We start from the raw sequence: 142,866 nt of genomic DNA on the forward strand, positions 1-142,866 counted from the left end.
TCTCGGTTGTTGTAGGTATATGCCCCCTGCCGGATTGGTCCGCCTTTGCGGCCGAGTAGTCCGGCAATCTTGCTGAGATTGTGCCTGGTGACTGGATTAAGTGTCGTTCAATCGGTCCTGTATTGGAGGTGCCAACCTGTTGAATACAGATGCTTGGGGTGCCCCCATGCGAGGTACTGTGGCATCCCAAATGGATATGGTGGCATACCCCATATTTGATTTGGGGCATATGGCGGCGGTACGTATGTATATTGATATGGCATAGGTAGATATGGGGGTGGAGGTGTCCATGCAGGTATGTTAGGCCTCAACTAGGCAGTATGACCTTCCGTCTTTTCCGATTAGTGAGGTCGTCCAATCGGTCTTACCTGCTGTTGCTCTTGAATGTGTGTGCGAGGTCGCTTCGCTGGCCGGTCACTTGGGCCGGCCTTATTTTTCACATATTTGGATAATAATTGATCGAAGGTCGGGCCAGATTTGACCAGCCGACCAACCGCTTTAAATGTATTAGTTTTCCACGTACATATCTCTAGTCATCGTGGTTTGAAGGTACGCGGTCGTTGCGGGTCCTGAGTGTTGCCGGACCGTTCGCTGGAATGCTTCTGACCGTCCGGTGATGCTTCAGACCATCCGCGTCTGGATGTCGGACCGTCTGTGATGCGTAGTATGGGTTCCCGCGCCTGTCCCCTTGTCTGCACTTGCCCCCACCCCCAGTGCCGGAGGTTGTGATGGTCACCTTCAGGGTCTCCCCTCCATCAGGAGTCTTTTCGGCCACTATTTTCATGCAAGAAATTTTATTATTTTCATCGGCCTTCTGCGCGTCGCCGATGATGACTTCTTTGCCTTTTTCCTTATCGGCTGTGCTGGACCGAATTAGGACCTTTTTGCCCTCGAAGTCGATCACGTTCATTGGAAATGGCTCCGTGTCTACCTGCATTTCCTGAAATTTCAATTGTCCTTCGTTAATGGCCGATTGAATCTGTCGACGAAATATATTACAATCATTAGTGGCATGAGAAAAAGAGTTGTGCCACTTGCAATACGCGCGACGCTTTAGTTCGTCGACGGATGGAATAGTATGATTTATCTTAATGTTACCATTTTTGAGTAATTCATCGAATATCTTGTCACACTTGCCCACATTAAATGTAAATTTAATTTCCTCTTGTTGTTTCTTCTGAACCGGTTGTAAGGAGGAACAAGCCGAAGATTTGGCCTGTTTTGGCAAACTCAGCAGTGTATACCTCTGTTGATTCATCGTCTGAGCTACTTTGGTCACATTCTACTATATGGACATTGTGACGAATAGCTTTGGCAGTTTCTTTGCTTCGGCTTTCACAAGCCAAAGCTCTCTGATGCAATTGTGCTAGTGTGAAAAATTGAATGTCTTCTAATTTTTGTTTTAAATAATACCGTAATCCATTAAAGGCTAATCCTACTAGCTGTTTTTTGCCAAATGAATCTGAAAGCATCGGTTTCTTGTATCCCAGAATCTTCGGATGTAATCATTAACCGATTCATCTTTCGCTTGTCGCAGGCCCACTAAGTCTACCAAATCTAACTCATAGTCACCAGAAAAGAAGTGATCATGGAATTTTTGTTCTAAATCTCCCCATGACAAAATAGAATTAGGGGGTAATGTGGCATACCATGCGAATGCGGTTCCTGTTAAAGATAATGAAAATAAACGCACACAAAACGCCTCTGTGTCGGTCAATTCTCCTAATTGTGCTAAAACTGGCATATGTGTTTGTGTGTACTCTTTCCTTGATGACCCGAAAATTTTGCGAATTCGGGTATCCTAGTTCCTTGTGGGTATGGGTGGTGGTCAAATCAGCTGTCATAAGGTCTCTGATATGACTGCCCCCAGGGACCATGCTTACTCCAAGCTTATCTCGGAACGCCCCGGCTATTTCTTCCCTCACTATATCAATAGTAGCTGGTGTGAGACTACCGGCTCTCTGGTCAAACATAGGTGAGGTTGATTGGACATTATCATGTTGTCTTCCTCCCCATTGGTTTGGGTTCTGCGATGCATTACTATTTGCCCTATATGGTTCATAGGATTGAGTATTCCTTTCTAGCCTTCTAAGCGGGGCCAGAAAGTACTCGCCCCAAGGGTTTGGGACACTGTATTAATGGGCTGGTGCATTGTATATTGCGACGGGAAGTGTTGCTGAGACGGATGAGGATTTAGGTAACAATCCTCCTCAAACAACCCTGTGCCGGACCGTCCGTGATCATATGCGAATGGTCTGTCTGGGTGGTTTAAGGCTTGTGTAACATGTGGCGGCTCGGACGTATATCTCGGTAACTCATTAAAAATGGGATCGGCCGTTGCTAGCCCGGACGGTCCGCGCTCACGTGCGGACGGTCCAGACATGTGCAGATCGGCTAATTTACTGCCAATATGCGTAGGAGGTTGTGGTTGCTCAGGTTATGTGTCCATCGGCATCCCATAAAGGGGTTGTGACTGGTCGTGACAACCTGTAGCCGATGAATTATGTGTGTTTTCCCCAATTCAACCTCATGCGAAGGAAAATTTGCAACAGTGGATTTATCAAACGCACGTACTAGCCTTTTATAATCCTTTTGTATACCCCCTACAATATGTTGCATTTGCTCTCGTTGTTCCTGTCCACCTTGAAGTCGACCAAGAATTTCGCCTTTGCTTCCTTGATCAGCTGTTCCTGGTGCTCCTCGAACAGGAGTTGTTCTTCAGCCGGTAAGGTTTCCCATGTCGGCTTGATATTGCTGGTGGAAACTTCAGAGCTATCCTTTGAACCGGCCATTGAGGGCCGATCTTAATAGGTCTATATGAAATGTCCCCAGCGGAGTCGCTAAAAAGTGTGTTGGCGCCGATCCGGGCGCCAATCACTGCGATGAGAACCGGCGGCGGTGCTCTCTACACAGGCGCGGACGGTCTGCGGCCAGGGGCCGAACGGTCCGCGACCTGGCACAGGGCTCGGGTTCCCTGCCTGACGAGCCAGACGGTCCGCGCCTATAGGCCAGACGGTCCGCACGTGCCCAGGGGCGGCGAGGTTCGCCGGCGGCGCCTGGATCTCACTCCCGTGAGGGAGGACCCCGTCGGGGAGGAGAGATCCTAGGTGTTGTTTAGGCTCGGCAGGCCGACCTAGACACCTCTAATCGATGTAGAGCCGAAGAGAAGCGGAGAATTTGGGGATTGGAAGACTAAACTAGAACTAGACTAGAACAACTCCTAAATGTACAAGATAAAATACAAATTGTATTAATTGTAGGTTCTGTTGGGGACTTGTTCTCAAATGCTATGAGTTAAGAACAAGGCAACACAAAATGTTAATAGTTAAAGACCTTCGTCCTTCGAAGCATTATCTCCCTTAGGATATAATAATCTTCAAATGAAGGTTATGAAGGACATACCTTCATCATCTCAGTATGTAATAATGAAAGTAGAAGCATATGAAAGTAGAAGCATATGAAACATGGAAAACGACATGAACAATCATATTGAATTGGTAAATTATTCACATTCTCATTATCTCATCATGGACAAACATTAAGAACAATAAACTACATTTGTACCTTCGGCTTGACAAAAGGTACGAGCTCAAGAGTGACGTGCGAGCGAATACAAGACATCGTGAACAGTACGGTGTTACTGTTCATCTATTTATAGGCACAGGACGCGGCCTGTGTAAAATTACATCCATGCCCTTGATATTTACTATTGACTTAAGGACAATCTATCGATGACTAGATGGCCTTTTCCTCTTTAAGTCAGTTTCATTTTCCACCGCTAAGCCGAAGCTTCTCCATGCATAGCTTCGGAACTGGTTCATCCTTCTTTCGGACCACGCTTTTCATATCATATACAACTTCATCCCAAGGCCGAAGGTCCCTGTGAATGTATTATACTTGGAAAATATGTTAGTCGTGTTTTTGAGGACCTTCGGAAGACGAAGGCCCCCAACAGCAGCCCCTCGCAATATTAATTAGTTGTAACGAATTTAGACTGCGACGTGAATGAAGGCCTTAAGCCGAAGGTCCAAAAAAACACCTTCCCTTCGCTAGAATAACGAAAGTCAATGACAAACAGGGCCCGCCAAGTTGCAAAGCGCTATGCGTATAAATAGGAACCCACAGCGGCAGCATTTGATACGCCATTTCTGCTATTTGTGTTATTTTCTCAAATTTTTAATTCTTGCTTACCAGCTCTTGCTTGATTTTCAAGCTTCGATTTAAAGACGTGCTTGCTCCATATCTGAGGAGATGTCTGAGGAGAAGAAGATGACTGAGGAGAAGAAGATAACTGAGGAGAAGAAGTTGTATGAAGAGAAGAAAGTTGTGGATCCTTTTATTGCTGGGTTTTATGAGTCTATGGCAAAAACGAATACAAAAAAATCACTGAGGAGATAATGGAGGGTTTGTCTGGAGATTCTGATGACAGTGATAGTTATGATGTGGAAAGTGGAGATGAAGATTATAAGGACCGTCCTTGGTGGCCAAGCCATACTATCTTCGGAAAATCGACCATTAAACAAAGTCATATTGACGCCATGAGAGGGAGATATTTTCGCGACATGTCTATTGTGAGGGTTGGAGGAGACAGCACTGCCCCTGCTCCTAAGGAAAATGAAATTGTTATTTACCGAAGCTTCTTGAAGGCAGGCCTTCGGTTCCCGTTGAGCAAATTTGTGGTTGAAGTATTAAAGACATTCGAGATCTTTCTTCATTAGATTACCCCCGAAGCTATACTTAGGATGGGGATGTTTGTCATGGGCTATAAGAAGCCAGGGGCTGGAGCCGAGCGCGAAGTGCTTCTGCAATATGCACGAGCTATTATACGAGACGAAGGCTACCGGCAAGGAACAGTACCACAACAACTTCGGTTGTTACGGATTCATTGCTCGCTCTAATGCAAGCTACTCGGTGCCAACATACCGAAAAAGATGGCCTGGGGCCTGGATGGAGGAGTGGTTTTATGTTAAAAATGATCTGATTGAAAGGAAGGATATCAAGGAAATCATACAGCGCCCCATCTGGTCTCGCTTTGGCCTCCGAAGGCCGAAGGTGGCTATTGAAGGTGACATCGAAGCATGCCAGAAGGCCTTTAGCAATGTTTGTGCCTTCATTGGCACAAGAGATATAATCCAAGAGCACATAGCCTATAGGGTGTGGCCACTTGTGGATAGATGGGAAATGCCGAAGGAGACTACTGTTGAATCCAGTGAAGGTGGCCTAGTTCGATTGAAATATACCTTTAGATTCAGAGAGAAGTTTGACGAACCAAACGATGACTGGTTGAAATACATTGAAGCTACCAGCGACGACCTGGTTGGGACATATTCGAAGGCCGAAGATGATGCCTTGTCCGCAGCCTTCAGGGGTCAGGGTAAGAAAAGATTGAACAGGGTGTTTGATGCAATTGGCTTCGTATACCCTGATTATCACTATCCATTGCGAAGGCAAGGAAAGAAGAGAAAAAATGCCGCTTCGGCCACCACTGCTGTGCCGAAGGGGAAGAAAATGAAGGTTCTGACCCACCGACCGCGATATATTGAACCAGTCGTAGTGCCTGAATTTGGTGAAGGGACCTCTTCAACTGCCGAAGCAAAACAAGCTGCTCCCACCGTGTAGAGTGCTAAAGAATCGATTGTAGTGCCGAAGGTGCCTACAGTCGGGCCAGCCGAAGCCAAAGATGATGCGGCCGAAGAACCAAAATTGGAGAAAACAGTGATAATGCCAGAAATTCTGAGCCCACCAGCAAAGGCAGAATTGCCAAAAGTGCAAAAGGCTCCTGCCGCAACTCCTAAGAGAAGGAGGATGGCCAGCGTGCTAGACGCTGTCATGGAGACCACAAAGGTCTTGAGCCCTACACCTACTAAGAAAGTTGTCGAAGCTATCAAAGTCCAGGCCGGAGCCGAAGCTGGGCCTTCAATGCCCATTGAGACGAAGGCTGCCACGCCTGAGGGTAAAGCTGAGCAACAAACTTCAGATACCGGCATGGCGGCGTGGCAAGGTATGATAGAAAAAGCAAAATCTCCTGCCCCCGAAGCTTCAGCCGAAGATGTTGATTACATTATTCGATATGCTTCGGGGAAAAAATTATGCAAAGAAGAAATCTTAGAAGCTAGACACTACGCCCAGAAACTAAAATATCTGAAGGGAGCCTTAGTGTTCAATGACACTGACAAAGATGACTTCCTATACTGTCTCCCGGACAGCAAAGAAATATCCGTTTGCCGGGAGATAGCCAAAAGTATGGGATTTCCGAAACTTGAGGAAGGCCTTTCGGCCATGTCGAAGGATGATCTTGCTGATAGCCTTGCATACAACAGTATAAAGGTATAGAAGCTGTTAACTTTAAAGTTTGAAATGAAGTATTTCATTGTCATGCTTAATTCTTTCTTTTTCTTTCAGGGCTTAATTCTTAGCAATGCTTTGAGGGCTCAAAAAAGCGCCGAAGACAAAAGCTACACAATAGCTCTCAGTAACCTTCGTTTAGAGGTAATTAAGCTGAGAAACAAAGGTTTGGAGAAAGACAAAATTTTAATTTCAGTGAGTAAAATGAAAGAAGACGAAGCTAAATACAATGCTCAGGCCGAAGCCCAAAAAGCCGAGGTTGAAGACCTTCGGAAATAACTGGCCAAAGCCAAAGAAAATTGTGAAGTTGCATAGGCCAGCCAAGAAATAAGTGAATGGTGGAAGGCCAGGCTAGAGAAAAATATTGAGGAGCTTCACGAATCCAAGGAAAGATGCTTCGGAAAATCCTTGGATTGCGTGAAAAATTTGAAAAACAGCTTTGCAAAGGTAGGTGCTTACTCCTCTGAGGAGAACTTCGTTCGAGGCGACCCCAAAGGTGTCATTGAATGGATAAGCGGGGAAGCCGAAGCTTTTGAAGAAATTCTGAATGATCGCGGAGATATTTGCGCTTTCTCCGGCGCCCGGGGAATTGCAGCTATTCTGGAGAAGGCTGGATGCGATCACGTGAAAGCTGCAGCTCAGGCCGAAGCCGCCTTCTCCATAGACGACACGAAGGACCCTTCAACCGAAGCAACTTTAGTGGGCGGAAAGTTTTATTCTGATGTCTAGGTAAACGGTAGCCGAGAATTGGCCAACAAAATTATAAAAAAGAATGAAAAAGACACCCATGACGTCCGAGAAGAAGCTAGGCGAACTGAAGAGGCTGCTGAACGCGAAAGGCGCATAGGTATTGTTTTTGAATTTTAACTTCGGTACTTACTTTGTAGCTTCGAACTAATAGTTTACCTATTACAGCTGAGCTATCACCGGTGCCAGAGTCGTACAATCCCCTGGCTGATCCGGAGATGAAAGAAGCACTGGATGTTATAAGCATTGCAAACTCTATCATCGACGAAGTTGTCGACAAGTTATTAAACGAAGCTGCAGAAAAGATCCTTAGAGAAGAGTAGACTGTTGCGATAATACCTTGTAACCTTATTGTAAGAATACTTTGTAATATTTGATGTATGGAACAATTGATGGGACATGTAAATTACTGTAATATATCTCTTTACGATGCGTGAAATTTGCACACATACCGTTTTTGAGCCTTTGGCGAAAAAACACCTTCCCTTCTTTTCATGCTTCGTAAAGAAAGAGTCCTTCTATGGCAAGTCTGATAAAACTGTCTTTCCCGAAGCACATTTTCATTTTGACAAAGCACTTGCCGAAGTTCTGCTTCGTATTTAATTTTTTGTGTCGTTAATGTGATATGATGTATGATGTAATGTTATGCAGAATGATATGATGATATGATGCAAAATGATGGTGATATCGACCATACACACGCACGCGCCCACACTGTAACACACAAGACTCTGCATCCCCTTAGGAACGACTTTTGAGTCTTTAAGCTCTGCATCCCCTTAGGAACGACTTTTGAGCTTCTTCACCTTCTATTTCGGTGGCATTTAAGCTCTGCATCCCCTTAAAAACGACTTTTGAGCTTCATCACCTTATATTTTGGTGGTATTTGGCTATGCATTCCCTTAGGAACGACTTTTGAGCAGAAAACTTACGCTGCGCTCCCTTGGGAACGACTTTTTTGCAGCTTCGGATCATAATTTTTTGGCTCTGCATTCCTTTAGGAACGACTTTTGAGCAGAAAACTTATGCTACGCTCCCTTAGGAACAACTTTTTTGCAACTTCGGATCATAATTTTTGGCTCTGCATTCCTTTAGGAACGACTTTTGAGCTTCGGAATTTTACTCCGCTTTCTTAGACACGTCTTTCAAGCTTCGTAAATCCATGAGGAAGATATATTTCACTCTGGTGCAGGCACAATTATTACAAAAAATTGAAATTAAGTTCTTCATTACTTGTTTCTCACACAAAAAATAAAATGGCATAAAAGATAAAAGTATGTCAAAAGTAGGATATTCCTCAGTATATATGCTTCGATTCTGGTACAGTGCTATTGACTGTACGAGCTTCGGACTCCTCACTGAAGTCACGCTGCTGTTGGGCGTGCTGGTGCCCTTCTGGCTGCTGGCTTCGGGTATGAGTAGGTGGCAATGGTGGTGGTAGTGGGAGCTGGGGCCAGGAAGCTTGTGAATGACTTGCCGAAGCAACAGAAGCTGCAGGTTGATTACCCACGTATTCTGGTATAGAGGGAGAGTAGCACGAAGTAGTATGTAAAACCTGCTTCGGCTGATTCTGCCGCGCTTCTGCTTCGGCAATCTCCTTTTTGCTTCTAAATGGTGACCTGGCATGTTCTTGTAGTGTGGCCCTTGTCTTCACCATAGAATAAGCAATAGAGTTTCCTAGGCTGATCCCCATATCTTCCTTCGAAGCCCTTGCCGCCTCTGCCCCTTGGAGCTGGTGGCCTGAAAGAGCTCTGCTGCTGCCCTGAAGACTGTAAGCTATGTTGTGGCCTCTGAAACTGGCTTCCTCTGTCATCACTCTGACTGGAGTTGTGGATTGATCTGACATGCCTAGGGTGGATTCTTCCTCTGAAGCCCCTAGTCATCTCAGAAAACCTATAAGCTTCTTCCCTTCTCTGGCGGAAATCATTATCAGCCCGGATGTACTCATCCATTTTCTGAAGAAGCTTCTCCAGAGTCTGAGGGGGTTTCCTGGCGAAGTATTGAGCCGTAGGTCCTGGCCGAAGCCCTTTGATCATGGCCTCAATGACGATTTCATTGGGCACTGTGGGCGCTTGTGCTCTCAGACGCAAGAACCTTCAGACATACGCTTGGAGGTATTCTTCGTGGTCTTGCGTGCACTGGAACAAAGCTTGAGCAATAACCGGCTTCGTCTGAAACCCTTGGAAACTGGTGATCAGCATGTCCTTCAGCTTCTGCCATGATGTGATTGTTCCTGGCCGAAGAGAGGAGTACCAGGTTTGCGCAACATTCTTGACTTCCATGACGAAGGATTTCACCATGACTGCGATATTACCCCCATATGAAGATATGGTTGCTTCGTAGCTCATCAGAAACTGCTTCGGATCTGAGTGCCCATCATACATGGGGAGCTGGGGTGGATTGTATGATGGGGGCCATGGGGTAGCCTGCAGTTCTGCTGACAGAGGAGAAGCATCATCAAATGCAAAATTTCCATGATGGAAATCATCATACCACTCATCACCATCGTAGGAATTGTCCTGACGAAGCTCTCTGCGTTGAAGTCTCTGGTCCTGGTCATCTTAAGTGAGACGACACATTTGCTCAGCAACCTCATCGATCTTCTTCTGTAGATCGGAGAGACGAAGCATCTTCTCCTTCTTCTTTTGGATCTGTTGATGGATGGCTTCGAGGTCCCTTATTTCTTGGTCCAGCTCCTCCTCTTGAGGCGTTCGACTTGTAGCCTTCCTTTTTTGGCTTCTAGCTTCACGCAGTGTTTCGTGGTTGACGTCCAGTGGCTGCAATGCAGCCCCCAGCGCTGAAGCTTTCTTCGGTGGCATGATGAAGGTCACAGCTTGCCGAAGGTGGTCGAATGAGTTCACCGGAGGTGGGCACCAATGTTGGGGACTTGTTCTCAAATGCTATGAGTTAAGAACAAGGCAACACAAAATATTAATAGTTAAAGACCTTCATCCTTCGAAGCATTATCTCCCTTAGGATATAATGATCTTCAAACGAAGGTTATGAAGGACATACCTTCATCATCTCAGTATGTAATAATGAAAGTAGAAGCATATGAAAGTAGAAGCATATGAAACATGGAAAATGACATGAACAATCATATTGAATCGGTAAATTATTCACATTCTCATTATCTCATCATGGACAAACATTAATAACAATAAATTACATTTGTACCTTCGGCTTGACAAATGGTACGAGCTCAAGAGTGACGTGCGAACGAATACAAGACAGCGCGAACAGTACAGTGTTACTGTTCATCTATTTATAGGCACATGACGCAGTCTGTGTAAAATTACATCCATGCCCTTGATATTTACTATTGACTTAAGGACAATCTATCGAGGACTAGATGGCATTTTCCTCTTTAAGTCGGTTTCATTTTCCAAAGTTAAGTCGAAGCTTCTCCACGCATAGCTTCGGAACTGGTTCATCCTTCTTTCGGACCACGCTTTTCATATCATATACAACTTCATCCCAAGGCCGAAGGTCCCTGTGAATGTATTATACTTGGAAAATATGTTAGTCGTGTTTTTGAGGACATTCGGAAGACGAAGGGCCCCAACAGGTTCAATTGTTGATCTTTAATCGGTTGTATTCCTCTGTATTTATAAAGGAGGGGGGCTGGACCCGTTACAAACAAATCTCATGAGTTAATTCCGCGAATCTAGCCAACAATCATAGCAAGAAACTCGGAACCCTAATTGGCTCCGCGCGCGCGGACCGTCCGGACCACCAGTGCGGACCGTCCGTCCGACTAATATGGCGCCCAACAACTACATCACTCAAGGTCTTGTGTTGTGTGACTGTAGGTTCAGTGTGTCACTCAAGGTCTTTTGTTGTGGCTGGTTTTCAGCTATATCATGGTATATCACTGATGGTCTTGGTAAAGGTGATGTTTCAGTTAGGATCAGTTAGAGAATTTTATTTTTTTCAAGGGATTTTTATTTTTCAAAGGAAAATTAGTTTATTTTTCCTTAGAAAATAGAAATTCTTCAAAAAAATGAAGTTTTCAAACTAGCCCTTAACTTTGGTTTTCAGTTAGTTTTAGTTCGAGTTAATGTACAACAACTATTCAATTTAGTGTCGTCCTTCAGTTTGTTTCCTGCTTCAATTGTTTCCTGTTTAAGCTGCAAAGTGGGAGGGGCGCGGGAGGCAATGGTAAAGATCAATGAGAGATAACTAACAACAATTGTGTCATTTTCAAAAGAACGAGGGCCACAAGAGCACGGCCATCTAGCGTGTATAGCACATGGTTTCAGTTTTAATAATTATTATGGACAAGTTTTAGCGTTCTGGTGTGGGTTACAGTTTTTGGGGATTTTTTTTCTAACAGCCCTAATAAGATATTTTGGCTCTTTGAGGAACAATTTTTAACTAAACTTTTGAAGTTGATCTTTTCTAGTTAACGATTAACTCTAGTGGTTCCAAACAGCGTTATAATCTAACTTTTTTTTTAACTAACGCCAGGCTGGCCAACGGTTGCCAACGGCGACACATCGGACACGTCCTCGCGGTAGTGGCGCGGCACTCGTTCTGCGGTCAGAGTCAGAGTGGCCTAGGCGCTAGCCGATAAGCCCCGCCCACCGCGCGCGCGCCGCGGCACCATACCGGGATGGGCGCCATGGGCATCGTCGTCAGAGCATGCGCGCCTCCCGCTCCCGCCGCCGCGGCCGCGCCGGCACCCTCCGGCTCCAGGGACGCCGGTCAGGCCCAGCGGAGGAGCAAGCCCTCGAGGACCGGCCGTGTGCGCGTGCTCGGCGGCACTGGCCGTGTCGGAGGATCCACGGCCACCGCACTCTCCAAACTCTGCCCCAAGCTCGGCATCCTCGTCGGTGGCAGGAACCGGTAGGACCGGCAGGAGAGTAGCCTTTTTTCTTCAGGCTGAACCGATGCTACTTACTGACAGGCGCTGGCCGATTTTGCTTTGACAGGGAGAAAGGCGAGTCCATTGCAGCCAAGCTTGGGGGCCAGCCTGAGTTCGTCCAGGTCGACACCCGCAACGCAGGCATGTTGGAGGAAGCGCTGCAGGGTCAGTATCATACTAGCAGTCATGGTAATGCAATTCAAACATCACGCGTATTATGCTGTGACTAGTTCGGATCCGTCTTCCTCCCCTGGTACGCGCGCATCTGTCGCGCTCGTCCGCCCGCCTCGCAGTTTAACTGATTCCACCTGCCCCTGCTTGCTGATTTTTCATGTTTCTGTTTTACCATGTAGTGGTAGCTGTTCGCGGAGTTGCCAAACCGGAGGCAGCTGCGACGCCGGCGAGGCGCTCGCGCCCCATCCCTCTGGCTTCCGTGGCCGGTAGCTCCGATCTTCTCCCGTGTTCTTGAAATGTTTGCTGGCGCGTGTTGTCTGTTCGACGGAATGCCTGTGAGCTGTGACTGACATGAGTGTGCTGTCCGGTGGATTGCAGTGTGGAGTCTGGTTGCCACTGGCGCCGCAAATGCTGCCGAGCTATGGGACCCCTTGGCCCTGGTGAGGAAAATATCATGTGCTTTCCTCACACAAACAAAAAAATGTGCTTGCTTTCAAAATTAGTCCCCTTTCGCTTTTCAGCATGCCTTATGGAGCGGCGTTACCCATGTTTTTTTATAAAGACCATGCCTAGTTGATGTGTCAGGTTGTGTTTACAGCGTGGGTAATTCTGCCAATTAGAGCTATCCATATTCTGCCAATTATAGTAACGAGCAAACACGTACACATGTAATGCAGCCAACTCGTACTTCTTGTTTCTTTCTTGCTTCTATTTGCAGAAATATGAATAATGTAAGAATATCTTAGACCGTTGCTACAATTATTAATTGATTTCTCGTTAATTCCTTCAAACGGCTCGTTTCTTATCAGCACGGATCATCAGGACTCGTCTTGGCTGACCTTGGTATTGGAGATTGGTTTGGGGGTTTGCTGTTTTCAGCTGGGCAGCAGGCTAATGAGGCTGTCCAAGATCAGTTGTCTGCTCTTAGTTTCTCTAGGTCTGTTTTCTTTTGGCTTCTTGTACGCAGTTCTATCACCTAAGTTTTATTTTTCTATGTTACTGGACATATTTTCTTTATTTTATGTCTTATTACTAATCTTTACCTTTGGTTCTCCAGCCTAGCAGTTATTTTTGGTGCTGGACTTGTAACTAGTTTATCTCCTTGTACACTAAGTGTTCTACCACTAACTCTAGGATATATAGGTAACTATATTGTTTTGTTTGAGATGATTGTTGGCAAAAATGCCCAGAATTGATCATCATTAATTACTCTGATTCAGTGCTTTCTTCATAAACATTTAGGTGCATTTGGCTCAGGGAAAGGCCGATCCGAGGTAATTTAAGATGAGTGAAAAATTGTACTTCTTTATGCCATGGAAAAACTTGAAGATATTGCTATTTATCTGTTAGGATATGTATTACCACAAAGTTATCTTCACTGAAGGATTTACTTGACTAATTAAGGCTATGAATAATGTTGAAACCTGATTATTCTAGCTGGGGGCTTCCCTTGATACATGCATTGACTTGGCTTTTCTATCAATTATAGGTTGTTGGGAATTCAATTGCATTTTCACTAGGACTAGCAACAACCTTAGCCATTCTTGGTGTTGCTGCTTCTTTTGCTGGAAAGGCTTATGGTCAGGTAGGACAAGGGCTCCCAGTGGCTGCTTCCGGTTTGGCCATTATCATGGGATTGAACCTTCTGGAGGTAAATCACATGAAACAGAAACTACATATATAGACTGAAGCATGCCAATCAGAATTTCCTCCTACCTTGTTTCCTTAAGTTACAAGATGATTCAATCCCTGTATTTCTTGGTTTCTCATTATAAATACTACTGTAGAAGTACAAACCAATTTTGTGATAGTTTGTTACTTTGTTCTTATGATTTTCGTATTCCTGCTTGCTCCTGTAAAGTACATGTAACTACGTTATCAAATGTTCTGCCCTAAGCTGTTTATTATCTGTCCTTAACAGGTACTTGAATTGCAACTTCCCTCATTTTTCAGCGATTTTGACCCTCGAGCTGCTGCAGCTAACCTCCCTTCAGGTGTTACCTCCTCAGATCATTTTTATATTCCTTATTAAGATACCAATCTCTATATCACTATGTTTCTCTTTGTTCATGAATATATTTTTTAACTTATGTTGCATTATTGTCAGGTGTACAAGCATACCTTGCTGGTCTTACATTTGCATTGGCAGCATCACCTTGCAGCACACCTGTTCTTGCTACCCTTCTGGGATATGTCGCCACTTCAAGAGTATGATCTGATAAATTGCTTCAGTAGCCAGTACTTTATTACAATTATTTAAAATCCAACACATTGAGAACATTTTATTAGAGTTTTATCATGAGATTTGGATTAATCAGGAACCAGTAATTATATTCTATCATGAAGTACTTTATTTTAGATGATATGCTCTCCTAGCTTTTTTCTAAGATGCAGACGATGCCCTGTCACCACAACTTCAAGCTTCTTATTTCAGGACCCAATTATTGGAGGAAGTTTATTGTTGACATACACAACGGGCTATGTTGCGCCTCTTCTTATTGCAGCTTCATTTGCTGGAGCACTGCAGGTAAGAATGTTGTATTTTATTTATTTATTTTTGAGAATTTCATGATGGCGAAAAGGCTTCTAGCTTAGTTGGTATGAGTAGCACTCCTCAGGTCTTGAGTTCGACTCCCCGTGGGAGCGAATTTTTAGATTGGGGTTAAAAAATTCTCTCGCCTATCCCACGCCAAAGCACAAGCCTAAGGTCCGGCCCCGGTTGCGGTCAAATGGGCTACGATACCCCTGTGTATGGGTGAAGCAGGGGTGAGAAGGTCTTCTTAATTGTAATGCAGTGTGGGGGGTGGTCTTGCCCCCTAGGTCGAGGTAGAACTTCATGGTGGGTGTTCAAACCAAGTTAAGATTTATTAAACAAGATTGGAACTTTGAATTGTTCAGAAAGAATATAGTAACAGCATAAGATCAATTGATCAACGTAGTTTATTCTACTTTTGTGCCACTAATTATTAAGTTTGTCTTCTATAGAGTTTGTTGTCATTCAGAAGATATTCGGCATGGATAAACCCAATCAGGTATCTACTTGTTCTTGAAATTTGAGTGTTTTACTGCAAATTAACTGGTTAGATCTTGTTCCAACTACCCTTCTGCATTTTTTGCTTACAGTCAAGGTTTTAAAATTAAAGACATATGTCAAGCTTTCATTTAACTTTCTGATTATACACTCCCATTAATTGTTTAGCTTAGAAAAATTTGTAGGTCTTGGACTTTAGGTACATTGTTATGGATTGTGATGGGATTGGGGAATTGGAGAGGGGGTTGTAGTTGCAGGAATGCCGGTCGGGGCCTCCGCCCACAGCCGGGCAAGAAGAAGGCTTGCTTCTAATTCTTGCTTACCCTTAACTGATACAATGGTGTCTCTTTTATAGAGACGATTGACTTATCTCTATCCAACTAACCTAATCTGATCTAATCCTTATCCCTTCCCTAACTAATCTAATTCTTATCAACCAAATCTGATCTAATCCTTATCTCTTCCCTAACTAATTTGATCCAAATCAAATCTGATCTAATCTCGATATTGTTCATGCGCTACAGTAACCACGTGAACAATGCCTCCCTAACACTACACCCCACCTGGACATGCAGCTTGACCTCGAGCTACAACCTATCGATGACGTTAATGATGACTTCGCTAGACACAAACCTAACACCTAAAAATAAGTCTTTTACATCTCGACTTATTTTATTATTCCAAACCTGAATTAGACTGCGACTCTTTACTTTTTTTGACCCCTTAAGATAAGACAAACACCCTCTGCGCAATGGACCTGCACGTGCGCTGCCACCTGGATCCCATGGACGCCATCTGGATGAAAGGGGAGCACGTGGATGGCCACATGGAATGGGTCGCAACAATGACCAGCGGAGGCGCCCTCGTGGTGATCGATAGCGGAATGTGGTGGTGCTAGCCAGTGTGCCCTCGCCGATGACAAGGAAGGGAGTGCCTTCCCCACCGCCGCTGTCGTAGAGTTGGAGTTCGTCGTTTGCGGGATACACACCATGCTCGCACTTGGAGACAGCGGGCCAGCGCGGTTGCTGATGGCCGTCCGACAGGGTGAGGTCTTGCTCAGGTGTGGCAAGGTCGACCGCCACAAAGGCTGCCTCGAGCATCTGCCGGCGCACCTCCTGCAGCCGCCGACACACTAGGAGGCCACGCGTTGCAGCCTACAGCCGCACCGCCGTAGACACCTTTTAGGAACTCGCCCACGCAATCGCCTTCCTCTCTGTGAGCTGTGGCAAGGTTGCTGGGATGACTAGGCGCCGCCGCTTGAAGATGGGCGTTGTCCTTGCCGGCGTGTTAGGAGGCAATGTGTTGCCGCCTATAGCTGCGCCGTCGATGCTTAGATGCCATCCACGCCCCTGTAGAAGACGTCATCGCAATGCTGATGTGGCGGCACAGGCATGAGGGCGGTGAAGGAGAGTTGCCATCGTGAATTCCGGCGCCGTCGTTGATGAGAGGGTGTACGATGGAATTGGCGATGGTGATGGTGACATGTAGATGAGGTAAAGGGGCAGCCCCGTTGGTGCGGGGGCACCTACACCGATTGGGCGATGTGACGACGTCAGTGGCAGCAAGGGTGGTACCGTGGTCGCTGGTGGGTGCGTGATCGCCGACGGCTGTGGCACAGACTGGTGTTGGGAGGGACACGCCATGCGCACCATAGAGCGCACGAGGATGGCGAAGTTGTTGGTGATGGCGGTAAGACTGGCGTTGAGCTTGGCGTTGAGGCCCTCGAGGGTCATCGGAGTCGGATCGCCTGACATATCCGATACCAGATTGTTACGGACTGCGACGGGATTGGGAAATTGGAGAGAGTTGTAGTTGCAGGAACACGGCCGGGCAAGAAGGCTTGCTTCTAATTCTTACTTACCCTTAACCGATACAATGGTGTCTCTTTTATAGAGATGACTGACTTATCTCTATTCAACTTGTTAGATAACCGTCCTTGTAATGGGCCTGGCCCAATCACTCTGGTCTATTAATACACTGTCCAACCCATTCTAGGGTTAGGGTTTCACTATTCTACATGGTATCGAAGCCTTCCTCTCTCCCTCCCTTTCTCACGAGCCGCCGCCACCATCCCCCCTCCAAGGCGCCGCCGGCCACCTCCCTGGCCCAGCCGCCGCCCCCTCCTCCCCCTCCCCTTCCCTTAGCGCCTCCGGCCCCGTCCTTCCTGCGCCACCATGGCGCCGCCCCTCACTACAGGAATCCTAACGATTCCCGTCGACTAAACTAATTCCCGTCGGCCTCGGCCGAGGCCGACGGGAATAAGGTAACTCCCGTCGGCTATAAGACGACCGACGACAATAACTTTAATCCCCGTCGACTGACGTCCTAGCCGACGGGGATTAACTAACTCCCGTCGGTTAGCCTACGAGCCGACGGGGATTCGTTAACTCCCATCGGTTAGCCTATGAGCCGACAAGGATTCGTTAACTCCCGTCGGTCAGTGACCCAGGCCGACGGGAGTTAGGCTATTTACAGCCGCGGTGAACTCCCGCTCGGCTCATTTTCCTGCTCTCCGAACCGCCGCGCGCCGCTGTCTCTCCCCTGCGCCGCCGCCCCTCCCTACGCCGGCGCCCCTCCCCTACGCCGGCGCCCCACGGCCGCCTCGCAGCCCCACGGCCGCCGCCGGCCCACAGTCGCCCCACCGCCACGCGCCTCCCCGCGCCCCTACGCCGGCACCCCTCTCCAACGCCGCCACTGCCACGTCGCCACCGCCACACCACCTCGTCTCTCCACCGCAGCCGCCGCTGCACTCGTCGGTCCACCAGCGCCTCTCTCCTACATCACACGCCGCCGCTGCACTCGCCGGTCCGGCCGCCGCCGGCGCCCACGAATCCATTTCGCGCAAGGTCCTCCACGAAGAACGTCATCGAGGTATAATACTAAACCTATGCAATGCAAATATGTTAGAAGTGCTTAATATGTATGTTAATCAGTTTATTTTCGTCGGTTTTTTGTGGCCGACGGGAGTTAACTTTTATTCGATTAGAGTTAGCTTAAATATAAATTGTGTGCCTTGCAAGTATTAGGTTAAATATAAATTGTGTTTATTTTAGTTAATGATTTTGATTGTGAATGTCATGTTATGTAAGTATTGTTTCTACTACTTGTTGCAACTACATATATTTTTAGAAACTATGTGTCACCCGTTTCAAACCGCTATGCATCACATGTATGTATTATACATGTTTTGTGTGACGTGTATAAACATGAATGTCTTACACACGCTTTTTACTCGTACACAGCCGTAATAATGGGTGATAGACGTGATTGGATGTATGAAGGTTTCAAAAAGGGTGGGTGTCACACAAGTGAATGGTTTGCCAAAACTCAGATGTTTCTGGACCATGCAGCTGCTTTGTCACAAATAGATAATATTAGGTGTCCATGCAATAAATGTAGAAATATGACTAGCCACACCAAGAGGCAGGTCACACTACACCTGTGCTCACATGGTTTCGTGCTAGGGTATAAGGTCTGGTATCTCCACGAGGAGTCACGCCTTGAACGAGCAACAGAAGTAGAAGTTGATGACAGTGAAGATGTTGATAGGATGAACCAGATGCTTGAGGATCTACAGCCTGAACTGGCCCCAGATCATCATGATTCACCTACACCGGAGGTTCAGAAGTTCTTCGACCTCAAAGCGTCAGAAGAGCCTCTTCACGGGCACACTGACGTGACCGTCCTCGAATTCGTGACCCGGCTGATGTCAATCAAGTCCAAGTTTGCATTCTCAATTAATTGTTACAAGAAGCTTGTGGATTTGATTAGCGAGGTTCTTCCTACGGGTCACAAGATGCCCAAAGACATGTACCAGTCCAAGAAATTGCTTGTGGATTTGATTAGCCAGGTAGGCCCGATGGGGATTAATTAGTAACTCCTGTCGGCCAGGTAGGGCCGACGGGGATTAATTCTTTACCCCCGTCGGTTGGCCTGGTCGACGGCAATTAACAATAACTCCCGTCGGTCTATACGCGGTCGACAGGGATTACTTATTCCCGTCAGCCGCCGACGGGAATTAGGGTATCCCCGACATCCGATGGCCATCGACTTAAGATCGACGGGGAATTACTAATTCCCGTCGGTTTAGAGGTTATTCCCGTCGGTTTTCAGCCGACGGGGATTAACTGGATTCCTGTAGTGCCTCCTTCCCCTCACCGGCGGCGCGGACGCCGCGACTACTGGCCCGGACGCCGGCACCGGCGCGGCCCTACCCGCGGGCGCAGCCGCTCTGGCACTCGTCCTCCCCTTCACCACCGGCACAGACGCCGCCACCCCCACGCCGCCGTCGCTGGAGTGGCTGCCGGCCAGGGCGCCGCTGTCGTCGCGGCCCTGCCCGCGGGCGCTGCCGCCGGCCTACGCTCTGTCACCGTCTCCCTGCCGCCGGTCGACCAGCACCCCCTCACCAGCGTCGTTCCCCCTGGGCCCCGCAACGAGCTTGCTGTTGGTGGGCCCCCCCTACATCTCCGGCCTCGGGCCCCTCCCCGCCGGCTCCCCCGTTGCGCCGCACCAACTACAGCGGCCAGTGGCGGAGCCAGGATATCTCTAAGTCTAGGGCCGGATATAACATTAAAAAATTATACTGACTAAAAAAATAACCGTGCAAGTGCATAGATAATGTCACATATAAACTTTATTTGAACACAATAATTATAATTTAACGTAAAGTTGGCTTAAACAAGTACTTAAATAAATTCATCAATTTTTTGGGTTGCTTTCATCAACAATAGAAATACTTCATGAAATTGAATGGTATTACGTTATTACAAACATAATTAAAGAAAATAAACTACAAAATTATTTGGAACTGAACTAAAACAACTTGCAGCTGACTACAACGAGCATCCTATGACATTTGGCTATTATGGCTTCACAAGCCGAGCCTAATCACACCAAAAAAACTACACGACAATTTTAGTTAATTTTTTTAGCATGTAACTACTTAAACTCCATCCCAACTATGTTGAACAAAAATTGTCTCTTGTCTGGTTCGATAGACTCACCGACGATGTATGAAGATGTTGCATTCATCGCAAAGCGGTCGCAGCCGGCACAACTACTTGAGCATTGCGCTGTCGCGCAACTCGCGGACGAGCATCACACATCGCCACAGGTCGCAGTCGCTTGGCGTTTACGCGGCCGACCAGCCACACATATCGCTCGTCGGGTCGTGCCACCGTGCCGCTCGCCAGTTCACGCTTCACGCAGCTGCAGCCGCCTACCGTGCCGAAAGCCTAAAACCCTAGCACAGCCATGGGGCCACCAATGGCGCGTCGGCCTCTGCTTGTGTTGTAAACTGATTTTGGTGCTGTGGAAGTGTGGCATGTCCACTGTAGAGGCATACTGGGTCGACGCTAGTTCACGGGCTTTATTAATAACCTGGCTCAAGAGTAGGGCCTAGGCCCTAGTGGCCATAGGCCTACATCCTCCTCTGGCAGCGGCAACATGGGTCCCCGCTGGGTTTCTCTGCCCACGCAACCGCCACGTGGGTCGACGCCACTGCCCCCACGCCAACCTCACCGTCCAGATGGCAACTGCTCAACGTCTCCTCCTCGGGCACCCTCCAGACGCCCCGGCAACCCCCCGCCAACTCCCGAGGCACTTCTTGCCACTGGACTCGACGCCGACCACATCGCCGCCCTCCACGCACAGGCCGCCGGTCTTCACAACATTCGGTCCCGCGTGTCCATCGTTCTGGACCGGCATCCTCACACTACCTATTAGGATATGTAAATCAGGATCAATTAGAGTGATCCTGTAGACAGGCTAGTTGCTATGTATAGCACCCAGGAATAGCTTCCTTGTATAGGTGATAGCCTTCTATTTATGTACCTTCCATGTATGCCTGATTGGCTCTATATATGAAAGGCTCCCCACCCACATTGGGTGTGTGGTGATTCTCTCCTTTCCTGTTTATTCTACATGGTATCAGCTTAACCGATCCTTCCTCCACTCCCCACCGCACCCTCTGCTGTGCTGCCCCTCTCACCTAGGTCACCATGTCGACCGACTCCGCCACCAGCTTCTCCTCCAACATCATGGGCTCCTTCCCTGCCCCTGCTGTCCTCGTTGCTCCCTGTGAAACAATCAATGTCAAGAACCACATCCCAGTGATCCTGGAGCTGCAGAGGCCCAACTTCAACCAGTGGGAACCGTTCTTCACCTCTCTCTGTGGAAATTCGGACTCCTTTCCCACATCATAGAGGAGGCTGGTTCTGCCGACCCTACCTGGAACATTGCTGACGCCTGCGTTCGCAGTTGGCTCCTTGCTCTGTTGGGCCAGATGTCCTCGGCCTGGCGACGGCGCCAAATCAGACCGCGCGTGCCCTCTGGCTGGCCATCAGGCGCCTCTTCGAGGCCAACAAGGCCCCGCGCGCCATCTTCTTGGGCCACGAGTTATACTCGATGACCCAGGGCGACTCCTCCGTCAACGACTATGCCCAGAAAATGAAGGCCACCGCCGACGCGCTTCGTGATGTCGGTCGCATCATCACCGACTCGGAGCTCGTCCTCAACTTCCTGCGTGGCCTCAACCCTCGCTTCGCCAGCACCGCCGACAACATCGCCGATTCGCACCCGCTGCCGGACTTCGCCACCACCCGCGAGAAGCTTGTCCTGAAGGAGCTCCGCCTTGCCAACAAAGGCACTGTGGCAGCCCAGACGGCGTTCCACGCCGCATGCGACACTGGCTGTCGTACTGTCTCCAGCATCACCGGCGGCGGCTTCACCGGCCACCAGAGCGGCTATGGTGGCGGCCCTAGCAGCAGCAGCAACGACGGGAAGGGTGGTCGCTGGAAGAAGGGCAAGGGCGGCGCCCGAAATCTGCTGCACCGGCGGCTTCGTGGCTCTGCTACCCGCCCTGGACTGCTGGGCCGCACCAGCAGCCATGGCGTCCACCAGCGTGGGGCGGCCCTGGCGTGCTCGGGGCTCCTCCCCTGGCCCAGGCTCACACCGCCTTCGCCCCCGCTCAACTCTCCAGCGCCACGGACTCTGCTCCGCCTCCTCAACAGCAGCAGGGCGGCTGGGATCAGGCAGGACTCATCGCTGCCCTGAACCAAATGTCGCTTTAGGGGTTCGCCCCCTGGGTGCTGGACACCGGTGCCACCTCCCACATGTCGTCCTCGGATGGTATACTCCAATCCCGACTCCCCCCTCCTGCTTCTGGCATTACTGTTGGCAACAGCTGTACCATCCCAATCACATGTCGTGGCAAATCCACTCTGTCCACTCCCAATTCCACCTTTCGCCTTACTGATGTCTTGATTGCACCCGCCATTGTCCGCAACCTTCTTTCAGTTCGTCAATTCACTCGTGACAATAATTGTTCTATTGAATTTGACGCTTTTGGTTTTTCTGTCAAGGACCACCAGATGGGGCGTGTGATTCTTCGCTGCAATAGTGACAACGACCTATACACCTTCCCTTCACCATCGGTGCACCACTGCAGCCTCGCCGTTACCGCCACGCTTTGGCACCACCGCCTCGGTCACCCCGGATCCTCCAGCCTCGCCACCCTACAAAGCATGTCGATCATTTCATGTAATAAGAGCCCCCCTACCCTTTGCCATGCATGTCAGCTTGGCAAGCACGTGCGGCTACCATTTAGTCATTCTACATCTATGACCACTGCTCCTTTTGATTTAGTTCACTGTGATGTGTGGACGTCACCTGTACTGAGGACTTCAGGATTTAAATATTATCTTGTCCTACTTGATGATTTTTCATATTACTGTTGGTCCTTCCCGCTGCGACACAAATCTGAAGTACACCGCCACATAGTCGATTTCATCGCTTATGCTCAGACACAGTTTGCCACCACACCCAAATCATTTCAAGCCGATAATGGGACTGAGTTTGTTAACACTGCCACCACCTCATACCTCGCCAGTTGTGGCATCTTGCTGCGCCTCTCGTGTCCCTACACCTCACCACAAAATGGCAAAGCTGAACGCATGCTTCGCACAACAAACAACACCATCCGCACCATGCTCCTCCATGCGTTCATGCCGCCATCCTACTGGGCTGAGGCCCTCGCCACTGCCACTTTTCTCCTGAATAGGCGTCCTTCCTCCTCCATCCAAAACCAGATACCTTACCAACTCCTCCACAAACGCCTCCTGGACTACTCCTCACTTCGCATTTTCGGATGCCTTTGCTATCCGAATCTCACCGCCACCTCTCCCCACAAACTCGCCCCACGATCAGCACCCTGCGTCTTCTTAGGCTATCCCTCCTCCCACAAGGGATATCGCTGCCTTGACATGTCCACCCGTCGCATTATCATCTCTCGCCATGTAATATTTGATGAGTCCGTGTTCCCGTTCTCGGCAGCACCTTCAGTGGCCTCCGTGCCGTCCTCACTTGATTATCTGATGCAGGGACTATCTTCACAGTCGGCACCTGCGAGCACTGCTTGCCTGCCCGCTGTACCCACGGCTGCCCCGCCCCTGGACGAATCCCCAGACATTCATGATCTGGCCATTCTCTAGCTGGGCCCCCATGCTGCTCCTACGGGCGAGCACCCTCCCACCGCTCCCCCTGCGGGTGGGTCTTTGCTGGGCGGTCAGCGCTTCGGCGCAGTCTACAGCCGACGCGCCCGGCCTCCTGCAGAGCAGGCTAGCTTCGTAGAGGCACCTGCAACGCCTCCTGTTGTGCCACCGGCACCCCAGGCGCCTCCAGCACCAGCAGCAGCGCCACCTGCTGTGCCAGCAGTAGCAGCACCAGCGACACCTGCTGTGCAATCAGTAGCACCAGATGCTGCCCCTGGTGCCGCAGCTCCGGCTCCTCGGCCTGAATCGCGTCCTGTGACCCGATCCCAGACCGGCACACTTCGCACCGTCCACCGCTACGGCTTCTCTGCATCCGCCACTTCGCCCCTTCCAGCGAACTACCGCAGCGCGCTTGCCGATCCCAATTGGCGCGCTGCAATGGCGGAAGAGCACAAGGCGCTGATTGACAATGGTACTTGGCGCCTTGTGCCTCGACCACCTGGTGCGAACATCGTCACTGGCAAGTGGCTGTTCAAGCACAAGTTCAACTCTGATGGCTCCCTAGCCCGGCATAAGGCGAGGTGGGTTGTTCGCGGCTTCTCCTAGCAGGCCGGCGTCGACTACGACGAGACGTTCAGCCCGGTCGTCAAGCCGGCCACGATCCGCACCGTCCTCAGCATCGCCGCGTCGCGGGATTGGCCCATCTGCCAGCTCGATGTGAAGAATGCCTTTCTTCACGACCACCTTGAGGAGACCGTCTACTGCCAGCAGCCATCTGGCTTCGTCGACTCTGCTGCCTCTGACCACGTTTGTTTGCTGCAGAAGTCCTTATATGGACTCAAACAGGCTCCGCGAGCCTGGAACCAACGCTTCTCCACGTTCATCTGCAGCATCGGCTTCACCGCCTCCAAGACAGACGCCTCCTTGTTTATCTACAAGGCTGGCGACGAGCTGGCCTACCTTCTCTACGTCGACGACATCATTGTCACCGCGTCGTCTTCAGCCCTACTCCAGCATGTCATCGCACGCCTCCACTCGGAGTTCGCCATGACCGACCTCGGTGATCTACACCACTTCCTCGGCATCACGGTGACTCGGGACAGCAGCGGGTTGTTCCTTTCACAGCGACAGTACGCCTTCGATCTTCTCTAGCGTGCTGGCATGTCCGAGTGCCACCCTACTGCCACCCCTGTGGACGCCAGGGCCAAGCTGTCTGCCATAGAGGGCACTCCAGTTCCTGACCCCTCGGAGTACAGGAGCCTCACTGGTGCACTCCAGTACCTCATCCTAACGAGGCCGGACCTCGCCTATGATGTACAGCAGGTCTGCCTCTTCATGCATGACCCTCGCGAACCGCACCTTGCGCTGATCAAGCGTATCCTGCGGTACGTCAAGGGCTCCATGTCAACTGGTCTGCAGCTGGGCTCCGGCACCATCGACCAACTCACTGCCTACTCCGACGCTGACTGGGCCGGTTGCCCTGACACACGCCGCTCCACCTCCGGTTTCTGCGTCTTTCTCGGCGACAACTTGGTCTCTTGGTCCTCCAAGCGCCAGACGACGGTGTCTCGCTCCAGCGCCAAGGCTGAGTATCGCACTGTGGCTCACGCTGTGGCTGAGTGCTGCTGGCTGCGTCAGCTGCTCCAGGAGCTGCACATCTCGATTTTGCACGCCACGATAGTCTACTGCGACAATGTGAGTGTTGTCTATATGACCGCCAACCTAGTCCATCATCGTCGCACTAAGCACATCGAGATTGACATCCACTTCGTCCGTGAGAAGGTCGCCCTGGGGCAGTTCCGAGTTCTTCATGTTCCCTCCGCCTACCAGTTCGTGGATATGATGACCAAGGGTCTACCCGTCCAGCTCTTCACTGATTTCAGGACCAGTCTGTGCGTCCGTGAGTCTCCCGCTGCGACTGCGGGCGGATATTAGGATATGTAAATCAGGATCAATTAGAGTGATCTTGTAGACAGGCTAGTTGCTATGTATAGCACCCAGGAATAGCTTCCTTGTATAGGTGATAGCCTTCTATTTATGTACCTTCCATGTATGCCTGATTGGCTCTATATATGAAAGGCTCCCCACCCACATTGGGTGTGTGGTGATTCTCTCCTTTCATGTTTATTCTACACTACCCTCGCTGGAGAGGGCAGGTCATCCTCACCCTGCGGCGCTACGCCCTCGACGACCATGCCCTTGACGACGTCGCCACCCCGCTGTCCCCGGCCTGGTCCCTGATGGACACCGTGGTGCTCTCATGGCTCCACGAAACTATCACCATCGAGCTCTAGGACATCATCCGCGACCAGGCGAACATGGGCCGTCAGGCGTGGCTCGCCCTCGAGGAACAGTTCCTCGGGAACCGAGACGCTCGAGCTCTTCACCTCGACACCCAGTTCCACCAGTTCTCCCAGGGGGGATCTCGACGTGGGGGAGTACTGTCGGCAGATGAAGGGCCTGGCGGACTCCCTCCGTGATCTCGCCGAGCCGGTGGCGGATCGCACCTTGGTGCTGAACCTCCTGCGGGGCCTCAGCCCCCGCTACGGTCACTTGAAGGCTCTCATCAAGCGGACCGTGCCTTTCCCCACCTTCCATGCGGTGTGGAATGAGCTTCTCCTCGAGGAGCTCACCATGGCGCACGAGGCTCACACGCCGGCCTCGGCACTCTACAGTGCCAACACCGGTGCCCAGGCGTCTTCCGGGGGACATGCCCCCCCCGCACCTCGTCTGTCGGGCCCCCCACTCGCCCTCCCACCGTGACCCCCCGTCGCGCTTCCACCACCGACGGAGGCCGTCGCCGTCGCCCTCACAAGGGCGGTCGTGGGGGTGGCAGTTCCTCGTGCGGAGGTACCACCGGCCGGGGCGACGACCAACACTGGCCATCATTCTACAACCCCTAGACCGGCACCATCTCCATGTGGTCGGGTCCGACTCCCGATGCCTCTCGCCCTCCGGCTCCGGCGTCGGCCCTCCTGACCACGCCACCTGCCTACGGCGTGCCACCATATGGTGCGCCACCGACGACCCCGACACCACCTCCGCTCTAGCCTATGGGGCCATCCACCACAACACCATGCTCCCCGTTTGTCGGAGGCTGGACGCCAACGCCCTCGCCGCCGCCTACAGCACCATGGCGTTGGCCCCACCATCCTCTGACTGGGTCATCGACTCCGGTGCATCCTATCACACCACTCCCACCACAGGCATGCTCTCTCACTCCCATCCACCTCCTTCCACACACCCTACCTCTATCGTCGTTGGCAACGGGTCCACTCTTCCAGTCACCTTAGTAGGTGCCTCGGTTCTCCCCGGACCGTTCTACCTCAACGACGTTCTCGTAGCCCGTCACATCGCTCACAATCTCCTTTCTGTCCGTCGGTTCACCACTGACAATTCTTGTTCCATTGAGTGACCCTACTGGTTTTTCTGTGAAGGATCTGGCCACCAGGACCCCACTCGCCCGATGTGACAGCGTCGGGCCCCTCTACACACTCCGGTCGTCGTCCACCGTCGTGTCTCCACCTCCCGTCCTGGTCTCCACCGCCACCTCCACCACCTGGCATCGTCGTCTCGACCACCTAGGACCTGACGTCATAACCAAGCTTTCCAGCACTTTAGATTCTTCTTGTAACAGGGGACATTTTGTGGGCCTCTGTCATGCTTGTCAGCTTGGTGGCCATACCCATCTCCCTTTTCCTACATCTTCTAGGGCTGCACAGGCTTTTGACCTGGTTCATTGTGACCTCTGGACCTCCCCTGTACTCAGTCTGTCTGGATTCAAATACTATTTGGTGATTTTGGACGATTTTCCCATTTTCTATGGACTTTTCCTCTCCGATTGAAATCTGACACGTTTTCCACCCTTACTCAATTCTTCGCCTGGGTCTCCACCCAGTTCCGTCGCCCCATCCGTGCACTGCAGTGTGACAATGGCCGCGAGTTTGACAACCACGCCTCTCGGTCGTTCTTCCTCGCCAGTGGTGTTCAGTTGCGTCTCTCGTGCCCCCCTACACCTCTGCCCAGAACGGTTGGGCCGAGCACATGATTCGCACCACCACCAACACGATCCGCTGCCTTCTCTTCCAGGCGTCTCTTCCTGCCCGCTACTGGGCAGAGGCCCTTCACACAGCCACCCACCTCCTCAACCGCCTCCCCTCGAAGGCGGTGAGCCACCCCACCCCCTATTTCGCCATGTACGGCACCGCACCTTCCTACGCCCACCTCCACATATTTGGTTGTGCCTGCTATCCCAACACTTCCGCTACTGCTCCTCATAAGCTGTCTCCACGCTCCACTCGCTGCCTCTTCCTTGGCTACTCCCCTGATCACAAGGGGGATCGTTGTCTTGAGCTCACTTCCAATCGCATCATCATCTCTCGTCACGTCGTCTTCGACGAAGATGTGTTTCCCCTTGCTGCCTCCTTCCTACCCACCGACCTCAACTCCCTGCTTGAGTCCGATCTGAGTACCCATCCCCCCGGGCACCTCGCCTCGCAACGTTGCCCGCGCCACGCGCGGCTTCCCCGTCTTCGCGTGTGGCTCCATCGGCCTTGACGCCCCCGCTCGCAATTCTTCCCACACCATGTGCGGCCACGTCGCCTGCGCCTCCACCTCGCACGGTCCCGTTGACCCTGCCTGCGCCTCGTGCGGCCCCGTTGACTCCGTCCGCGCCACGTTCAGCCCTGTCGACCCCGCCTGCGCCACGCGCGTCCACGCCGACTCCGGCCCCGTCGACGCGCGGGAATCGCTTCGCCGACCCCGCCCTCGTCTACCACTGCCGCGGGCACGCGCCTCCCTCAGCGCCCGCGGACCCGGCCCCTCGATAAGCGCGGCCAGATTCGCCGATCCCGTCGTCGTTTATCATTGTCGCGGGCCTGCCATGCCAGCGGCCCCCGCGCCGTCGGTGTACCACCCGGTCGCCATTCACCGCGACCCCGGACACGTTCACCCCATGGTGACTCGCCGCAGCGCCGGTGTTCTTCGGCCAGTCGACCGGCTGATTCTGGCTGCTGACACAACCACTGCTCCACCGGACGCCTCCCCGGTCCCTTCCTCCGTTCGCACCGTGCTCGCCGACCCTCACTGGTGTCAGGCCATGGAGGAGTATGCGGCCCTGCTGGCCAACCACACCTGGGACCTGGTGCCACATCCACCCGGCACCAATGTGGTCACTGGAAAGTGGCTCTTCCGTCACAAACTGACTTCGGTCGGCTCCCTCGACCGCTACAAGGCTCGCTGGGTCCTCCGGAGCTTCACTCAGCGCCTCGGCGTGGACTACGATGAGACCTTCAGCCCCGTTGTCGGCGTTTCGAACCCGGGGGGTCCCTGGACCGACGAGTAAATTGTCGCCGCGTGCCCCAGCACAGATGGGTCGGCGCGAGACGGGGCGCGAAGGGGGGAAGAGGAGCCGGAGGGAGACAGGCGTGAGAGGTGAAACCCGCGGCCTTCGTGATTGTCCCGCGCCCAGGTCGGGTGCGCTTGCAGTAGGGGGTTACAAGCGTCCACGCGGGAGGGAGCGAGCGGCCTCACGCGAGCGCCGTCCCGTCCTTCCCCGCGCGGCCAACCTTCTGTAAGAGGGCCCTGAACCTTCCTTTTATAGGCGTAAGGAAAGGATCCAGGTGTACAATGGGGGGTGTAGCAGTGTGCTAATGTGTCTAGCGGAGGAGAGCTAGTGCCCTAAGTACATGCCATCGTGGCAGCCGGAGAGGTTTTGGCACCCGGTTCGTGTGGTGTCGTGGCCATCGGAGGAGCGCTGGAGCCTGGCGGAAGGACAGCTGTCGGGGCTGTCGAGTCCTTACTGACGTCTTCTTGCTTCCGTAAGGGGGCTGAGAGCCGCCGTCGTCATAGAGCGTGCGGGGCGCCATCATTACTTGTTTAGCGGAGCGAGCCCGATGGGACGCCGGTCTTGTTCCCCGTAGCCCGAGTCAGCTTGGGGTAGGGTAATGATGGCGACTCCCATGATGTGGTCGGTCCGAGCCCTGGGTTGGGCGAGGTGGAGGCTCCTCCGAGGTCGAGGTCGAGTCTGTCTTCCGAGGCCGAGGTCGAGTCCGAGCCCCTGGGTCGGGCGAGGCGGAGACCGTCGGCTGAGGCCAGGGCCGAGTCCGAGCCCTGGGGTCGGGCGATGCGGAGTTCGTCGTCTTCCGGGGCTGAGCCCGAGTTCGAGCCCTGGGGTCGGGCGAAGCGGAGTTCGTCGTCTTCCGGGGCTGAGCCCGAGTCCGAGCCCTGGGGTCGGGCGAAGCGGAGTCCGTCGTCTTCCGGGGCTGAGCCCGAGTCCGAGCCCTGGGGTCGGGCGGAGCGGAGTTTGTCGTCTTCCGGGGCTGAGCCCGAGTCTGAGCCCTGGGGTCGGGCGAAGCGGAGTTCGTCGTCTTCCGGGGCTGAGCCCGAGTCCGAGCCCTGGGGTCGGGCGAAGCGGAGTTTCCTATGACGCCTGAAGCTGGACTTGGCTGCTGTCAGCCCCACTCTGTCGAGTGGCACAGCAGTCGGAGCGACGCAGGCGACGCTGTCCTCTTGTCAGACCTGTCAGTGGAGCGGCGAAGTGACTACGGTCACTTCGGCTCTGTCAACTGGAGGGCGCGCGTCAGGATAAAGGTGTCAGGCCACCTTTACATTAAATGTCCCTGCGATTTGGTCGGTTGGCGTGGTGATTTGGCCAAGGTTGCTTCTTGGTGAAGACTGGGCCTCGGGCGAGCCGAAGGTGTGTGTTGCTGGAGGGGTCCTCGGGCGAGACGTAGATCCTCCGAGGTCGGCTGCCCTTGCCCGAGGCTGGGCTCGGGCGACGCGTGATCGCGTCCCTCGAATGGACCGATCCTTGACTTAGTCGCACCCATCAGGCCTTTGCAGCTTTGTGCTGATGGGGGTTACCAGCTGAGATTTAGGAGCCTTGAGGGTACCCCTAATTATGGTCCCCGACAGTAGCCCCCGAGCCTCGAAGGGAGTGTTAATACTCGCTTGGAGGCTTTTGTCGCACTTTTTTGCAAGGGGACCAGCCTTTCTTGGTTGCGTTTTGTTCCGGTGGGTGCGCGCGAGCGCACCCGCCGGGTGTAGCCCCCGAGGCCTCGGAGGAGTGGTTTGACTCCTTCGAGGTCTTAGTGCGTTTCGCAACACTTCGGCTGGTCTGGTTGTTCCCTCATGCGAGCTGGCCGTAGCCCGGGTGCACGGTCGGGTCCCAAGTTCTCGGGCTGGTATGTTGACGATGTCAACGGTTTGGTTGGAGCCGGGTTTGCGAGAGCAGCCCCCGAGCCTCTGCACAGGGCGAGAGGACGGTCAAGGACAGACTCGACTTTTTTACATACGCCCCTGCGTCGCCTTTCCGCAAGGAGGAGGGGGGAAAAGCGCCATGTTGCCCTTGGAGGGCGCCGAACATGGTGTCTCCAGTGAGCTGCTGACGGGTAATCCGAGTGGACGCTCGTGCCCCATTTGTTAGGGGTCGGCTAGAGGCCCGGAGGCGCGCTCCAAAAGTACCTGCGGGTGATCTGCCGGACCCGGTCCCTTTTTGACGGGGTCCGAGGGCTCGATGCCTCCCTCTGATGGAATTCCGTTACAAGATCGTTCCCGCTGGTCTCGGAAATGTCCTAGGGTACCTCGGGAGCGTAGCCCGAGCCTTGGTTATGTACCGAACGTACCCAGGGTCATCCCTCGCTCTGTGTCTGAGGCGGCTGTGAACCCTTCGTGGGCCAGCCTACGAACCCCTGATCAGTAGTTGGCGCGGAGCCCGAGTGGCCTGAGGCGGCCGTTGAACCCTTCCGAGGGGCCGACCCTCGAACCTCTGACCAGTAATGGGCGCGGAGCCCGAGCGCTCTGAGGCGGCTGTTGAACCCCTCCGAGGGGCCAGCCTTCGAACCTCTGATCAGTAGGGGGGCTCGGGGCCCGTTTCCTTCGCGGGGAAGGATCCCTTTCGGGGTATCCCCCTTTCCCGGTCCCTGTGGTAAGAGAGAGAAAGAGGAAAAGGGAAAGAATACGAAATCGAGATAACGTGGCGCACCTTTTTTGACGCGGCCATTATGGCGAAGGCGAAGTGTCGCTCGGTTCTCCTGCCAAAGGCGCCGCCTGTCCCGCCGCGGAGTTAATGCGACGGGGCGAGTGGTTCGTGGGGCAGCCGTTGCGCGTGCGCGAGCCGTTCGAGGAGCGGAACACGGGCGCGTCGTCTTCACGCCGTGGGAGAGGGTTTTCTCGCTGTCCCACGAGGTGACGTGAGCTTGGCTGACGACGTGACCGCTGCTTCTGCCCACCTGCCACCGCCATTACTGCCGGCCCATTTTTGGCCGTATTGACCGTCGCGCCTTCTCCCGCGGCTGACTGGCCCGAGACCGATGCGCCTGGCTGGCACTGTTGGGTCATACGCAGGGTTGCCTCAAGTCGCGGTACTGGTTCCGCAGTCGAGGAGGCGCGGTAGTGGCGCGAGTGGCGGTGCAGTTGCTCGCACGTAGCAACCGGCGCGCCGGTTGCATGACGTGTGGGCCTGGGCCTCCATGCTGGGCGCGTTGGAGTCGGAGGGGTGCGCCCACTTGGCGCGGTTGCATGCCGACTGCATGGCTGTCCGCCCTTTCACCCGCTGGTCTGGGCGAAAGTGGAGGAATGCTTGTAACCGCTGGGCAGTTGCATGCACCGCGCGCGGCGGTTTGGCTTCTTCTGCCCTGGGCCAGCTTGCATGACGCGTGGGACCCAGCCCCCGTGTCGTAGGGGGAGGACCTTGGAGCGTGTTGGAGAAGACTCAGCCCGCGATGGCTGGGGACGCAGGTGGGGAGAGTCGCCTTTAAAAGGAGGGTGATCCCCTTGAAATGCGACCATGTCTTTGCGCTCCCTTATGCACCGCGTCTTTCCACCTTCCGAGCCCCCGGATGGGGAACACCCGCAATCCTTCCGCCTTGTCGTCGGAGGAGCGCAACTTCGCGGAAGTTGGTACCTTTCAGCCATTGTTCGGCTTCAAGGATTTTCATCAGGCGGCCCGGCTGCATCCCCTCGCCGGTGGTCACCCAAGACGGTGACCACCAGCCCCTGGGTGGGGAGAAGCAAGCCGGGCTGCGGCCTCTGCCCCTCCCTCAGCTTCAAGGATGTTCATCATCAGTGCTGGGGAGGGGAGTGCGCCGAGTTGGGGTCGGTCCTTGCGCGGGCGGCGGCCCGCTCCTTCCCTCAGTGATCGGGGGGAAGGGCGTTCGCCGTTCGTGGCGCTGGCAGCTGCCGCGTGCCCGGCTTTCTGACCCGAGTGGCTTCGGAGCCGCTTCCGGCGCCGCCTTCCGCCACGGCAGCCGGAAGAGGTTTCTCCGCCGACGAGATAGCCGGTGCCGCCCACGGACTGACCTCCAACTCTACGGTCTTCTGCCCGTCCTTGCCTCTCGAGTGAGGGCATGGGCGAGGGCCTTATGGCAGCAGCATCCGCCCTGAGGTCATCGCTGCTGCTGTTCGGCCCCCCGGAGCAGAAGTCGTCGTCGTCGCTGCTGCTGGAGCGGGCAACGGCGAGCCATCCGTCGGCCTTTGTTGCTCCGCAGGCCCCCCCAATCGTGTGGGGTTGTTCGTACCTGCGGAGGTGGAACCGGAGTTCCGTTTGTAATGGCACCTTGAGTGCCGGTGTCTTGTTCATTGCGGCTGTCGGGGCCTGAACATGTATGTATTTTTGGCGCGGAGCCGTGTTTTTTCCTCATTACGAGCACTAAGACTCGCCTGTCGGCTATCTGAACCGCTTCACCAAGCGTGAGTTGCCTCGTGCAAAGGTGACGAGTGAGGTATCCGTACCCCGGAGGCGTAGGAGTCCCTCGGCTCGGTCGGCCTTGCTGTCCGAGGCTTCTCTTGCTTAGTTAAATGAACCCTCGACCGCTCTTCGATGAGCCGAAGCCGGAGGTAGCGGTGTCGGCACGGACAGAGGCAGAGTTGGCTCGAAAAGAAGATTTGGTCGGCCAGAGCATGGCCGGGTCGTCCACTGGCGGGACCGACGCCGGAGTCGAGTTGCCGGGGCCGCGAGCCTGGCCGATGTCCTCGGGGGACAGCTGGCTGAGGCCTCGGGGTGGCCGGTCGAGCCGTCTGCTCGAGCCGGATTCCTGGAGAAGACCCTGGCGGCGATGGCCCGGGCGTGGTGCTGATGTCGTCCTTCGGAGTGGGGGATCCTCCAACCTCGTCGCCGTCCGAGGCTAGGTCAGACCCCGCCGAAGGTGTAGTTCACGCCGAGGGTGCTGCTGCTCCCTTCATCTGTCAAGATCCGAGCCTGCGGGATCGGATTATCTTGTAGTGTGTGTATGTTTTCTGCGGCCGCCGAGGCCCAAACACACTGTCGTCGTGTTGTAAAACTGCGTTTCTTTTCCTCTTGTTTTGAGTATTCGGACTTATTTGTCGGTAACAGAATTGTTCGTCCGAGCGAGAGTTACTTTTCACGGAAGGTGATGAGTGAGGTATCCGTATCCCGGAGGCGTAGGAATCCCTCGGCTCGGTCAGCCTTGCCGCTTACGTGCACTCTTGCTCGTCCATAGGGTTCTGTCACCGACGCAGTCGAGAAGGCCCGAAAAATCGTTTCGGCAGAGGAGTTTTCGAGCGTGAAGACTTGTTCGGTCCGCGGAATCACTTATCCGAGCGTGAGTTACTTATCGCAGAAGGTGATGAGTGAGGTATCCGTATCCCGGAGGCGTGGAGTCCCTCAGCTCGGTCGGCCTTGGCTGCTTACGTGTACTCCGTCGTTTTCAGGATCTACTTTCGAAGTAGTCAAAAAGCACGAAAGACATTCTGGCAGAAAAGATCTTTTTCCGAGGAAAATTTTGACGCAGAGGGGGTTTCCCCCTTTTAGCCCCCGAGGGAGGGTCGGGCTTTGCCGAGGCAAGGCTGACCCTTCCTTGATGACTAAACTTTGTGTGTGAACGAGGTATACGAATAACTCGAAAGCATCTTAGGAGTAGAAGCGACGTAGCTGTCGGATGTTCCAAGCGTTGCTGTAGACTTCGCCTTAACTGTTGGCCAGCTTGTACGTCCCGGGCTTCAGAACTTTGGCGATGACGAAAGGCCCTTCCCAGGGAGGCGTGAGCTTGTGCCGCCCTCGGGCGTCTTGTCGCGGCCGAAGCACCAGGTCGCCCACCTGGAGGTCTCGGGACCGAACCCCTCGGGCGTGGTAGCGTCGCAGGGACTGCTGGTACCGCGCCGAGTGTAGTAAGGTCATGTCCCGAGCCTCTTCCAGCTGGTCGAGTGAGTCTTCTCGATTAGCTTGATTGCTTTGGTCGGCGTAGGCCCTCGTCCTCGGGGAACCGTATTCTAAGTCTGTGGGCAAGATGGCCTCGGCCCCATAGACTAGAAAGAACGGTGTGAAGCCCGTGGCTCGGCTCGGCGTCGTCCTCAGACTCCAAACCACAGAGGGGAGCTCCTTCATCCATCGCTTGCCGAACTTGTTGAGGTCGTTGTAGATTCGAGGCTTGAGTCCTTGTAGAATCATGCTGTTGGCACGCTCTACTTGCCCATTCGTCATGGGGTGAGCCACGGCGGCCCAGTCCACCCAGATGTGGTGATCCTCGCAGAAGTCCAGGAACTTTCTGCCGGTGAACTGGGTGCCGTTGTCGGTGATTATGGAGTTCGGGACCCCAAAGCGATGGATGATGTTGGTGAAGAACGCCACCGCCTGTTCGGATCTGATGCTGTTTAGGGGTCGGACCTCGATCCACTTGGAGAATTTGTCGATGGCGACCAACAGGTGCGTGTAGCCCCCAGGTGCCTTCTGCAAGGGGCCGACTAGGTCCAGACCCCACACAGGAAACGGCTAGGTGATGGGTATGGTCTGCAGGGCCTGAGCGGGCAGGTGGGTCTGCCTTGCGTAGAACTGACACCCTTCGCAGGTGCGGACAATTCTAGTGGCGTCGGCCACCGCCGTCGGCCAGTAGAAGGGCTCGAGGTGCTGCGTGATGGCCGCAAGCCCCCGAGTGTATCTCTTGTAGGAGTTCCTGGCCTTCGGCGATGGAAATGCATCGCTGGAGGATGTCTGAGGGGCTGCGGTGGTAGAGCTCCTTCCCGTCTACCAGCAAGACGAACGACTTGGCGCGCCGCGCCAACCGCCGAGCTTCGGCTCGGTCGAGGGGTAGCTCTCCTCGGTGGAGATATTGCAGGTACGGGGTCTGCCAGTTTTGATTAGGCATGACCCCGCTCCGCTCCTCCTCGATGCGCAGTGCCTCACCCTCGGGGGCCGAGGGTGTCTCGGACCGAGCCGAGGGTGCCTCGGGTTGAGCCGAGGGTGCCTCGAGCCGAGCCGAGGGTACCTCGGACTGAGCCGAGGGTGCCTCGGGCTCGGGCGTGTCGTCGGTCTTGACGGAGGGTTGGTGCAGGTCTTGGGAGAAGACGTCCGGGGGAACCGTTGTTCGCCCCGAGGCTATTTTAGCCAGCTCGTCCGCAGTCTCGTTGTGGCGTCGGGCGATGTGGTTGAGCTCGAGCCCGTAGAACTTATCTTCCAGGCGTCGAACCTCATCGCAGTAGGCCTCCATCTTCGGGTCGCGGCAGTGGGAGTTCTTCATGACTTGGTCGATGACGAGCTGCGAGTCACCGCGAGCGTCGAGGCGTCGGACCCCCAGCTCGATGGAGATGCGCAACCCGTTGACCAGGGCCTCGTACTCAGCCACATTGTTGGACGCCGGGAAGTGGAGGCGTAGTACGTAGCGCAAGTGCTTCCCGAGGGGCGAGATGAAGAGCAGGCCTGCGCCTGCTCCTGTCTTCATCAGCGACCCGTCGAAAAACATGGTCCAGAGTTCTGGTTGGGTCGGAGCTGTTGGGAGCTGGGTGTCGACCCATTCAGCCACAAAGTCCGCCAAGACCTGGGACTTGATGGCCTTTCGAGGGGCGAACGAGATCGTCTCGCCCATGATTTCCACCGCCCACTTTGCCATTCTACCCGAGGCCTCTCGGCACTGGATGATCTCCCCCAGGGGGAAGGATGACACCACAGTCACCGGATGAGACTCGAAGTAGTGTCGCAACTTCTGCCGTGTCAGGATCACTGCGTACAGCAGCTTCTGAATTTGTGGGTAGCGGATCTTGGTCTCGGACAGTACCTCACTAATGAAGTAGACTGGCCTCTGGACGGGCAATGCATGCCCCTCTTCTCGTCTCTCAACCACAATCGCGGCGCTAACCACCTGAGTGGTCGCGGCGACGTAGATCAAGAGGGCTTCTCCGGCAGCGGGGGGCACCAAGATGGGCGTGTTCGTGAGGAGCGCCTTCAGGTTCCCGAGGGCTTCCTCGGCCTCAGGGGTCCAAGTGAGGCACTCGGCCTTCCTTAAGAGGCGGTACAGAGGCAGGCCTCTTTCGCCGAGGCGCGAGATGAAACGGCTCAGAGCCGCGAGGCATCCCGTGACTCTCTGTACGCCTTTCAAGTCCTTGATGGGCCCCATGCTGGTGATGGCCGCGATCTTCTCCGGGTTGGCCTCGATGCCCCGCTCGGAGACGATGAACCCCAAGAGCATGCTTCGGGGAACCCCGAAGACACACTTCTCGGGATTGAGCTTCACGCCTTTTGTCTTGAGACATCAGAATGTCGCTTCAAGGTTGGAAAGGAGGTCGGAGGCTTTCCTCGTCTTGACTACGATGTCATCGACGTAGGCCTCGACCGTTCGGCCAATGTGTTCGCCGAACATGTGGTTCATGCACCTTTGTTATGTCGCACCCGCATTCCTCAAACCGAACGGCATGGTAACATAGCAGTACATGCCGAAAGGTGTGATGAAAGAAGTCGCGAGCTGGTCGGACTCTTTCATCCTAATTTGGTAATACCCTGAGTAGGCATCGAGGAAAGACAGGGTTTCGCACCCAGCAGTGGAATCCACGATTTGATCGATGCGAGGCAGAGGGTAGGGAACTTTCGGACATGCTTTGTTTAGACCAGTGTAGTCTACACACATCCGTCATTTCCCTCCTTTCTTTCTCACAAGCACAGGGTTGGCAAGCCATTCGGGGTGGAATACCTCTTTGATGAACCCTGCCACCATTAGCTTGTGGATCTCCTCGCCTATGGCTCTGCGCTTTTCTTCGTCGAATCGGCGCAAAGGCTGCTTCACGGGTCGGGCTCTAGCTCGAATATCCAGCGAGTGCTCGGCGACATCCCTCGGTATGCCGGGCATGTCCGAGGGACTCCACGCGAAAACGTCGGCGTTTGCGCGGAGAAAGTCGACGAGCACTGCTTCCTATTTGGGATCGAGTTCGGAGCCGATCCGGATCTGCTTGGAGGCGTCGTTGCTGGGGTCGAGAGGGACGAATTTAACCGTCTCCGCTGGCTCGAAGTTGCCGGCGTGGTGCTTCGCGTCTGGTGCCTCCTTAGAGAGGCTCTCTAGGTCGGCGATGAGGGCCTCGGATTCGGCGAGGGCCTCGGCGTACTCCACGCACTCCACGTCGCATTCGTACGCGTGTCGGTACGTGGGGCCGACGGTGATGACCCCGTTGGGGCCCGACATCTTGAGCTTGAGGTAGGTGTAGTTGGTGACGGCCATGAACTTGGCGTAGCAGGGCCTCCTCAGTACTGCGTGGTAGGTTCTCGGAACCCGACCACCTCGAACGTGAGGGTCTCCCTTCGGAAGTTGGAGGGCGTCCCAAAGCAGACGGGTAGATCGAGTTGTCCGAGGGGCTGGACGCGTTTCCCGGGGATGATCCCGTGGAAAGGCGCAGCGCCTGCCCGGACCGAGGACAGATCAATCCGCAGGAGCCCGAGGGTCTCGGCGTAGATGATGTTGAGGCTGTTGCCTCCGTCCATGAGGACCTTGGTGAGCCTGACGTTGCCGATGACGGGGTCGACCACGAGCGGGTATTTCTCCGGGCTCGGCACGCGGTCGGGGTGGTCGTCTTGGTCGAAGGTGATGGGCTTGTCGGACCAGTCTAGGTAGACTGGCGCCGCCACCTTTACCGAACAGACCTCCCGACGCTCTTGCTTGCGGTGCCGAGCCGAGGCGTTCGCCACTTGCCCACCGTAGATCATGAAGCAGTCGCGGACCTCGGGGAACTCTCCTGCCTGGTGATCTTCCTTCTTATCGTCGTCGCGAGCCCTGCCACCCTCCGCGGGTGGCCCGGCCTTGTGAAAGTGGCGCCGAAGCATGGCGCACTCCTCAAGGGTGTGCTTGACGGGCCCCTGATGATAGGGGCACGGCTCCTTGAGTATCTTGTCGAAGAGGTTGGCACCTCCGGGAGGTTTCCGAGGGTTCTTGTACTCGGCGGCGGCGACAAGGTCCGCGTTGGCGGCGTCGCGTTTCGCTTGCGACTTCTTCTTGCCTTTCTTCTTGGCGCCGCGCTGAGTTGACGCCTCGGGGACATCTTCCGGTGGGCGGCCCTGGGGCTGCTTGTCCTTCCGGAAGATGGCCTCGACCGCCTCCTGGCCAGAGGCGAACTTGGTGGCGATGTCCATCAGCTCACTCGCCCTGGTGGGGGTCTTGCGACCCAGCTTGCTCACCAGGTCGCGGCAGGTGGTGCCGTCGAGGAACGCGTCGATGACATCCGAATCGGTGATGTTGGGCAGCTCGGTGCGCTGCTTCGAGAATCGCCGGATGTAGTCCCGGAGAGACTCCCGGTTGGTGGCGACAGCTTCGGAGATCCCAGGAGTTTCCAGGGCGCACGTACGTGCCCTGGAAATTGCCGGCGAAGGCTTGGACCAGGTCGTCCCAGTTGGAGATCTGCCCCGGAGGCAGGTGCTCCAGCCAGGCGCGAGCGGTGTCGGAAAGGAACAGGGGGAGGTTGCGGATGATGAGGTTGTCATCGTCCGTTCCACCCAGTTGGCAGGCCAGCCGGTAGTCCGCGAGCCACAGTTCCGGTCTCGTCTCCCCCGAGTACTTTGTGATAGTAGTCGGGGTTCGGAACCGGGTCGGGAACGGCGCCCGTCGTATGGCGCGGCTGAAAGCCTGCGGACCGGGTGGTTCGGGGGAGGGACTCTGATCCTCCCCGCTGTCGTAGCGTCCCCCACGCTTGGGGTGGTAGCCTCGGCGCACCCTCTCGTCGAGGTGGGCCCGACGGTTGCGGTGATGGTGCTCGTTGCCGAGGCGACCCGGGGCCGCAGGCGCTATGTTGCGTGTGCGCCCGGTGTGGACCGAGGCTTCCCGCATGAATCGGGAAGTCGCGGCGCGATGTTCCGAGGGGTACCCCTGCCTTCGAGAGGCAGAGCTTTCGGCCCGTCGGACCGCGGCGTCCTCCAGGAGATTCTTGAGCTCTCCCTGGATACGCCGCCCCTCGGTGGTTGATGGCTCCGGCATCGCGCGGAGAAGTATTGCCGCTGCAGCCAGGTTCTGGCCGACCCCACTGGAAACCGGTGGCGGCCTTACCCTGACATCGTCGGCGACGCGGTGCTGGATGCCCTGGGGTAGATGACGCACTTCTCCGGCCAGAGGTTGGCCCGCCCATTCCTGCCCATTGTCCCGGCGGAACGGCTCAAGTGTTCCTGCTCCCTCGTCGAGCCTGGCCTGCATCTCGCGGATTTGCTCGAGCTGTGGGTCATGACCCCCCGCCGGGACGGGGACCACAGCTAGCTCCCGAAGGATGTCAACGCGAGGCACAGGCCTAGGGAGGTCACCGTTCTCCGGCATACCAAGATGGTTGCCTTCGTCGGGACCCCCTACATCGACGTGGAAACATTCACGACTTGGGCCGCAGCCCTCGTTGCCGAGGCTGCGGCTACCGTCGGAACAGTCGGAAAGGCAGTAGTCGCACGCGGTCATAAAGTCCCGCATGGCACGAGGGTTACCAAGTCCGGAGAAATCCCAACTAAAGTCGGGCTCGTCATCTTCCTCGGACCCCGAGGGCCCGTAGGTCGAGACGGCCGTCAGCCGGTCCCAGGGTGACCGCATACGATACCCCAGAGGGTTTGGACTCGCCTCTATGAGAGCGTCCACCAAAGCGAAGTCGCTTGGTGGGTTGAGGCTGAATCCAAAAGGCGCGAGATGTGAATCGGTCGGTACCTCTTGGTCGATGGGCGGTGACGAAGTCACGTCAGGGGTAGACTGCACTGCCGTCTCAGGTACGAGGGTGACGCCCAGCAAGTCATTTGCGAGCGTGCTGGCGTCGTCCGTTTGCTTGGGGTTGGCGTGTTGCGGGGAGACGGCGCTCGTCTTCGCCTCAAACGCGAGGTCGATGCCCGACGTGCCCCCCGTTGGGGCGCCGGCGTCGTCGACTCGCTCGACAGCCGACGAGGTGCCGCCTCCTGCTTGGCCTTGGTTGCCCCGCCTCCTCCTCCGTCGGCGGGGGAGGGGACGGGACAAGCCCGAATGTTGTGCTTCCACCACGTGGGGAAGACGTCGTCGATTCCGCCGCCGGCGGGCGGGTTGTCGGCCGCCATTGTCGCTGTCACGCGGCGGGGGAAGGAGTATCATGTCGTAGCTGCCGTCGAGGGATATGAACTCAAGACTCCCGAAACGGAGCACCGTCCCGGGCTGGAAAGGTTGCTGGAGACTGCCCATCTGGAGCTTGACGGGAAGCTGTTCGTCAACACGCAGCAGGCCCCTACCTGGCGCGCCAACTGTCGGCGTTTCGAACCCGGGGGGTCCCTGGACCGACGAGTAAATTGTCGCCGCGTGCCCCAGCCCAGATGGGTCGGCGCGAGACGGAGCGCGAAGGGGGGAAGAGGAGCCGGAGGGAGACATGCGTGAGAGGTGAAACCCGCGGCCTTCGTGTTTGTCCCGCGCCCAGGTCGGGTGCGCTTGCAGTAGGGGGTTACAAGCGTCCACGCGGGAGGGAGCGAGCGGCCTCACGCGAGCGCCGTCCCGTCCTTCCCCGCGCGGCCAACCTTCTGTAAGAGGGCCCTGGACCTTCCTTTTATAGGCGTAAGGAAAGGATCCAGTTGTACAATGGGGGGTGTAGCAGTGTGCTAACGTGTCTAGCGGAGGAGAGCTAGTGCCCTAAGTACATGCCATCGTGGCAGCCGGAGAGGTTTTGGCACCCGGTTCGTGTGGTGTCGTGGCCATCGGAGGAGCGCTGGAGCCTGGCGGAAGGACAACTGTCGGGGCTGTCGAGTCCTCGCTGACGTCTTCTTGCTTCCGTAAGGGGGCTGAGAGCCGCCGTCGTCATAAAGCGTGCGGGGCGCCATCATTACTTGTTTAGCGGAGCGAGCCCGATGGGACGCCGGTCTTGTTCCTCGTAGCCTGAGTCAGCTTGGGGTAGGGTAATGATGGCGACTCCCATGACGTGGTCGGTCCGAGCCCTGGGTTGGGCGAGGTGGAGGCTCCTCCGAGGTCGAGGTCGAGTCTGTCTTCCGACGCCAAGGTCGAGTCCGAGCCCCTGGGTCGGGCAAGGCGGAGACCGTCGGCTGAGGCCAGGGCCGAGTCCGAGCCCTGGGGTCGGGCGATGCAGAGTTCGTCGTCTTTCGGGGCTGAGCCCGAGTCCGAGCCCTGGGGTCGGGCGAAGCGGAGTTCGTCGTCTTCCGGGGCTGAGCCCGAGTCCGAGTCCTGGGGTCAGGCGAAGCGGAGTCCGTCGTCTTCCGGGGCTGAGCCCGAGTCCGAGCCCTGGGGTCGGGCGGAGCGGAGTTCGTCGTCTTCCGGGGCTGAGCCCGAGTCCGAGCCCTGGGGTCGGGCGAAGCGGAGTTCGTCGTCTTCCGGGGCTGAGCCCGAGTCCGAGCCCTGGGGTCGGGCGAAGCGGAGTTTCCTATGACGCCTGAAGCCGGACTTGGCTGCTGTCAGCCCCACTCTGTCGAGTGGCACAGCAGTCGGAGCGGCGCAGGTGACGCTGTCCTCTTGTCAGACCTGTCAGTGGAGCGGCGAAGTGACTACGGTCACTTCGGCTCTGTCAACAGGAGGGCGCGCGTCAGGATAAAGGTGTCAGGCCACCTTTGCATTAAATGCCCCTGCGATTTGGTCGGTTGGCGTGGCGATTTAGCCAAGGTTGCTTCTTGGTGAAGACTGGGCCTCGGGCGAGCCGAAGGTGTGTCTGTTGCTGGAGGGGGTCCTCGGGCGAGACGTAGATCCTCCGGGGTCGGCTGCCCTTGCCCGAGGCTGGGCTCGGGCGAGGCGTGATCGCGTCCCTCGAATGGACCGATCCTTGACTTAGTCGCTTCCATCAGGCCTTTGCAGCTTTGTGCTGATGGGGGTTACCAGCTGAGATTTAGGAGCCTTGAGGGTACCCCTAATTATGGTCCCCGACACCCGTCATCAAGTTCGCCACCGTCTGCGTCGTCCTCACCTCGCCCTCTCCCGGAACTGGGCGATTCACCAACTCGATGTCAAGAACGCCTTCCTTCATGGCACTCTGACGGAGACTGTCTACTGCAGCTAGCCTACCGGCTTCGTCGACGCTGCCAACCCGGACCTGGTCTGTCGGCTGAACCGCTCACTCTACGGCCTCAAGCAGGCACCGCGAGCCTGATACAGCCGCTTCGCCACCTATTTGGCCTCCATCGGCTTCATCGAGGCCAAGTCAGACACCTCTCTCTTCATCTACCGGCGGGACAAGGTCATCGTCTACCTCCTCCTCTACGTCGACGACGTTGTGCTCACGGCGTCCACCGACGACCTGTTACAGCGCACGACCCTCACCCTCTAGCGGGAGTTTGCGATGAAGGACCTGGGGCCTCTCCATCACTTCCTCAGCATCACTGCCGAACGTCGGCCCCAGGGTCTCTTCCTGCACCAGCGTCAGTATGCCACCGACATTCTGGAGCGAGCTGGCATGTCCGACTGCAAGCCCTGCTCCACGCCTGTTGACACCCAGGCGAAGCTCTCTGAGGCCGACGGGCCCCCGGTCGCCGACGCGACGTCGTATCGGAGCCTGACAGGCGCGCTCCAGTACCTCACCTTCTCCCGGCCCGACATCGCCTACGTTGTCCAGCAGGTGTGCCTTCATATGCACACACCACGGGAGCCCCATCTCACCGCTCTCACGGATTCTGCGCTACCTCTAGGACTCCCTTGACTACGACCTCCTACTCCAACCATCCTTGACGTCGGATCTTGTGGTCTACACCGACGCTGACTGGGTCGGCTGCCCCGACACGCGCCGGTCCACCTCCGGCTATGCCGTGTTCCTGGGCGTCAACCTCGTCTCTTGGGCCGCCAAGCGGCAGCCCGTCGTCTCCCGCTCCAGCGTAGAGGTTGAGTACCGCGCTGTGGCCAACGGTGTGGCCGAGGCATCCTGGATGCGTCAGCTCCTACACGAGCTCTGCAGCCCCCTCCAGCGTGCCACCCTAGTCTACCGCGACAACGTCAGCGCCGTCTACCTCTCCACCAATCCCGTGCAACATCAGCGCACGAAGCACGTGGAGATCGACCTGCACTTCGTCCGGGAGCGTGTTGCAGCAGGTGACGTTCGGGTTCTCAGCGTCCCAACAACGCTGCAGTTCACCGACATCTTCACCAAGGGGTTGCCCTCCAGTGTATTTCTAGACTTTCGGTCCATCCTCAACATCTGTACAAGATAGAGTTGTGACTGCGGGGGGCTGTGTGTGTTAGATAACCGTCCTTGTAATGGGCCTGGCCCAATCACTGTGGTCTATTAATACACTTCCCAACCCATTCTAGGGTTAGTGTTTCACTATTCCACACAACTAACCAAATCTGATATTATCTTTATCCTTTCCCTAACTAATCTAATTCTTATCAATCAAATCTGATTTAATCCTTATCTTTTCCCTAACTAATCTGATCCAATCTCGGCACTGTTGGTGCGCTACAGTAACAATGTGAACAACGTCTCCCTGCCATACAACTACAGAGATTGGCTGCCAAAAGGGGAAAAAACATCAAATGGCATATATGTTATTGTTGTATTTTTTTGTACAACGTATGTGGGCTTTGCAAACTACTGAACTCGCATATTTGTCAAAATGTGTTGTCTAAAGTTGAGATCATTATCAAATATCAAATGGTTCTTAAATTATTACATTTTCTTCCATAGAGATATGTCTTGATCTAACCTAGTAACATTTTCTTGTCAGTGGTGCATTTTTACTTGGTGGAGGTGTTTATACCCTACTGGACAGGGTGTTTCCAGCAACATCAATGGTCATGTAGACCATGGTTGGACAAGAATTGCTAGGCACCAGTCTGTTTGGCGTGCGAATGATATTTGGATGTGAAGTAGTGAAATGATGGCAACAAAGTTTAGCCAGATCTCTCAGCGTTGTATAGGCACGCAGGACATTTTGATCGGGACAAGCAAAGCACCTTGACCTAAGTACAGTAGTCTGCATCACTGTATCTGTATGGGCCTCGATACTTGGGGCCGGTCTACCCTACTAAAATGTATTTCTGGGACAGATTGAAAGAGTATGAAATTTATATAAGACCTTGTTCGGTTAATCCCGTTATCCATGATTGGATGGAACTGGAAAAAATTAAGATCACTGTATCTGTATGGGCCTCGATACTTGGGGCCGGTCTACCCTACTAAAATGTATTTCTGGGACAGATTGAAAGAGTATGAAATTTATATAAGGCCTTGTTCGGTTAATCCCGTTATCCATGGATTGGATGGAACTGGAAAAAATTAAGAAGAAATTTGACTTATTTGAGATTTAAACCCACTCAATCACACTCAATCCACATGGATTGAGAGCTAACCGAACAAGCCTTAAGGGTTTGTTCGTTTCACCGTTAATCGAATTGAGTAGTATTGAGCCGGTTTAAATCCATAATAAATTAAAATCCATCCCAATCTATTCAAATACACGCCAATGTAGAAATTGAATAACTGAACAATACCTAAAATGTTTTGGGATTTTGACTTACGATTCCAACCACCTCATATCCTGTGGCTAACTGGCTATGCTATCTGTTCATACTTCAGCCTTGAGCATGTTTTCTGTAGGTCTCTGGACTAGTTGAGCTTCAAATGATATGTATACATAAAAATCATATTAATAATGTGAGATTCAGTTTGTGTTTGTCTACTTTCCTTGATAATTAGATCTCGCGACATTCGGTTCTATAACACTGAATCTTTCTGTCGGTAAATGATCTCGTAATCAAATAATACTAGACCCAGAGATCAATTAGTCCTTTTAGCCTTTATAATAATAAACAAGTGACAATTTATTGTTGTTTTAAGTCGCTTACAACTTCGGATGTGTATTACCTTAAAGCATGGAGCCTGGATTCAATTAAAATAAGATGCATTGAGCCTAGATTCAATTAAAATAAGAGGTTGTTTGGTTCATATATTTGTAATGTGATGGATAACTGATAATAGTAAATCACGTTTGTTTAAGTTTAACGTAATCAGATACCACATTAGAAAGTGATATCGACCTATACAGACTTACTAGCCAGTTGCTCGTGCTTTACTACGGTTTTTATATATCATATAATATAATTATTGTTTATTTCTAAACATTAATGTATGTGTGGTCTGATTGTTAGCCCTAAATTTTTGGAGCAGGAGGCGTGGATTCGAGTGGTCGCTCTACACTATTTTTTATATAATTACTCTTTATTTATAAACACTAAGTTACGTGTGGTTTAGGGGACGTGGGTTCTGCATTATTTTTTATATAATTATTTTTTATTTCTAAACACTAAGATATGTATGATCTGGTGGTCTTTTTATACAATTATTGTTTATTTCTAAATATTAAGGTACATGTGATCTGGTGCTAACTGTGCGAGCGCGTGATCTGGTGCTAACTGTGCGAGCGCTGAAGGTCTATAAGGCTAGCTAAGAAAACACTACGTATGTGGGCGCTGGGTGTGGGACTCACTTAGCCCGACGCTGAGGCAGCGTGTATGGGACGAGCCCAGAGTGTCAGCGCGGAGGATAAAGTCATGATAGCACCAGATATCCACATTAGGTTTTTAATAGAGTAGTATAGGTTACCGCTGGTATTCAACTGTGAATTATTATATTGCTATTTATATTACATTTCGTGAACCAAACGACAGATAAGTTCCAAGCTTACCACCTGTGGTGAACAAAATCGTGTAACTGACCTGTATTCTTTTTCTTCATAATCATCATGGTTCATATACAACCCTTTCAAAAACAAAATAGCGCAAGGACTTCAACATGCTGCTGGTTGCCGCATTCAACTTCTCGCGGATGGTAAACTACTCCCAAGATTTAGCTGCCCTTTTCAAGCACCCCAATAATTTAAGCAACTCGATCTTCTCACACAAAAATTCCTAGGCCGACTTCCTTCGGATCAGTTTCTACCATCCAGGAAGGCCTGTCAATTCAAAGTTGATGGGCGTGTTTAGCTGAAACATAATATGAATTGGGACACATATAGTGTCTTTTAGGCTGGGGAAAGAGAAATCACTTGTTCATCACGAAGGTACTTGTCCCTTGAGATGCACGCTCAAGAAGCAGCTTCCTTGCTTCTATCCGTATTCCCTCCGGCTGCATCAGAACAAAGTGAGGTAGTTTAGTTTCGGAAATGAAGTGTCTTGTTAACTTTTTTTCATTTGTTTATTCTAAGGAATTACTCACCTCTTCCGGAAACCAAACTCCTGGTTGTGTGTTGCCCTCAAGAACTGCTAAAGCAAATGCAGCGGTTGCAAATCCCACCGATCTGTCAATTTTGATCCGGTATATGCTTAGATGCAGTCCAGAGAGAGAGAGAGTGTTTCTTGTGGGAAACCCTAACCCTAACTCTCAGGTTGGGAGATGTATTAATAGATCAAAATTGTTGGGCCTGGCCCATTACACAAGGGCATAGCTGTAATTACAAGGGGGCTAACCCCAAAACCCTAAGGGCTTGTTTGGGACAAAGGGTAATGGAGGGGATTGAGGGGGCTATAATCCCTCACTATTCAAAATTAAATAGTAGGGGATTCTAGCCCCCTCAATCCACTCCATTACCTTTGATCCCAAACAAGCCCTAAACGGGTACTCTAACTGTAGAATAGTGAACTGCTATATATATTGATAATAGATGTGGTACAATATATAGACACAACCCTAACTTTAATGGGCCGGCAGCCCAACAGTGGTCCCCCCCACACACAGTCTAACGTCCCCCCCAGTCGCAACGGGGGCACCACACACGATGAGACTGGAATAGAGGCCGAAGGTAGGAGCCGAAGGTAGGAGCCGACGGGTTGAAATCCCCCCGGCAGTCGCAGCGTCGTGGGGATGCGAATGTTGCGGCTGGAGAAGAGACCGGTGTGGATTCCGAGAAGGCGATAGCCCCTGGATGCCGAGTTAGCCGAAGTCAAGGTGGCCAAGGTCAGGAGACACACAGCAGGAGCCTGTTCTTCGGGAGGGGTCGACATTCGAGTGTCAACGATCAAAAGGGCGACACAACAAAAGAGCACCGACAGATCGACCTTCCGGCGTTTTCGATCGTTCGGACGTTAAGGAGTCCCGCCAGGGAGGCCGACGGCAGCGCACGCGTCTGCGTCGGTCATGGTGTCCGCGCCCACAGCAAAATAGAAGGGGAACGACGGATCCGGCCGGGAAGGCCACGACAGCGACGGATCCGGGCGGGAAGACGTGATCCGGCCAAAGGGACGGCGGATCGAATCGAGAAGGCCACAACAACGTGGATTCGACCGGGAAGGCCGCGGCAGCGACGGATCCAACGAAGGCGATGAAGGGGTGGGGGCGGGGCGGTTCCAGCCGGGCAGGGGCCCGCGCCGGATTCAACCAGACAGGGGCGATGACGCCGACGACGGGAAAAACTTGAAGGATGAGGCATTGCTGGGCATCAGCGCGATGAGGAGGGGCTGCACGTGCGAGGGTGCCGGCGGAGGACGCAGCAGAGAGGGAGGCGCCGCGGACCGTCAGTCGACGGGAGGCCAAGCACCGCCCGAGGCCGGCCACGGCGACCTGCGCGGTGGCAACATGCCGCCCACCGCCATGGTGGGGGAGGGCCCGAGCGCGGCTGGGGATGGCCTGAGCGCGGCCGGGTGGTAGCCGCGCGCCTGGCCGGCGGCAGCACGAGGCAGAGGGCCCGAGCGCGGCCGGGGTCGGCGAGGGCGCGGCCACGTCGAGGCGGCACGGCTGGGGGTGAGGCCGGGTCGAGCCGGCGCGGCTGTTCTCGGAGCGCGTGTGGCCGGAGATTCGTCGGCGTGGAGCGAGCCCGCGCGGCGGCTGATCTAGCGGCTACGGAGGAGGAGGCGGCGGTGGCCGCGAGGGAGACGACGGTCGTGAGGGCCGCGGCGCGCCAGGTGCAAGTGCCGCCCCGGGAGGGAGGAGCCTCCCGGGGGCGGCGGCGGCTCAGGTAGGAGTAGTGGTAGGAGTAGTGGCGGCTGTTACTGTGGGGTGGGAGGAAGAAGAAACCCTAGCCCTCTGATACCATGTACAATAGTGAACTGCTAGATGTATTGATAATCGATGGGGTACAATATATAGACTCACAACCCTAACCCTAATGGGCCGGCAGCCCAACAGTGGTGCCGGCCCACACACACAGTCTAACACTAACATTTCTAGTAATTCTGGTCACCCAGTAAGAAAACTTAAGAGCACACCAGAAGTTCTCAAACGAACCACAATGTAACTACGCAATTTCCTCTGAATTCCTGGGCATAATGATGTTCTCCTAGCATAATGGTGTTTTATGGGCTTCTGGCTACAAAATTAAATCTAAAATATGGAGAGGCTACTTCAAACCCACGACCTGGTGACTCAGTGAGATAACTCTCACCCACCAGACCTACCCTTCTTATAATGGATGCAAAGAAATGAGAAAACCTGAAGAAGTTCCCAGTTTTACAGAAACACATGGTTTACATAGGAAACTTATGTAAAGCAAACGAAACAATCAATATATAAAATGCATTGTGGTTTGGATAGTTAATGTAAATCGTCATATTTGTAAATAATCAGAGTAACAAAGCTAAGAATTGGAAATATTAGACATCAATTAGATATTGATCGAGAATGTTGAATTCACTTGTGCCCTATACTTACACAGATAGTTTTTTATGAGTAAATAATCCAATAGTATTCCGACCATTTGAGCAGTCCAAATCTACCTAGAGAAACGAAATTAGTTTGATCAGGCAATGGCCATTTGCAGTCCAGAACTACTCTTGACACATGTAAAGAACTTACTCTCATAGAGACATGCTCTCCTGCAATACCATCAACGGCTCGAACCAAAGGATCAACAGACTGAACCAACTTCTGAACTTTATTTCTATCCCTCAAGAACTCCTGAAGAGGGCCAAGTTGGGGATCAGGTAATTAATGCGAACTGAAAACTGAACATTATCATCTCTTCATGTATATGTTCTGGATTCCAGCCCACAGCAAACCATTTGGTTTAACTGTAACACAGGAACTACACATTAAATGTTATAAATGCAGAATGAGAATCGCTAATTGCTGTTTGCAACTGTAAATTTAATTAATTACTACAGTATCAATAATAGCAACCATAACTATGGGGCTGAAACGAATTAACTTTGTATAAAGCATAATCTGAGGAAAAATACATACAACAGGTAAAAAGTTTGCGAAAGCCTGCATTCCCCAATTCCAGAAGAAAGGAGCAGTACCAAATCGAGCACTAACAGTTGGCACACCTAATATCTTGAAAGCACTCTTGACTTCAGGCAAATTCCTAGAGTAGGTACACAATGTGAAATCTATTAGCTTCCTTTTTGGCTATATAATAGTATTTCAGTTCTGTAACTTCGTTAATTATAAGAAACAGAAAGGTAAACATTGGCCCGCCCAAGTACTCACAATAAGTAGACATTTTTCTTTCTGACCCCCTTTCCAAAATCAATGTTCAGAGCTCCACTATAGGGCTTCAATTTGATTTCTTCTCCTGAATTAATAATACAAATAAGAATGACTTATGATTTTCCCCTTATAGTGAGGAACTCCGTAGATGCAATAGCACTAGTGCATAAGCTGGAAGTACCCTTGTTATATGCAATCACATCCTCCCCAAGAAGTAGAAAACTTGTTGTCAGAATTGTTGGACCAGCACCACCAGTACCTGCAGTATAGTAGAAGAATCTAAAAGAGGGGTTTAGCAACATATAGAATAGGTATGGATGTTCACAAAACACTAATTACTAGCTTCATAGATCAAGGAAACATTGAAGAAACAGGTTGATGCAACAGCAATTATGCAGGAATACTCCTAGCCTAGCTAGGAGAGAAAACACATCATGAGGAATGGTAATTTAACTACTACATGCCAACAGAAAACCAAATACAACCCTTAGTGTACACTGAATGGCTATTTGGTCGTTTCCTGTTCTAGAGTCTAGACAACAGAGAACTCTAACCTTAGTCTTTCAGGTTCGCCATTTTCACTTCTGGCAGCATGTACAAGCTCAGCAGCCATCACTGTCACCAGAGAAGAATAAAATACACAAATAAGCACTCAAAGATCAAGATAAAAATCTCTTCGACTTCAAGAGTCATACTAATAGGGTGTGCATAAAAATACTTTTTTAATATTATACTTCCTGCAGATTTTACCAACATAATGTGATGGAAACAGCAGTACGCGATGTTTCTTCGAAACTCTGCTATGTCATTGTTTTTTTCTCGAAAAGCGCAGGAGAGCTGCGCCCCATTATATTAAGCAGAGAAAGGATACAGGGGGCAAGAAAGGACCCCGGGTACACGCACTCCTTACGGAGGCCAGAAACAGGCATACACGAAAAGATCCATAAGGGACCACAAGAATAACGACCCCCCAAACCACAGACCCTAACCATTAGGGCTAGGAGCAGCCAGAAAGGATAAACCCTTGCTCCTGCAACTTGCCATTTCTCTCTTTCCTCATATGCTATGTCAGTTTGGGGCTAGTAATTAGTGTCATTGTGTGAAGAGTGAGATTGGGTGAAACACCATTAAACACCACTCTGTTTCTATGCTTCCAGATCATCCATGCTCCCAGGATAATGAGAGAGTCCAAGCATTTCCTCACAAGACCACCAGAGACAATAACTGAAGTTATTCTGCTATGTCATTGTTATTCACTTAAGTACAGACAGAGTATTTCATTTGCCAATAGACATTATCTTTGCTAGATTATATTTCTTTATGTGTTTTAACTTTGGTCTTACTATACATGACAGACTTATTTGGTGTTCACACAAATTTCCTCGTTTCAACTCTTGATGCTGGCTTACCTTCGCATCATGTGCATCCATTTGAAAACTATTGTGGAGTGCCATATGATTTATCAAAATTATTGTCAGAAAAATGTAGTTGCGGAGTTCATTAAAAAGAACAAGAAAACTCAAGGAAAATTGAGTTCTAAAGTCTAACAGAAAGATGATGCACAAATTACCATTGCTAACTCCTGGATAGATGCCAGCAGTAGTAATAGCTGGAACACCGGCAGCTTTTGCTTGCTCATGGAAGCCCTTTGCTCTCCAAGAATAGTCCGTGTCATCGCAGACATCAATGTATGGTGTCTGTTCAGGATGAAGTTTCAAAGTGTGCCAAAAAATTGCCACAAAAAAATCAATCGAGCCGGAAGCATGCCATGCTTCTATCCTACCTTAGTAGATATCGCCGCCTGCAATACGGTGCACTCCTCCGCCCTCTGGAAAGGTCCAGCAGTATGGACAACCAAATCCACACCTGGCGCAAGTGAAAATTTTACAGGTACTTATGTTAAGCTTCTCCTGGAACAAAATTTAACATCTGTTTCACTGCTTAGGGGAAATGCATCAGGAGTCAGCTAGCAAAGCGTTGTTTGGGGTTTGGAGCCTTTGCTGGTAATGTGAAGCTGTCCTGTACCACCAATTAACATACTGTAGCTTGCTCTAGCTAGTAGTCAGTAGTCAGCATAATACGCATGATGTTTGCATTGCATTAGCACGAATGCTAGTATGATACTGACCCTGCAGCGCTTCCTCCAACATGCCTGCGTTGCGGGTGTCGACCTGGACGAACTCAGATTGGCCCCCAAGCTTGGCTGCAATGGACTCGCCTTTCTCCCTGTCAAAGCTAAATCGGCCAGCGCCTGTCAGTAAGTAGCATCGGTTCAGCCTGAAGAGAAAAGGCTACTCTCCTGCCGGTCCTACCGGTTTCTGCCACCGACGAGGATGCCGAGGTCAGGGCGGAGTTTGGAGAGTGCGGTGGCCGTGGATCCTCCGACACGGCCAGTGCCGCCGAGCACGAGCACGCGGCCGGTCCTCGTGGGCTTGCTCCACCGCTGGGCCTGAGCGGCGTCCCTGGAGCTGGAGCCGGAGGGTGCCGGCGCGGCCGCGGCGGCGGGAGCGAGAGGCGCGCACGCTCTGACGACGATGCCTATGGCGCCCATCCCGGTACGGTGCCGCGGCGCGCGCGCGGTGGGCGGGGCTTATCGCTAGCGCCTAGGCCGTTCTGACTCTGACCGCAGAACGAGTGCCGCGCCGCTACCGCGAGGACGTGTCGGATGTGTGGCCGTGGGCAACCGTTGGCCAGCCTGGGCCCTGGGCTGCTACGAGGACGGCGCGGCGCGGCGCGGCGCGCGCGCTATCCCCCAGGAGTTGGTGGGCTGATAGGCCATCCGTCTAGTTGGGTTGTGACTCCATGTGATGGCCTGTTGAGCCTTTAGTTTGGGAGGAGTAAGTTTCACGCGCACGCTCGGGCCGGAGCCTGCCACGGTTTCGAGCAGCGGTACTTCTTGAGCAGTAGTTTCCGGGTAATTTTTAAAATTTTCAAACAAATTTGTATGTTAGCACGTTTTTTATATGAGATTGTGTTTATTAGAATCCAAATGTTCACTTTAAATCCTTAGGTTTTAAATTTTAAAAGTCTGAATTTTCAAAGGCCTCAAATGCTGATATGGTCTACACCAAAAGTTAATAGTTTCTACACAATCTATAATATCGTAATTGATAGTTTTTTATTTGATATAGAGGGTTTTTTATTTGGGATTATAATTTTTTATTATATAATCTAGATATATTATAATTCTAAACAAACACCCCATAGTTTACAAGCCCAAATATGACTTAGTCAGATTTATTTGATATATATATATATATATATATATATATATATATATATATATATATTCATTTTCTATAGTTGGTCGCACTCGCAGCAAAGCTAAGAGGAAAGATTTCATGTTTCAATCGCTAACATGCTTGTAGTTGAATGCCAAGGAAATTTTGCGTGATAGTGTAGGTCAATCCTAGAAATCCATGCATGAACACTGTGCTTTAGCTAGTGGTGTTTGGGGTTTCAGTTCTTCTTTCTTTTCTTTTTTTTTTTGCTACGTTTCCAGTTTTTTTATTTGGAAATTATTTACAGATGCGGGATCAACCTATCGTCTTTGTAACTCCTACCCCACGGCCCACCACCACCACCAAAAAAAACATGCTCCGGTCTTTGACGAAAATAGACGTGCACTAGTAGATTCAGTTGATTTTATATAGTTTTTTATGTTTGTTTTCATAAGACCATTAAGTGTTAAGAATTTAGACATTTTCATGTTCAATTAACCTAAAAATAATCTAGCGAATCCACGGTAATTGTAGATTATAAGACCTCTGAACTCAGTCTCTGCAGGTCCCGTCCTGTTTCGAGAGTATTTAACAGCCAAAACGCTGAACACTGCGCTGCGTACACACGCCATTTACATCGAAGGATCGAACGGTGTGGTGCCAACAAACAAGCATGTGTCTAGAGCTAGGACTAGAACGGAGTCTGGCACAGCGGGCAAGTCGATTTGTTGGACGTGGAGAACCACTTGTAGAGGCAGGCGCCGTGGAACTTGTGCTTGCACGTCTTGCACGCCAGCCGCGGCAGGTTGTGGTTGCTGGTGTGGAGAATGCTGTAACAGATTGGGCACTCCTCCACGCCCTCAAACTCCTTGTCGAAATTGCTCTTCCACGTGCGGATCGCCTCTGCTATCGCGCCATTCTGCAGAGACAAGTAATCAGCTTAGCTACATCCTTAACGTCACAGAGCAACCACTCTTTATCTGTGTTCTGAGTAAAATTACCTGGCTGCGGACGAATGACGTGAGCGAAAGCAGCCATTTTCTGCACTTGACTTCACTGATACCCAAACTTCTCGTGCATTCGACATCAACGTGGCGCAGAGGGTAACAGCTCGGGAGGCGTATGACAAGGTCGATTCCTGTCTCCTCCTTTTTGTATGTAGCAACGATCTCGAAAGCCGACCTGTTGACGCTAACCGAGAAATTCTCATCGCCGTATACGGACTCCTTAACCTGTAACAAGGTAAAATTAGTGCAACGAGCAACTGCAAGGCTCCTATGTGATCTCATGAGACGTACAGAATGAAACCGCTCAGTCACTAACATATGAGGTCAACGAAGTATAGAAAAACAAAACTACAATACAAAAGAGATACTTGTTCCCAATTGGGTTCTTTTATTTGCTTGTGTAACAGTTTTAAGGGTCAAATAATAAACCTTAGACAGATCAGAGCTGTGCAAAACAAATTTGGACATGCAGTGCAGGGCCAATATCCTGCCAAAAGAAAGACCGTCTTACCTGAGAAAACTCATCTAGAAGAAGAGGAGGGCTGCACCATTGTTTGGTGAAGGACTCGATTGAGTATGACAATGAACGGTCTCTCAAGGTAGTAAACCATGTGCGCACAAAAGAAGGCAGCAGCCTAATCATCATCCCGTACAGTGAGCCTGCAAGTGAGGCCATCTGCAAAGTCCCGATGGGCCAAAGAGACTCCAAGTACGGAAGCAAAGAACAAGTAGCTATGGCATTCTTCGAAGCTTTGGCAGCAGCTTCTGCTTCAGGCGCTAGCTCGGTATCCTTTTTCTTCCCATTCGGTGCAGCGGCCTTTACTGGGATATGCTGGAAAATGCAATCCAATATGCACGGACTGACCTTTTCTTGTATGTATTGAAGCACATCTCCCTTGATACTGGAAGATGCTGGTAGTGTTTGCAGGTGGGACAGCAACAATGACCAGGCAATGAATACATCAACCTATTGAAAGAAAACACCAACAGACCATTAGCACACCAGCTCAGAAAAAACTGTTTTTGAATTTAAAAGCACGTAAATACAGTATACCCTATCTCGAGCTGTCAGATCAGTTTTGAGAAGTTCAGATGTTGGGAACTCGATTAAGTCTGAAAGTTCCTCTCTTAGATGCACTGTCTTGTCTGAATCTGGCATCAACTCAGCACTTTGGCTTGTGCCAGATTGCTGAGCAGATGAGCAACTTTCTCCCATTGAATAATTTTTAACCAGTGAAAGTTGACAGAAGGGCTCAGAGAGAAGTAGAGAGAAAGCTGCAAGTTGTAAGTGAAATATTGGTTGTGAGGAGAAAAGAATCGAATATAGTCCACTGACTGAACCCTTGGTCAGTCCCCACAGTTCCATGGACTCAAGTGCAGACTTTCTACTTTGCAGTGGAGCATTTTTTATGAATGATGCCACAAGTTCCCAAAAGTGCAAATAAGCATGGCGACTAGAACCTATGACAGACGAAGCCTCTTCACTGCAAGATTTTGTGATTGCCTCTGAAACACCAGAGGCCAAGAACAAACGGAGGACACTCTCTACCATCTTGTCATTACTCTCAGCATAGTCCCCTGATTTAATAAGCTGTACACACTGGGAGTTTTCTGCTTCTTGGATATTACAAAGATGGTTGAGCTGACACATTGTAACCAAAGCAGATTCTGCAAGGCTTAATGTTAACTTATCTGTAGTGCCAACCACTAATTTAAGCTTCTCCAAGGCATCTTCACTTGATACCTGGTTTATTGTGGCATCATTTATGCCATCAGTCATTTCTTCCACAAGCAAAACAGACGATTCAATGCATTTGAATACCATGCGGAACACAAAATGCCAATCATTCTCCTTAAGGTTGCTCCAGCAATAACCAACCAAAACAGCTGTCAGTTTCACTCCCAGTAATTCAACTGTCGTTGATACGGCAGTTCCACTAGTGACCAATGATGAAGCTGTACTACCATAGAAAATCTGGTATTTCTGAAACAGAGTCAACATCAGTGATCTTTCTGTATCACTGATCTCTCGCTCAACCACAGCTACCAATTCCCGGGCTCCTCCAGTTATCCTCAATGGGAAGCAAGACAACACCACTTGCATCCAGTCCTCAATATCTGAGAAAGTAAGAGACCATATTACATACGAAGAATCTAATATAAGAAAGCATTGCACCTGCAGTATCTAATATAAGAATTCTAATGCAACCTACCTTGCACAGGTACCTCCCTTGAGCTTGATGACAGACAAGAAATGGTTGCATCAAGCCAACTCTGTATGCTTTTCCGCACCAAATCAGCATACGAAGAATCTCCGTTGTTCAAGGCTGAGAACTGTTTTATGATGGAGGTCATAACATAGGGTAGAATCTTCAGGCATTTTCTATTAACTGATGAGCCAATAAAAAGATTGCTCAGCAGTTGCTCAAAAAATACAAGTGCATCAGATTCTCTCCAGAGACAATCATTTGTATTAATAGTAAATAACAAAGCCACAAGAGCACGAAGAAAACGATCTTGAATTTTATCGATCTCGTTGTCAGAAAGATGCCAAGCATTAAACAGTACCCACGGACCACTATCATGCATAAGGGCGCCACCTAACAGTGTATCAAGCAACAATGGCACAATGTTGATCTCAAGATATGACTCGTCTTTCATGTACTGAACCAGCAAAGGTAAGAATGTTTTCAATGCACAGCCCCCTTTCCATGTCCAAGTGCAAAGGACCTCACCAGCCACCCATACTCTGGACAAGGAAGAGACAGGTGAAGTGATATCAATTGATTGTGATGTGGCAGACTGTATATTTCCTGGAATACCTAAAACCACTTCACTAAAGCCAAGTTTGAGAATAAGCCTATCAACAAAGGCAACAAATCGCTCGTGTTTGAGTTCCTGCAACAAAGGAATTATTCATTTAGTTGACCAGATCTACTATAGTGACTAACAGCTCTTGCAAATAAAGTGTCATTTCACAACTCACAATCACAAAATCCAGATAGTTGACAGAATAGCACAAATAAAATATTTTTAGGATATAAATACTATTTATAACAGATAAGCAACATCATTCGCTAAGAACTATATAGAAATGTCATAAGATAAGGCCCAATTTCTCCAAAAAGTGTAACAAAAAAGCATGAACTATGGGGAAGGACCGACAGGAAAAAGGTCCCTTACAATTTCATCTGTAATATCTGGATCCAGCTGGACCTTCACAGATAAATGTCCATTTTGTAAAGATGGCATCAACCAGAGCGGCCAATGTTCCCCCTCAGATAATAAAACATCAAAAAAACTTTCCAAGTTTCTGTGATCGAGACAGGTGAGCTTCAACATGTCCACCACCCACTCGGAACATAAGATTGATGTCCTTTCCGCATGCAAGTCTCTTGTCTGAAATACAGCATACCTGACACACTGAGGTAGAATAGTTGCCAATCTATTCAATGTGCATGAGTGAAGATTATCCCAAAAGGATGGACTTAAGCTTTGGCAAAAAACATGTATGCTTTCTGCAAGGTTAACCTTCAAATGCATTTCCTCCTCCAAACAACCTTTTGAACTGCTGCACATAGAAACACCAACTTCCGTATCTTCTATATTACTTTCCAAACACTTCTCTTCATCAAGAGCTAAAGACATGCTACATTCCCATTCAATGACAAAAAGAGCAGCCAGAATAGAAGGAAATACAGAATTTTCCTCAAGTCTCCAAAGTGAAAACAAGCTACCCTGAAGAACTTTAAAGGCAATCCGAGCCATCTCGAAGTTAATTATTGAGGAATTTTCTTCTGGAACCATCAAGTGCTCAGGTTCAGCAGGCAACAAAGAATGTGCTAACCTTGCCCATTCAAAAGTTGATGTTTTGAGTACCAATGCCAAATTCTTTAAAATGGATCCGAGAATTTTACAAACTGTCTCAGGAGAAAGGAAGCAGATTTGGTCCTCTTGATCTGCGCCACCAAGTGCAGCACTGAAATTTAACACATATAAGTTCAAACATGTTTGTATCTTCTAAGATAAATGAGAATGAGAACCAAACTTTTGAATTCTCAAATGAGATTCTACAATCCAACTATCTTCCCAAACCCAACTATGTGGAGATTCTCACTATGCAAAGACAAATCCATGATCCAAACACCCACCATAGTTATCATGGCGACGCCCAGGCGCCAACTAGGCATCTAGGCGTCCGGCAGCAAATGCCATGCGCCGTCGCCTTGCTTGAATCCAGTTATAGACTTGCTTGAATCCAGTTAGACGAGCGCCTTAGACGATGCCACGGCGACTAGGTAGACTCCCAGGTGATGCCGCCCCGTCGCCTAGCTGCTTATGTGGGCTTCAATGGGTCTGTCTTATGTCCTATGTGCCCAATTTCCTCTTCTTTCCCCTGCTGCCACAACCGCTAGCGCTACCAGGCCGCCCGCTCGCCCGTGCCTGTGTGGCACACCACCCGCACCTCACCTATGCCCATGCCTGGCCACCCATGTCACCTGCGTGTCGCGCCACTCAATCCAACCATGGATGCTTGCTACTTGTTGGACCTATTATTTGCTAGTTTTTGATATATCATATGGTATATATACTTGCTGCTGGACAAATGGACGTGTCACATGCTACTCACCTCGCTGTGGCGCCGTGATAACCATAAACCCTTCATTTTTTTATCTCGAATCCAGATTCTACATCACTACCTAGAATCACTGAAAATGGGATTCAAATAGGGCCTAAGATGAATGACTAAAATTTTAATGTTCCAAGTGTGGTCTAGCCCTCATAACTAGTATCAGTGTTCAAGGACACAGCAGGTATAACAGGTCCACATCCACCAGCAACTAAAAGAAAAGCAAAACCAATACGCTGGTGCCTGGAAACAAAACATTTAGAAGGGAAATACAAGGGGTTGAAGCACATACCATATAAAACTAACTTGGCAATCTGAAGCAGGCAAATCACAGAGGACAGAAGCTGCAGTAGAATCTAATATATCAAGACGCAAATGTTGCAGAAGATAACCATTTTCCTGCAAATTTCTTAGCTTCCCCCCAGCAATCTTTTCTCTGATTTTCTGAAGTAACAGTGTAAGCAATTCATATCGTCCCAGAATATTTGAGGTCTTATCATCAACGGACTGCTTTTGTTCAGTTGTCGTACATTTGATGATGGAACACCATTGGTCAAAGAAGGATTCATCTTGAAATAAGGAAAGTAACAAATCAATCTTTGAGTTACAGGTGCTATATTTTCCATCCAAACACCAAGGGAGCAATTCATCATTGAAAAACTCCAGATAAGACTTGATATCCAACTTTTCATCATTTTCCTTACAAGTCTTAAAAAATAAGGGGGTGGGCCCAAATATTTCAACCAAAACTGAAAGAAGTTTAACAAGGCATGGAGTGTCCTGCACAATAGCACAACATTTTACAGAATCAACTTCTGCTAAGTAGCATGTCTACATCTTGCAGCATAATTCAAAACCAAGATAGTTTTGTCTCAATATCCACACCGCCTGTGTTGATGAATGATACAGATTGAAGGAAAATGGACTTAGCTTGGTGCTAAAAAATCTCAACAAATGCTTGTTTTGCCTGCATCTAAGAAGAGCAGATCTTATACCAATGGATTTCTCGTTCAACAAGATTTATTTATAATTCACAAGTTGGTGCTCCAAATGAGGCACTAGTGTTTTTGAATTTATCACAACAACAGAAGATCTTTAGTCCCAAGCAAGTTGGTGTAGGCTAAAATTTCTAGCTTCAAGTGGCACTCATGTTTCTGGATCAATCCTCTTTCATGTTCAAGAATAAAATAACAATATGTGTCCCATGACAACATATAACTACCCTATTCCCTCAGGTAAAAAATGTCATTTATGAAAATACACTATTCCATTTGCAGAATGGTGGAGAAGAGTATGCAATCAGGCACATAAAGACAAGAAAAAGGGGCTCAACAGTGCCATTATCCTTGGGGCATGGTGTTTATGGCTGTTAAGGAACCTCAACCGAGTTGTTTTTGATGGAGAATCTCCTTCCTTAGGAAACATTCATAGAAGCTTCCTGGATGAGGTAGTTTGCTGGGTGATGGCTGGGGCTAAACACCTTGGGAGCTTAGGTTTAGCAGAAGCTATTAATGGGGCAGGGTCAAGTTTTGTTCCATATATGTAATAGGCTTCAGGTTTGTGAGTGTCCTTGGGTATCTTTCCTAGCAAGTATCCCTGTCAAGTCTCTTTTTCTCCCTAATATATAAAGATACACAGCTCTCCTGTGTGTTCAATAAAAAAATACGATATTCGAATAAAAGAGGAAACATATTATGAATCTAAGTTTCATAATGAATCTAGTTAAATATTGTGTTATGATAATCCGATGTTCAAACATAAATGAGTGTTTATATTATGAAAGTATTTTTTATGATGAACTCTAGTTGCAGTACTCTTGCATCGCCGATATATGTAATTTATTGATGGTCAACTTTTTAAAAAATAACAATAATAATCCTAAAACAACTTCCATTTTCTTAACGGAGAGAATATACAGGTAGAATTAATATTACATAATATTCATCCTAAAATTGAGTGTCTGATCTTACCATGAACTTAATAGCTGGCAAAGATTGCTCAACCAATGGTTTTGCTAACCTTTCCAGTGGCCATAATTCACCTTTGCATACAACAATTTGATCCAAAGATAGAAAGAACGACACAAGTTGTTCTACATGATTCTGAAACTTGGAAAGCTTCTCTCCTTGTTGAATTATGTCCAAACAGTCACTTAACAGCGACTGACAAGAAATATTAAGTAAATGATTTTCTGTATCTGCAATCACATCCAGTATTTCAGTGATGCATTTCTTCAAATCCTGAAGATAGTATGTTGGGTAGTGCATGTTCGCAGCTAACCCTGAAGTTTTACGAGATAAGAGAACACCGCCACCAATTGTGTCTCCAGACAATAAAAGGTAGTCACGCCAAACTATTTTGGCAAGTACATCAGTTATAAGCTTGATGGGTACATCATCTGAAGAATCTCCAGTAGAATATCTGTAAAAAGAAATTTAGGTAATAACACAGAAACTCAAGAGCTTGAAAGATAATTGCAATTCAAACTAGTTCATAAAGGATACCTTGATGCATTTTTTAGAAGCCACAAAAAACTCTGTTTAAAGGCACCACAGAAAGCCAAACTATCAGCAGCTGATAACTGCCTCTGGTTCCTTCCAGCCCAAAGATTATGCAAAAAATCAAAAACAAATTGTTGTCCCATGACTGCTTTAGGTGGCATAGAGTCCAAAAACTGAACTAGAAGAGGATATGAAACTTGTTTGGACCCATAACATCCATTTTGTAGGAAATGCCAAACCCGACTGAGGACAACTTTGTGAATATTACAATATGACCAAGCCTCTGGAAACTTTCTAGAGAAAACAAGAATTGTATCCCACATAGAAGAGTGGCATGACGCATCCTTCTCATGGAATGCACCAAGTAGAGTTGGGGAAAGTTTCTTCATGGTTTCTTCGTCAAAAACATGAGGAACATGTTTGATGTAACTTGTAAGCAGTGAGTATGTAGCTGACCGTATAACAGAACTTTTTGACTTGAGGACGTCAAGAAAACATTTATGCATACAAAATGCAGCTTCAGCAGAAGAAAGTACAGTTGACCTAACTTTTGACATATTTTTGTTTTCAGTATTGGTACTCTCACCATCACAACTTTGCAATTTCACTCCTAGTAAAATTTCTATAAGAGTTGCCATAGCTAACAGTGATGATGACATTACCTGCAGAGGAGAAGAGGAAAAATGGGTAACAAATATTAGAAGCATGATATGAACATGCAAATAGAAAGTGTGAGATGCAAGGAATTAATGACCATGTCTACAACCTCCAGAGCAACGAAATAACATGGACACTCCTCAGAAAATATAACAGGTATTTGAAGATGCAGGCTTCCACCCTTCTTTCCAAAGGGAGAATGGGGCACTAAGCTACTGACTATTATTGCTGAAATATAGCATCAGTTGAGTAATAACTAAGGAAAGAAAGGGTAGAAATCAATCACACTATTTACAAGATTGAATAAATCCTTTTGTATTAGCTGCAAATATCTTGAAACAGATTGCACATGGAAAGAGAACATTTTGCAAAGGGAAGCCGGCTGATCATTACACCACATTGTTAGTGCAATGGAAAAACAGAAAGCATACCCTCTGATGCATATCTTCCAGTTCATCCATTGGTATAGCCTTGTCAGACAAAGCTTGTGGTGTTAGCTTCAAGTTCTCATTTAGGTAAAGAAATGTTTCCTTCACACATAACATTAATGCATCCAGTCTTCTATCTGACTGTGGGAATGCTGCCTACAGAAAGAAGTGAAATGTATGAACAAACCAATTAAACTCATAACAAAGGATAGAGGAAGATTCTGGTTAGAAATATTCCTTTTCAACAGTTTCATACAAAAAAACAGAAATACAAAGAATCACAGCCAGTTTGAACAAGGTTCAATGGAATAAATATAAGCTAATCGACAAGGCTAAATAGCTGCCTTGGCCCAATGCTTATATAATTGAGATTCAACCTGAGTACCTGACCCTTCAAAATAAATGAGTTTACGGAAACATCTACTAGGACTTATGTTTTAAGTAAACTCATTAAGCCATTTTTTCTTTTGATAAAGGTTGGTTATGTTCATTTGCATAAGCTAGGGCAACATGTTGTACATGGTAGCTCAGTTCTGTGCAATACTATTCCAGGTTCCAGCAATTCTCTTTGGTCGATAGCAATGAGGTTCACAATAAGAGAGTTTTAGACATTTACTAGTTAGGTGTCAGTATGTTGCTACGGTTTTCATATATCATCTAGGTAGACCTTGTTTAAATGGGATAGTTGTTCAAAAACGTTACAAGCCTTTACAATGATCTATGATCTATTTGAACTAGTCGGTGTGCCTAATCTCAACATGTCTACCATGTAACCGGCATAAATGCATTTCATATGACGAGTGAGAAACCAAATTCCAATCCAACGCCGTCTCCCGTGAGGTGCCTCAAGTGGCAACAAACCCTAGCTGTCGCTAGCCCCTTCCTCCTCCCCTCTCTGCCTTGCCGCCACCAGAGTAAGCACCAAGTCTCGATCTCAAGCGGATTGCGAGGATGGCGGCGGCGGGTCCTCGCGTGGCCCGGCCCAAGCACGGCCCAGCTCGTTGTCCACCGGCCACCGGGCCCGGCCTGATCACCGTGTCATGCCTAGGCCTTATGTGCGACACGACGGGTTAGGCCCGGCATGGCCCGATTTTATTTTTTATCTATTTTTTCATAAAAATATATATATTATGTTTGAGTATACAAAACATAAAAACATGTGTGTTCTATTGGCTAGGTGGGTGTAAATGTATTTGGAACCAACAACCATTGTTAGAGTACCTGAAAGGAAAACGGGCTTAACCATTTTCCATAATTGATTTTGGTGTTTGACGCCCATCACAAATCTTATGGACTAACTAGTTTGTCTAGTTGATCATTTCTCAGGTGCATAAGTTCATATACAACTATTCTAAGTCGACTGTCCGAAGCTTTTTGGAAAATCACCTATGCGCGGACCGTCCGGGCCCTTGCGGCAGACCGTCCGCGACACCAGGGTGAGCCTCGGACAAGAACACTGCAAAAACACAAGTTAACACTACGGACTGTCCGAAGGAGAAGCGAGCACCGTCTGGGACCAAGTGCGGACCGTCAGGCCTCAGGCGCGGACCGTCCGACCGTTGAAAAACCAGAAAAACCCGAAGGTGATGGGTTCGGTAAAATGCATTTTTATCGTCCTGGGTGCACGACCGGACCATCCGCGACTGCTCTGTCTGACAATCTGAAGACGCATTAAATGCACTTGTAGCCGATGATATAGCCGTTACTGTTGATCGTTGCAATTTCAGCCGTTGATGTACAGGGGCGGACCTCCGGACCAGGGGCAATCAGAAAAGGAGCAACGGCTAGGAAGTGGTTGGTGGCTATAAATACAACCCCAACCACCTCCATTAAAACATCCAAGCACTCTACTCATATACATTCAATACAAGAGCTAGCAATCCATTCCAAGACACATTCAAAGCTTCCAATCTCTCCAAGTCCCTCAATTAAGACAAGTGATCATTAGCGTTAAGTGACTTGAGAGAGTGTGATTCGTGTTTCGTTTGTTGCTCTTGTTGCTTGGCTTTTAATCGTGTTTTCTTCATCTCCTTCTAAACTCTCTAGTAACTTGTAAAGCTAGTGAGAGACACCTAAGTGTGTGGTGATCCTTGTGGGGTCTTTGTGATCCTTGAGATTAAAAAGAAGCACTCAATCGGTCTGAGTGATCGATTGAGGGAAGGAAAGGATTGAAAAAGACCCGGCCTTCGTGGCCTCCTCGACGGAGAGTAGGTTCATTGGAACCGAACCTCAGGAAACAAATCGTTGTGTTCTTTTGTGTTGATCTTCACCTTACGATTTGATTTTTCCTCTCCCTTCTCTCTAAGTTCTCTTGCTCACAATCTTTCGAGTTAGCTCCCAAGGTCATCCGCATTGATTGAACAACTCATAGCAAGAAGAACTCTCTTCCGCACTCCGATTTCGTTATTACTTATTTCTAATCCTAACCTCAGGTGAAGTTCGTGTTCAAAGTTTATAATTTACAGGTTTCGTCTATTCACCCCCCTCTAGCCGACTTTTAGTACCTATATTATGCTTGAGTATAGAGTATAATTCAGAGATGTGTATTATGTTGGCTAGGTGGGTGTGAATATGGGTTTGTAGCCAACAACCATAGTTCGAATCCCATTTGTGCATAATTTTAGCTTTTTTACCATTTAAAAGTGGGGGAGCAGGGAGAAGGATGACACACGAAGGAAGAAACTACTGCTTTATATTAGTAGAGATAAAGATTAATCCATCATTCTTGCTTAATTACTGAATTCAATGACGTGACTTTTGAACGCGGAATTTTTTTCCCCATTTCCAGCATTTTCATGTGAAGATTAATCGATTCCCGTGAAATTCCTATACAATTCCTATGTTCCAAAGGGGGTCCCTCAATGCAAGGATGTTTACCTCAAAAAATATGGAATGTATCTACCCAACTTACAAGGAATCAAAAATATTTTTTATTTCATTTCCAACGAATGCCATATGAGACAGGTATACAGGAAAAATCAATCGCTAGTGCGTGCCCTAACCGGATCTGAACATTTAATGCATATCAATGGTCCATAACTCCATTCATTGCAGTTAATTGTCAATAGTTTTTTTTTTGTTTCATTGTTTTGAGAACCCATTTCAAAGAAGGACAGACCTGGTGCAGTGGTGAAAAACCTTTTCCACTGAGTCAAAAGTCCTAGGCTTGATGCATCATCTCTGCAAAAATGCAGGGGTAAGGCATTATTCCTTCCCTGGACTCCATACATGTGGGAGCCACTAGCACTGGGTCTATCCTTTTTTTATTGAGAACCCATTTCCAAAACAAGGACTTACTTGGATGGAGATGGATTCTCCCTATCAATATTCTATCCAAACAAGCCCTCAGTGAGTTTAGTACTTCTAATCTAGTATTCCAGGAAAAATGGCTGCAGCAAATCTAGATAGCTGTCCAGCTGAAGTGACTTGCACCTATTAACATTAATCAGAGAAGGAATATTAATAGAACGCACCTCGAACGAACGTCGGGCAGCTTGAGCAACCTCAGGAGCAGGATCAAATTGAGAAAACCACCAAGGACCCATTAAAGACTTCAGGTGCGGTGCTATACCTTTCCTGAAACAATGGATTTAGTGGAACCCATTTAAAGGTTGCCAAAAACATATGTAAATAAATAAATAGAAATCTATTGAATGCTGTTGGGGTCTAAGATCTTTTAACTGAACGAAAACCAACAAGAAATCAGAAATAAATAGCATAGACCAGTTGGACCTCAGTTGAATGGAAGGAGACATACCTAACTGCTGTGATGAGGCTAGACATGGCCTCATGAGTAGCACGGCGAACTTCTCTGTTATAGTCAAGTAGCAGCCTCTTGTACTCAAATGCCTAAAAAGAAATAAAACATTCAAGATAATATAGTACCAAACCATGCTACCTTTCCCTTTCTTCACATTAACACATATTCAACCTTACTAGGAATATAAGCAAATATAGAACTAACATGAGGTAGAAAGTCTAAACAGCAGTCTTGCATTCATAGGATCTCATTTAATAAGTCAGCAACAAATCTAAGGCATTCATGGATTAAAAGGAAACAATCTACTCACACCACAAAAAGACTACAAGCCCTTACTGCCATTTGTAGGAAACAGAGCTCCAAAAGAGCATTAGGTTATGATACAAAAACTTCCATATATACCATAATATAAATATGTGTATGCCAGATAATGAATATTTACTTTGATACTAGACAGATTCTCATAAAGATATGAAAATAGTACAAAGTACGGCATATAAGAAAGTTGCCAGTTGTACTCTGATAAGGACCATGACAATATAAGATCAGGATAAAAATGCAGCAGAGAAATCGAGAATCAAGAAAAAAATACCCATTGTGGAACAATCTGCACAACTTCCTCACAAGGTTTTTGTCCAAAGAGTATAGAGAGAGTAGATAAGGCCTTGATCTGCATTCAAGAATAGAAAAGAGAAGGGTAACACATAGTAAAGCAACTTCTTTAAAAAACACATAGTACCGCAGCAATGTTATAGATGTTTTTTTCCATTTTCTTCAATGCAGAAAAGATGTGACATTCTAGGAAGAAAATGGTAGGACAAACAAAAATTATTAGGAAACTGTAGCATCTCCTCTGAAAGATAATGATGAAACCTCAGACTTGACAGCACAGCTACTCCCTTTTATTGCATGAATGTGTGATAGAAGAACTGAATTCTTGGTATATATAAAAATTTGGGAATTGATACTTGACAGAAAACAATGATATGGTGAATGAACCTTAACTAAATATTATCAGCACAAGAGCAGAAATGCTATTATACAATATAGTGAGGGAAAAATGTCTGTGAAAGGAATCTGACATACAATATATTGAGGGAAAAACAAAGGCCTGCAAAAGGAATATGACTAGCAATCTGACCTTTGTTGTTGCATCTTTCCTTCCCAGCCTCTTTAGGTTCTGGAGTACTTCACCATCCACATCCTACATATAATATTAGAAATAAGGTATCAGAATGTCCACGAGCCTGAAGCCACAAAATGAGGCAAACTAAAACCAGCGCTAGTGAACTGAACTCAGAGGCTGTTGGTGGTGCCATGTGAACCTAGATGCTGCTGAACTCAAAACAGATAGGTGTAGCATGAAGCATGTTGTTATGACACCATATAGAATGAAAGATAAGGTGTTACACTGCTATTACACCTACAAATCCAGGTCCAACTCTCTACCGATGCTAAAACTGAGAGCCAATTCGACTAATTTCTATCACAGTGGACTAGTAAATAGTAGATGCTGGCTGCGTAGATAGGATTGTCCGAATTTAGGACCGAAGTATCCCTCCCGCAAAGCTAGTATGAAAAACTATTCCACTAGTGGTGAACTAAGGAGAGACAGACAGAGAGAAAGAGGGGGGCATACTGGGGTAAGGCGAATCGGGGCGTCTGGGTCGGAGGGCGCAGCGGGCTCAACACGGACGGCGCCATGGTAGCCGCCGAAACCGACGGTGGGGACGGCGCCATGGGCGTGCGGTACCAGCGACGCCGCCATGCCGCTGCTGGACGCGCGGCCCTTCTGCTTCCCCATCGAGGTTGATCCCTCGTCTCGTCTCGCCCGCTTACTTCACAGCCGCGCCGCCGCTCGAATCGAAGACGACGACGGAAGCAGCAGGTGAAGAATTTTGTTGGGCATTCGCTTATTTGGTTTCCTTCAGCCTTCATACTTGTTACTACTATTTTTGCTTCGGCTGTGTGGTGTAGCCGGCCCATGACGACGAATTGGGCAACCGGAGATACCACCCAATGGGCCTTAGCCCTTCTCAACATTCATTGTTCACCTGACCCAACCCAGCCCAACATGCTTATCAGAAAATCTTGAGCAGCGTCATGAGACGAGCGGTTACCAGGCCCAGCACGCAGCACGCAGCACGCCCGTATTCTGTTCGAACTCGCGTCGGCCGTTCCGAAATATTCGGACTCGGACACACAGCGCCCGCGCTATATGTATCAGCCCCGCCCGCGCGTAAAATCCTCGAGTTCTAGCTATACGTGTATATTCGGGCCGCCCGGCCCAGCCCGGCCCAAGCCCAAAAAAGCCCGTATTGTTTGAATTTTAGGTCGGTCTGGCCCGTTTGAATTCCGGGCCGTGCCGGGCCGGCCCATGGTCCGTAATTGCTTAAACGTGCCGGGCTTATTTCGGGCGGCCTGAAATTCAATTTTTGGCTCGAAATTTAGTTTTTGGCCCGAAATTCACATTAGAGCCTCAAATTCAAAACAAATTTATTAAAATAAATAAGAGATAAGACAAATAAATTTGACCAAAAGCAAACTTAATATTTGTATTAAGTTACCAGAGCTATGCAATGACTACCTCGTTTACAAATCATTTTGTAGAAAGAAAAAGAGTATAATCAGCTCTATATATAGTTCGTAAGTTTATTTCATTATCTAATGTTCATAACAATAATAAAATTACATCACATACTCTAATTCAAAGCTACAAAAAACATCTAACTAACATTATCTCTAGCTTTATGTTTTTTATCAAGTACATGAAAGTGTGGAATGAAGTGTGGTTTTAATAAATATATGGGCCTTTTCGTGCCTCTATATGGGCCATTTCGTGTCTGCCTTAAACGGGCCGTGCTCGTGCCCGCCCATGGGCCGCGACCTCGGCCCAGACCTGGCCCGATATATCGGGCCGTGCCGACCCGGCACTAAATTATTTCGAGTTGTGTCGTACCTAGGTCGTGCTTTTTTCCCGTGCTTCGAGCCGGCCTATCAGGCCCGGCCCAAATGTACACCTATAGTTCTAGCCGACCACCACGCCAACGCAGGATCTCCTGCAATTCTGTTGACGAGACCGGCTTCCGACCAAGAACGACAACGACAGAAGAGATGAAGCGCGCGCCGCCGCGGTGGCCGAAGGGAAACGTGCCCCCAGGCCCCAGGGTACTGCTCCAAGCCGACCCGCCGGGAGCTCCGCAGGCTGCGCCTCAGGTCGAGTGCGGCGGACGGCGACGACCGGCAGCAGCCCGAGGCCAACGACGTGCCGGCCCCGTGCAACAAGAGGCAGCGGTAGCGCGCGGCGCGGCGCACCAGGTGGAGCTCCAGTGCGACGTGGGTTTCCGGACGGCGGCGCCCAATGTCGGGTCCTCCTATACCACCGTTGTTGCGCTGCCGTCGGCGCCTCCAGATGTCATCGGGTGCTCCTCCCATACCAGCATGTCGTCCCAGGCTGTTGCTACTGCGCCGGTGACCGAACTGGCCGTAGAAGCGTTGGCTGTTTGTCAATACCAACCCAAGATGGAACGAGGCCACTGCACTGCCATCCGTGGCGGCGCGCGTATACATCAATGAGCCACAATCATTGGAGACTAACAACTGACGTGGAATTTATTGTGCAAGAATTTGTGAACCAATACCCCTTCATTGGTGTTGGGGACTTGTTCTCAAATGCTAAGAGTTAAGAACAAGGCAACACAGAAAACGTTAAACGTTAAAGTCTTTTGTCCTTCGAAGCATTATTTCCCTTGAGATATAATGATTTTCGGACGAAGGTTATAAAGGACATACCTTCATAAACATTACATATCATAATGAAAAGGAAATTACATGGAATATAAAAGAATCATGAATAGTTATGTATTATTATTAGCTCATTTTTATTTTATTGCTATAGAAGAATAGGAATGATGTTGAGTTACAAATATACCTTTGACTTGAAAGAAGGTAAAAATACAAGCGTGATGCAAAAGCAAATGTCAAGTCAGCGTGTGTTCACCTATTTATAGGCACGAGTCGCAGCCCATGTAAAATTACATCCAGGCCCTTTGCTTTTGATAATAACTCTATAATAATCTATCAGGGTCTAAATAGTCTTTTCCTCTTTAAGTCGGTTTCCTCTTTTCTGCCATCATGCCGAAGCTTCCTTGCGCACAGCTTCGGCTCTGTTCCATCCTTCGTCTTTTTTGTGTTTCTTCATACAGCAATTTTGACTTGTCCGAAGGGTTCGTGTCCGAAGGTACCTGCTCATGTATTATACTCCAAAAACATTGTCAAATCACGTTTTTGAGGACCTTCGGAGGCCGAAGGCCCCAACAGTAGCCCCTCGCAATATTAATTTGTTAGGATAATAAATTCAGATTGCGATATGGACGAAGGCCCTAAGCCGAAGGTCCGAAAAAACACCTTCCTCTTGCTAAAATAGCAACAATCAATGTCAAGCGGGGCCCTCCTGTTCTCAATGCGCCAGATGTATAAATAAGAGCACACCGCAATGTCATTTGGTACGCTTTCTTTGCCATCTGCTCTTGCTTACTCAGTTTTTAGCTCCTGCGCAACAAGACTTGCTTAATTTGTAAGTTTTTTAAGCTTCGGCTTTAAAAGCGGTTTTTAGCGTTTCCGAAGATGTCTGAAGATAAGAAAGTCGTTGCTGAAACAAAGTTGAGCCTTCTTGAGGAGAAGAATCTTGGCTTTCTTGAATCAATATCAAAGACAAATACGGAAAAGATTACAAGGGAAATTTTGGAAGGTTTATCTGAAGATACTGGTGATAGTGACAGTTATGATGCCGAAAGTGGGGGGAAGACTCGGAAGATCGACCATGGCGGCCGAGCCATGCAGTTTTTGGAAAATCAACCATTAAACAAAGCCATCTTGCCAATATGAGAGGTAGATATTTTCGGGATTTGTCTATTGTGAGGGCTGACGAAGGAGAGAAAACTTGTCCTACTCCCGAGGAAAATGAAGTCGTGATCTTCCGAAGCTTCATCAAGGCTGGGCTTCGGTTTCCTCTAAGCAGTTTCGTGGTTGAAGTTTTGAAGATATTTGAAATCTGCCTTCATCAAATTACTCCCGAAGCAATCATAAGGATGGGAATCTTTGTATGGGCCGTGAAGATCCAAGGTTTGGAGCCAAATGCAAAAAGTTTCTGCAATATGCATGAGATATTATATGAGACGAAACCCTGGGGTAAAGAACAATATCATAACAATTTTGGCTGCTATAGCTTCGGTGCTCGATCTGGGTCAAGCTGTCTCGTGCCAACCTTTCGAAAGAGATGGCCCGGAGACTGGATGAAGGAATGGTTCTATGTGAAAAACGATTTGAAGGCACGAGAAGATATTAAAGATATCATCATGCGCCCTATCTAGCAGCGTTTTGGCCTCCAGAAACCGAAGGTGGAAATGGATGAAACAGCCGAAGAGTGCCAGAGGGCCTTCGGCATAGTCTGTTCTTTCATCGGGACTAGGGACTTAGTTCAAGAGCACGTGGCCTACATGATATGGCCATTGGTAGCTAACTGGGAAATGCCGAAGGAAACCATCAACAACCCACACGAAGGTGGCCTGGTTCGACTAAAATATACCTTCAGGTTCGTAGACCAATTTATTGAGCCAGACAACGATTGGTTGAAATGCGTTGAAGCTACAAGCGATGAACTGCTTGGGCCATACTCGAAGGCAGAAGATACTGTACTATCTGCGGCCTTCGAAGGCCGGAAGAAGAAAAGACTCAACCGAGTTTTTGATGCCATTGGGTTCGTCTATCCTGACTACTGTTACCCAATACAGGGTCAAAAAAGAAAAGGTACGACTTCTGTGAAGGAAGTTGCTTTGGCCGCTCTTAGTGAGCCAGCGCTGAAGAGAAAAAAGATGAAAGTTCTTACGCACCGGCCACGCTATATTGAGCCGGCCAAAGTGCCTGAGTTTGTCGGTGAAACCTCTTCGGCCACTGAAGCCAAAGAGCCTACTCATCTGCAGAATATTGAAGAGCTGGCTGCAATGCCGGAGACATAAAAAATGGAAGAACCGAGGGCTGAAGAGACAAAGACATTGGAAGTTTTAAGTCCTTCAACAAGAGTTGAGGTGCCAATGCCAACGCCGAAGGCACAAAAGGACCTTACAACAACTCCCAAGAGAAAGAGAATGGTTAACGTGCTAGATGTGGTAGAATCAATAAAATCTTCAAGCTCTACTTCAAAGATATCTGCCGAAGCTCCAAAAACAGAAATTGAGGCCGAAGCTGCCAAAAGCCAAGTTGAAACCGAAACTGGGCTTTCAGAGCCTGCCAAGAGGGAATTCTTGGAAATTGGAAAAGAAACAGAAAAAGAATCTGCAGAAGAAATTTTATCTGAGAAAACCGCCATCCTCATTCCCGAAGCATCTTCCGAAGCTCCCAACTATGTCTTATGCCATGCTTCGGGTAAAAATCTGACTGAAAAAGGAAAGTGAGAAGCTCAGTTCTATGCGCAAAAATTGAAATATCCGAAAGGGGCGTTGATATTTAATGGCAGCGGAGAAGAAGACTTCTTGTATTGCCTCCCAGACAGCAAGGAGATCTCTGTCTGCCGGGAGATGGCAAGAAACTTCGGATTCCCAACTCTAGAAGATGGGCTTTCAGTTTTGTCAAAAGATGAATTGGCCGACAGCTTAGCATATAACAGCTTAAAGGTGAGAAAATACACTTTTTGTGTGGTTAAAAATTTGTGTGTTTATTTTTTAATATCACATTCCTTTTGCAGGGCCTTATTCTCAGCAATGCCCTCAGAGCGCAAAAAAGTGTCGAAGATGAAGGGTGCACCATGGCTTTAAGCAACCTTCGTTCCAAAGTAATTGAGCTAAGGAACGAAGGTCTTGAGAAAGATAAAATATTACATTCATTGGTGAATAAAATAAAAGAAGACGAAGCTGCTTCCAAAGCTCAAGCTGAGGCCCAGAAGCGCGGAATTGAGGATCTTCGGAAACAACTAGCCGAAGCTAAAGAAAAATGCGCAGTTGCAGAAGCTAAATGAGAAATGAGTGAACAATGGACAAATCATTTGGAGAAAAACGTTGAAGAACTTCGTGCATCCAAGGAAAGGTGTTATGAAAAGTCTATAGAGTGTGTTAAGAAAATAAAAACCAGCTTCGCCAACGTTGGCGCGTATTCAAGCGAGGAAAATTTCGTAAAGGGCGACCCCGAGGGCCCAATTGAATGGACCAGCCACGAAGCCGAAGCTTTTGAGGAAGTTTTGAATGGCCGCGGAGACATATGTGCCTTCTCGGGTGCTAGGGGAATTGCCACTATTTTGGAGAGTAGAGGCTACGATCATGTGAAATCTTTGGCACAAGCCGAGGCTGCCTTATCTTCTGAAGATATAAAAGACCCCTCGGCCGAAGCAAGCTTGGTTGGTGGTAAATTTTTCACCGACATCTGGGAAAATGGTGGCCGGGAAATGGCTCAAGAGATTATACGGAAAAGTGAAAAAGGTATTCACGACGCTAGAAATGTAGCAGAGGCCGCTGAGAAAAGTGCAGATCTCGAGAGGCGAATAGGTATTGACTACTAAGTTTTGACTTTATGTTGTAATTATATGATTTCAGACTTATTTACACTTTGCAACACAGCCGCACTATCTTCAGAGCCCGCCGAGCCATTGGCGGACCCCAACGCAAAGGGGGATGACGAAATTAGAAAAATGGTCGAAGCTATTATGGATAAGGTTGTTGATCAACTACTAAACGAAGCTGCGGAAGTAGTCTTAAGAGAAGATTAGCTGTTATTGTAAAGACATTGAGAATGTAATATTTGCTGGACAAAGTGTGTAATATTTTTATAACCTTGAATGTAATATATAAGCTGCTTGTAACTCAATTCTTTACGATGCATGAAACTTTTCGTACATACCGTTTTTGAGCCTTCGGCGAAAAAACACCTTCCCTTCTTTTCATGCTTCGTGAAGAATATCCATATTTCATAAAAACATCCAATCCTCGTAAAAAATATTGTGCCTCGTAAGCAATAGGTCTTTTCATTTTATAGTTTGACGAAGGTATGCTTCTTCGATAATTATTTTGTGCCTTGGCACTGCTTCTTCAAAACAATCTCCGAAGATCAACATTGAATCCCCTTCTTGTGTCATTGATGCAATATGATGTATGATGTTATGCTATGCAAATAATGTGATGATGTGATGCTATGCAAAATGATATTTGTGCCGAAGATCAGTGCTGACTTTTCGCTGCAAGCCTCCCTTAGGAGCTTCTTCACCTTCTATTTCGGCGGAATCAACGTTTATTTTTTCGCTGTAAGCCTCCCTTAGGAGCTTCTTCGCCTTTTATTTCGGCGGAATCAGCGTTTATTTTTCGCTGTAAGCCCTGCATTCCCTTTGGAACGACTTTTGAGCAGAAAACTTACATTGCGCTCCCTTAGGAACGACTTTTTGTATCTTCGGAGATACTTTATGTAATCATGAGCTCTTAAGACCGAGCTTTCGTGCTTCGGCAATTTTTCTGACTCCGTAAGTCTATGGAGAAGATACATTTTCACTATGGTAAAAAACGAAGCTGTTACAAGAAATTGAAAATAAGAAGAAAAACTTAAGCTTTAATGATTGTTCCTTATTTAAACAAAAAATGAAAACAAATGCAAGAAATGTTGCCGAGGTAGGATATCTTCTAGTAGATGTGCTTCGACTCTGGCACAGTACTGTTGACTGTGCGAGCTTCAGACTCCTCTCTGAAGTCTCGTTGCTGATGAGTGTGCTGGCTCCCTTCTGGCTGCTGGCCTCGTTGCATTGGTGGTGGAGGTGGAGGTGGAGGCTGTTGCCAAGACGCCTGAGGTTGGCTTGCCAAAGCAACAGAAGCTGCAGGATGGTTACCCACATACTCTGGAATGTACGGTGAGTGATATGAAGCAATATGCATGACTTGCTTCGGCTGACTCTGTTGCGCTGCAACTTCTGCTATCTCTTTTTGTTTCTGGATGGTGACATGGCACATCCTGGTAGTATGGCCCTTGTTCTCACCACAGAATAAGCAATAAATTTTCCTAGGCTGGTCCCCAAATCTTCCTCCGAAGCCCCTGGCGCCTCTGCCCCTTGGAGCTGGCGGCCGAGAATAGCTCTGTTGTTGCCCCGAAGCCTGAGAGGAGTATTGTGGCCGCTGTTGCTGACTTCCTCTGTCATCATTTTGAGTGGAATGGATTGATCTTACATGTCTTGGGTGGATTCTCCCTCCGAAGCCCCTGGTCATTTCTGAGAACCTGTAAGCTTCATCTCTTCTTTGACGAAAATCATTATCAGCGCGGATGTATTCATCCATCTTTTGGAGCAGCTTTTCTAGGGTCTGAGAAGGTTTCCTGGTGAAGTATTGGGCCGTAGGTCCTGGCCGAAGCCCCTTGATCATGGCCTCAATGACAATTTCATTGGGCACCGTTGGTGCCTGTGCCCTCAGACGCAAGAACCTTCGGACATACGCCTGAAGGTATTCTTCGTGATCCTGGGTGCACTGGAATAAAGCTTGAGCGGTGACCGACTTTGTTTGAAACCCTTGGAAACTGGTAATCAGCATATCCTTCAGCTTCTGCCATGACGTGATTGTTCCTGGCCGAAGAGAGGAGTACCAGGTTTGTGCAACATTCTTGACAGCCATGACGAAAGACTTCGCCATGACTGCAGTATTGCCACCATACGAAGATATGGTTGCTTCGTAGCTCATCAAAAACTGCTTCGGGTCTGAGTGTCCGTCGTACATGGGAAGCTGGGGTGGCTTGTAAGACGGGGGCCAAGGTGTAGCCTGCAGTTCTGCTGACAGAGGAGAAGCATCATCAAAAGCAAAATTTCCATGATGGAAATCCTCATACCAATCATCCTCGTTGAAGAAGCCCTCTTGATGAAGCTCTCTGTGCTGAGGCCTTCGGTTCTGCTCATCTTGAGCTAGATGACAAACTTCTTCAGAAGCTTCATCTATCTGCCTTTGCAGATCAGCTAGCCGAGCCATCTTTTCCTTCTTCCTTTGTACTTGCTGATGAAGCATCTCCATATTCCTGATCTCTTGGTCCAAGTCGTCCTCTTGGGGCGTTGGACTGGTGGCCTTCCTCTTTTGGCTTCGGGCCTCTCGAAGAGAAAGGGTCTCCTGGTTCGGGTCCAGCGGCTGCAGAGCTGTAGCCCCTGTCGCTGAAGCTTTCTTTGGTAGCATGACGAAGGTCGATGCTTGCCGAAGGTGTTCGAAACTCAAAAAGTGGATGTGAGTTCACCGGAGGTGGGCGTCAATGTTGGGGACTTGTTCTCAAATGCTAAGAGTTAATAACAAGGCAACACAGAAAACGTTAAACGTTAAAGTCCTTCGTCCTTCGAAGCATTATTTCCCTTGAGATATAATGATTTTCGGACGAAGGTTATGAAGGACATACCTTCATAAACATTACATATCATAATGAAAAGGAAATTACATGGAATATAAAAGAATCATGAATAGTTATGTATTATTATCAGCTCATTTTTATTTTATTGCTATAGAAGAATAGGAATGATGTTGAGTTACAAATATACCTTTGACTTGAAAGAAGGTAAAAATACAAGCGTGATGAAAAAGCAAATGCCAAGTCAGCGTGAACAGTACGTGAGTACTGTTCACCTATTTATAGGCACGAGTCGCAACCCATGTAAAATTACATCCAGGCCCTTTGCTTTTGATAATAACTCTATAGTAATCTATCGGGGTCTAAATAGTCTTTTCCTCTTTAAGTCGGTTTCCTCTTTTCTGCCATCATGCCGAAGCTTCCTTGCGCACAGCTTCGGCTCTGTTCCATCCTTCGTCTTTTTTGTGTTTCTTCATACAGCAATTTTGACTTGTCCGAAGGGTTCGTGTCCGAAGGTACCTGCTCATGTATTATACTCCAGAAACATTGTCAAATCACGTTTTTGAGGACCTTCGGAAGCCGAAGGCCCCCAACAGTCGGCGTCCATGGCGACGAGCCACAACAATTGGAGACGGTAGTAGCAGACGTGGAGTTTACCACGCAAGATTTGAACTCTGAATTTGTGAACCAATACCCCTGCGCCGGTGTCCATGGTGGCATATACATCAGTGACGACGAGCCACAAGCCCACAACCATTGGAGACAATGGCACCAGACGTGGAGCTTATCGCACAAGATTTAAACTCTGAGTTTGTGAACCAGTACCCTTGCATCGGCTTCCATGGTGGCGTATACATTAGGGACGACGACGAGCCAGAGCCATTGGAGACGGTGGCAGCAGACATGGAGTTTAGCACGCAAGGTTTAAACTCCTCCGACTTTGTGAACCAATACCATTGTGACGGCGCCTATGGTGGCGCATGTATCAGTGACGACAAGCCACAACCATTGGAGACGGTGGCAACAGACGTGGAGTTGACTACGCAACATTTGAACTCCTGCTTTGTGAACCGATACCCTTATCCCCACGCCTATGACGACATATACACTAGGTACGACAACGAGCCACAATCATTGGAGACGGTGGCAACAGATGTGGAGTTTACTGCACAACATGACGACATGCAAGAGAACGAAGACGATCCGAAAGGCGGCACTAATGAAAGCTAATAAGTTGTTGGGGGAATTGGTGTCCAGTGGTGGTTTTTGTGATAGAGTTTAGTGACTGCCATCTTACTGCTCATGAGGCAATGCTTCTGTTTTTTCCCTAGACTATAATCAGACGTTTGTGTTACTATGTACTTCCACATAATTAACATCCAAAATCTTATTTTAAAAGTCTAGTAAAGTTCTCTAAGGATTTTGAGTTAGAATACCTTCCATAAATATTTTTCTTACCTTTGAAGCTAAATCACCTAAAATACACACATTACTCATAAAGATTTAAATAAAATAATTCTATATGAATTGGTCATCCCTTTGTTGAATTATATATTTTAAGTACCCTCTTAAGAATTTTCTTTCACTAGAGATTATTTTTGGGATATGAATTGCATATTTAAAAGTATTTGTTTAAATAGGATAACAAATAAATAAATTAATAAAACTATGTTTTTGCATGCATGTTGGGTTTTTGATCTGTGCATTTGATCTTAAGTTTGCAAACTTAAAACATAGTTGAAGTTGTAATTTGAACCAAAATAGAAAATAAAAATAAAAATAAAAATAAAAATAATACAAAAAAGATGGCTACACCTAAAGCCACCCCCTTGACCCACTCTTCCCCCACGCTGGTCGGCCTAGCTCCACACGCGCGCCTGAAAGGAAAATAGACCTAATCATTTCCTATAATCATTTTTGGTGGTTGACGACCAACACAAACCACGTGGACTAACTAGTTTGCCTAGATGTTATTTGTCTCAGGTGCATAAGGTTCAACACAAATCAAGAAAGAAATTTAGGTGGGGACACAAACAAAATTTGTAGCAAGATATGAGAGTGTGCTGCCAAGTGGCGCACCGGACACTGTCCGGGTGCACCAGGTCAGGTACCCAACGAACAGGTCACTCTCGGGAATTCTCTAGGCGCACTCCGCTATAATTCACCGGACTGTCCGGTGAGCCAGCGGAGCAACGGCTAACTGGCGCAACAATCGTCTGCAAAAGAAAACAGTAAACTGAACAGTGCGCGGCAGAGTCAGAGCACAGAAGTCAGAGGTCACCGTACATGTCCGGTGTCGCACCAGACTGTCCGGTGCAGCTACAGGACATGGGTTCCAACGGTCGTCCGCTCCAAAACCCCAACGGGCGTGCTGACGTGGCACACACCGGACAGTGAATAGTGACTGTCCGGTGCGCCACCGGACTGTCCGGTGTGCCCATCGCCAGCAAAGACAGCCAACGGCTAGAAAGTGGTTGGAGGCTATAAATACCCCCCAACCACCTCATTCATGGGCATCCAAGTTTTCTGAGGTTCACATTCAATACAAGGGCAATAGCGTTCACTCCAAGACACAATTCCAAAGATCAAATTCTCTCCAAGTCCCAAAATCAATTCAACCACTTAGTGACTTGAGAGAGAGAGAGTTTTTGTGTTCATTTGTGCTCTTGTTGCTTGGATTGCCTTCTCCCTTCCCACTCTTATTCTCTTAAGTGCTTTGTAAAGCTAGCAAGAGACACCTAAGTGTGTGGTGGTCTATGCGGGGTCTTAGTGACCCGATTGATTAAGGAGAAGGCTCATCCAGTCTAAGTGACCGTTTAAGAGAGGGAAAGGGTTGAAATAGACCCAGCCTTTGTGGCCTCCTCAACAGGGACTAGGTTCTTTGGAACCGAACCTCGGTAAAACAAATCACCATGTTCACTTGTGTTGACTTCCATTTGATTTGTTTGCCCTCTTTCCTCTCTCTAAAGTTTCCTTGCTAATATTGATTTGAGTTTGATCCCAAATGTCATCCGCATCAATTGAGCAACTCTTAGCAAGAGAAACAATCTTCTGCACTCGAATTTGATTCTAATGCTAACCCCAGCCTTTGTGTGTGTTTAAGTTTATAAATTTCAGGTTTCGCCTATTCACCCCCCTCTAGGTGACTTTCAATTGGTATCAAAGCCAATGCTTCATTAAGAGTCTAACAAACTCGAAGTGATGTCTAGAGATCACGCCAAGAGGGAGATCGTGACCGGCGACAAGCCCACAGGCTCCGAGAAAACTCCATCAAGGGAGTCCGACAACAAGTACAAGGATGAATCCTCTTCCTCCATCAAGTCACATAGAAGGGGTGACAAGAAGAAAAAGAAGATGAAGAAGGTGGTCTACTACGAGACCGACTCTTCAACACCCTCCACATCCGGCACTGAGTCATCCACTACTTATAAGCACCATGAGCGCAAGAAGTATAGTAAGATGCCCCTACGCTATCCCCATATTTCCAAGCGCGCTCCTCTACTTTTCGTTCCCTTAGGCAAACCACCATATTTTGATGGTGAAGATTATTGTATGTGGAGTGATAAAATGATGCATCATCTAACCTCACTCCACGAAAGCATATGGGACATTGTTGAATTTGGAGCGCAGGCACCACAGGTGGGGACGAGGACTATGACTCGGACGAGGCCGCCCAAATTAGGCACTTTAACTCCCAAGCAACTTCTATACTCCTTGCCTCTTTATGTCGAGAGTAGTATAACAAGGTGCAAGGGTTAAAGAATGCCAAAGAAATTTGGGACGTCCTCAAAACGACGCACGAAGGAGATGAGGTGACCAAGATCACCAAGCGGGAGACGATCGAGGGAGAGCTCGGTCGATTCGTCCTCAACAAAGGAGAAGAGCCGCAAGCCATGTACAACCGGCTCAAGACCATGGTCAATCAAGTGCGCAACCTCGGGAGCACAAAGTGGGATGACCATGAGATGGTCAAGGTTATTCTTAGATCACTTGTTTTTCGTAATCCCACTCAAGTGCAACTAATCCGTGGAGACCCTAGATATAAACAGATGTCTCTCGAGGAGGTGATTAGCAAGTTTGTGAGCTTTGAACTTATGATCAAAGACTCCAAACACATTGTCAACTTGGAGTAAGGCGCCACCTCTACACCCGAGGTGCAACCCGTTGCATTTAAAGCAACGGAAGAAAAGAAGGAGGAGTCTACACCAAGTAGGCTTCCAATCGACGCCTCCAAGCTTGACAACGAGGAGATGGCTCTTATCATTAAGAGCTTTCATCAAATCCTCAAGCAAAGGAGGGGGAAGGACTACAAGCCCCGCTCCAAAAGGCTGTGCTATCAGTGTGCTAAGTTCGGTCATTTCATTGCAAAATGTCCATATACAAGTTAAAGTGACAGGGACGACGACAAGAAGGGGAAGAAGAAAATGGAGAAGAAAAGGTACTACAAGAAGAAGGGTGGCGAGGTACAGATGGGGCGGGAATGGGACTCCGACGAGAGCTCCACCGACTCCTCCTCCGACGAGGATGCCACCAACATCGCTATCAACAAAGGCCTCCTCATCCCCAACATTGGCCACAAGTGTCTCATGGCAAAGGATGGCAAGAAGAAGAAGGTACATTCTAGAAGTACCCCAAATATACTACATCTGATGATGAGGGTAGTTCTAGTGATAATGAAGATGATTTAGTTTCTCTCTTTGCCAACTTCACCATGGACCAAAGGAAAAAATTAAATGAATTAATTGAAACCATTAACGAGAAGGATGATCTCTTGGAATGCCAAGAGGACTTGCTCGTTAAAGAAAATAAAAAATTTGTTAAATTGAAAAATGCTTATGCTCTAGAGGTAGAAAATGTGAAAATTTGTCTAGAGAGATTAGCATTTGCAATGATTCAATTTCATGTCTTAGAGATGAGAATGCTAGTCTAAATGCTAAGATTGATGAATTGAATGTTTGCAAACCATCTACATCTACGCTCGAGCATGTTTCCATTTGCACTAGATGTAGAGATATAAATGTTGAAGCTATTGATGCTCACATTGCTATGATTAAAGAACAAAATGATCACATAGCAAAATTAAATGCTAAAATTGCCGAGCATGAGCTAGAAAATGAAAAGTTTAAATTTGCTAGAAGCATGCTCTATAATGGGAGACGCCCTGGCATTAAGGATGGCATTGGCTTCCAACAAGGGAGTCAAAGCAATGTCAAGCTTAATGCCCCCAAGAAATTGTCTAATTTTGTTAAGGGTAAGGCTCCCATGGTTCAGGATAGAGAGGGTTACATTTTATATCCTGTAAACTATCCTGGGCATAAGATTAGGAAAATTCATGCTAGAAAACCTCACACTGTTTCTCATCATGCTTTTATGTATAAAAATGAGGCTTCTAGTTATAGGCATACCACTCATATCAAAATGCCTAAGAAGAAGATTCCTAATGCATCAAATGAGCATAATATTTCATTTAAAACTTTTGATGCTTCTTATGTGCTTACTAACAAATCAGGCAAAGTAGTTGCCAAATATGTTGGGGGCAAACACAAGAGTCCCAAGACATGTTTGGGTACCCAAGGTGCTTGTTTCTAATGTCAAAGTACGCAAGACCGTTTGGGTACCTAAGAACAAGGCCTAAATTTGTTTTGTTGGTTTATACATCTGGTGGATCAAGTTGGATAATCGATAGCGGGTGCACAAACCACATGACAGAGGAGAAAAGGATGTTCTCCTCATATGAGAAAAATGAAGATCCCCAAAGAGCTATTGCATTTGGGGATGTAAATCAAGGATTGGTCAAAGGTTTGGGTAAAATTGCTATATCACCTGACCATTCCATTTCCAATGTTTTTCTTATAGATTCCTTAGATTACAATTTGCTTTCTATTTCTCAATTATGTAAAATGGGCTACAACTGTCTTTTTACTGATATAGGTGTTACTGTCTTTAGAAGAAGTGATGATTCAATCGCATTTAAGCGAGTGTTAGACGGTCAGCTATATTTAGTTGATTTTAATGATAACAAAGATGAACTAGACACTTGCTTAATTGCTAAGACTAATACGGGTTGGCTCTGGCATCGCCGACTTGCCCATGTTGGGATGAAGAATCTTCACAAGCTTCTAAAGGGAGAACACATTTTAGGACTAACAAATGTTCATTTTGAGAAAGACAGGATTTGTAGCGCATGCCAAGTAGGGAAGCAAGTTGGAGTTCATTATCCACACAAGAACATCATAATGACTGATAGACCACTTGAGCTACTCCACATGGACCTATTCGACCCATTCATTTACATAAGCATCGACGGGAGTAAGTACTGTCTAGTTATTGTTGATGATTATTCTCGCTTCACTTGGGTATTCTTTTTGCAGAAAAAATCTCAAACCCAAGAGACTTTAAAGAGATTCTTAAGACGGGCTCAAAATGAGTTCGGATTGAGGATAAAAAAGATAAGAAGCAACAATGGAACGGAGTTCAAGAACTCTCAAATTGAAGGATTTCTTGAGGAGGAGGGCATCAAGCATGAGTTCTCTTCTCCCTACACACCTCAACAAAATGGTGTAGTGGAGAGGAAGAATAGAACTCTATTGGACATGGCAAGGACCATGCTTGATGAATACAAGACTCCGGACCAGTTTTGGGCGGAGGCAATTAACACCGCCTGCTACTCCATCATCCGGTTATATATTCACTGAATCCTCAAAAAAACATCGTATGAACTTCTCACTAGTAAAAAGCCCAATGTTTCTTATTTTAGAGTCTTTGGGAGCAAATGCTTTATTCTTATTAAGAGAGGTAGAAGTTCTAAATTTGCTCCTAAAGCAGTAGAAGGCTTTTTACTAGGATATGACTCAAACACAAGGGCATATAGAGTCTTCAACAAGTCCACTGGATTAGTTGAAGTTTCTTGTGACATTGTGTGTGATGAGACTAATGGCTCCCAAGTGGAGCAAGTTGATCTTGATGAATTAGATGATGAAGAGACTCCATGCGTCGCACTAAGGAACATGTCCATTGGGGATGTGTGTCTAAAGGAATCCGAAGAGCCCACACAAGCACAAGATCAACCAACATCTTCCACGCAAGCATCTTCACCAACTCAATATGAGGACAAGGCATAAGAAGAAGAGAATGAAGATCAAGACGATGAGCCACCTCAAGAGGAGGACATTGATCAAGGGGGGAGATGATGATAATGAAGACAAAGAAGATGAACAAGAGATTCAGGATCAAAGACCGCCACACCCAAGAGTCCACCAAGCAATTCAAAGAGATCACCTCGCCAACTCTATTCTTGGTTACATTCATAAGGGGGTAACCACTAGATCTCGACTTGCACATTTTTGTGAACATTACTCTTTTGTGTCCTCTATTGAGCCATACAAGATAGAGGATGCACTAAGATCCGGATTGGGTGGTGGCAAGGCAAGAAGAGCTCAACAACTTCACGAGGAATGAGGTATGGCATTTAGTTCCATGTCCTAAACAAAATGTTGTAGGTACCAAATGGGTATTCCGCAAAAAGCAAGATGAGCATGGTGTGGTGACAAGGAACAAATCCCGACTTGTTGCAAAAGGTTATTCACAAGTCGAAGGTTTGGATTTTGATGAAACCTATGCACCTGTAGCCAGGCTTGAATCAATTCATATATTACTTGCCTATGCTACTTACCATGGCTTTAAGCTTTATGAAATGGATGTGAAGAGTGCCTTCCTTAATGGCCCTATCAAGGAAGAAGTCTATGTTGAGCAACCTCCCGGCTTTTAAGATAGTGAGTACCCTAACCATGTGTATAAGCTCTCAAAGGCGCTTTATGGGCTCAAGCAAGCCCCAAGAGCATGGTATGAATGCCTGCGAGACTTTCTTATCACTAATGGCTTCAAAGTTGGTAAAGCTGATCCTACTCTCTTCACCAAAACTATTGCTAAAGACTTGTTTATATGACAGATTTATGTTGATGATATTATATTTGGGTCTACTAACAAGTCATCTTGTGAAGAGTTTAGTAGGATTATGATATAAAAATTCGAGATGTCTATGATGGGGAGTTGAAGTATTTCTTTGGATTTCAAATCAAGAAACTCCAAGAGGGCACCTTCATCAGCCAAACTAAGTACATTCAAGATATACTCAAAAAGTTTGGAATGAAGAATGGCAAACCCATCAAGACACCCATGGGAACAAATGGGCATCTCGACCTCGACACGGGAGGTAAATCCGTAGATCAAAAGGTATACTGGTCGATGATAGGTTCTTTACTTATGTGCATCTCGACCGGACATTATGCTTTCAGTATGCATGTGTGCAAGGTTCTAGGCAAATCCTAAGGAAGTTCACCTTAGGGCCGTGAAAAGAATCATGAGATATTTAGTTTACACCCGTAAGTTTAGGCTTTGGTACCCCCAAGGGATCTACCTTTGATTTAATTGGATATTCTGATGTCGATTATGCAGGGTGTAAAATAGATAGAAAGAGCACATCAAGGTTTCGCCTATTCACCCCGCTCTAGGCGATTTCAATTGGTATCAAAGCTCGACTTGTCAGTTTCTGGGGACTCTTGGGTGTGGCGGTCTTTGATCTTGAATCTCTTGTTCATCTTCCTTGTCTTAATTATCATCATCAGGGACTTGTCAGTTTCTGGGGAGATACCTGGTATCTTGGGCTTCAAAGAAACAAAACTCAGTAGCTCTTTCCACCGCTGAAGCCGAGTACATTGCTGCAGGCCATTGCTGTGCACAATTACTTTGGATGAGACAAACCCTTAGGGACTATGGCTACAAATTGAGCAAAGTCCCTCTCCTATGTGATAATAAGAGTGCAATCCGCATGGCGGATAATCCCATTGAACACAGCTGCACTAAGCACATAGACATCCGGTATCACTTTCTAAGAGATCACCAACAAAAGGGGGATATCGAAATTGCTTATGTTAATACCCACAACCAATTAGCCGATATCTTTACCAAGCCACTAGATGATGAAAAGACCTTTAGCAAACTTAGGAATGAGTTAAATATACTTGATTCTCGGAACTTTGATTGAAACATTACACACATAGCTCATTTATATACCTTTGATCATGTCTCTTTCATTTGGTACAAATGTATATTTCTTATTCTTCTTGTACCAAAGCTAAGACTAATATGCTTTCAAGTGTATTTCTATGCTTAGTCTTAGATTGAAAGGGAAATGGAGTATCCAGCAAAGGCAAGGCTTCCACTCCAACTCTGACGGTATTATTTACCCTTTGTCGTTACTCCACAAACTCTCAATTGGTATAACCCTTCACTCATACTTATTTTACTATTTGGGATAAAATATTAGGCCCCAAAGGGGGAGAAAATATAACAAGGGCTCTCAAGTTCTTCGTTTTTGGCGATTAATGCCAAAGGGGGAGAAAGTATTAAGCCCAAAGCAAAAGGATTGCACCACCATTTTAAAAATTTGTCAAAAAAACTAAAGGAAGTGTTGATTTCAAATTGGTATTTGAGTTTATCTCAAGATCTTCCATTTGGCATCTTATTTGATTTCAAAGACTTCAATGAGTATAAAAAAATTTCAATTGGTATTTCAGTTAGCCTCAAAATGGATTTTCAATTGGTATATCATTTGGCGTCAAAATTTCAATAAGTATAGAGATTTCAATTGGTATAATTTCATCTGGCATCTACTTCAAAAGGGAAAATCATTTCAAAAACCCTATTGAAAGCTAAGGGGAGATCTTCTTCAGGGGGAGCTTTCAGTTAGTCAAAGGAAAAGCATTTGAAACAAGGGGAGGAATTTCAAATCTTAAAAATGCTTCTTGCAATCGTATTCCTATACTTTTGACTATTTGCAAAAGATTTTGAAAAGATTTTTCCAAAAGATTTGCAAAAACAAACAAGTGGTCCAAAATGTTAAATAAAGAGAAAAACAATCTATTCATTCTTAGACATATGCATAAAGTCTTTCATTGGTTTAATTCCAACTAACATATGCACATCTATCTAAAATGCAAACTAGTTACATTTCTACACTTCATATTTGCTTTGGTTAGTGTTGGCATCAATCACCAAAAAGGGGGAGAATGAAAGGGAAATGGACCTAATCATTTTTATAATCAATTTTGGTGGTTGACGACCAACACAAACCACGTGGACTAACTAGTTTGCCTAGATGTCATTTGTCTCAGGTGCATAAGGTTCAACACAAATCAAGAAAGAAATTCAGTTGGGGGCACAAACAAAATTTGGAGCAAGATATGAGAGTGTGATGCCAAGTGGCGCACCAGACACTGTCCGGTGCACCAGGCCAGGTACCCAACGAACAGGACACTCCCGGGAATTCTCTAGGCGTACTCCGTTATAATTCACCGGACTGTCTGGTGTGCACCGGACATGTCCGATGAGCCAGCGGAGCAACGGCTAACTGGCGCAACGGTCGTCTGCAAAAGCAAACAGTAAACTGAATAGTGCACGGCAGAGTCAGAGCGCAGAAGTCAGAGGTCACCGGACATGTCCGGTGTCGCACCGGACTGTCAAGTGCAGCTATAGGACAAGGGTTCCAACGGTGGTCCGCTCCAAAACCCCAACGGGCGTGTTGACGTGGCACACACCGGACATTTAACAGTGACTGTCCGGTGCGCCACCGGACTATCCAGTGTGCTCATCGCTAGCAAAGACAGCCAACGGCAAGGAAGTGGTTGGAGTCTATAAATACCCCCCAACCACCTCATTCATGGGCATCCAAGTTTTCTGAGGTTCTCATTCAATACAAGAGAAATATCATTCACTCCAAGACATAATTCCAAAGATCAAATTCTCTCCAAGTCCCAAAATCAATTCAACCACATAGTGACTTGAGAGAGAGAGTTTTTGTGTTCATTTGTGCTCTTGTTGCTTGGATTGCCTTCTCTCTTCCCACTCTTATTCTCTTAAGTGCTTTGTAAAGCTAGCAAGAGACACCTAAGTGTGTGGTGGTCCTTGCGGGGTCTTAGTGACCTGATTGATTAAGGAGAAGGCTCATCCAATCTAAGTGACCGTTTGAGAGAGGGAAAGGGTTGAAATAGACCCAGCCTTTGTGGCCTCCTCAACGGGGACTAGGTTCTTTGAAACCAAACCTCGGTAAAACAAATCACCATGTTCACTTGTGTTGACTTTCATTTGATTTGTTTGCCCTCTTTCCTCTCTCTAAAGTTTCCTTGCTAATATTGATTTGAGCTTGCTCCCAAACATCATCCGCATCAATTGAGCAACTCTTAGCAAGAGAAACAATCTTCCGCACTCGAATTTGATTCTAATGCTAACCCCCAGCCTTTGTGTGTATTTAAGTTTATAAATTTCAGGTTTCGCCTATTCACCCCTTCAAGGCGACTTTCAGCGCCATACTGAAAGTCACCTAGAGGGGGGTGAATAGGCAAATCTGAAATTTATAAAGTTTAAGCACAACTACAAGCCGAGGTTAGCGTTAGAGATATAATCGAGTCCGAAAGAGAGGGCGAAAACAAATCACAAGCAAATAAGGCAGATGACACGGTGATTTGTTTTACTGAGGTTCGGTTCTTGCAAACCTACTCCCCGTTGAGGTGGTCACAAAGACCGGGTCTCTTTCAACCCTTTCTCTCTCTCAAACGGTCACTTAGACCGAGTGAGCTTCTCTTCTCAATCAATTAGGACACTTAGTCCCCATAAGGACCACCACACAATTTGTGTCTCTTGCTTTGATTACAAAGATCTTGGGAACAAGAAATGGGGAAGAAGAAAAGCGATCCAAGCACAAGAGCTCAAAGAACACGTCAAAAACTCTCTTCTAGTCACTAATGCTTTTGAGTGGAATTGGGACTTGGAGAGATTTTGATTCAATCTATTTGTGTCTTGTATTGAATGCACTAGCTCTTGTATTGAATGTGTTGGCTGAAAACTTGGATGCCTTGAAGTGTGGTGGTTGGAATGCCTTGAACTGTTCACCTTTTGCAGACGACCGTTGGCGCAGTAGCCGTTGCTCCGCATGGCACACCGGACAGTCTGGTGCTACACCGGACAGTCCGGTGAATTATAGCGGAGTGGCTTCCAAAATTCTCGAAGGTGGCAAGTTTGGAGTTGATCTCCCTGGTGCACCGGACACTGTCCGGTGGCACACCGGACAGTCCGGCCAGACCAGGGCAGCCTTCGGTTGTCTTTTGCTCTTTTTATTTGAACCCTTTCTTGGACTTTTTATTGGTTTGTGTTGAACCTTTGGTACATGTAGAACTTATAATCTAGAGCAAACTAGTTAGTCCAATTATTTATGTTGGGCAATTCAACCACCAAAATTATTTAGGAAAAGGTTTGACCCTATTTCCCTTTCAATCTCCCCCTTTTTGGTGATTGATGCCAACACAAACCAAAGCAAATATATAAGTGCAGAATTGAACTAGTTTGCATAAGGTAAGTGCAAAGGTTACTTAGAATTAAACCAATTTACATTTCATAAGATATGCATGGATGCTTTCTTCTAATTTAACATTTTGGACCACACTTGCACCACTTGTTTTGTTTTTGCAAATATTTTTGGAAATTCTTTTCAAAGTCTTTTTGCAAATAGTCAAAGGTATATGAATATGATTTTGAGAAGCATTTTCAAGATTTGAAATTTTCTCCCCCGGTTTCAAATGCTTTTCCTTTGACTAAACAAAACCCCTCCTCAATGAAATTCTCCTCTTAGTGTTCAAGAGGGTTTTAGATATTAATTTTGAAAGGGGTCATACCAATTTGAAATTATATAAAAAATAAGATACCAATTGAAAAACTTCTTTAATACAAATTGAAAGACTACATTTTTGAAATTGGCGGTGGTGCAGTCCTTTTGCTTTGGGCTAATACTTTCTCCCCCCTTTGGCATGAATCGCCAAAAACGGATACTTCGTGAGTGAAATATAAGCCCTTAACTTTATCTCCCTTTGGTAAACAATATATGAGTGAAGGATTATACCAAAGTGAAGAGCGAGGCAGAGTGACAGTGAAGGATAAATAATTCGATGGAGTGGAGTGGAAGCCTTGTCTTCGCCGAGGACTCCATTTCCCTTTCAATCTATGACTTAGCATAAAATACACTTGAAAACCACATTAGTCATAGAACATGAAAGAGAGATGATCAAAGGTACATAAATAAGCTATGTGTGCAAGGAATCAATCAAAGTTCCTAGAATCAAGAATGTTTAGCTCATGCCTAAGTTTGGTAAAAGTTTTATCATCTAATGGCTTGGTAATGATATTGGCTAATTGTTCTTTGGTGCTAACATAAGCAATCTCGATATCGCCCTTTGTTGGTGATCCCTCAAAAAGTGATACCGAATGGCTATGTGCTTAGTGCGGCTGTGCTCAACGGGATTATCCGCCATGCGGATTGCACTCTCATTATCACATAGGAGAGGGACTTTGATTAATTTGTAACCATAATCCCTAAGTGTTTGCCTCATCCCAAAGCAATTGTGCGCAACAATGGCCTGCGACAATGTACTCGGCTTCGGCGGTAGAAAGGGCTACTGAATTTTGTTTCTTTGAAGCCCAAGACACCAGGGATCTTCCAAGAACTGACAAGTCCCTGATGTGCTCTTTCTATCAATCTTACACCCTGCCCAATCAGTATCTGAATAACCTATTAAATCAAAAGAGGATCCCTTGGGATACCAAAGGCCAAACTTAGGTGTATGAACTAAATATCTCAAGATTCGTTTTGCGGCCTGTTGGGACCATGCTTCGTCGCCGAAGGTCCTGCAGGAAGAAACAGCTTCGGCAAAAGCTGCTTATACGTGATGCCGAAGCTACCACTCATGAAGCTTCGGTGTTATAGCGTATCCGAAGATGAAGGATCGAACCGACTTAAAGATAGAATGACCTTTTAGTCCATAAGGGTCTGAATCATTGTTGTAAACTTTTATAAGGGGTATGATTGTAATTCCTTACAGGCTGTGTCCTGTGCCTATAAATAGTGAGCAGTATTCCTTTACTGTTCACGCAATCCTGTAATTGCAAATGCATTGCTCTGGAATTATTGTTTTCTACCAAGGCAAAGGTATAAATATGCCTAAACATTATGTTTTGGTATTTAAATACATATAAATAAATATGTGAATAATGTTATCTATCTATGGCATATCTCTTTCTAATACTTCATGTTTTATATTTTATTTCATATTGTTTTATAAGTCTGATCACGAAGGTATGACCTTCGTGATATTTTGTTTATGGTCTTCGTCCGAAGTTCATTAAATCCTTGGGGAGATAATGCTTCAGCGGGCGAAGGGCATTAATATTTAACATTTTATGTTGCCTTGTTCTTGATTCATAGCATTTGAGAACAAGTCCCCAACATTAGCGCCCACCTCCGGTGAACTCACTTCCACTTTTTGAGCTGATGGCTTCGTTCAAGAACCAAGCTGGAACTGCTTTGGCTTCGAAGCTGATTCTCCCGATAACTGGCGGTTCATACTCAGAGCCGACTAACAAGAAACAGAAGGAGGCACAGAGAAGAGTACAACATGTAGGGGTACAAGGACCCTTCATCAAATCAAGATGGTCTCACATCCCAATTACCTTTTCTCAAGAGGATCTTCAGCTCAAGGATTACCCACACAATGATGCTATGGTTATCTCTTGTGTGATCAAAGGATTTCTGGTCCACAATGTTTTGGTTGATATAGGCAGTGCAGCTGATATCATATTTGCCAAAGCCTTCAAACAGATGCAAGAGCCCGAAGACAAGATCCATGATGCCACACATCCCCTTTGTGGCTTCGGAGGAAGGCAGATTGTAGCACTTGGCAAAATCACAATGCCAGTAACCTTCGGATTTATTAACAACACAAGAACTGAACAAGTTGTGTTTGATATTGTTGACATGGAATACCCTTACAATGCAATCATTGGTCGTGGTACTCTCAATGCCTTCGAAGCAATTCTTCATCCAGCATATCTTTTCATGAAGATACCTTCGGACCAAGGGCCCATTGCTATTCATGGAAGTCAGGAAGCTGCCAGAAGGGCCGAAGGAAACTGGACAGACTCAAAAGCAATCCATAACATAGATGGAGCTGAAGCTTGTGAGCAATACAAGTTCAGAAGGGAGAAAGCTTCTTCGGCCGATCAGCCGAAGCCCATGCTCTTATACGATGACATAGCAGAGCAGAAGGTGCTATTGGGATCCCAACTGTCCGAAGAACAGGAGAAAGCCTTGATAAGGTTTCTGTTCAACAACAAAGATGTTTTTGCATGGTCAGCTAATGATCTTTGCGGAGTCAACAGGGATGTTATTGAACACTCGCTCAATGTTGATCCATCCTTCAGACCCAGAAAGCAGAGGCTTCGGAAGATGTCTGATGACAAGGCCGAAGGTGCTCGGAATGAAGTGAAAAGACTCCTCAGTGCCGGAGTTATCAGAGAGGTAAAATACCCAGAATGGCTGGCTAACACTGTTATGGTAAAAAAGACCAATGGTAAATGGAGGATGTGTATTGATTTTACTGATCTCAACAAGGCTTGTCCGAAGGACGAGTTTCCATTGCCAAGGATAGATTCCCTAGTTGATGCAGCAGCTTCATCAGAGCTTATGAGTCTGCTGGATTGTTATTCAGGCTATCATCAAATTTGGATGAAGAAGGAGGATGAGCCAAAAACCAGCTTCATAACCCCTAGTGGAACATATTGTTACCTTCGGATGCCTAAGGGGCACAAGAATGCTGGAGGAAGCTTCAGCAGAATGACAACGAAGGTTCTTCATTCTCAGATAGGCAGAAATGTACTAACTTATGTTGATGATATCATTGTAAAAAGCACGAAGCAAGAAAATCACATTGCTGATCTGCAGGAGACCTTCGCTAATTTTAGACAGGCCGGTTTAAAGTTGAATCCAGAAAAATGTGCCTTCGGAGTGAAGAAAGGGAAATTTCTTGGCTGCCTAGTTTCAACAAAAGGGATTGAGGCTAATCCAAATAAAATCGAAGCTATCCTTCGAATGGAACCACCAAGTACAAAGAAGGGGGCTCAAAGATTGACAGGAAGACTGACATCTCTCAACAGATTCATATCTAGATCAGTAGAGAGAAATTTACCATTTTTCGAAGTGCTGAAGTCAGCCGAAGTTTTTCAATGGGGACCAGTCCAGCAGAGAGCCTTAGAAGAGCTGAAGCAATATTTGATAGACCTAACAACATTAACTCCACCAACGCCAGGGGCTCCTCTGTTGTTATATGTGGCAGCTTCGCACTCAGCGGTAAGTGCATCACTTGTCCAAGAGAAGCTTGAAGGCCAAGTCAAAAAGCAAGCCCCAATATACTTTGTATCCGAAGTTCTTAGTTTATCAAAGAAAAATTATACAGAATTGGAGAAGGTGCTGTATGCTGTTTTGATGGCCTCCAGGAAGCTTTGGCACTATTTTCAAGCATACAATATAGTTGTTCCTTCTTCACAACCGTTGAAGGATATTATGAGAAATAGAGAAGCTACTGGAAGGGTTGGAAAATGGGCTGCGGAACTCAATGAATTTTGTATTGATTATGTGCATAGATCTTCGATTCAGTCCCAAGCGTTGGCAGACTTCATTGCTGACTGGACGCCAGGGGCTCAGGAAGAAGAAACGAGTAAAGATGCCAAAGTTTGGACAATATTTTGCGATGGATCTTGGGGAACCTTTGGAGCAGGAGCAGCTGCTGTGTTGGTCGCACCTTCCAAAGTTAAAACTTGTTATGCAACAAGACTTGATTTCAGTTGCACAAATAACATTGCTGAGTACGAAGCTTTGCTCTTGGGTCTTCGGAAGTTAAAGGCGATGGGAATTAGAAGGGCGGTTCTTAAAACTGATTCCCAGGTTATTTCTGGTCATATTGACAAAAGTTATAAAGCAAGAGATCCGAAGCTTAAAAAATATTTAGACACGGTCCGAAGGATTGAGGCTTCCTTTGAAGGGTTTTCTGTTAAAAATATTCCTCATGGAGAAAATGAATATGCTGATTTATTAGCCAAGTCAGCAGCACAGGGGCTGCCCTTACCTTCGGAAGTATTTTTCGAAACAATAAAAGCACCTTCGGTTGAGCTTCTTGAAAGAGCAGTCCTCAACATATCCCCTGTCTATAGTGAAGACTGGAGAACTGAGATCATCTCTTTCCTTCAGGGTAACTTTCTTTCAGATGACGAAGCTTATAACAGGAGGATAGAGGCAAGAGCTCGACCATATGTTATAATAGAAGGGGAACTATACAAGCGTGGGGTTTGTTCTCCGTTACTCAAGTGTTTATCTAGAGCCGAAGGTATAGAATTGATGAAGGAAATACACGCAGGCCTGTGTGGATCTCACATTGGATCTAGGCCTTTGCTTGGAAAAGTTTTTCGTCAAGGATTTTATTGGCCAAAGGCAGCTTCGGATGCAGCGGAATTAGTCCAAAAGTGCGAAGGTTGTCAGAAATGTGCAAGAGATCAAAAACAACCTTCGTCTCTAACCCAGTTAATACAACCCACTTGGTCGTTGCAAAGGTGGGGCCTTGATTTGTTAGGTCCGTTACCACCAGCACAAGGGAACTTAAGATATGTTGTAGTGGCAGTGGAATATTTTTCTAAATGGATTGAGGCAAAGCCTTTAGCCACAATAACTTCTGTCACTATTCAAAAGTTTTTTTGGCAAAATATTGTTTGTCGCTTCGGAGTGCCGAAGGCTATTACTGTGGATAATGGGACGCAGTTTGATTCCGAAGCTTTCAGAGAATTTTGTGATCAAATTGGCACGAAGATCCATTTCGCATCAGTTCGACATCCGGAGTCAAATGGACTTGTTGAAAGGGCTAATGACATCATAATGACAGGAATAATGAAGTTAATCTTCAATCAGCCCAGGGGAAAGTGGCCAGACGAATTAATCAAAGTGGTATGGAGTCACAACACAACAATATCAAGATCGACAGGTTTTACACCATTCAAATTATTGTTTGGTGACGAAGCAATAACTCCAGATGAAGCAAAAGCAGGATCAATAAGAATAGTAGCTTCGCCAGAAGACGAAGCTGAAGCTGATTACTCTGTGGAAAAAGATGCTATAGAGGGGATCAGGCTTCAAGATGTGGAAAACATTAACAAATACCAAGCTGAAACAATAAAATGGCGTGATAGAAAGGTTCGGCTAAAGAACATTGAACCAGGACATTTGGTGCTTCGAAGAGTAGCCAACCCAGATACAGTAGGCAAGTTACAGCTGAAGTGGGAAGGACCTTTTCTGGTAGTATCTTCGTCAAGACCTGGTTCCTACAGATTGAAGGATATGGATGGCAACGACATTCCTAGATCATGGAATGCGGACGAGCTTCGGCGATATTATATTTAGCTTGATGTAATTTTTTCTATTCTTTCTTGTGGCACCCTTTTCCTTTCCGAAGGGGGAGAAAGGTTTTTAATGGGGCCACAGCATGTAATTTTTCTTTTTCTTATTTCAATTCTATAAGAGCGATATCCCCAAAGATGTAAATGTAAAAGCTGAGAACGCACCATCGAGTGCAAAGGAAAAAGAAAAGAAAACAGCGAGAAGCTCAAAAGTCGTTCCTAAGGGAATGCAGAGCTTGCAGCGAAAAATAAACGCTGATTCCGCCGAAAGTAAAAGGCGAAGAAGCTCCTAAGGGAGGCTTGCAGCGAAAAATAAACGCTGATTCCACCGAAAGTAAAAGGCGAAGAAGCTCCTAAGGGAGGCTTACAGCGAAAAGTCAGCGCTGATACACCAAAAAGTAAACGGTGAAGCCGAAAAATAAACGGCAAAAAGATTTGAGTCATTCCCAAGGGAATGAAGGCTATGATTATGGTTTCGAATTTCATTTGCACGATACATTACATCATAACATTTGCATTCATAAACATTCATTTAGACATATATAGGATCATTATCATCATATCATACAGAAAAGGCAGATGCTTCGGCTATAAGGAAAACACTTCGGAGAAAGAGGAAATTCTCATGCTTCGTTGTGTACGAAAAGAAGGGAGGGTGTTTTTCGCCTTCGGCTCAAAAATAAAATTTCGTCCACAGCAAAGCAGATCGTACACGGATAAAGGGGAAAAGATATATTACAAGGTACGCACAAATTTACATAAGTTTTTGTACAATTATATTACAACAATTTTTCTAGAATCTTTTGCAGAAAAGTCCTTCGGAGCATCTGTTAAGCTTCAGCTTGTCATTCTTCAGTTTCATCATCCTGCACATATTAAAACGGAATGAGAAAGGTGCAGAGTTCAAGGAGAAGGTAAAAGTAACAAGTATAAGTTTCTCACTGGCTTAAGGTGGCTCCGAGCTTCGTCACCAGCCATTTTTCGCCCGCCGTTTATCCAAATCTGGGTCATAAACCTGTTTCCTATGCTTCGGGCTAGGCTTGGGATGTCAACCAAATATGCCGGTGACAAACTAAAGTTTGGCCTATTTACAATCTTCCCATGCGTGCAGCCAGCCTTCAGGAAAGCGGTAGCCGTGCCTCGAGAAGCTAGTAGGGCACAAAAATCAGCATGCCCAGCAATAACTTCGTCAAGTGCATCAACTTCGCCCTCAATGTATTCCAAGGTGCTTGACAGGTTTTCAGCTAAAGGTGTAAACTTATCAGAGCTGGCTCCAATTGAGTGAAACACATCCTTCAGCCGCTGCACACATCGGCTCCCGAAATCTAAGCATTTCTCTTGAAGCTCCTTCAATGATTTTTGCAAATTTGAATTCTTCTCGATTTCGGTCTTGAGATTTTGTTTCAAGATTCTTCTTTTCCTGCTCAGATTTTTCTGATTTTATAAGTAATTCATTGTTTAATTTGTTATTTTTGGCTTGGGCTTCAGCCAGTGAACCTTCCATAGAACGAATGACGAAATCTTTTTTTTCCAAGGCAGCTTCGTGATCTTTAACTTTGATTGCAAGGTCTTGAATGACGGAGTCTTTTTCTTTCAGAGCAGCTTCGTAATTTCTGACTTTGTTTTCTAGATCTTTGATGGTAGCTTCGTTTTTCTCATCTTCAAGATCTTGTTGCATTCTTAGCACTTTACTTATAAGTATACTCTGCCAAAACAACCTTCGTTAGAAAACATATTAATTCAAAAAACAATAAAAAGTTGATTTTTTACCTTGAAATTAGCATAGAGAAAGCTACCGGCAATATGCTGTCGCTGGTACCTGCAGAGGTCCGCTTCTATCTTCGGCAGGCCAACGCTTTTTGAGAAGGTCCTAACAACTTTTGCCTTGGTTCGGTTCCGAAGGCATCTCAGCTTCCCTTCATTGACTCCACCAAATAATAGAGACCCTGGTTTGTATCCATAGGATATAGCATATTTCTTTAGCTCTTCTTTTTCAGCGTCTGTTAACTCTTGTCCAAGTATATCTTGAAAATTAAAATTTTCTTCTTCCAAAGTGTCTTCAATCTGCTCTTTTCCTTTTTCAGTTGTCTTGTTCACCGCAACCACAACAGCTTCTTCTTCAGCCATTCTCAAAAGTATATTGTCAATATCATCAAGCGTGGTGTCGGGGACCATAATTAGGGGTACCCTTATTGCTCCTAATTCTCAGCTGGTAACCCCCATCAGCACAAAGCTGCAAAGGCCTAATGGGTGCGACTAAGTCGAGGATCGGTCCATTCGAGGGACCCGATCAGGCCTCGCCCGAGCCCAGCCTCGGGCAAGGGCAGCCGACCCCGGAGGATCTACGTCTCGCCTGAGGGCCCCCTCCAGCAACGGGCACACCTTCAGCTCGCCCGAGGCTCAGTCTTCGCCAAGAAGCAATCTAGGCCAAATCGCCACGCCAACCGACCAAATCGCAGGAGCATTTAATGCAAAGGTGGCCTGACACCTTTATCCTGACGCACGCCCTCCAGTCGACAGAGCTGAAGTGACCGCAGTCACTTCGCCGCTCCACTGACCAGTCTTACAAGAGGACAGCGCCGCCTGCGCCGCTCCGACTGCTGTGCCACTCGATAGAGTAAGGCTGACAACAGCCAGGCCCGGCCTCAGGCGCCATAGGAAACTCCGCTTCGCCCGACCCCAGGGCTCGGACTCGGCCTCAGCCCCGGAAGACGACAAACTCCGCTTCGCTCGACCCCAGGGCTCGGACTCGGGCTCAGCCCCGGAAGACGACGAACTCCGCTTCGCCCGACCCCAGGGCTCGGACTCGGGCTCAGCCCCGGAAGACGACGAACTCCGCTTCACCCGACCCCAGGGCTCGGACTCGGGCTCAGCCCCGGAAGACGACGAACTTCGCTTCGCCCGACCCTAGGGCTCGGGCTCAGCCCCGGAAGACGACGAACTCCGCTTCGCCCGACCCCAGGGCTCGGACTGAGCCCTGGCCTCATCCGACAATCTCCGCCTCGCTCGACCTAGGGGCTCGGACTCGACCTCGACCTCAGAAGACAGACTCGACCCCGACCTCAGAGGAGCCTCTACATCGCCCAACCTAGGGCACCATGGACCGACCACGTCGACAGGAGGCGCCATCATTACCCTACCCCAAGCTGACTCAGGCTACGGGGAACAAGACCGGCGTCCCATCTGGCTCGCTCCGCCAGACAAGTAATGATGGCGCCCCGCACGCTCTGTGACGACGGCGGCTCTCAGCCCCCTTACGGAAGCAAGAGGATGTCAGCAAGGACTCGACAGCCCCGACAACTGTCCTTTCGCCAGGCTCCAGCGCTCCTCCGACGGCCACGACACCACACGAACCGGGTGCCAAAACCTCTCCGGCTGCCACGATGGCATGTACTTAGGGCGCTAGCTCTCCTCCGCTAGACACGTTAGCACACTGCTACACCCCCCATTGTACACCTGGATCCACTCCTTGCGCCTATAAAAGGAAGCACCAGGGCCCTCTTACAGAGGGTTGGCCGCGCGGGGAAAGGACGGGACAGGCGCTCGCGTGAGGCCGCTCGCTCCCTCCCGCGTGGATGCTTGTAACCCCCTACTGCAAGTGCACCCGACCTGGGCGCGAGACAAACACGAAGGCCGCGGGATTTCCACCTCTCACGCCCGTCTCCCTCCGGCTGCCTTCCCCCCTTTGCGCTCCGTCTCGCGCCGACCCATCTGGGCTGGGGCACGCGACGACAGTTTACTCGTCGGTCCAGGGACCCCCCGGTCTCGAAACGCCGACAGTTGGCGCGCCAGGTAGGGGCCTGCTGCGTGTTGACGAACAACTTCTCGTCAAGCTCCAGATGGGCAGTCTCCAGCAACCTTTCCAGCCCGGGACGGTGCTCCGTTTCAGGAGTCTTGAGTTCATGTCCCTCGACGGCAGCTACGACATGATACTCCTTCCCCCGCCGTGCGACAGCGACAATGGCGGCCGACAGCCCGCCTGCCGGCGGCGGAATCGACGACGTCTTCCCCACGTGGTGGAAGAACAACATACGAGCTCACCCCGTCCCCTCCCCCGCCGACGAAGGAGGAGACGGGACAACCAAGGCCAAGCAGGAGGCGGCACCTCGTCGGCTGTCGAGCGAGTCGACGGCGCCAGCGCCCCAACGGGGGGCACGTCGGGCATCGACCTCGCGTCTGAGACGAAGACGAGCGCCGTCTCCCCGCAACACGGCAATCCCAAGCAAATGAACGACGCCAGCACGCTCGCGAAAGGCTTGCTGGGCGTCACCCTCGTACCTGAGACGACGGTGCAGTCAGTCCCTGACGTGACTTCGTCACCGCCCGTCGACCAAGAGGTACCAACCGATTCCCATCTCACGCCTTTTGGATTCAGCCTCGACCCGCCAAGCGACTTCGCTTTGGTGGACGCTCTCGTAGAGGCGAGTCCAAACCCTCTGGGGTATCGTATGTGGTCGCCCTAGGACCGGCTGACGGACGTCTCGACCTACGGGCCCTCGAGGTCCGAGGAAGATGACGAGCCCGGCTTCTGTTGGGATTTCTCCAGACTTGGTAACCCCAGTGCCATGCGGGACTTTATGACCGCATGCGACTACTGCCTTTCCGACTGTTCCGACGGTAGCCGCAGCCTCGGCGACGAGGACTGCGGCCCAAGTCGTGAATGTTTCTAGGTCGATCTAGGGGGTCCCTCCGAAGGCAACCATCTTGGCATGCCGGAGAACGGTGATCCCCCTAGGCCTGTGCCTCGTGTTGACATCCTACGGGAGCTAGCTGTGGTCCCCGTTCCGGCGGGGGGTCATGACCCACAGCTCGAGCAAATCCGCGGGGTGCAGGCCAGGCTCGACGAGGGAGCAGGAACACTTGAGCCGATCCGCCGGGACGTCGGGCAGGAATGGGCGGGCCAACCTTCGGCCGGGGAAGTGCGTCATCTACCCCAGGGCTTCCAGCACCGCATCGCCGACGATGTCAGGATGAGGCCGCCACCCGCTTCCAGTGGAGTCGGCCAGAACCTGGCTGCAGCGGCAATGCTCCTCCGCGTGATGCCGGAGCCATCAACCACCGAGGGGCGGCGAATCCAGGGAGAGCTCAAAAATCTCCTGGAGGACGCCACGGTCCGACGGGCCGAAAGCTCCGCCTCCCGAAGGCAGGGGTACCCCTCGGAACATCGCGCCGCGACTTCCCGATTCATACGAGAAGCCTCGGTCCACACCGGGCGCACGCGCAACACAGCGCCTGCGGCCCCGGGTCGCCTCGGCAACGAGCACCATCACCGCAACCGTCGGGCCCACCTCGACGAGAGGGTGCGCCGAGGCTACCACCCCAGGCGTGGAGGACGCTACGACAGCGGGGAGGATCGGAGTCCCTCGCCCGAACCACCCGGTCCGCAGGCTTTCAGCCGCGCCATACGACGGGCGCTGTTCCCGACCCGGTTCTGAACCCCGACAACTATCACAAAGTACTCGGGGGAGACGAGACCGGAACTGTGGCTCGCGGACTACCGGCTGGCCTGCCAGCTGGGTGGAACGGACGATGACAACCTCATCATCCGCAACCTCCCCCTGTTCCTCTCCGACACCGCTCGCGCCTGGTTGGAGCACCTGCCTCCGGGACAAATCTCCAACTGGGACGACCTGGTCCAAGCCTTCGCCGGCAATTTCCAGGGCACGTACGTGCGCCCTGGAAACTCCTGGGACCTCCGAAGCTGCCGACAGCAGCCGGGAGAGTCTCTCCGGGACTACATCCGGTGATTCTCGAAGCAGCGCACCGAGCTGCCCAACATCACCGATTCAGATGTCATCGGCGCGTTCCTCGCCGACACCACCTGGCGCGACCTGGTGAGCAAGCTGGGTCACAAGACCCCCACTAGGGCGAGCGAGCTGATGGACATCGCCACCAAGTTCGCCTCTGGCCAGGAGGCGGTTGAGTCTATCTTCCGGAAGGACAAGCAGCCCCAGGGCCGCCCACCGGAGGATGCCCCCGAGGCGTCAACCCAGCGCGGCGCCAAGAAGAAAGGCAAGAAGAAGTCGTAAGCGAAACGCGACGCCGCCGACGCGGACCTTGTCGCCGCCGCCGAGTACAAGAACCCTCGGAAACCCCCCGGAGGTGCCAACCTCTTCGACAAGATGCTCAAGGAGCCGTGCCCCTATCAACAGGGGCCCGTTAAGCACACCCTTGATGAGTGCGCTATGCTTCAGCGCCACTTTCACAGGGCCGGGTCACCCGCGGAGGGTGGCAGGGCTCGCGACGACGATAAGAAGGAAGATCACCAGGCAGGAGAGTTCCCCGAGGTCCGCGACTCCTTCATGATCTATGGTGGGAAAGCGGCGAACGCCTCGGCTCGGCACCGCAAGCAAGAGCGTCGGGAGGTCTGTTCGGTAAAGGTGGCGGCGCCAGTCTACTTAGACTGGTCAGACAAGCCCATCACCTTCGACCAAGCCGACCACCCCGACCACGTGCCGAGCCCGGGGAAATACCCGCTCGTTGTCGACCCCGTCATCGGCGACGTCAGGCTCACCAAGGTCCTCATGGACGTGGGCAGCAGCCCCAACATCATCTACGCCGAGACCCTCGGGCTCCTGCGTGTTGATCTGTCCTCGGTCCGAGCAGGCGCTGCGCCTTTCCACGGGATCATCCCCGGGAAACGCGTCCAGCCCCTCGGACAAATCGATCTTTCCGTCTGCTTTGGGACACCCTCCAACTTCCGAAGGGAGACCCTCACGTTCGAGGTGGTCAGGTTCCGAGGAACCTACCACGCAGTACTGGGGAGGCCATGCTACGCGAAGTTCATGGTCGTCCCCAACTACACCTACCTCAAGCTCAAGATGCCGGGCCCCAACGGGGTCATCACCGTCGGCCCCACGTACCGACACGCGTTCGAATGCGACGTCGAGTGCGTGGAGTACGCTGAGGCCCTCGCCGAGTCCAAGGCCCTCATCGCCGACCTGGAGAGCCTCTCTAAGGAGGTGCCAAACGTGAAGCGCCACGCCGGCAACTTCGAGCCAGCGGAGACGGTTAAGTCCGTCCCCCTCGACCCCAGCAGCGACACCTCCAAGCAGATCCGGATCGGCTCCGAGCTCGATCCCAAATAGGAAGCAGTGCTCGTCGATTTTCTCCGCGCGAACGCCGACGTTTTCGCGTGGAGTCCCTCGGACATGCCCGGCATACCGAGGGATGTCGCCGAGCACTCGCTGGATATCCGAGCTGGAGCCTGACCCGTGAAGCAGCCTCTGCGCCGATTCGACGAAGAAAAGCGCAGAGCCATAGGCGAGGAGATCCATAAGCTAATGGCGGCAGGGTTCATCAAAGAGGTATTCCACCCCGAATGGCTTGCCAACCCTGTGCTTGTGAGAAAGAAAGGAGGGAAATGGCGGATGTGTGTAGACTACACTGGTCTAAACAAAGCATGTCCGAAGGTTCCCTACCCTCTACCTCGCATCGACCAAATTGTGGACTCCACTGCTGGGTGCGAAACCCTGTCTTTCCTCGATGCCTACTCAGGGTATCACCAAATTAGGATGAAAGAGTCCGACCAGCTCGCGACTTCTTTCATCACACCCTTCGGCATGTACTGCTATGTCACCATGCCGTTCGGCTTGAGGAATGCGGGTGCGACGTACCAACGGTGCATGAACCATGTGTTCGGCGAACACATTGGCCGGACGGTCGAGGCCTACGTCGATGACATCGTAGTCAAGACGAGGAAAGCCTCCGACCTCCTTTCCGACCTTGAAGTGACATTCCAATGTCTCAAGGTGAAAGGCGTGAAGCTTAATCCTGAGAAGTGTGTCTTCGGGGTTCCCCGAGGCATGCTCTTGGGGTTCATCGTCTCCGAGCGGGGCATCGAGGCCAACCCGGAGAAGATCGCGGCCATCACCAGCATGGGGCCCATCAAGGACTTGAAAGGCGTACAGAGAGTCACGGGATGCCTTGCGGCTCTAAGCCGCTTCATCTCGCGCCTCGGCGAAAGAGGCCTACCTCTGTACTGCTTCTTAAGGAAGGCCGAGTGCTTCACTTGGACCCCTGAGGCCGAGGAAGCCCTCGGGAACCTGAAGGCGCTCCTTACAAACGCGCCCATCTTGGTGCCCCCCGCTTCCGGAGAAGCCCTCTTGATCTACGTCGCCGCGACCACTCAGGTGGTTAGCGCTGCGATTGTGGTCGAGAGACGAGAAGAGGGGCATGCATTGCCCGTCCAGAGGCCAGTCTACTTCATCAGCGAGGTACTGTCCGAGACCAAGACCCGCTACCCACAAATTCAGAAGCTGCTATACGCGGTGATCCTGACGCGGCGGAAGTTGCGACACTACTTCGAGTCTCATCCGGTAACTATGGTGTCATCCTTCCCCCTGGGGGAGATCATCCAGTGCCGAGAGGCCTCGGGTAGAATTGCAAAGTGGGCAGTGGAAATTATGGGCGAAACGATCTCGTTCGCCCCTCAGAAGGCCATCAAGTCCTAGGTCTTGGCGGACTTCGTGGCTGAATGGGTCGACACCCAGCTCCCAACAGTTCCGATCCAACCGGAACTCTAGACCATGTTCTTCGACGGGTCGCTGATGAAGACAGGAGCGGGTGCAGGCCTACTCTTCATCTCGCCCCTCGGGAAGCACCTACGCTACGTGCTACGCCTCCACTTCCCGGCGTCCAACAATGTGGCTGAGTTTGAGGCTCTGGTCAACGGGTTGCGCATCGCCATCGAGCTAGGGGTCCGACGCCTCGACGCTCGCGGTGACTCGCAACTCGTCATCGACCAAGTCATGAAGAACTCCCACTGCCGCGACCCGAAGATGGAAGCCTACTGCGATGAGGTTCGGCGCCTGGAAGACAAGTTCTACGGGCTCGAGCTCAACCACATCGCCCGACGCTACAACGAGACTGCGGACGAGCTGGCTAAAATAGCCTCGGGGCGAACAACGGTTCCCCCGGACGTCTTCTCCCGAGACCTGCATCAACCCTCCGTCAAGACTGACGACACGCCCGAGCCCGAGGAGGCCTCGGCCAAGCCAGAAGCGCCCTCGGCTCAGTCCGAGGCACCCTCGGCTCAGCCCGAGGCACCCTCGGCCAAGCCCGAGGCACCCTCAGTTCGGCCCGAGGCACCCTCGGTTCGACCCGAGGTACCCTCGGCCCCCGAGGGTGAGGCACTACGCATCGAGGAGGAGCGAAGCGAGGTCACGCCTAATCGAAACTGGCAGACCCCGTACCTGCAATATCTCCACCGAGGAGAGCTACCCCTCGACCGAGCCGAAGCTCAGCGGTTGGCGCGGCGCGCCAAGTCGTTTGTCTTGCTGGGGGACGGGAAGGAACTCTACCACCGCAGCCCCTCAGGCATCCTCCAGCGATGCATTTCCATCGCCGAAGGCCAGGAGCTCCTACAAGAGATACACTCGGGGGCTTGCGGCCATCACGCAGCACCTCGAGCCCTTGTTGGAAACGCCTTCCGACAAGGATTCTACTGGCCGACGGTGGTGGCCGATGCCACTAGAATTGTCCGCACCTGCGAAGGGTGTCAGTTCTACGCAAGGCAGACCCACCTGCCCGCTCAGGCCCTACAGACGATACCCATCACCTGGCCTTTTGCTGTGTGGGGTCTGGACCTCGTCGGCCCCTTGCAGAAGGCACCCGGGGGCTACACGCACCCCTGGGAAGGGCCGTTCGTCATTGCCAAAGTCCTGAAGCCTGGAACGAACAAGCTGGCCGACAGTCAAGACGAGGTCTACAGCAACGCTTGGAACATCCAACAACTACATCGCTTCTACCCTTAAGATGTTTTCAAGTTGTTCGTATACCTCGTTCCCACGCAAAATTTGGTCATCAAGGAAGGGTCAGCCTTGCCTCAGCAAAGCCCGACCCTCCCTCGGGGGCTAAAAGGGGGGAACCCCCTCTGCGTCAAAATTTTCAATCAAAAAAGGCTTCCGCGTTCCCCCGGCTATGTCGGTTGCAGGACCCCAAGAAGCGAACGCGGGTGCATGTAAGTGGCAAGGCTGACTAAGCCGAGGGACTCCTACGCCTCTGGGTTACGGATACCTCACTCGTCACCTACCACGAAAAATGACTCCTACTTGGGCAAGCCACCCTGCTACTGACGGACGGGGCCGGACACGCAAAATGAAAGGAAAAGGGGCATGACTTTATACTACGATAATAAAGTGTTCGGGCCTCAGCGGCCACAAAAGACACACGTGCACTCAAAGGAAACTACTTCGGCAGAGTTAGGCGTCGCCCGGGGAAAGAGCCGCACCTTCGGCTTCGTCCCCGCCTTCGGCAAAGTCCACCCCGGCTTCGGACGATGGCGCAGGCGGGAGGATCTCTGCCTCGAAGGTGGTCGCCAACACTGCGCTCGGGCCCGCGGCAGCCGCATCGAGCCTCTGGACTTCAGCCAGGGCGGCTTCGTCTTCGTCAGGGAGGCAATACCCCTCGTTGACCCGCTCCAGATCCACGACGTAGTGGGAGGCGAGCACAGCGAAGGCCCGCCTGACGCCGTGGTGTAGCGCCTCGCGGAGTCTACCGCGCACGTGGTGACCCAAGGCCTGCAGGCGACTTTGAGGGGAGCTTCCTGAGGGGACGTCGCCGAAGCCAAAGACCTGGCAGAAGTCTGAGATGGCCTCGGACATGGCCGCGTGGTCGGCCTCCCTCTGCTCGGCCGCCTGGGCAAGCGCCCTGGTGGACTCATCAAGGGCATACTCGAGCTCTGCGAACAGCCAGAGCACAAGGCCTCAAACACAAGTGGAGGAAACAAGCTGAAACGAAAACCGAAAACAGCCAGGACATACCTCCGACTCGGGCGTGCTGCTCCGAGGCTGCGGTCTGGGCTACGGCTAGGTCTGCTGCAAAGGCTCCGGCCCAGCTTTCGGCCTCGGCAGCCCAGCCCCGAGATTGATCTCGCTCATCGACGACCTGGTCGAACTCCGACTGCCGTCGCTGCACCTCTGCGCGTGCCGCTGCCGCCTCTACTCTCAGATCGGCGCAAAGTAACCGAAGGTCCGCCACCTCGGCGCCCTGCTGGGAGAGGCGCGCAGTAGCCCCGGCGAGCGAGGTCCTTAGGGATCGCAGCGAGGCCCAGACATCGACCTCGTGGCGGATGAACGACGACTTGGCGGCGCTCAGATCCATCAGGTCCTGAGGGAAGGAAGCGGGGCGTCACAAAGGGCGCCTTGGGCACAAAAAAGGTATGCCTAAAATCATTACCTAGAGGATCTTGGGGACGTCCCTACAAAAGACCTCCAAGGATGACCGGAGCGACCCCACCGTTGCTTTGGCACACTCGCGGAGCTCGTCCCAAGACTGCTCCTCCCGCTCATCGTCAAGAACGAAGAAGGGATCCAAAGCCTCACGGGTCCGGAACCGGAGCAACTGGCGCCGCCTCTCGGAGCTCTGCCGCGCAGGGACAAGGCTGCCGCCCGGCGGGACGAATCGCGTTTCCACGCCCCCCTCCTCCGAAGCATCGAGCGCCGACGCCTTGGCCATCTCAGCGTCGGCAGCGACAGGTCGCTCCCCGACTGGGACGGCAGCGGCTTCAGTAGCAGTTGGCGCCAGCGCCAGCGGCATGTCCGGTGGGCCCGAGGCCACGCCCGCGCTAGCCGCCTCCCCCAGCGCGACGGCCACCTCGATAGAAGAGCCGGCCTTGGGAACTCGCCCCACGGCGACTGGTGCCGCCTGAGCCCCCCGCTGTGGAGCGCCTTGCGAGAAGGTCAGCTGAACGGCGAGGCCCGGTGCGGCACCGGCTGCGGAAGCCGACGCCGTCTTAAGGCCTTTCCGGGGAGCCAGATCAGTCAGGCCATGGCTTCGCTTGCTGAGGAGGAAAGGAGAGTCGCGGTCGGGACATACGAATGAGGAGCCAGGACGAAGACGTTCCAAGGTACTTACCCGCTCCGGGCCATGATCAACCGTGCCTGGGGAGAGGTCTCTCGGATCTCGACCCCCGAAGGTACCGCCGAGGCCCGCCTCGCCGCCAGCTTCGGCACCATCCTCGCCTTGGGCACCTTGGACGCCCGGGAGACGGACTGCCCAGGCGCTGCCACGGCGACCTGAGGGTCGCACTCGTGCGCTGCCGGTGTGGGCGACGACTCTCGGAGAACAGACGCCTCGGCCCGACTCCCCGGGGTCACCTCAACTTCCCCGGCCGAGGGGTCAAGTACCCCCTCGGTCTGCCCCCGCTCTTCGGGCCGGGACCTCGGCGTCCCGACTCCGGGAACTGACGGCGCCAGCCCGCTCGAGGGCTGGCTTGACGACTCCTGGCCGAGCCTCAAACCCGGGCTGAGGCCGAGGCGGGCAGCCATGTCGTCATCCTCGTCATCGTCTTCATCATCGTCGTCGTCGTCAGGCGTTTCCGGCGACGGCTCCCTCGGGAGTCCATCCCTCTCCTGCCGACGACAGAGCTTTTCCAAGGCGTCTCGGGCCCGCGTCCGCTCGCGGGCCCAAGAATTCTCCGCGTCCTTCTTCTTCTTCTTCTCCTCCGCGGCAACCCGCCGCGCTGCTCGGTCCACCGCGTCCTCCGGGACCCGTGGATAGATGAAAAGCCTCGACCGTAAGGACCAAGGGCAATTCGACGCAAGGAGAAAGAAGGAGCGGACAGTCACCAGGGTCACACACCCGTGGTCGGGGCACATCAAGGGCTGGGAGAAGGCGCTGGCGTCCGGTTTTCCCAACGCGACTGCCACCCGCCTGTGGAGAACGTCGATGGGAAGGGGATCCGAGGACATCCGCGAGCCCTCCAAGTCAGCCTCCGACGTCATCTCCCAAAGCGGCAACCGCCGCTCCGCCAAGGGAAGCACCCTCCGGCGGTGAATGGCGGCAATCACTCCCGCGGCGGTGAGCCCTCCTTTCCGCAACGCCTCCAGGGCCTTGAGAAGGGGCTTGAGGTTCTTCTGTCTGTCGTGCGGGGTCCCGTAGCGCCAAGCATCGGCGACGACGGTGACCACTCACTGAGAAAACGGCGGGAGCATCTCGCCGTCATTCCGGAGGTAGAACCACCGGCGCTGCCACCCTTTATTCGAGGACGCAAGGATGGCGGGAATATACTGCGACGCCCGCGACTGCCTCAGCTGGAGGATGCAGCCGCCGGCCCGCACTGCCGCGCGGACCCTTCTCTCCCCCGTCGGCGAAGCAAAAAGCTCCACGGAAAAGAGATGAGTCCACAAGTCCCAGTGGGGGGCGATCCCCAAGTATCCTTCGCACACCGCAACGAAGATGGCGGCTTGCGAGATGGAGTTGGGGCTGAGGTTGTGCAACTCCACCCCGTAGTTGTGCAGGATCGCCCGCATGAAGCGGCTTGCCGGCACACCGAATCCCCGCTCGTGGAAGGAGATGAAGCTCACGACGTACCCTGGCGGCGGGGACGGAGCGGCTCCGCTCGCGGGGGGAATCCACTGTGGCTGCCTCTCATCAGAGAGAGGGCGAAGTAAACCCTCAGCAACAAGATCCTCCAGGTCATCCGCCGTGACTGTGGAGAAAGGCCATGGGTCGCGCGGCGAGACGATGGTCACCCGGTCGGCCATCACCCGGGCGGAAAGGACTGGGTGGGCGATTTCCTTTTCTCTGGCTAAATCTCTCAGGTTGCGAAAACCTAAGAAGGAGGCGAGAAGCGGAGCAAAGAACCGTCGCCAGACCCTCCCCCGAGTATATAAAGACCAAGGCGAGACCCATTCAACGTTTCGTCCGGACACGCCGTGGGATTCAAAAACTCAAAGCGAAACAGCCATTCCTCGAACGGCTCGCGCACGCGCAACGGCCGCCCCGCGAACCGCTCGCCCCGTCGCATTAACTCCGCGGCGGGACAGGCGGCACCTCTGGCAGGGGAAGCAAGCGATGCTTCGCCTTCGCCATAATGACCGTGTCAAAAAAGGTACGCCACGTCATTCGATTTCGTATCCTTTTCCTTTTCCTCTTTCTCTCTCTTACAACAGGGACCGGGAAAGGGGGATACCCCGAAAAGGATCCTTCTCTGTGAAGAAAACAGGCCCGAGCCTCCCTACTGATCAGAGGTTCAAAGGCTGACCCCTCGGAGGGGTTTAACAGCCGCCTCAGAGCGCGTGGGCTCCACACCCACTACTGGTCAGAGGTTCGAAGGCCACTCCCTCGGAAGGGTTCAACGGCCGCCTCAGGCCACTCGGGCTCCGCGCCCACTACTGATCAGGGGTTCGTAGGCTGGCCCTCGAAGGGTTCACAGCCGCCTCAGACACAGAGCGAGGGATGACCCTGGGTACGTTCGATACATAACCAAGGCTCGGGCTATGCTCCCGAGGTACCCTAGGACATTTCCGAGATCGACGGGAACGATCTTGTAACGGAATCCCATCAGAGGGAGGCATCGAGCCCTCGGACCCCGTCGAAAGGGGACCGGGTCCGGCAGATCACCCGTAGGTACTTTTGAGCGCGCCTCCGGGCCTCTAGCCGACCCCTAACAAATGTGGCACGGGCGTCCACTCGGATTACCCGCCAGCAGCTCACCGGAGACGCCATGTTCGGCGCCCTCCGAGGGCAACATGGCGCTTTCCCCCCTCCTCCTTGCGGAAAGGCGACACAGGGGCGTATGTAAAAAAGTCGAGTCTGTCCCTGACCGTCCTCTCGCCCTGTGCAGAGGCTCGGGGCTGCTCTCGCAAACCCGGCTCCGGCCAAACCGTTGACAGCGTCAACATACCAGCCCGAGAACTTGGGACCCGACCGTGCACCCGGGCTACGGCCAGCTCGCATGAGGGAACGACCAGACCAGCCGAAGCATTGTGTAAGGCATTAAGACCTCGGAGGAGTCAAACCACTCCTCCGAGGCCTCGGGGGCTACACCCGGCGGGTGCGCTCACGCGCACCCACCAGAACAAAATGCAACCGAAAAAGGCTGGTCCCCTTGCAAAAAAGTGCGACAAAAGCCTCCAAGCGAGTATTAACACTCCCTTCGAGGCTCGGGGGCTACTGTCGGGGACCATAATTAGGGGTACCCTCATTGCTCCTAATTCTCAGCTGGTAACCCCCATCAGCACAAAGCTGCAAAGGCCTGATGGGTGCGACTAAGTTGAGGATCGGTCCATTCGAGGGACCCAATCACGCCTCGCCCGAGCCCAGCCTCGGGCAAGGGCAGCCGACCCCGGAGGATCTACGTCTCACCCGAGGCCCCCCTCCAGCAACGGGCACACCTTCGGCTCGCCCGAGGCCCAGTCTTCGCCAAGAAGCAACCTAGGCCAAATCGCCACGCCAACCGACCAAATCACAGGAGCATTTAATGCAAAGGTGGCCTGACACCTTTATCCTGACGCACGCCCTCCAGTCGACAGAGCTGAAGTGACCGCAGTCACTTCGCCGCTCCACTGACTGATCTGACAAGAGGATAGCGCCGCCTGCGCCACTCCGACTGCTGTGCCACTCGACAGAGTAAGGCTGACAACAGCCAGGCCCGCCCTCAGGCGCCATAAAAAACTCCGCTTCGCCCGACCCCAGGGCTCGGACTCGGGCTCAGCCCTGGAAGACGACGAACTCCGCTTCGCCCGACCCCAGGGCTCGGACTCGGGCTCAGCCCCGGAAGACGACGAACTCCGCTTCGCCCGACCCTAGGGCTCGGACTCGGGCTCAGCCCCGGAAGACGACGAACTCCGCTTCGCCTGACCCCAGGGCTCGGACTCGGGCTCAGCCCCCGAAGACGACGAACTCCGCTTCGCCCGACCTCAGGGCTCGGACTCGGGCTCAGCCTCGGAAGACGACGAACTCCGCTTCGCCCGACCCCAGGGCTCGGACTCGGGCTCAGCCCCGGAAGACGACGAACTCCGCTTCGCCCGACCCCAGGGCTCGGACTGAGCCCTGGCCTCAGCCGACGATCTCCGCCTCGCCCGACCCAGGGGCTCAGACTCGACCTCGACCTCGGAAGACAGACTCGACCCCGACCTCAGAGGAGCCTCTACATCGCCTAACCTAGGGCACCACGGACCGACCACGTCGACAGGAGGCGCCATCATTACCCTACCCCAAGCTGACTCAGGCTACGGGGAACAAGACCGGCGTCCCATCTGGCTCGCTCCGCCAGACAAGTAATGATGGCGCCCCGCACGCTCTGTGACGACGGCGGCTCTCAGCCCCCTTACGGAAGCAAGAGGACGTCAGCAAGGACTCGACAGCCCCGACAGCTGTCCTTCCGCCAGGCTCCAGCGCTCCTCCGACGGCCACGACACCACACGAACCAGGTGCCAAAACCTCTCCGGCTGCCACGATGGCATGTACTTAGGGCGCTAGCTCTCCTCCGCTAGACACGTTAGCACATTGCTACACCCCCCATTGTACACCTGGATCCACTCCTTGCGCCTATAAAAGGAAGGACCAGGGCCCTCTTATAGAGGGTTGGCCGCGCGGGGAAAGGACGGGACAGGCGCTCGCGTGAGGCCGCTCGCTCCCTCCCGCGTGGACGTTTGTAACCCCCTACTGCAAGCGAACCCGACCTGGGCGCGGGACAAACATGAAGGCCGTGGGATTTCCACCTCTCACGCTCGTCTCCCTCCGGCTGCCTTCCCCCCTTCGCGCTCTGTCTCGCGCCGACCCATCTGGACTGGGGCACGCGGCGACAGTTTACTCGTCGGTCCAGGGACCCCCCAGTCTCGAAACGCCGACACGTGGTTTCCAGGTTAGGATCTTCGGTGGTCCCGGTTTCGGCTCCGGTGGCTTCGGCTTCAGTGGTTGCTCCGGTAGCTTCGGCTCCGGTGGTTTCGGCAGTGACAATTTTTGACGCTGATGTCGGTGGCGGTGTCTGATGAATGACATCAGCCACTTGGATAATTCTTCGTTTTTTCGGCTTTGTGGGACTTTCTGCTGCCGAAGCTTCTTTGTCCTTCTGAAAAAACTTCGTCAGTTCTGTTGCCAGCGGACTTAGCTTGACAGGCAAAGGTTCAGTCATTACCTTCAGAATCTCTTCCACTTTGGTAGCAGAAGGTGTTGCAGGAGCTTCCTCCTCTCGGGCCGATGTCTTTGGTTTTGGAGATGCAAGTTTTGGAGGTGCAGCTTTTCTTTTCCTTGGAGCAGCCATCTTCGGCTCAGGGCTCAGTTTTTCAGAAATTTCTTTTTCCTTTTTAGCCAATTTGGTGCTTTCTTTGTCCAGGGCGCTGGCAATCCTCTTTCTCTTTGGGCCTTCGGCATCTCCGCCCAGTTGCTCATAATCAGGGTAATCAAAATTCAAGACATCTAGCACACGATTCAATCTTCGCTTCGGATGAGTGCCGAAGGATGCAGTCATCAACTGATCTTCTTTCTTAGAATAATTTCCGAGGATATCGTTGCACATAATCTCGATTGTGTCCAACCACTCCTGGCAGGGTTTTTTAAAGTGTTTCTTAAACTTGTAGTAATAAGGCAATCGAACAAGTTCTCCCTTTCTCTTTTCTCCCTCCAGCTTCGACATCTCCCACTCCCTCATTGTTGGGAACACTTTAAAAGCCAGAAATTCCTGCACCAAGTCTCTAGTGCCAATATGATATGAAATCACGCGAAATTCAGCCAAAGCAATCTGGCTCGGGCTCCCCCTTATCATGTTGCATCGGGGCCTCGTCTCTCCGAAGGTTAGCTCTAGCGGACTCTGGACCAATTTATCTTCATCTTTATCAACTTTAACATAAAACCATTCAGACTTCCATCCGGCTGGCCATTTGCTTCAGTAGCTTATCACTGGAAACTTCGTAGTCTTGCGATAAGCAAAGTTGTAGCAGCCGAAATTCTCATGTAGACCATCTCCTCTGGCTTTAGTCTGGTAGTGTAATTCATGAACTTGGCAGAAACCCTCACCGAACGGTTCCACTCCCTGGCTACGAAGGGCCCAAATATAAATGCTTAATCTAACGATAGCATTAGGGGTCAACTGATGAAGGTAAACCCCAAACTTCTTCAAAACATCAGCAATCATCCCATTCAAAGGAAATCTTAATCCTGCTTTAAAGAAGCTTTTGAACACTACAACCTCATTCTTTTCCGGCTTCGGAGTAATTTCCTCTCCGCCAAAACGAATCAGCTCCTTTTTTGCTTCACTAAAGTAGCCCAACTTCACCATTTTGGGAAGATCAGCTTCAGAGATGGTGGACTTTCCAAACTCCAAATGACTAGGTTTACTTGGCATCCCGCAGCTGTACTCATCTTCGGAACCAACTTATTCAACATCAGCTTGTGTTGCTTCGGCAACAGGTGTGTCCTCTGATGAAACCAGCCCAGAACGCCTCATTGCTTCAGAAATCGGAACAGTTTCAGCGGCTCCGGTCTCATCTCCATCACGCTCAACCCTAGCAGTGGAGCGTACTCTGGCCATTTGATTTTAAATTTTCTTGAAAATTCCTTGGAAATTAATAACCTTTTTTCCAAAGCTCTTCTTGTGACGAAGCAGAATCCAAACTGGAGCTTCGTTTGAATGCAAAAGTCAAGCTTCGACTATGGTTAAATTTTTGGCAGCAAAACAGTGCAATAGCAATGAATGCTGTGGTAACTTCATACCTACTTGTCTGTTTATATAGTGCTACAGGTAAGAAGGTGAATCATCAAGATTTTTACACCGGACAAACAATCGCTCGCACCCACTGAACGGTGGGCCGCAAAAACCAAGAAAGTGAACCTGCATGGTGGGACCGCTCCGCGCTCGGAAACTGTATCGTTTCTCGGCAACGAGCTCAGGGAAGGTGTTTTTCGGACCTTCAGCTTCCCGAAGCCTAAGAGACTTTTTTCACGGATCAAGCTCGTTACGAAAAACGATCTAGCACCGCGAAGGGGCTACTGTTGGGACCATGCTTCGTTGCCGAAGGTCCTGCAGGAAGAAACAGCTTCAGCAAAAGCTGCTTATACGTGATGCCGAAGCTACCACTCATGAAGCTTCGATGTTATAGCGTATCCGAAGATGAAGGATCGAACCGACTTAAAGATAGAATGACCTTTTAGTCCATAAGGGTCTGAATCATTGTTGTAAACTTTTATAACGGGTATGATTGTAATTCCTTACAGGCTGTGTCCTGTGCCTATAAATAGTGAGCAGCATTCCTTTACTGTTCACGCAATCCTGTAATTGCAAATGCATTGCTCTGGATTTATTGTTTTCTACCAAGGCAAATGTATAAATATGCCTAAACATTATGTTTTGGTATTTAAATTCATATAAATAAATATGTGAATAATGTTATCTATCTATGGCATATCTCTTTCTAATACTTCATGTTTTATATTTTATTTCATATTGTTTTATAAGTCTGATCACGAAGGTATGACCTTCGTGATATTTTGCTCATGGTCTTCGTCCGAAGTTCATTAAATCCTTGGGGAGATAATGCTTCAGCGGACAAAGGGCATTAATATTTAACATTTTATGTTGCCTTGTTCTTGATTCATAGCATTTGAGAACAAGTCCCCAACACGACCCTAAGGTGAACTTGCTTAGGATCGTCTTGGAATCTTGCACACATGCATACAGAAAGCATAATATACGGTCGAGATGCACATAAATAGAGTAAAGATCCTATCATCGACTGGTATACCTTTTGATCTACGGATTTACCTCCCGTGTCGAGGTCGAGATGCCCATTGGTTCCCATGGGTGTCTTGATGGGCTTGGCATCCTTTATCCCAAACTTGGTGAGTATGTCTTGAATGTACTTCGTTCGGCTGATGAAGGTACCCTCTTGGAGTTCCTTCACTTGAAATCCTAAGAAATACTTCAACTCCCCCATCATAGACATCTCGAATTTTTGAACCATTATCCTACTAAACTCTTCACAGGTAGATTTGTTAGTAGACCCAAATATGATATCATCAACTTAAATTTGGCATACAAACAAATCATTTGCAATAGTTTTAGTAAAGAGAGTAGGATCGGCTTTTCCGACTTTGAAGCCATTAGCGATAAAAAAATCTCTTAGGCATTCATACCATGCTCTTGGGGCTTGCTTGAGCCCATAAAGCGCCTTAGAGAGTTTATAGACATGGTTAGGGTACTCACTATCTTCAAAGCCGGGAGGTTGCTCAACATAGACCTCCTCCTTGATTGGTCCATTGAGGAAGGCACTTTTCACGTCCATTTGATAGAGCTTAAAGCCATGGTAAGTAGCATAGGCAAGTAATATACGAATTGACTCAAGCCTAGCTACGGGTGCATAGGTTTCACCAAAATCCAAACCTTCGACTTGTGAATATCCCTTGGCCACAAGTCGGGCTTTGTTCCTTGTCACCACACCATGCTCGTCTTGCTTGTTGCAGAAGACCCACTTGGTTCCTACAACATTTTGATTAGGACGTGGAACAAGATGCCAAACCTCATTCCTCATGAAGTTGTTGAGCTCTGTTGGGGGCCTTCGGCTTCCGAAGGTCCTCAAAAATATGATTTAATAATGTTTCTAGAGTATGATACATGAACAGGTACCTTCGGACTTAGGTCAAAACCACAGTGTGAAGAAGCATAAAGAATACGAAGGGTGGCACAAAGCCGAAGCTGTTTGCAGGAGAGCTTCAGCGTGATGGCAGAAAAGGAAACCGACTTAAAGGGGAAAAGGCTATTTAGATCCCGATGGATCATTATAGAGTTATTAGCAAATGTAAAGGGCATGGGTGTAATTTTACATGGGCTGCATCCCGTGCCTATAAATAGATGAACAGTACTCCCGTACTGTTCACACTGACTTGACATTTGCTTTTGCGTCACGCTTGTACTTTTGCTTTCCTTCAAGCCGAAGGTACACTTGTAACTTAATATCATTTCTATTTTTCTATGTTAATGAAATAGAAATAAACTAATAATGATATATAAATGTTCATGTTATCTTTCGTATTTCATGTGTTCCTCATTTTTACTATCGTATACCGTAATGATGAAGGTATGTCCTTCACAACCTTCGTCCGAAAATCGTTACATCCCAAGGGAAATAATGCTTCGAAGGACAAAGGACATTGATCATTTAATCTTTTTCTTGTGTTGCCTTGTTCTTAATTCATATCATTTGAGAACAAGTCCCCAACAAGCTCCTCTTGCATTGCCAACACCCAATCCGAATCCCTTAATGCGTCTTCCACCCTGTATGGCTCAATAGAAGACACAAAGGAGTAATGTTCACAAAAAGGAGCGACACGAGATCGAGTGGTTACCCCCTTATGAATATCGCCGAGGATGGAGTTCACGGGGTGATCTCTTTGAATCGCTTGGTGGACCCTTGGGTGTGGCGGTCTTGGATCCTCGTCATCTTCCTTGTCTTGATTATTGGCATCTCTCCCTTGATCATTGTCCTCCTCTTGAGGTGGCTCCTCTTAATCTTCATTTTCATCATCTTGAGCTTGATCCTCATCTTGAGTTGGTGGAGATGCTTGATTTGAAGATGATGGTTGATCTTGTGCATGTGGAGGCTCTTCGGATTCTTTAGGACACACATCTCCAATGGACATGTTCCTTAGCGCGACACATGGAGCCTCTTCATTATCTAGCTCATCAAGATCAACTTGCTCTACTTGAGAGCCGTTAGTCTCATCAAACACAATGTCACAAGAAACTTCAACTAGTCCAGTGGACTTGTTAAAGACTCTATATGCCCTTGTGTTTGAATCATAACCAAGTAAAAAGTCTTCTACAGCCTTAGGAGCAAATTTGGATTTTCTACCTCTTTTAACAAGAATAAAGCATTTGCTACCAAAGACTCTAAAATATGAAACATTGGGCTTTTTACCGGTTAGGAGTTCATATGATGTCTTCTTAAGGATTCGGTGAAGATAGAGTCGGTTGATGGCGTAGCAAGCGGTGTTGACTGCTTCCGCCCAAAACCAGTCTGAAGTCTTGTACTCATCAAGCATGGTCCTCGCCATGTCAAGTAGAGTTCTATTCTTCCTCTCCACTACACCATTTTGTTGTGGTGTGTAGGCAGAAGAGAACTCATGCTTGATGCCCTCATCCTCAAGGAAGCCTTCTATTTGTGAGTTCTTGAACTCTGTCCCGCTGTCGCTTCTTATCTTTTTGATTCTCAATCCAAACTCATTTTGAGCCCATCTCAAGAATCCCTTTAAGGTCTCTTGGGTTTGTGATTTTTCCTGCAAAAAGAACACCCAAGTGAAGCGAGAATAATCATCCACAATTACAAGACAATATTTACTCCCGTCGATGCTTATGTAAGCTATCGGGCCGAATAGGTCCATGTGGAGTAGCTCAAGCAGCCTGTCGGTTGTCATGATGTTCTTGTGTAGATGATGAACACCAACTTGCTTTCCTGCTTGACATGCGCTACAAATCCTGTCTTTCTCAAAATGAATATTTGTTAGTCCCAAAATGTGCTCTCCCTTTAGAAGCTTATGAAGATTCTTCATCCCAACATGGGCTAGTCGGCGATGCCAGAGCCAACCCATGTTAGTCTTAGCAATTAAGCAAGTGTCGAGTTCAGCTCTATTAAAATCAACTAAGTATAGCTGACCCTCTAACACTCCCTTAAATGCTACTAAATCATCACTTCTTCTAAAGACAGTAACACCTAAATCTGTAAAAAGACAGTTGTAGCCCATTTTGCATAATTGAGAAACAGAAAGCAAATTATAATCTAAAGAATCTACAAGAAAAACATTGGACATAGAGTGGTCAGGAGATATAGCAATTTTACCAAGTCCTTTGACCAAACCTTGATTTCCATCCCCGAATGTGATAGCTCTTTAGGGATCATGGTTTTTCTCATAGGAGGAGAACATCCTTTTCTCCCCAGTCATGTGGTTTGTGCACCCGCTATCAATTATCCAACTTGAGCCCCCAGATGCATAAACCTACAAAACAAATTTAGGCCTTATTCTTAGGTACCCAAACGGTCTTGGGTTCTTTCACATTAGAAACAAGCACCTTGGGCACCCAAACACAAGTTTTTGACCCCTTGTGTTTGCCCCCAACATATTTGGCAACTACTTTGCCTGATTTGTTAGTGAAAACATATGATGCATCAAAAGTATTAAATGAAATGTTATGATCATTTGATGCAATAGGAGATTTCTTTTAGGCATTTTAATATGTGTAGAACGCCTAGAGCTAGAAGCCTCATTCTTATAAATAAAAGCATGGTGAGAAACAGAATGAGTCTTCTTAGCATGAATTCTCCTAATCTTATCCTCAGGATAACCAGTAGGATATAAAATATAGCCCTCATTATCCTGAGGCATGGGAGCCTTGCCCTTAACAAAATTAGACAATCTTTTAGGGACATTAAGCTTGACATTGTCTCCCTGTTGGAAGCCAATGCCATCCTTGATGCTAGGGCGTCTCCCACTATAAAGCATACTTCTAGCAAATTTAAAATTTTCATTTTCTAAGTCATGCTCATTAATTTTAGCACTAAGTTGAGCTATGTGATCATTTTGTTGTTTAATTAAAGCTAGGTGATCATGAATAGCATCAACATTAATGTCTCTACATCTAGTACAAATAGTAACATGCTCAATGGTAGATGTAGAGGGTTTGCAAACATTTAATTCATCAATCTTAGCATGTAACATGACATTTTCATTTCTAAGATTGGAAATAACATCATTGCAAACATTTAAATTCTTAGCCTTAGCAATTAATTTTCCATTCTCAATTTTAAGGCTAGCAATTGATTCATTCAACTTTTCAATTTTAGCAATTAAACTAGCATTATCATTTCTAAGATTGATAATTGAATCATCACAAACATTTAGTTTTTCAACCTTAGCAATTAAATTGGCATTATCATTTCCAAGGTTGGATATGATATCATGGCAAGTGCTAAGCTCACTAGTCAATTTTTCACATTTTTCTATCTCCTGAGCATAAGCATTCTTAACCGTAACATGCTTCTTATTTTCCTTAATTAGGAAGTCCTCTTGGCTATCCAAGAGTTCATCCTTCTCATGAATAGCACCTATCAATTCATTTAATTTTTCTTTTTGTTGCATGTTTAGGTTGGCAAAAAGAGCAAGCAAGTTATCCTCATATCACTAGAGTTATCCTCATCACTAGATGTTGCATATTTAGTGGAGGCTCTAGATTTTACCTTCTTTTTGCCATCCTTTGCCATGAGGCACTTGTGGCTGACGTTAGGGAAGAGGAGTCCCTTGCTGACGACGATGTTTGCGGCGTCCTCGTCGGAGGAGGAGTCGGTGGAGCTCTCATCGGAGTCTCACTCTCGGCAAACATAGCATCGCCGCCCTTCTTCTTGTAATACTTCTTCTTCTCCTTCCTTCTTCCCTTCTTGTCGTCGCCACTGTCACTATCACTTGATAATGGACATTTAGCAATGAAATGACCGGGCTTACCACACTTGTAGCAAACTTTCTTGGAGCGGGGCTTGTAGTCCTTCCCCCTCCTTTGATTGAGGATTTGGCGAAAGCTTTTGATGATTAAAGCCATCTCCTCATTGTCGAGCTTGGAGGCGTCGATGGGAAGCCTACTTGATGTAGACTCTTCTTTCTTCTCCTCCGTCGCTAAATGCGACGGGTTGCACTCTCGGGTGTAGAGGTGGCGCCTCGCTCGATTATTTGTTTGGAGCCTTTGATCATGAGTTCAAAGCTCACGAACTTTCCTATCACTTCCTCGGGAGACATTAGTTTATATCTTGGATCACCACGAATTAATTGAACTTGAGTAGGATTAAGAAAAACGAGTGATCTAAGAATAACCTTGACCATCTCATGGTCATCCCACTTAGTGCTCCCGAGGTTGCGCACTTGGTTCACCAAGGTCTTGAGCCGGTTGTACATGGCTTGTGGCTCCTCTCCTTGGTTGAGCATAAATCGACGGAGCTCCCCCTCGATCGTTTCCCGTTTGGTGATCTTGGTCACCTCGTCTCCTTCGTGCGCGGTCTTGAGTACGTCCCAAATCTCTTTGACACTTTTCAACCCTTGCACCTTATTATACTCCTCTCGACTTAGAGAGGCGAGGAGTATAGTAGTGGCTTGGGAGTTGAAGTGCCGGATTTGGGCTACCTCATCCGAATCATAGCCTTCATCCCCCACGGATGGTTCCTACGCTCCAAACTCTACAATGTCCCAAATGCTAGCGTGGAGTGAGGTTAGATGGTGTCTCATTTTATCACTCCACATACAATAATCTTCACCGTTAAAAACCGGTGGTTTGCCTAGTGGGACGGAAAGTAAAGGAGTGCGTTTGGAAATGCGAGGATAGCATAAGGGGATCTTACAAAACTTCTTGCGCTCATGGCACTTAGAAGTGACGGACGGTGCGTCAGAGCCGGAGGTGGAATGCGACGAAGAGTCGGTCTCGTAGTAGACCACCTTCTTCATTTTCTTCTTCTTGTCGCCACTCCGGTGCGACTTGACGCGGGAAGGGGATTCCTCCCTTTTGTTGTCGGACTCTCCCGATGGAGCTTTCCCGTGGCTTGTGGCGGGCTTCTCGCCGGTCACCATCTCCTTCTTGGCGTGAGCTCCCGACATCACTTCGAGCGGTTAGGCTCTAATGAAGTACCGGCTCTGATACCAATTGAAAGTTGCCTAGAGGGGGGTGAATAGGCAAATCTGAAATTTATAAAGTTTAAGCACAACTACAAGCCGGGGTTAGCGTTAGAAATATAATCGAGTCCGAAAGAGAGGGCGAAAACAAATCACAAGCAAATAAGGCGGATGACACGGTGATTTGTTTTACTGAGGTTCGGTTCTTGCAAACCTACTCCCCGTTGAGGTGGTCACAATCTTTCAACCCTTTCCCTCTCTCAAACGGTCACTTAGACCGAGTGAGCTTCTCTTCTCAATCAATTGGGACACTTAGTCCCCACAAGGACCACCACACAATTGGTGTCTCTTGCTTTGATTACAAAGATCTTGGGAACAAGAAATGGGGAAGAAGAAAAGCGATCCAAGCGCAAGAGCTCAAAGAACACGGCAAAAACTCTCTCTTCTAGTCACTAATGCTTTTGAGTGGAATTGGGACTTGGAGAGATTTTGATTCAATCTATTTGTGTCTTGTATTGAATGCACTAGCTCTTGTATTGAATGTGTTGGCTGAAAACTTGGATGCCTTAAAGTGTGGTGGTTGGGGGTATTTATAGCCCCAACCACCAAAGTGGCCGTTGGGGGGCTGCTGTCGAAGGGCGCACCGGACAGTCCGGTGCGCCAGCCACGTCACCCAACCGTTGGGGTTCGACCGTTGGAGCTTCTGACAACTGGGCCACCGGACAGTCCGGTGGTGCACCGGACAGTCACTATTCACTGTCCGGTGCGCCTTCTGGCGCTGCTCTGACTTCTGCGCGAACTGTCCGCGCACTGTAGCTCACTGTTCACCTTTTGCAGACGACCGTTGGCGTAGTAGCCGTTGCTCCGCATGGCACACCGGACAGTCCGGTGAATTATAGCGGAGTGACTTCCAAAATTCCCAAAGGTAGCAAGTTCGGAGTTGATCTCCCTGGTGCACCGGACACTGTCCGGTGGCACACCAGACAGTCCGGTGCGCCAGACCAGGGCAGCCTTCGGTTGTCTTTTGCTCTTTTTATTTGAACCATTTCTTGGACTTTTTATTGGTTTGTGTTGAACTTTTGGCACCTGTAGAACTTATAATCTAGAGCAAACTAGTTAGTCCAATTATTTGTGTTGGGCAATTCAACCACCAAAATTATTTATGAAAAGGTTTGACCCTAAATCCCTTTCACATACCACTGTCACATGGGCCCCACGTGCTAGCCTCTTCCTGTTTCACATCCGGGCGGGCCTAGAAGTCCAGTATGTCTGCTTCTCGGTCAGCACTCATCGCACGCCTATATGGGTGACATGTGGGACCAGGCTACCAGGACCTTCGTCCCGAGTTCATTACGCATCGCTCGGGAGCACACCGGGATTCATGGGATTTCTCGATTGAAATCTTGGCAGACTCAGCACCTAGGTATAAATCCAACACCCCTCGAACCCCCTTTCTTCACCAACCTCGTTGCCATACCGAATTGAGGGCCAAGAATCATGTGCCAGCACCAACGTAGGGAAGAGATAGGAGAAGCATGCCACCGTGGTTGATTCGAGCTTATGGCGATGTCGTGTTCTCGGAATCGGGCGCAATACATATGTGGCTTCACTTGAGTGGATTCGTGCTCGAATTGTGGGGAATTGCTCATCAGCATTCAAGATTTGCCGCCGACTGCCCTCCGCCGTGGTAGGCCCCGCTGCTACCCCTACCATCAGTAAAAATACTCCAATGTGATTTGCGACCATCCCCTCTACGTTTGTGCACCTTAGTACTTGGGTTTGGTGCATCAGGTGCCAGAATAGCTGTCGCCGGCGTGGATCCGCCGTGGGGTTGGGGCAGCGCCGTCGTCTGGTGACCATGGGGTGAGGAGAGAGCACGGTGGCCATTAATTGTGAATCTGATGGCCATGATTAGAACCCAAGGTAACGCTTCGGCCCAAGCTGGCTCAGCTGTCCGATATGATCTGGTGGGTGAAATAGATCGGGGTAGCGATGTGATGAAGTTAAAACTAGGTCATAGATCTTGGATCTGAGGGCCTGAATCGTGTACCAGTTCAACTGATCGTGGATCTAATCTAATCCGTTGGATGGGAATAAGACGACTGTAGTATATGAACACCCCTTCGCCGTGGGATATTTGCTTAAGAGCCCCCGAGAAACATGCAAATCAACCCGCAGATCACTACTGGTATAAACTAATTATAGGCAGGTCCTATTTTTGACAAAACAGCCCTTAAGCCCTTTGGTATTTGTGTCCATAGCCCAGTATACCCATTATACTTATAAATAAATTCTAAAAATAGTTTCCTTTATAAAAACAATTCATAAATATTTGGAAACTCCATAACTCCTTCATTTTAACTCCGTTTTAGTCTGTTCCAGTTGCGTTAGCTTCGTAATAAAATTTTCTACACATTAAAAACATTATTTTTTTTATCATTCCACATACTTTTATAATTGAATATTTATTTAACTTATGTTAGTTGATTAATCATTCTAATCAAAGTTAGTCTGCGATTATAATATGATTTCTACTCTAGTATAATGTAGATTAAAGTTATTTCTTTAATATTTTTATCACATGATTTATAAAATCAACATAAAGACCTAGATCTAATTGGTTAATCACATAGATCTTCCGAAAACCATCTCTCTTCAACCATAACTCAGAATTTAGTCATTCTCGAACCTGCGATCTCGTAGCTAGGGATGAAAGCGGTAATCCGAACTGTTAGAACAAATTTAATATTTTAAAATAGATATGCATAAAATTTAATGTTGATCTTTCTTATGTTATCAAGCACATTAGTACAAGTATGAATAAAATATTACACAAATTGTTTTATGTATTATTTGCTCCCTACAACACGAAACGTTGAAAAAATTACCGAATTTGTTTCTGAATCCATACCGAAGTTTATATCTATTATTTGAGAAAATATAGGATGAATTTGAGGTTTACCTTTTACGAATCTTTACAAGCTGGATGTTAAAAACAAGAATACAAATTTGTATTGTAGATTATATATCCTATTTATTCGCAATCAAAGAAAAACGACTAAAAAACTGATTACCGAATAAATATCGTTTCCGACCGTTTTCATCCCTACTCGTAGCAACGCGTAGAATATTATTACGCTATTTGTTCTTATGTTTGGTGTACTATTTTGTTTATGTAATCGTTGTCTATATGTATGTATTGCTACGAGTAGCAGCGAGGTCACGAGAAATCTGAAGACCAATTTGAAGTACCTGGGATCTCATGTCTAAGGCAAGTTGTGCCCTTAGTCACTTTTCTTTACCTATTAACGTTCCTGTTAATCTTTGTGACATACTCAAATTAATTTGATGGGACCTAATAGGTTTCCTTAGAATAGTTTATCCCACACCTTACAAACAAATGAACTATTGGGTAGATTTGCTATTGCTCTACCTAGTTTTGGGATTAATGTTATACTGAATTATGATCATGTTCCAATTTTGTTGTTGATTTAATTGTTGTTCATGACAAGATTATTATGTTAATTGGAACATGGAGAACCACCTAGAAAACAGTGCGACGACAAGGGTGGTATGGGACGCCCTTGGCTGACTAATTAGGAAATCTAGTGGACGACTACCTTACCCAAAAGGGGCAAGGGCGGTAGAGGAGCTGCGGTATAGGGAGGTTCTCCGGTCAATCACGCTACGATGGCTTTTCGGACGAGGGATTCCTATATCGGCCTTCTTAGAAACCGTAGCGACTTTTCTGAAGCTAGTGGAACTTTATAAAGGCCTCGTAGTGCTACCCTGTCTCGCCTCCTCGGTAGAGGTGTATGGGATTCATGACCCCGTGGTAGATGGGTAACACGACTTGTGGTTAAAGATGCGCAACATCTGCAAAGTGTAAAACTGGTATATTAGTCGTGCTCACGGTCATGAGTGGCTCGGACACTCACATGATTAACTTATGAAAATTAAACTTAATTTGTCATTTGCATTGCATTGCATTATTGATTTATTATTAGTTCTGTTCTCTTATTTATTTGGGTTTGTATCTACTTATACTTAGTAACTGATAATAAAACTATGACCAACTTTAAAAGCAATGCTCAGCTTTAACCATCCTCTTTGGTAAGCCTTACTTTTTACATGAGCCCCACCGTAAGTGAGCTCATGCACATTATTCCCCACAACTTGTTGAGCAATGAATGTATATGAGCTCACCCTTGTTGTACTCACATCCCTAGGTCAAGAACATGTACTGCTGGATAAGGAGCATGAATGATGTTGTGATGCATTTGTGAGAAGTTTAGGCCGTCGTCTCCCAATCAACTACGGTTGCGGAAGATCGTTGTCCTCGTATGATGTAATTATTTAGTTATTTTGTATAGAACTCCTATTATAAAGTAAAGATGCGACATTCATTTATATACCATGAGTCATCATATGTGTGAGACTTGATCCTAGCACACATTTGATTTGCGCCTAGATTTTCCCTTAAATCCGGGCGTGACATTCGAATTTAGGGTTTGTTCATTTTGCTCTCAATCTATGTGGATTGGATGAGATTGAGTGGTTTAAATCCCAAACAAGTCAAAATCTTTCATATTTTTCTAATCCTATCCAATCTATATGGGATATGAATAACCGAACAAAATCTTAAAGTTTAACAAAGATGCATTGATGTGCCTTTTCTTCCTATCCTAGTAGAACAAAGTGTTGTTTAAGAAAACATCGTTTCCATGAGGACCATGGCCCGCAAAAATAAATTGCATTGGATTGTGTTCATCACCATCTTGTTTTACATAGCAGCGACAACAAACATAAAAACCTTGTAATGGTAGGGCAAGACATAGAACGATCTGCTACAATTGAGGCTAGACAACATAGGTTAAAGCCGGTCACCATTATGGGTGACAATGAGCTCTAAATTCTACACTATAAAATTTAAGGATTGGATCGGATTAGATCAGACCCTATTTCTATTCATTTTTGAAACTAAAATTTATTTAGGGCTCTACCATTTTATGAAGAAGCATTTGGATCACGATCCATTATCACCTCTAGGCACCATACCACAGAAAACATTAATCTTCTCATGTTTATTTCGTCGAACACCTGAGATAACACAAGTTCAAGCCCATCAGATCATACGTTGCTACTGATCAGGCATTACCATGTGGAAACAACTCAAATGTAGGCATCTGTTGGTCACTTGATCTCAAATGTTGTATATCAAGAACAAGGCAACACAATCGTTACTTATTACAGACCTTCGCCTTCCGAAGTATTATCTCCTTATGGGCATAATACTTCATTAGGCGAAGGTCAAGAAGGACATACCTTCATCATTTAATATGTGAATAGGAATGCGAAAGGATAAATATGATAACTGCATCTCATTAGCTCATTTATTCTTACATTCCATAAAACATAAATGAATATCAACAATGTTAATATTACATTGATACATTCGGCTTACTCGAAGGTGTGGATGCGAGAAAGTGAATACAATCCAGCGTGAACAGTATGTGGTTACTATTCATCTATTTATAGGCACGGGACGCAGCCCAGGTAAAATTACATCCATACCCTTAAACGTTTATTTACAAGCATTTAAAGGTAATAAGGTCTATTTAGTCTTTTACTTCTTTGCTTGGTCCTAGCCGAAGCTATTGAGCTTTGGCATTCTGCAACGTTGCTTGTACACAAGGTCTTCATCTTGAGAAGCAAAGCCGAGGTTGATGATAGCTTCGGCAAGCCTTTGTATTATCTTGCCGAAGATGTTTTTGTCTTGAGGACCTTCGGTGGAGAAGAAGACCCCAAATAGTATCCCCTTCGTGGTGCTAGATCGTTTTTTCATAACGAGCTCGATCCGCAAAAAACACAAAGGCTTAGAAATGCTGAAGGTCTGAAAAACACCTTCCCTGAGCTTGTTATCAAAAAACGATTAAAATATTCCGAGTGTCGGCCGGTCCACCGCTGAGTCAGTGTAGACGGTCTGGCGGTTCGCCTTCTTCCCTTGCAACACTATATAAGCAGATAGGTGGGTGAGGAGTTACCACAACATTCATTGCAACCGCATTGTTGTGCTATTAACAATTTTAACAAAAGCCGAAGCTTTCTAGATTGCGCTTTCCAAACAAGCTCTTCGTCATTCGAAACTAGCTTCGTCTTAAGGAACCAAAATACTTGAAATGGCCCGAGTAAGATCTACTGCTAGGATGTCTCGCGAGGGAGATGAGACTGAAGTGACAGAAACAAAGCCAATACTAGAAGTGATGAGATGATCAGGTCTACTTGTGCCCGAAGAAACTGTTGTCGAAGGCGGAACTACCAAAGATGAGCAGACTGTAGTTGAAGACAAGAGCGATGATGAAATCGAAAAAGACAACAATATTCTGAGCCCATCAAAACCTAGTCATATTGAATTTGGAAAATCGACCGTAACATAAGAGGACCTGGTTATGATGAAAAAACTAGGCTACTTTGGGGAGGAAGAAAGTAAACTTATTCACTTTCCTGGCGAAGAAGTGATTCTGAAATCGAGGGAAGATGAAGTTGTTGTGTTTAGAAGCTTCTTCAGGGCAGGGCTGCGGTTCCCTTTGTATGATATAATAGGAGAAGTTTTGAAAAGATTTGAAATATATCTTCATCAGCTGACACTGAATGCCATTGTCAGGTTCAGTGTCTACATATGGGCTCTCCGAAGCCAGGGCAAAAGTGCTAATGCCGAAGGTTTCTGCCGAGTGCATGAGTTGCACTATCATACAAAGGCCAGAGCCGATGGTCTTCACAAAAACTTTGGATGTTATAATTTTGCATACCGGAAAGACACCAAGGCTCCGGTGATCCGCTACCGCACTAAGTGGTCAACTGGTGGACAAGCAAATGGTTCTACTTGAAGGCAGATGAGAAGAAGAGGGAAATACTCATGACTATGGTTATGAGTCCTCTGAGATTGAGCTTCGGGATGACGAGGCCATTGTGCAATATGCAACTCGGCTCCCCATGCCAGCTGGCCGAAGTTGAATTCAGAGTGGTGGCTGCTGAAATTAGCACTAGGGACTTAGTGCAGGAATATCTGGTGAACAAAACTTTTCCAACCTCTAGCGGCTAGGGGATGCCAAAGAAGAAGGAAGGAGGGAAGAAATATGAACTTGTTCGACTCCCCTTCCGCTTCAAGTTTGAAAAGCAATTCAAAAAACCATGTACTGAATGGTTAGAAATGATAGAAACTATGTGTAATGAAATTCTTGGAAATTACACAAAGAAAGAAGATCAATTAATGACTGCTGCCTTTGGCACCCGGGCGAAACGAATGTTAAATCGGGTAATGGATGCCCTAAATTTCGAGTACCCGGATTATGACAGACTTGACGAAGGGGCCGGGGGAGCAAAAAGAAAATGAGTTATCAGCATTTTGAGCAAACAAGCTACCCGGTCTGTGAAGGAAGACCAAGAGGCTTCAAAGAAGATGAGAACAACGTCAGAGCCAAAGGCACTGACTCCTAAGAAACAGAAACTTGGTGTGGAGTCCTTAAAGAAGACGAAGACAAAAGATGTGGTGAAACCAATTGCAAGCCCTTCGTCTTCTGCTGCTGAGGTCTCAGAAATATTGAAGGTAATGACGGAGTCCCCACCATTCAAGCTACTAAGTCCTCTAGGATTGGAACTGACAAACCTTTTATAGAAAAAGGAAATCCCTTCGACTGCCGATGAAAAAGACAGGGGCCAGAAAAAGCGACGTATGATGAACATACTGCAGGCATTTGAGGAAACCCCGCCTCCAGCTTCAGCAGACAAGACTATCAAATCTACTGATGCCGAAGCTGCCGTCACAACTGAAGGCGAAGATATTACAACTACCATGTCCAAAATTGACAGAATTATATCAGACATGGTTGCGGAGAGAGAGGTGGCCACAGAAGTTTCAGACAAAGGGAAGAATGCTGAAGAAATCTCTTCAGAAGAAGCAGACTTCAACCTACGACACCTGGGTGGCCAATAGCTTTCCGAAGAGGATATGACAAAGTTGAGGGAATTTGCTATCTCGTGTGGCTACCAGCCTGGATCGGTACTCTTTGGCGGGGTTGACGAAGAAATCCTGGGATGCATCCACGATCGTGCTGGTGCAAAAATTATAGGCACCCTGTCAAAGAGTATCGGATTCCCAAAGCTCGAGAAGGATATCAGTTGCTACAGTCGCTAGCATATCATAGGGGGTCTGTTTTATTCCAACTTTAAAGTAAGAACCCTCTTTCAAGTTACTCTTGATGTATTAGCTTAATTCTAAGTTTGGGCTTGCTTTTACAGAGTTTATTACTAAGAAAAGCTTTAAAGATGCAACAAGACAACGATGATAGGAAGAACAAAATTATTATCAAAGGTTTAGAAGATAAGGTCAAAGAACTCGAAGACTCTTTGAAGGAAAAAGACAAAATGCTATGTTCAGCCGAAGGGTCCCTTGCCGAAGCGCAAGCTCAAAACAAGAAGTTGGGTAAAGAACTGGTAGACGCTCAAGCACTTTTGAAGGAAAACTCTAATCAATTCAACCAAGAAAACAAAGCTTTGAAAGCAACACTTAAGGTTGAGACTGAGAAAAATACGAAGCTTAGTGAGGCGCTGAGGGCTCTGAAGGAGAGATGCTTCGAGTTTGCAAGCCAATGCACCACTTGGTTGAGAAGCATTTTTAATTCAGTTGGAGCCGCGTTTGAGGAAACCAGCCTCTCTACCGAAGATATACTTGGGGCACTCGAATGTACTAAAAAGGAGGTTGATGTCCTTGACGAAGTCATAACCGACCATGGAAACTTCTGTGTGCTGGTAGCTTCTCGTGGTACAGCTACCGCCTTCATAAAAGCCGGATGCAATCACGCAAGAGCTGTCAACAGGCCGAATTTCAATCTTTCATCATCGGACCTCGTTGACATTCCAACCGAAGCTCAAAGCATAGGGAACAAGTTTATTACCCAAATTTGGGCTAAAGGCGGGCGTGAATTAGCTAGAGACGAAGCTCGGAAGCTACTTAACACAGTATGGGACTTTACCTTTGTTCTTTTACCTTGATTTTTTTTCTTATCAGATTTCTGATTACCTTATACTTTGTTATTCTACAGAATGATGGCACCGAAGGTCGATGAGCCAAAGCTAGTTCTGAAATACTGGAGAAGACCTTATAAACTCCTTTTGTTGTCATCTGTAAAAACACTTGGAAATCCTTTGTACCATATGACAAAAAGTTGCAATTGAGAGTGAACAAATTGCTGTAAATATTTGTAAATATCTTGTAATACCATTTTACATTTTGTTCATGTGTGAACCGCTTTGCTGTGGACGAAACCAATGCTGGTAGCCTTTTGAGCTGAAGGCAAAAAACACCTTCCCTTCTTTTTGTTCACATCAAAGCATTTTCATATACAACCAGGTTTCATTTGAAACGAAGCATCTTCATATACAACGAAACATTTTCTCATCGAAGACAGGCATCTCCTGTTTTTCCTGTTAATGTCTATGCTTTATGCCATGATGATGAGCCTACGAATGTCTAATGTATGTTTGTATGGATGCAAAAGATGATGTGATGAAATATGCAAATGTATGCCAAAAACACACCTAGACTTTGCATCCCCTTAGGAACGAGTTTGGAGTCTCTTCACCAATTACTTAGGTGGCATTTAAGGTCTGCATTCCCTTGGGAACGACTTTGGAGCTTCTTCACCTTTTACTTAGGTGGTATTTTAGCTCTGCATTCTCTTAGGAATGACTTTGGAGCTTCGTAACTTACTCGACGTCCCTTTAGGAACAACTTTGGAGTTTCTTCACCTCTTAGGTGACATCTTAGCTCTGCATTCCCTTAGGGTCGACTTTTGAGCTTCTTCATGGCTTTTTACACTCGATGATGTAGTCCCAGATTTTACATTTTACATGTGGGGGAATTTGGCCCTTGTATTGCACAGGGCTACATAAAAAATGAAAATTACAACCTATGGCCCCATTAAAAACCTTTCTCCCCTCTTGAAAGGAAAAGGGTGCCATAGGGAAAAATAAGAAAATTACATAGTTTACACATAATATCTTCAAAACTCATCCTCATTCCAAGACCTTGGTATGTCATTGCCATCCATGTCTGTCAACCTGTAAGATCCAGGTCTCGACGAAGATACCACCAAAAAGGGACCTTCCCACTTGAGCTGAAGCTTCCCCACTGTATCTGGGTTGGCCACTCTACGAAGCACCAAATGTCCTGGCTTGATATTCTTCAATTTTACCTTTTGATCACGCCATTTGATTGTTTCAGCCTAATATTTATTGATGTGTTCTATTGCTTGCAGTCTAGTCCCTTCTATGGTGTCTTTTGTTATTTGGCAATCACCTTCATCCACTGTCGAAGCTAAGGTTCTTATTGAACCCGTTCTTGCTTCTTCTGGTGTTATTGCTTCGTCACTGTCGGTGTTTTGGGTCCGACTGCACACCCGGGGTTGCCCCTCAAGGTGTTTTTAGGAGTAGGACGGTGTCGACAACTGTAGCAAAATGGTTCGTGCCGATTGCACGAGGGACAGTGGACAAGGTTTACAGGTTCGGGCCGCTTAGAGATGCGTAACACCCTACGTCCTGGTGAGTATGCTTGGTGGACAAGGTTACAAGAGAACTCTCTGAACTGGAGAATGCAGAGAGTTGATGTAGGTGGCTGAGTAATAAGGTCGATCGTTCTGAAGGGGTGCCCCTTAGGCCTTATATATTCGACCGTGGGGCAATACATGTGGATATGATAACAACGTGTAGCTAAAAGATAGTGAACTGTTTGAGTTTATCTCCCGGTAGTTCTGCCGACTTATCCTCGCATGGCTCCGTTGCATGGGGGCTCCAGCGCGGGAAAGTCGGATCTCTGTTGTGGTCGCTCGCTCGATGTTGTGGGTCGTCCGGGTTTGCACCAATCCGGCCTCATGTCGATCTGCTTTGCTGGTTGTCTCTCCCCAGGCCCACGAAAGAATGACCTTATGATTTATTGGGCCCTTAGGCCTTTCGTGAGGTCTTTTACTCTTTTAGTGGACCCGGGGGATATCTATCTCCCACAAGCCCCAGATCTTTGGGTTAATTTAGAGGTAATCAGCCCAAAGATCCCAGGTCCAGCTTGCAGGTGATTTGAAGAAAATGACTTCTTGTTGTCTTCTCCTGCTTTGATCACTCGTAGACCGAAGACTTGTTTCGTGCTTATGCCTTAGAGGTCGGCATTTCAATTTGTAGGATTCTGAACTTCATTGGGTGCGCCGGAGGTGCACCCAATGGGTGTAGCCCCCGAGCTTCGAGTAGATTTTTAGAAAATAATCTACTCGAAGGTCTTCCCCAGAAATTATTTCCATTTGTGCTCCTGCGTTTTGGTTGAGGGCTAGCCTTTTAATCTTATCCCACGCCTTAGAAGTCGGCCCTATCTTGGCTTGGAATGATAATCCATGGGGTGCACCGGAGGTGCACCCAATGGGTGTAGCCCCCGACCTTCAAATGGATTTTTGAGGGTAATCCATTCGAAGGTCTTTCTTTTGTGTCTCTTTGCTGAAAATTATCCTTTCTGTTTGTAGAAATTGGCACGAAGCTATTTGCATTATGCTTTGGAGGTCAGCATTATGTCATCAATATTTTGCTTCAGAGGTCAGCATATATTTTGTCTTTAGCAGCCGAGTTCGCAATCCCTCCATATCTTGCTAGGTAGTGCAATTTATTTGCTCTGCGATTGATTGGAAGTTTGATGGACGTTCTCTGTCTAGTCTTCACGTCGCTTCTGTCGGCCATATTTTGTACTTCACTGGCTATATTTGGCTTTCCTCTGATCCTTACTGATATCTCATTTTTGTCTTGAGGTATTCACTGCGTGCCCTGCACAGATGTGACCGTTTTGAAAAATATACTGATAATTCCTGGGCGTCCCCCCAATGGGTGTGGGCAAGGGACGGCTTGGTACGCTGAGTGTTTTAGCCGGCTGCTTCTGAGTAGTAATGTGATGTGACGGCGAGTGTAATCATATCCTCCGCGCTGTTGACTGGAGTCCCAATGGGTGTTGTGTTGCGTGAAACGGCGTCAGCCGCCTGACGTGTCTTCAGACGGGTTGAAGTGCTTATTGAATGCTTTGCGACTGTTCAGTGACCGCGGTTGGATGTGAGCGATTGCCTTCTCCTCTTATAAATAACGCCGTTGTCTCTCTGGCTTTTTCACATCTCTCGCTGTTCTCTGTTGCTTCCCTTTCTTCTCTCCCTTCTGCTTCCACCATGGGCAAGAACAACAAGCGCAAGCGTGAGCCAACTCCTCCATCGGAGAAGTTTGGTGACTCAGAGTACTCAGAGGAGGAGTTCTCCTCTGAGTCTGAGGGGTCTCCGGCTCCCATCCCCCTGCGTGAGTCGTCTGGTGACTTAGACGACTCCCAGGGGCTTGCGACGGAGGTCTGGACGTACATCCGGGCCGTCGAGCGCTCCGGGCTCGAGGGCTCGGATGAGTCGGAGTACTCCTCGGATGAGGAGGACTCAGACGGCGGCGGCGAGGACGAGGACGACGACGACGACGACGACGGTGACGGCAGCGGCAGGGGCGGCAGCAGCAAGGACGGTGACGGAGGCGGCAGCAGGGACGGCGACGGCGGTGGCAGCAGGGGCAGCAACCGGGGCGGCAGCAGCAGGGGCAGCACCAGGGGCGGCGGCGGCGGCGGCAGCAACAGGGCCAGTGGCTAGATGCCACTGGTCTTTTAGATATTAGTATAGTATAGTTAGAATAATGTAGTAGTAGTGTAGAGTAGTATAGCGTAGTGTAGTAGTAGTAGCAATAATGTAATGTAGTAGTAGTAGGGAAGTATCAACTCATAAAGAGTTGATTTGTAAGTATGTTATCTTCCTCTCTAATGAAAGAATGATGTTGGCTTCTCCTTGATGATTGTCCTGCTCGTTTGTGAAGCTGATTCCTTTGAGACAGTAAGTGCATCACTTGGTCATCAAACCGATGCTTTTAGAAATAGCTGCCGAGTAACTTGTAGACGGTGTCGGCGCTTTAGAGGTAACTGCCGAGTGACCGAACACAATATCGGAGTTTTAGAGATAACTGCCGGGCGACTTGAGACAATCTCAGAGGGCGACGTCAGCGTTTTAGAGGTAACACCGAGCGACTGAAGGGCGACGTCGGCGTTTTGGAGGCAACGCCGAGCAACTGAACACTATATCAGCGTTTTAGAGGCAACGCCGAGTAATTGGAAAGCGACGTTAGCATTTTAGAGGTAATGCCGAGCGACTGAACACGGTATCAGCGTTTTAGAGGCAACGCCGAGTGATAGCAGGCCGCGCGAGCCACTTTGAGGATGATAGCCGAGTGATGAGGTGGCGCACCGGTGTTCTGGAGATAACTGTCGGGTGACCACGTGGCATGCTGGGGTTTTAGAAATAACCGCCGGGTGCTGACTGGGCACTTTTTGAAACGGTATCTGGCTCGAGAATATCCCATAAGTGCTGCGCTTTTAGCCGCCTTTGCTTTCCGTGCCCTAGTTCTTGCTTTCTCGCTTTCGAATCCTTTCTGCTATTCGCCTCCCACTCCGCTCGCTGGTTGAATCGAGATGGCGCCTAAGAGGAAGACCTCGAGTTCATCTGCTGTGGTGATTCCTCCAATCGACCCCAACAGCCAGTTGCCTTTCGCAGGTAACCACATGTCCGTCATTTCTGAGCCTGAACTTCTCCACCTCGTATCCATCAGGGTTCTTCCTCCGCGGAAACTCTGTTCTTGGCGGATTTGCCATGGGTTTACTGTTCCGACTGAGGATACCCATGAGTCCGTTGTTTACGCCCCTTTCCTTCTCCGCGGCCTTGGCCTTCCCATTTCTCCCTTTTTCCGCGGCCTCCTTGATTTCTACCATCTTAACTTGACCCATTTGAACCCCAATTCAATCCTGCAAATCTCCATTTTCATTCATTTATGCGAGGCCTTTCTTGGCGTGCTGCCGCATTTCGGTCTGTGGAAATACTTGTATCATTGTCGCCCTGAGATGGCCGGGGGACAACATCAGTTGGTTGGGGGTGCCAGCTTGGAGATGCGCCGTGGGAGGAAGACTGAATATCTCGAGATCCCTCTCAAGGACAGTATCAAGTGATGGCGCTTGGAGTGGTTCATTGTTGAGAATTATGGGAATTCTCTCCCCTCCCGGTCGGGAAGACAGCCGGACGTTCGCACCCCAAGCTGGACCGAGTCTCCCACAAATCAGGAGGTAGCTGAGGCAGGTGTGTTGCTAGCTGAAGTTGGACTGCTAAAAGAGAGGGGTCTGACTGCTGAAGCTGTGGTTACTGATTTTGTTTTCAAGAATATTCAGCCATTGAAAGACAGGGCATACCCAGCTTATCTGTATAGAGGGCTAGCCGACTCAACTCGGGTTACCAACAGAAGAATTCCCTCTGCAGACTTGGTGAGCCGACTAGAGATGATCCTTAGGGGCAAAGTGTCAAATGTTGGTGCTCCAGTGGCATACTCGGCCTGGAACCTGCCTCCTCCCAAAGCCTTCACCCTTTTTGTGTCGAATCCACCTGTCACTGATGGCAGTTTGGGCCTTAGAGTGCGACCCTCTGCTGATGAAGTTAGTGCCTTGGTTGCTTCGCTTGGGGAGATTCCTGATGATGAACGACAGGTCCATTTAGAGGTGCCCTTGAACCCTAGTGATGCAGAGATAAGTGCTATGCTTGATTTGCTGGCTGAGGATTCTTCCGACGCTGCTCCTGCTGGGGCGTTGGTAGTGGCGCCCCTCCCAGAGGCTGATACAACTTTGGATACTCAGAAGCCTGTCAGTACTCGCCCGAGGCGCCCTTGCCGAGCCAATCAGCCTGATCCTTCTGCTGATGAGCAGAAGAAGAAAAGAAGACGCCTCCGGCGAGTATCCAGTTTGGATCAGGACGCTGGTACCTCAGTTCCTGCTACTGAAGAAGTGCCTGCGACTGGATTTACTGATGCCGACCCCAATGGGTGTACCCAATCCGCTGCTGATCCTAATGTGGGTGCTCCATCTGTTGCTGATCCCAATGGGGGTGCTGCTTGTGTTGCCAATGAGGATGATGAGGAGGAAGAAGACGAAATTCCTTTGACTCGGAAAAACAGTCGGCAGCTCATCGCGAGCGGCGAAAGTAGTGGAGTTCCCTCTCCTGCTTTGTCTGCCCTCATTGGTTTGCAGGAACTGTCCCTGGCCAACTTTGATCAGACTCTTGAGGATATGGTCCCAGAGGATTTGTTATCGGAGCCGGTGGATGATGGTGCAATGGAGGTTTGCGCTGACGTGCCTGATGCTGGATTGAGGTCATCCCGTGCCTCGTCGACCTTAGAGCGCGATCTCGAGGGCCGGGAGACTGACTTGGATCATCCTGGTCCTATGGAAGTAGCCGAGGGCCCGTCAACCTTAGAGGTGGCTACTGCAGAGAACTTGGACCCCAAGGATGGTGTTGACACATGCCCAGCCCCCGAGGATGTCGCCGGGGATGACTTGGCTCGGGTGAGGAGTGTAAGCCACTGCCCAGCCCCCGAGGGTGCTGCCGGGGATGATCCGGCTCAAGTGGGCAGTGCAAACTATGACCCAGCCCCCGAGGGTGCCCGAGCGGGGTCTCCCTCCTGTACTTCCATGGACGTTCATGCAGGATCTCCTCCACACTCTGGCTGTATGGTGGTGGCCCAAACCTTGGACCAGGGAGTCGCTTTAGAGGGCAGCGTCCCCGCTGACCGAGTATTTGGCTCTATTGAAGGCACCGAGCTGATTCCTGCTGGTTCGTTGCAAGCTGCTTCGGGTGGTGGCCTTACGCCTGATTATCAACTGATCTCTCCTGATTTGGGGATTCCTTCGTTCTTTTCCAACCTCCAGGTACCGTGATGTATTTTAGCTTGATTTTTACATTGCATGAACTGCTGTCATTACACTCATCTGTTCTCCTCATCAGGCTTTGGTGGATGGGATGGCTAGCCAGCTGAGATTACAGGGTGCTTTCGTCCCAGAAGTGGCTTCGTCTCTTGCATGTTGGAATCCAGTCTCACTTCGACATCACATCTCTGGATTGGAGAAAGCCAACGCTGGTTAGTGCTTTTTTGCTTCTCTTTGCCTTCACTGTGGACTGCTTTACATTCTGACCCCCTTTTTGTTTGATTATCTCCTGCTAGGAATGACTCGACAGATTTCAACTCTTGAGGAAAAACATTCCCGAGATCAGGCTGAATTGGTCCAGCGGTGTGCTGACTTTGAGGAGAAGTACTCTCAGAGCCAAACTGAACTGGGTCAGGTCTCCGCTGCCTTGGATGACGCCAATGCACTGAGTTCTTCTCTCCATGCTCAACTCAATTCTGAAAAGGTGATCTACAAAACTGTGCTTTTGCCTTGTTGTGTTCCTATTACTTGCTTGGTTTTTGAGGGAGTTGACTTTTGCTCGCAGGAAGAAAAGCGTATCCTTGCTGCTTCTCGTGACAGTCTTGACAGATTGTATCGTGATTCTAGCAACTCGCTGACCATCTTGGAGAGGTGTCACCGCTTTACAATGGAAGAGTTGGACAATCAACGCTGTAAGCTGCAGGAATCCGCGGATGAAGTGACACGCCTCAAGCAGTTGATATCAGCAAAGGATGCTACCATCAAAGAACTCCGAGCTTCCAAGAAATCCATTGTCCAGGAGTTAGAAACTGCTCGACTGGCTGCCAAGGTTGCCGAAGAAACTTCTGTTACTCTCAGAGCCCAGCGCGACAGAGCCATGGACAAGGCTATTCGGGCGGGGCGAATCTTGATGAGGAGACCCGGCGTGGTTGTTCCTGAAGACATAAGGGCTGATGTGAATGCTGCCCCTGATTCCTCAAGTCGCCCTTCCTCATCGGTCGCTCCTGAGAAAGATATTGCGAAATAGAGAAACATTTTGCGCGCTTTGAGCGCGCGGTTAGCATGATCGAATATTTGTTAGAGGACGTCCTTTCAGTACTTAAACGACATTGTTATTCTCGCATTGTTTCAGAATTCATCAGTCTGTAAATTTGCAGTAGTAAAATGATGCGCGATGGTTATGAAATTTGTTTGCGGGATATAGAAGTCATCCTTATATGAGTAATTGTAATCTCGTCGGATCGCCTTAAGTCGCTGCTGACTTAAGTCGCTTGCTTTTGTCAGTAGGGCGTAGTGGTCACCCTGAATTGCATAGTCGTGAGCATGTTGCACCGGCTTAAGTCGCCACCGACTTCAACCGATTGCTCCGTTAGTAGGGTATAGTGGTCACCCCGAGTTAAGTAAACGTGAGCATGTCGCACCGCCTTAAGTCGTTGCCGACTTAAGCCGATTGCTCCGTTAGTAGGGCATAGTGGTCACCCCGAGTTAAGTAAGCGTGAGCATGTCGCACCGGCTTAAGTCGCCACCGACTTCAACCGATTGCTCCGTTAGTAGGGTATAGTGGTCACCCCGAGTTAAGTAAACGTGAGCATGTCGCACCGCCTTAAGTCGTTGCCGACTTAAGCCGATTGCTCCGTTAGTAGGGCATAGTGGTCACCCCGAGTTAAGTAAGCGTGAGCATGTCGCACCGCCTTAAGTCGTTGCCGACTTAAGCCGATTGCTCCGTTTAGTAGGGCATAGTGGTCACCCCGAGTTAAGTAAGCGTGAGCATGTCGCACCGCCTTAAGTCGTTGCCGACTTAAGCCGATTGCTCCGTTAGTAGGGCATAGTGGTCACCCCGAGTTAAGTAAGCGTGAGCATGTCGCGCCGCCTTAAGTCGTTGCCGACTTAAGCCGATTGCTCCGTTAGTAGGGCATAGTGGTCACCCCGAGTTAAGTAAGCGTGAGCATGTCGCACCGCCTTAAGTCGTTGCCGACTTAAGCCGATTGCTCCGTTAGTAGGGCATAGTGGTCACCCCGAGTTAAGTAAGAAAGCAAGTCAATCGTGAACAAACTGAGTATCTTTGAAAACCCATTTTTTATTGATGGCATGTTTCCACTTTACAGAGTACATCGTCGTCCCGATAGCTTCTGAAATACAGCTAGGGATAAAACTTCCTGAGGTGTTCTATGTTCCAGGAGTTCCCGACTTCTGTGCTATCCATCTGAGTGAGACGATATGATCCTGGCCGAGTGACTTCTGCTACTATGAAGGGTCCTTCCCATAAGGGCGATAACTTGTGCCATCCTTCCCTCGTTAGAATTCGGCGGAGGACGAGATCTCCTACTGAAAAGGATCGCTGTCGCACAGCCTTGTCATGATAGCGCCTTAGAGTCTGCTGGTACCGTGCTGATTGGATTACAGCATTCAGCCGTTCTTCTTCAAGTATATCAACGTCCTCCAGCCTGGTGGCCTCGACTTCTGCTATGTTTTCGAAGATTAATCTTGGCGCCCCAAACTTGAGATCGGCGGGTAGCACTGCCTCCGACCCATTGACCATGAAGAAAGGAGTGTTTCCATGCAGAGCTCGGCTAGGTTGGGTTCTTAGGCTCCAAACAACATAGGGCAATTCCCTTATCCACTTCCCTGCGAATTTTTCATTCTTATCGAAGACCTTTTTCCTGAGTGCCTCCAATATCATCCCGTTGGCTCGCTCAACCTGCCCGTTGGCTCTTGGATGTGCTACAGACGCATACTTGATCTGAATGCTCTTTTGCTCGCAGAAGTCAAAGAATTATGAACTTGTGAAGTTGGATCCTAAGTCAGTTATGATGCTGTTTGGTATCCCGAATCTGAATATTATGTCTTGTATGAATTCCACGGCCTTAGCAGAGGTTAAAGAAGCAATGGGCTTGAACTCTATCCATTTAGTGAATTTGTCGATCGCTACCAATACATGAGTGTATCCCCCTTGAGCTTTCTTGAAAGGTCCAATCATATCCAGTCCCCAGCATGCGAAAGGCCAAGTTACTGGTATGGTCTGCAGTTGCTGTGCTGGCAGATGTTGTTGCTTTGACAAGTATTGGCAAGCTTCGCACCTCTGAACTAACTCGGCTGCATCATTCTTTGCTGTTGGCCAATAGAATCCTGACCTGAAGACCTTCCCGACTAGTGTTCTGGAGGCTGCATGTATTCCACATTGCCCAGCATGGACCTCCTCCAGAAGTTGCTTCCCAGTGGACGGGAGAATGCACTTCATGAGGACGCCTGATGCACCCCTTCTGTACAATGTCTCCCCAATGAGTGTATAGTGAGCCGACTGCCTGGCAATGCGCTCTGCCGAGTTCTTGTCGTCTGGTTCTTCTTCATTCTTTATATACTTGATGATCGGCCTTCTCCAGTCATCATAGTCTGACTCGGGTTGATCTATGATGTTGCACTCTTCTGTTTGATCCATTGAGATACTCGGCTGTAGAATTTCTTGCATGAAGACTCCGGGTGGGACCTGAGTTCGACTGGATCCTAGCTTGGACAGTACATCGGCTGCTGTGTTCCGATCTCTTTCTACATGATGAAATTCCAGACCCTCAAATTTATCTTCCAGCTTTCAGACGGCAGTGTAGTATTTTCCCATTGAATCGCTTGAACAATCCCACTCTTTGTTTATCTGGCTAATGACTACTAGGGAGTCTCCATATACCATCAATCTCTTGATGCCCAATGATATGGCGATGTTCAATCCATGGATCAGAGCTTCATACTCGACTGCATTGTTGGAGGCCGGAAATAGCAACTGGAGGGCGTACTTGAGGTGCTCGCCTCCAGGTGCGGTGAAGAGAATCCCTGCTCCTGCTCCCTGCAGCATCAGCGAGCCGTCAAAATACATTCGCCATACTTCTGCAGTCTCTGGGTTATCTGGTACTTGCTGTTCAGTCCACTCTGATACGAAATCAACCAGTGCTTGAGTTTTGATGGCAGTGCGAGGTCGGAACTTGATGTCATGAGACCCCAGCTCGCAAGCCCACTTGGCTATTCGGCCAATGGCTTCCTTGTTGTGAAGAATATCCCCTATTGGAAAACCAGTGACTACTATGACTTTGTGGTCATCAAAGTAGTGACGCAGCTTGCGGGCAGTTAGAAGTACTGCGTATAATAGCTTCTGAACTTGAGGATACTTTTTCTTTGAGGGGCCTAGAACTTTACTGATCAAGTAAACAGAATGTTGTACTGGATAGGCATGTCCTTCTTCTACTCGCTCGACTACCAACGCGGTGCTTACCACGTGGGTCGTGCAAGAGATATATAGTAGCAAATCTTCAGCTGGTTGAGTTGACGTAGCTCGTCGGGGTGGCTTCAGTACTGGTGGTGTTGTCAAGAATTTCTTCAGTGCATCTAGAGCTTCCTGTGCTTCTGAAGTCCACTGAAACTTATCCACCTTCTTGAGTAGCTTGTAAAATGGCAAACCTTTTTCCCCCAGCCTGGATATAAATCTGCTCAGAGCTGCCATACATCCAGTAAGTCGCTGAACCTTCTTTTGTGATCGAGGTGCTTCCATCTTCATGATAGCTTCAATCTTATCTGGATTAGCCTCAATTACTCGGTGGCTGACGATAAACCCGAGCAACTTTCCTGCTGGTACCCCGAAAACACATTTTTCGGGATTAAGCTTCCATCTATATCGTCTCAGACTGTTAAAAACCAGCTGTAAGTCTTCGATGAAGTTTTCCGAATTCTCCGTTTTGATTACCACATCATCTACGTAGGCCTCCACACGCTTGCCCCAGTGATCGGCTAAGCACGTTTGGATGGCTCTCTGATAAGTCGCTCTAGCGTTTTTGAGGCCGAACGACATGGAGGTATAACAGAAAGCACCAAACGGAGTGATGAATGCTGTTTTTTCCTCATCTTCCTTCGCCAAACTAATCTGATGATATCCGGAATAGCAATCCAAGAAAGACAGCACAAAACATCCAGCGGTGGAGTCCACCACCTGATCTATCCTTGGGAGCCCGAAGGGATCCTTCGGACAGTGTTTGTTGAGATCAGTATAGTCGACGCACATGCGCCAATCCACTTTATTCTTTTTGAGTACAAGAACAGGGTTGGCTAACCACTCGGGGTGTAACACCTCCCTAATAAATCCAGCCGCGACCAAGCAAGCTAACTCGGCGCGAATGGCCTCTCTCTTGTCGGGCGTGAAACGACGTAGTTTTTGCCGAATCGGCCTTGCCTGGGGATAGACCTTCAGTTTGTGCTCGGCCAGTTCTCTTGGGACTCCCGGCATATCCACAGGTTGCCATGCGAATACATCTCGGTTATCTTGCAGAAACTGGACGAGCGCGCTTTCCTATTTGTCGTCCAAGCTGAGCTGATGATGGCAGTCTTGCGTTCATCAGAGAACCCCAGGTTGATCCTCTTGGTTTCTTCAGTCGGCCGCATAGAGGTCGCGGCCTGAGCTTCGTTTGCCGGTACTGCAAGGTCCTCCTCAGGCTTAGAGTTCGCCAGTGTTGAAGGAACCGCCGACGGCTTGGTGGTGAGGGCTGCTTGGATGGCCACTCGGAAACACTCTGCGGCGCCTTGGAAGTCGGCGCGCACAGTTATGATTCCTTGCGGTCCTGGCATCTTCAGTATCATATACGTGTAATGAGGGATGGCCATGAATTTGGCCAGTCCCGGCCTTCCGATGATGGCGTTGTACCCGCAGTCGAAGTTTGCCACTTCAAACCTCAGGAACTCGGTTCTGTAGTTCTCCGGAGTTCCGAAGGTGACAGGCATGTAGATGTGGCCCAGCGGGTATTCTCCTTCCGTCGGCACGATGCTGAAGAAAGGAGTGTCTGACTCGTGGAGCTCTTTGAGGTGAACTCCCAAGCCTTGGAGTGTCCGGGGGAAGGTGACGTTGATGCTGCTCCCCCCGTCCACTAGCACCTTCTTCACCCGGCTCTCTCGGATCACCGGATCGACGAGGAGCGGGTATTTGCCTGGATGGTCGAAGTTGAGCCATTGATCCTCCCGAGTGAAAGTGATCGGGTGCTCCGACCACCGGTATGGGGCGGGAGGACCGGTGGTCGCCACCAGTATCTGGCGGTCGTTGAGCTTTTGTTGCCTTTTGTTCTCCTGCGACCCATGTCCGCCGAAAATGACATTGACCTCCCTGTCAACGTGTGGGAAAGCTCCTCCTCCTCCCTCCTCCTGCTGATGGGGTTGTCGTGGTTCATCTGGTCCTCCCCTCGGCGGAGGAGGAGGTAGAGGTTGGAAGGGTCGACCGTGCCCGACGGAGTGCTTGAAGTCCCGGCAGTTACGAAGAGTGTGGCGCATGTCCTTGTGGTACGGGCACTGGGCGTCGAGGATATCGTCCAGCATGCGCTCGCCCCCACGGGGTCCTCCTCGGGCACGGGAGGCAGGTGGTCCGGCGGCGTGCACTTCTTCGCGAGGCCTCTTCTCCTAGCGTTTGTCGGGTTGCTGGTTCGCATCGCGTCGTGGTGCTGCCGGTGCGGGCTTTGCTCCTCCGATGAGGTCCTGAGCTCGCTCGTCGGCGGTGATGTAGAGATCGGCTTCCCGGAACAGCTCCTCGGAAGTAGTCGGCGCCTTCTGTAGTATGGCTCGGACGAAAGCCGAGTCATT

The 142,866-nt window shown here is 49.0% G+C and overlaps 3 protein-coding genes across 15 annotated transcripts; 1 reads left to right on the top strand and 2 right to left on the bottom strand.

Moving 5' to 3' along the window:
* Positions 1–11,587: 11,587 nt before the first annotated feature.
* Positions 11,588–51,676, top strand: LOC103647117 (cytochrome c-type biogenesis ccda-like chloroplastic protein 2). Of its 8 annotated transcripts, none has more exons than XM_035965363.1 (13): positions 11,588–11,940; positions 12,027–12,124; positions 12,313–12,399; positions 12,512–12,573; positions 12,943–13,070; positions 13,191–13,276; positions 13,376–13,407; positions 13,623–13,784; positions 14,055–14,127; positions 14,241–14,341; positions 14,568–14,660; positions 15,119–15,165; positions 51,352–51,676. In XM_035965363.1, the coding sequence occupies exons 1-13, from the start codon at positions 11,708–11,710 to the stop codon at positions 51,371–51,373; spliced, it is 1,224 nt and encodes a 407-aa protein (XP_035821256.1). In that variant the 5' UTR covers positions 11,588–11,707; the 3' UTR covers positions 51,374–51,676. The 8 variants fall into 8 exon arrangements, with proteins under 8 accessions (XP_035821256.1, XP_020404009.1, XP_008669896.1 ...); XM_020548420.2 differs by lacking the exon at positions 51,352–51,676 and adding an exon at positions 45,941–46,130; XM_008671674.3 differs by lacking the exon at positions 51,352–51,676 and adding an exon at positions 44,499–45,013.
* Positions 46,466–52,830, bottom strand: LOC103647116 (uncharacterized). Of its 5 annotated transcripts, none has more exons than XR_004856349.1 (13): positions 52,507–52,828; positions 52,323–52,420; positions 51,978–52,060; positions 51,765–51,891; positions 50,749–50,809; positions 50,376–50,453; positions 50,195–50,279; positions 49,946–50,069; positions 49,559–49,660; positions 49,415–49,479; positions 46,988–47,069; positions 46,818–46,897; positions 46,466–46,724 (listed from the first exon to the last, which is right to left on the bottom strand). XR_004856349.1 is itself a non-coding variant. In XM_008671667.3 (13 exons), the coding sequence occupies exons 1-13, from the start codon at positions 52,743–52,745 to the stop codon at positions 46,667–46,669; spliced, it is 1,302 nt and encodes a 433-aa protein (XP_008669889.1). In that variant the 5' UTR covers positions 52,746–52,830; the 3' UTR covers positions 46,466–46,666. The 5 variants fall into 5 exon arrangements, 2 of the variants coding, with proteins under 2 accessions (XP_008669889.1, XP_008669888.1); XM_008671667.3 differs by having other exon boundaries at positions 50,376–50,473; positions 52,507–52,830; XM_008671666.3 differs by having other exon boundaries at positions 50,376–50,473; positions 52,323–52,429; positions 52,507–52,830.
* Positions 52,831–53,921: 1,091 nt separating this feature from the next.
* On the bottom strand, positions 53,922–68,338 carry LOC103647118 (E3 ubiquitin-protein ligase listerin). Of its 2 annotated transcripts, XM_035965364.1 has the most exons (16): positions 68,038–68,327; positions 67,540–67,602; positions 66,991–67,068; positions 66,396–66,487; positions 66,112–66,214; positions 65,757–65,818; positions 62,642–62,794; positions 61,557–62,215; positions 61,023–61,473; positions 59,345–59,832; positions 57,606–58,401; positions 56,636–57,320; positions 55,477–56,540; positions 54,934–55,389; positions 54,417–54,647; positions 53,922–54,334 (listed from the first exon to the last, which is right to left on the bottom strand). In XM_035965364.1, the coding sequence occupies exons 7-16, from the start codon at positions 62,753–62,755 to the stop codon at positions 54,107–54,109; spliced, it is 5,172 nt and encodes a 1,723-aa protein (XP_035821257.1). In that variant the 5' UTR covers positions 62,756–62,794; positions 65,757–65,818; positions 66,112–66,214; positions 66,396–66,487; positions 66,991–67,068; positions 67,540–67,602; positions 68,038–68,327; the 3' UTR covers positions 53,922–54,106. The 2 variants fall into 2 exon arrangements, with proteins under 2 accessions (XP_035821257.1, XP_008669898.1); XM_008671676.3 differs by lacking the exon at positions 65,757–65,818 and having other exon boundaries at positions 68,038–68,338.
* Between the last annotated feature and the right edge of the window lie 74,528 nt (positions 68,339–142,866).

This window comes from Zea mays, chromosome 2 (assembly GCF_902167145.1).
Source record: "Zea mays cultivar B73 chromosome 2, Zm-B73-REFERENCE-NAM-5.0, whole genome shotgun sequence".
Classification (NCBI taxonomy): Eukaryota; Viridiplantae; Streptophyta; class Magnoliopsida; order Poales; family Poaceae; genus Zea; species Zea mays.

Excerpts from the sequence above, each read along its gene's own strand:
- LOC103647117 (XM_008671669.3), top strand. The coding sequence starts at position 11,708 with ATGGGCGCCATGGGCATCGTCGTCAGAGCATGCGCGCCTCCCGCTCCC. Across the intron at positions 11,941-12,026 it reads CTCGTCGGTGGCAGGAACCG|GGAGAAAGGCGAGTCCATTG; the intron begins GTAGGACCGGCA and ends TTGCTTTGACAG. Across the intron at positions 12,400-12,511 it reads CCCTCTGGCTTCCGTGGCCG|TGTGGAGTCTGGTTGCCACT; the intron begins GTAGCTCCGATC and ends GGTGGATTGCAG.
- LOC103647116 (XM_008671666.3), bottom strand. The coding sequence starts at position 52,745 with ATGGGCGCCATAGGCATCGTCGTCAGAGCGTGCGCGCCTCTCGCTCCC. Across the intron at positions 50,810-51,764 it reads CTATCCAGGAGTTAGCAATG|TGATGGCTGCTGAGCTTGTA; the intron begins GTAATTTGTGCA and ends CTCTGGTGACAG. Across the intron at positions 47,070-49,414 it reads ACTCATAAAAAACTATCTGT|ATCGGTGGGATTTGCAACCG; the intron begins GTAAGTATAGGG and ends CAAAATTGACAG.
- LOC103647118 (XM_008671676.3), bottom strand. The coding sequence starts at position 68,202 with ATGGGGAAGCAGAAGGGCCGCGCGTCCAGCAGCGGCATGGCGGCGTCG. Across the intron at positions 67,069-67,539 it reads GGAAAGATGCAACAACAAAG|ATCAAGGCCTTATCTACTCT; the intron begins GTCAGATTGCTA and ends TCTTGAATGCAG. Across the intron at positions 54,335-54,416 it reads CGTCATTCGTCCGCAGCCAG|AATGGCGCGATAGCAGAGGC; the intron begins GTAATTTTACTC and ends TTGTCTCTGCAG.